General features: G+C 48.2%; 7 protein-coding genes and 1 long non-coding RNA gene across 12 annotated transcripts in view; 4 read left to right on the top strand and 4 right to left on the bottom strand.

The window, feature by feature from the left end:
* Positions 1-11,337, top strand: part of SIRT6 (sirtuin 6) — a 36,630-nt gene extending 25,293 nt beyond the window's left edge. Inside the window, exons 2-9 of one of the 2 annotated variants that reach the window (XM_075611348.1) lie at positions 6,079-6,246; positions 7,482-7,609; positions 8,487-8,669; positions 8,763-8,822; positions 9,101-9,196; positions 9,403-9,483; positions 10,129-10,252; positions 10,675-11,337. In XM_075611348.1, the coding sequence (XP_075467463.1) occupies positions 6,181-6,246; positions 7,482-7,609; positions 8,487-8,669; positions 8,763-8,822; positions 9,101-9,196; positions 9,403-9,483; positions 10,129-10,252; positions 10,675-10,962 (1,026 nt within the window). In that variant the 5' untranslated portion in view covers positions 6,079-6,180 and the 3' untranslated portion in view covers positions 10,963-11,337. The remainder of the gene's footprint in view (positions 1-6,078; positions 6,247-7,481; positions 7,610-8,486; positions 8,670-8,762; positions 8,823-9,100; positions 9,197-9,402; positions 9,484-10,128; positions 10,253-10,674) is intronic. The other variant, XM_075611349.1, reaches the window with a different exon arrangement.
* A 16,354-nt stretch (positions 11,338-27,691) lies between these two features.
* LOC142500912 (relaxin-3 receptor 1-like) lies at positions 27,692-28,780 on the bottom strand. Its single transcript, XM_075610186.1, has one exon. It carries the CDS (start codon positions 28,730-28,732, stop codon positions 27,764-27,766), a length of 969 nt encoding a protein of 322 aa, XP_075466301.1. The 5' UTR covers positions 28,733-28,780; the 3' UTR covers positions 27,692-27,763.
* An 8,779-nt stretch (positions 28,781-37,559) lies between these two features.
* On the bottom strand, positions 37,560-53,854 carry CREB3L3 (cAMP responsive element binding protein 3 like 3). Its single transcript, XM_075611340.1, is given in 11 exon segments — positions 37,560-40,147; positions 40,487-40,583; positions 40,834-40,918; positions 42,057-42,099; positions 42,102-42,124; positions 45,379-45,485; positions 50,194-50,322; positions 50,602-50,717; positions 51,520-51,766; positions 51,850-51,990; positions 53,626-53,854. Coding segments are annotated over 11 exon segments (1,428 nt in total). The 5' UTR covers positions 53,671-53,854; the 3' UTR covers positions 37,560-39,752.
* A 24,900-nt stretch (positions 53,855-78,754) lies between these two features.
* Positions 78,755-88,778, top strand: MAP2K2 (mitogen-activated protein kinase kinase 2). 2 transcript variants are annotated; one of them, XM_075611337.1, is made up of 11 exons: positions 78,756-78,965; positions 79,975-80,074; positions 80,217-80,427; positions 81,139-81,285; positions 81,466-81,595; positions 84,856-84,980; positions 85,271-85,484; positions 85,879-85,943; positions 86,548-86,609; positions 87,491-87,536; positions 87,810-88,778. In XM_075611337.1, exons 1-11 carry the CDS (start codon positions 78,923-78,925, stop codon positions 87,918-87,920), a joined length of 1,254 nt encoding a protein of 417 aa, XP_075467452.1. In that variant the 5' UTR covers positions 78,756-78,922; the 3' UTR covers positions 87,921-88,778. The 2 variants fall into 2 exon arrangements, with proteins under 2 accessions (XP_075467453.1, XP_075467452.1); XM_075611338.1 differs by lacking the exon at positions 85,879-85,943 and having other exon boundaries at positions 78,755-78,965; positions 87,810-87,902.
* A 2,467-nt stretch (positions 88,779-91,245) lies between these two features.
* Positions 91,246-105,636, top strand: ZBTB7A (zinc finger and BTB domain containing 7A). 3 transcript variants are annotated; one of them, XM_075611335.1, is made up of 4 exons: positions 91,246-91,392; positions 95,171-95,276; positions 99,426-100,588; positions 105,109-105,636. In XM_075611335.1, exons 3-4 carry the CDS (start codon positions 99,438-99,440, stop codon positions 105,446-105,448), a joined length of 1,491 nt encoding a protein of 496 aa, XP_075467450.1. In that variant the 5' UTR covers positions 91,246-91,392; positions 95,171-95,276; positions 99,426-99,437; the 3' UTR covers positions 105,449-105,636. The 3 variants fall into 3 exon arrangements, with proteins under 3 accessions (XP_075467450.1, XP_075467449.1, XP_075467451.1); XM_075611334.1 differs by lacking the exon at positions 95,171-95,276 and having other exon boundaries at positions 91,247-91,392; XM_075611336.1 differs by lacking the exons at positions 91,246-91,392; positions 95,171-95,276 and adding an exon at positions 91,964-93,108.
* Positions 105,637-112,585: 6,949 nt separating this feature from the next.
* On the bottom strand, positions 112,586-116,097 carry LOC142501428 (forkhead box protein L2-like). Its single transcript, XM_075611333.1, has 3 exons — positions 115,572-116,097; positions 114,985-115,157; positions 112,586-114,788 (listed from the first exon to the last, which is right to left on the bottom strand). Exons 1-3 carry the CDS (start codon positions 115,875-115,877, stop codon positions 114,572-114,574), a joined length of 696 nt encoding a protein of 231 aa, XP_075467448.1. The 5' UTR covers positions 115,878-116,097; the 3' UTR covers positions 112,586-114,571.
* A 5,735-nt stretch (positions 116,098-121,832) lies between these two features.
* Positions 121,833-136,061, top strand: LOC142501427 (uncharacterized). The gene is made up of 3 exons (XR_012803494.1): positions 121,833-122,041; positions 132,240-132,332; positions 135,800-136,061. It is a non-coding gene; the product is annotated as an uncharacterized LOC142501427 (long non-coding RNA).
* Positions 132,611-139,686, bottom strand: PIAS4 (protein inhibitor of activated STAT 4). Its single transcript, XM_075611332.1, has 10 exons — positions 139,226-139,686; positions 137,465-137,549; positions 137,210-137,251; positions 136,736-136,826; positions 136,490-136,618; positions 136,136-136,241; positions 135,641-135,714; positions 135,248-135,408; positions 135,008-135,138; positions 132,611-134,543 (listed from the first exon to the last, which is right to left on the bottom strand). Exons 1-10 carry the CDS (start codon positions 139,659-139,661, stop codon positions 134,332-134,334), a joined length of 1,467 nt encoding a protein of 488 aa, XP_075467447.1. The 5' UTR covers positions 139,662-139,686; the 3' UTR covers positions 132,611-134,331.
* Positions 139,687-142,941: the final 3,255 nt, after the last annotated feature.

Below are 142,941 nucleotides of genomic sequence, written 5' to 3'. Positions count from 1 at the left end.
TGACCCTGTAATAATTAGAATTCTCCCAGCGTGATCATTTTTAATTTTGTCTACTTTGAAGTTTAAATTTTTATGGAAAAGTGTTGCTACGCCATTTTTTTTCGTGGGAGCTGATGAGTGGTAGATTAGGGGGTAGTCATTGCTGAACAGCAGCGACTGATCCTCTTTTTTCAAATGAGTTTCTTGTAGCAAGATTATATCTCCTGCGAGTCTTTTGGCTTCCGAAAGAGCAATACGTCTCTTTCGGGGGGTGTTTAAGCCCTTGGTGTTTTGGGATATTATATTAATCGGCATGGTGGTGGTTCAAGGTTCTATAATACAAATGAACAGAGTGATAACTTACATACAGCTGAAGAGTCGGTACATCCGTCTTTGGAAACAATCTGGTATGGGAACATATACAACGAGAGATATACATATTATTACATGGTAGTGGCAAATGCTTGCAAAACTTGGAGGAGGGGAGGGATAGAGAGGGAGGGGAGGGGTAAACCGAGGACCCCGGCTTCCAAACATTGTTTGGGGGGACCAGCCATGGTAGGACCCGTGGTGCAAGTCTCTCGCACTCACAGGTTAAATGAACGTGAGGGGGGCGGGCAGTGGCCCAGCGGCTTGACGTCGCAGTGCTCCGTTGTTTAGGAGCTAAACTTTCGAAAAGGGAAAACAAAATCACACCATGGAGTACGGGGTGGGTTGTGTGTGTGATCTTACACATCAGGGAAATAAAAGCAAGAATGGGGGGCATTAAACGTTATAACTGTTTACAGCAACATGTCTTTTCTCAATTTTAAAGGCATTGAGTAGGGTTGACTGGCAACTATAGTTTGGCAGACTCTGCATTCGTATTTTACAGGGGGAGAGGGATAAATAACATGGAAAAATTACCTAAAACGTAACCTTTAATATTTTAACCTGTAATAGAGAATTGGTAGCTGAACTTTTGGAGACCAATTCTATTATAGACAACATATAAACTTATATTACAAATACAATTTTGTCTAGAAAACAGTTCCAAACAAACATTGTATGTCAGTCCTTTTAAGTGTTCGGATTAGTTCAAACTGATTGTCCAACTTTGAATGATTCGAACTTGTGGGTAACTTGGGAGAATAGTTTCACAATGAACAAGGAAATAACCTAGATTTTGGGACTTGTCGTGGTCATTGTGGCTTGACCGAGTTGGTCGATGTGTTCCAGGTACCTCAAATGTTGGTTAGTTTTTAGGTGGGTTACTGGAGTGGGCCACGTCTCGGTGAGTACCTTAAGTCCAGACCACGTTGTGGCTTGTCTGCCATCTTAAATGGGTGTTAAATAAGTATCCAGCTCTAGTTCTTCAAGTGGGTTGGGTCTTTGCTCGCCCAGAGGTTGGTGTTTTCACCCATGCCTGGCGTTGTGCCTTAGGTGAATGACGAGGCTTTTAAGAGGCCTCCGGATCCTCTGGTTCGAGTAAGCCCAATGATCGTAGTTTTTCCTCACCTTCTTCAGGTGAGAGTAGGATGTACATCGTCTCTTGATGAGTGAACAAAATTTTGCACGGGAAACCCCAGCGATAGCGGATTTTATTGTTCCGCAGTGAGTTGGTGATCTGCGTGAACATTCTCCGTTTATTCAGCGTGGTTTGAGCCAAGTCCGGGAAGATGAGGAGTGGAACATTATCCTGCTCTATCTTTGGGGTGGTTCTAGCGGCTCTCAGTATTTCTTCTTTAATACGGAAATAGTGTAGGCGAGTGATCACATCTCGTGGCTTTGCTGGGTCTAGGCCTTTCGGCCTAGGAAGCCTATGGGCTCTGTCCATCTGAAGTTTTTCATCCGATGTTTCGGGTAACAGGGACATGAAAAGCCGAGTGAGATAAGCATCCAATTGGGCATTGTCCACTTCTTCCGGGATACCTCTGATCCGTAGGTTATTGCGTCTTGACCGGTTCTCCGTATCTTCCAGTTTTTCGAAGATAGTTTTGACTTGAGTTTTTAATTCCTCGATGTCTCGCATTTGGGTCTCCTGTGCAAGGGCGGTGTTATCCACTTTCTCCTCCAAGTCCACAATGCGGTCACCTATGGACGCAATCTCCTCTCTGATGCTGCGGCGGAAGCTCTGCATCTCAGAGTGGAAAGAGCTTTTTAGTTCTTGTACAAACCCCATCATTTCTTTGCGGGTAAGTGGAGCGTCCGTCTCTTCTCCAGAGTCTAGATCTGAATCTGCGTCTCCGCCTGCGGTAGACGCTGCTTGATCTTTGGTATTTTGTTTTTTGAAGAAAAGGGATGCCTCACGTCTGGCCACCGGTTTTTTTTGTTTAGTGGATGGCATGTTTGTTGTTTTTTCTTGGTAAGTTTTTTGACTTTGAATAGAGCAGAATGTATTTAGGTGATGTAGCACAAAAAAAAAAAAAAAAAGAGAAACGTTAAATTGGAATAAGCCCCCTCATTCCTATGGAGACCTGATCACACAAACATTGGAAGCGGTTCCATGGTTGCTTTTAATTGAGCCTTTGTTCCATGTGATTTTGCTCTCCCCCTTCTCATCTGGGCCGATTTTAGAGACTGTACTGGGCCCAGTGGAAAGTTAATGGAGGATGTTGGGGCTCCCAGTGAAAATGGTTTGTAGGGGAGGGAGAGTGAGTGAATTTTCATTAACACTTTCTTCCAGCTCTTTATTTTCAGTGTCACTTTATCTTTTATTTACGTAAATGCAGTTTGTGCTGTTTGGGAGGAGCAAGGTGGCCGCCAACCATCTCTTAACAGTGTCTGTGTTGGTTGGGTGGACCAAGATGGCCGCCGGCTACTCCCAGCAGTGATGTGCCAGATGGGTGAACCAAGATGGCCGCCGGCTACTCCCAGCAGTGATGTGCCAGATGGGTGAACCAAGATGGCCGCCGGCCACCACTCAAACAGGGCCGCGCTGAGTGGTAAGTCTTCCCCCCTCTGGGTGGATCGTCCCCCCCCTTCCTCCCACGGAGCTCACAGGGCCCTGGAGCCACAAGGGAAGGCACCCACTCCGGTTCCGCCGCGCCTCCGATCGGCAGCTGTCGGCGCCTCACACTTTAGCCGGCGCCATCTTGCTACTCCGGCAGGGCACGGGCGTGTGGGGATAAGTTTATTAGAGAGGGTTATGTGAGGGGGGGGCGAGCGGCGACCCCCCGACTGCAACGGCGCACCTCCGCCTAGCTCGGTGAAGCGCAGGGACACCCCTTACCTCCTTCCGTGAGTCCGGAATCGGCTGTTTCTAATGCAGCCTCCCGGTCCCGGCGGCCATCTTGAGATCAGCTTGGAGGCAGAGGGGGAACCCGCGATCGATTTGGCAGCCGCGGGGCCAGTTCCAATTACGCTGGGGAGAGCCCAAAGGTGTTGTAACTTGTGCCAGACCGTGGCAAGTGTGTTTTGGGGTGTTTTGCCTCCCGATCTTCGGGTTTGATCGGGTATAGGTGTCGGTTTCCTTAGGAGCAGAGCAAGCTGCGACTAGCACGCTCAGACCCCTGGCCACGCCCCCCACCTATCCCTTTTTAAGGGCTGACTCACTTCTTGAACCCTGACTATGGCTGGAAGGCAAAACCCCTATTTCAATGACCATATTACACTTTGTGATAGGCAAATAAGGTTTTGCTGCTTCAGCAGTCTCTCTCCTCTTGGGATTGGGGAAAAGAGTCCATCTGTGGTTTTGTAAGTTTCAGTGCAGTGTAAGTTTCAGTGGTGTGTATCACTTTAACTCTGGTCTCTGCTGCATGAGATTTTTTTTTTTTTTTCTAAGTTGCTCAGACTGTTTGTAGGCAAAAAGCATTAAAAAAAATTTCACATAAAAAATCTCCGGTCCTCTTTAACTTCAAAGACACCTCTCGTCCCACTTCGGACACCATATGTAGACGGACGTTCACAGAGGTACACAATTGGAGACTTTATAAGGTGAAATTATAACGAGGCTTTATTGTGCCTTTTCCTTAACAGTAGGAAACCATCCAAACAAGGGGGAAACACAGCTTCTATTCACTTGGGAGTGGTTCTAGTGAAATACCATGCAATTCACAACTCCCTTAGTTAAGCATGTCTCCCAGCCCCAAACACATAGCATGAAATGAACAGATATAAAAAGTCTTGTAATAAAAGTCTTATCTGTTCCTTGTAGTTTGGAGGGAAAATCTTCTCTGTTCCTGGTTCAGCTCCCTTCCCTCAGGGTGTGTCAGCATTCAGGTTTAGAAGTTTTCCCTGTGTCTTGAAAGCAGCTATGCTGTGTCTTCTGGCAGAGCTCAAGACAGGTTGTGAGAGTAAAGACAATCTCTGCTCTCTCTCCCAAGTTCAGCTCAGGTATGAGCTAAGGAGACACCCTTCCTGTCTCAACAGACAGGCTTTTGTAAGCAATCTAAATCAGGCATGTGGTGTTTATTAATTGACTACCAGCAGTTAACCACCACACTGCTAGATTAAAGGCACATTACTTGAACAGGGATTACTCCCCTGTTACAGTGAGTCTAGCTACCTCCTCACCATCACAAACCCATTTTTTCCATGACTTTGGATAGTATTGGGAGAAGAGAGATTGGCCTGTAGTTGACTGTTTTTGTCCCCACTTTTGAAGATTGGGACAACTCTGGCAGTTTTCTAGGTCTTAGGGATTTGGCCTGCAGACCAGATAGAGTTGACCATGGAAGCAATTGGTTTGGCAATGGCTGGGGCAACAAGTCTTATGAACTTGGATTGCAGTAAGTCAGGTCCACATTGGCTGCTTAGTTTTAGTTTGAGGAGCGCTTGTGTAATCTCCTCTTCGGATACTGGGACAAATTGAAAATTATGAGCAGTGTTGGGAGAGGGATAGATAAATATTTGCTCTACTAGTCATACATGTTGTTGGGAGGGGGCATATATAGTACCCTTTTTATGGTTATGTTGAAAAGTGGTACAAAACCTTACAGTATATTAATTTAATCACAAAACTCTGATTTCCCCCTTCGAGTTTAAACCTTTGATCTTTGGTAATATGTCTGGATGGAGTTCCATCATAAACTATGTCCATCTTACTGTAGATTTGGTTCTTTTGGCAGCCAAAACGAGCTGTTATAACTAATTGGATACAACGCCCCCGCCCCTTCTGTTAAAATGGACAGATTTTATTTTTACAATTCTCTTCTGAGATTAGATGCTTGTTCCAACTTGGAATACAGAGCAAAAAATAGTTTTTATGAAATGGTTTCCATACATAAAGTGGCTGTCCCTCTATACAGATTTAAATATTTTAGATACACTGCGTGGTCTCAAACTCAAGTTTGACATTTATGGCTAGGTTGCTTGGTCTGATATAATTTTATATTTTATTTTGTTTAAACCACATCAAGGTATTGATTGTGTTTTGTTTTATATTGTTGTGATTTAGGCTTTATATTTCCTTCTGTTTCATTTTATATTGTTGGTCTACTTTTTTTGTTGTTTTGTGTAATATTGAAATGTCTGTTCCCCTTTCAATGCTCACTGGAGTAGCTCGGTGAGTAAAGGCACTGACTCCGAATTCAAATCCCAGTGTCCCGGCTCCATATTACTTTGGCCAAGTAACTTTATCTTCCTCGTCCCGTGTACCCAAAAATATATTGTAAGCTCTACGTGGCATGAACTCATAAGGCCTGCAAATTTCTATGTAAAGTGCTCAGTATGCTGTCAGTGCTATACAAGAAAAAACTATTATAACTATTATTATAACTACATTGTTTGTATACAGTTCTCTAATAAGACAGTTAAGAAAACATGCAGGTTATACTCAGTTCAGAGTTGAATAAACATGTAATGGTTTGGGGGGGAGGGGGAGAGGATCACATTAGACGTGCCCCTCGTTAAGATTTGGCGGGAAGTACTCTGATTGGGCACTTCTCCTCATACTGTACTTGGTACAATGACACAGCCATGATGATACACCCATCGGTATAGCAGAGAGCCTTTGTGTTCCCTTCCCTCTCATAACTCCTTTATATGCCTGCGTCCATGACATGCATATACAGGAGGTGTCAGACACACATATACAGCAAGGGGGCTCCCCACGTTGAGCAGATTGAGGCCTCCGGGCGAAGTTATTTGTAATATAAGCCAGCCCAGCTCTTTTTCCAGGGTGTAGCAAGATGGCGGATTCCCGGGACGTCATATCCCCGCGCTGTCAAAATCCACAATATTGACAACAAAGGCAGCTTTATTGTTTCGAGCGAATCCGGGATGTCGGTGAATTATGCAGCTGGTCTTTCCCCGTATTCGGACAAGGGACGGTGCGGCCTACCGGAGGTGAGAACCGGGGGAGGAAGATACCATTTATAGAGATTTCAATAACCTTACATTAGACACATTCCGTGGTACAGGGAAAGGATGGGAATAGGAGAGCGAGGCAGTACAGTAAATATGGGGAGGAAATCGCTTGCAAACCTCTCGGTGATCCATATCTACATCTTTCACCTCCCCATGTGTCTTGAACCTCCTTTCAAACCATTTTCAAAATCTCTCCTTCCTATATGTCCCCCTCTCACATGACCCCTCACCCTCCCACGTGTCCCCCTCTCTCACCCTCCCACGTGTCCCCCTCTCTCACCCTCCCACGTGTCCCCCTCTCTCACCCTCCCACGTGCCCCCCTCTCTCACCCTCCCACGTGCCCCCCTCTCTCACCCTCCCACGTGCCCCCCTCTCTCACCCTCCCACGTGCCCCCTTCTCTCACCCTCCCACGTGCCCCCTCTCTCACCCTCCCACGTGCCCCCCTCTCTCACCCTCCCACGTGCCCCCCTCTCTCACCCTCCCACGTGCCCCCCTCTCTCACCCTCCCACGTGCCCCTCTCTCTCACCCTCCCACGTGCCCCCCTCTCTCACCCTCCCACGTGCCCCCCTCTCTCACCCTCCCACGTGCCCCTCTCTCTCACCCCTCCCACGTGCCCCTCTCTCACCCTCCCACGTGCCCCTCTCTCTCACCCTCCCACGTGCCCCCCTCTCTCACCCTCCCACGTGCCCCCCCTCTCTCACCCTCCCACGTGCCCCCTCTCTCACCCTCCCACGTGCCCCCCCTCTCTCACCCTCCCACGTGCCCCCCCTCTCTCACCCTCCCACGTGCCCCCCCTCTCTCACCCTCCCACGTGCCCCCCCTCTCTCACCCTCCCACGTGCCCCCCCTCTCTCACCCTCCCACGTGCCCCCCCTCTCTCACCCTCCCACGTGCCCCCCCTCTCTCACCCTCCCACGTGCCCCCCCTCTCTCACCCTCCCACGTGCCCCCCCTCTCTCACCCCTCCCACGTGCCCCCCCTCTCTCACCCTTCCACGTGCCCCCCCTCTCTCACCCTTCCACGTGCCCCCCCTCTCTCACCCTCCACGTGCCCCCCCTCTCTCACCCTCCCACGTGCCCCCCCTCTCTCACCCTCCCACGTGCCCCCCCCTCTCTCACCCTCCCACGTGTCCCCCTCTCTCACCCTCCATCCTGTGTAACTCAATGCATCTCCTCTCCCCCCCTCAACCTTTTTGTACTTAATTTCCCCCCAGGTGTTTGACTCCCCAGAGGAGCTGCACAGGAAGGTGGAGGAGCTGGCTAACATGATCCGTGCGGCATCAAATGTGGTGTTCCACACGGGAGCCGGGATCAGCACCTCCTGTGGGATACCAGACTTCAGGTCAGAGATCCTCTGAGCACAAATCTGATTTAGGTGCACTCACAAGATATCAGCTACATGTGCTTTGTTATCCATTGCCTGAAGGGATCCCAAAAATCCAATCCTACAATAGGGAAAAACGGCACTCTTGAGGAGTTTATAAAAATATAAAAAATGCAGATTTACTGTGAAATCCCACACATTACAAGTGACAGGGAGAGGGTGACCTATGTGACACTGACCTCTCTTCACAGCCGAAGTCTGATCTCTTTCCATCACCTGTGAGTGACGCTATAATTGTATAAAATCTGTATGTACATAGATTAATAAATACCTTGTATTTCCAGTGATGTAGTCAGGTTTGGATGCAGACCAGTCCACTTTACCTGGGCTATATTTAATTCTCAGGAGCAGCTTACTTCTGCTCCTTGGCATTTTATTGGATAGTAAGGATAGACGCAGTGGGCAGCCCCTGTGCATTGTTGTTTAGGCCCAGTGTGGACAGGCAGAGGACCCCTGTGAATAAAGTATTGTTGTCTGATTGTACAGGCTCTAACCTTTATTAACCATGTGCAATACAGGCAGGAAAATGCCTGATTGCAATTAATGCAATCTTTCATTTCCAGACGCTATGTGATTTTAGAGAGGGTCTGTAAAATAATAAATGACAAAGATAACCCTTCACTGCCCCGCCCCTCTGGCAACAAAGGGGTTAAGAGAAAGTGGGGCTGTTTTATTCCAGGAAACAGACAGACGGGAATCACAGGTCCCCCACAATTTAGACTTTCTGGGAGTTCTTATGGGCAAGAAGGAACTTGGGAGTTTATCAGCTCACCACATGGTGTCAGCCAAGGCACTTTCAGAAAGGGTCAGAACCTGACGCCCGTTCTCCTTCCAGGGGCCCCAGCGGGGTGTGGACAATGGAGGAGAAGGGTCTGGACCCTAAGTTTGACATAACCTTTGAGAGCGCCCGCCCCTCCCCCACTCACATGGCCCTGCTGCAGTTGCAGAGAGTCGGAATCCTCAAATATCTCGTCAGTCAAAATGTGGATGGACTGCACATTCGCTCCGGATTCCTCCGGTACGTAGCTGTGACCGTGGAGTGGAGAGGAGGGGGGTATCATTGTCTTGGGAAGCTTTAATTTACAGGGGTCATGTTCTTTGCACCCCGCAGTGAGCACCTATCAGAGCTACATGGGAACATGTTTGCAGAGGAATGTGTCAAATGTGGCAAGTGAGTATCCCAGAATCCTTTGGTGTGCAGTTGTTCCTAATGGGCGGGTTCTGTCCCGATTCTTATACAGTGTCTGTATCCGTTTGTTCCCTGCGGTCTGGGTTACCGCTGGTAGACAAAGTTGGTATAAAACACAGTGCATTGAGGCTATGTAATGGGTCTGTGTAGGGCATGTTATGTGTATCTATAGGTTACTTGGTCCATGCAATGCACATTGTATAATATGTATTTGGTGCATGATGTCCCTGTATGTTACACGCTCTGTTCTCTGCTAACAGACAGTATGTTCGGGATTATGTTGTGGGGACCATGGGCCTGAAGCCGACAGGAAGACTCTGTGATGTCCCCAAACTCCGAGGTCTACGTGCCTGCAGGTGAGTAAGGGCTGCAGTTGATGAGATGGGGTTGGGGGTTAGCAGGTGAAGATTTTCATGTGTTGGGTTGTACAGGTACAAATTGTGTAGGTGACTGGGGCTTTGGATTGAAAGGTTGTGGATCTGGGGGGGGGGTGGTGTCCTGCTGTGGGATGAAGTCATCTGCCCACCCTCTTAATCAGACCACCAACCTCTCTCTGTGTCAGGGGTAAACTGCGAGACACCATCCTGGATTGGGAAGATCCTTTGCCCGATCGAGACCTAAGCCTGGCTGAAGAATACTGCAGGTAAGCAATTTGAATAGAGACTTTTATTGCAAACAGCTGTTAGCAAGAGTGCTTTTAATACAAATCAAACATTGCTGTTTGACTTAACACAAAGGCACTGACATATATGCCCCAAGCAGGGGCATATACCTGCTTTATACCTAAAAAGAAATAGGCGTGCATACATAATTTTGCAATGCCTGCCCATGTGGCTTCATCGGACATCCTATTTTATTTCTACATAATTACCAATTATATTTTGCAAACTAGACAGGATAAAGAAAGATTTATATATATATATATATATATCACCCTCATCCCCCAAAAACCCATAGCTGTTTTCCCTCCTTCGCCTAATTGCTCAAAGGACTTTACAGATTAGACAAATAGCGAGGGGCCCATCTAGGAAAAGATAACACAATTAGTCAGCTTTTATAAAGGTGAAAGTAAGTTCAGAGAAGAAAAAACGTATTTCATATGTCTGCTGTTTCAGTGCTACTCATAATACACTGCAACTCAAAGCAAGGCTTTTCTTTATAATTAAATTGAATAGAACAGCCTGATTACACTTACACATATATTAGTAAGAAAATATTATACTTCCACACAAGGCAGGCCAGGGTTCTCCTCTCCAGGGGTGGGATTCACTCCTCTCTGTCCTTACAGGAAGGCAGACCTGGCTATCACCCTTGGAACTTCTCTCCAGATCAAGCCCAGTGGGAATCTCCCCCTCCTCACCAAACGTAAAGGAGGGAAGCTGGTGATTGTGAACCTGCAGCCCACCAAGCATGTGCGTCTGGAGCTCTACAGGAGTCCACCCGGCCCCCTCTCACATGTGGCCCCCCTCAGCAGGGACACTTGCACCCCCTACTAAGATGCCAGAAAGCATAAGATGCTTGTGTAACACCTCATTATTTCCCCTACACAGTCCCACCTGACACACTGATCCCTCAAACTCACATATACTAGACTGAGTGAAAGGGACACACACTCATGCAGCTTCCTTATTTTCAGACTGACACACACACATTCCTCACTTGTAAGTTACACACACATTCCTCACTTGTAAGTTATACACACAAACAGGATTCTCGTATACTCCATTGCACACTTACATACACTATTCGGTGGCTTACAAGTAGCTTCTTCTCTCACTGCTCTGTCTCAGCTCTCACCCTTGTACACACTCACATTCGCCTTCTTGGTCCCCAGGACCGTCACGCTGACCTGCGCATTCACGGGTATGTGGACGAGGTGATGGAAAAGCTGATGCAGCTTCTGGATCAGAAAATCCCACCATGGGCAGGACCAGACGTCAGGATAGAATCCAGTGAGGAGGACCTCAAACCCAAACCTGAGACCAACTGCAACCCTCACCCCACCGCACACCACAACGGGGGTCTGGAAGCCCTCCAGAAACATGAGGAGAAGAGAGGGGGCTGCAAGGAAGAGACTCCCCGGGGACCAAAGAGAGCAAAAGTGGAGCCAGCCTGTGTATGAGAGGTGTGTGTGTGTGTGTAAAGCGGAAAAGTACATGTATGAGAGGTGTGTGTTGATATAGGGGAGAAATGTTTGTATGAGAGAGGTGCGTGTGTGCAATGGGAGGGAGGTGTTTGTATTCACTGTATGAGGGAGATGTATATGTTGAAGGAGAGTGCTGTGAGGGACTCACTTTGTGTGTTGACCGTGGAGGGAGGAGGTTCAACCTTTTTTAGAGATACTTTCCACTGCCCTTCATTGTGTGTGTGTGTGTGTGTGTGTGTGTGTGTGTGTGTGTGTGTGTTCATGCATTCATACGCCCACTCTGTTAATTTTATCTGTTGGCTTTTTTTATTATTTTCTAAACTATATATGTATAAATCGGTACAGACCTTGGTTTTCTTTTACATTTTTATTGCACTAGATTTGCAGGGACTGCACAATTCGATGCAGGTCCCTCTGGCTGCAGGTTAAAACAAAGGCCAACACAATAAAAGTACTTGCTCAAGCTAACAGTGAAATAAGTCCGAAATTGAGAGAAGATGCACAGCGCGGGAAAAAGAGATTAGCTGGACTGCTGGTATCTGGTACAAAAATCCTTTATTAGCGGCACATAGACAAAGCAAGGAAAAAGAACTCCCTCTGACGCGCCAGAGTGAGTTATTTTTCCTTGCTTTGTCTATGTGCCGCCAATAAAGGATTTTTGTAGCAGATACAAGCAGTCCAGCTAATCTCTTTTTCCTGCGCTGTGCATCGTCTCTCAATTTCAGATCTATGGACATTTACAGGATTGAAACACGCTGACAGTTCAAGAAGACGCCTACAATTAGTGAGTACAGATCTATCTATAATATATATATATATATATATATATATATATATATATATATATTCACTCCCTGGTATCACTGCTTTTATACTCAAGCCTATACAGCGCAGGTTACCAAGATTGGTGCCTTGAGGAACAGGCCAGCTAACCTGAGGGCTTATCTGAGAACCTAACAATATTCATAGAATTTGGACTCGGTATATATTTAAGAAGTATACAAGGCACAGTCTCTGTTTATTTACACTCTGGGATTCAATACTTTAGCAACACATTTTTGGAATTTGCCTTAGGGAAGCATCGCTTGGGGGTTTGTTACTCCTATTTCTCGTGCTTAACAGTGAAATAAGACACAGTGCGCTAAGGAAAATAATGGTACAAAATATTAGGAGAGAAACCCAATTTGTATGCACTAAAAGTCCTAATAATAAATGTTTTAAATGTAACTTTTACAATCAAAGAACTAAAGGAGAATCCATGGGTCAGAGTAGTGAATATTTACATTTATGAGAAATAATGACACATGGTTAAAATCCAGGGAGGCTGCAGAGGAATGTGTCACTGAATCTCTATGGTGACCCCCCGGACAGTGGGGAATAAACTGGTAAGTGTGAACAGAGTGATGCACGCTATTGAGGTGTTATCTGGTGCCAGTAACACGGAAACAGTTTATATTAATCGCAGCCAAAATGAATGTATAACTTGCAACAGTTAAAGTGATGGTGTGAACTGGCTACATCTTTAAAGAGTCCCGCGAGCGCGTGTTAATTTTCTGTGCGCTCGCCGCTCCAAGTCCTCTGACAAGGGCGGGTGGGACATTGAGATGTGGCGAGCTGCCTGGCTGTGAGTTGTAGTGGCGACAGACCGCTGTGGTCGCGGGCGAACGTCCCATTTCGGGAAAGCCCCAGTTCAAAACATGTGTCAATTAATGCATGTGTGGTCTGGCATCAGAGAGCAAACGCTAGAATGCAGCCCAATTCACCTGCTGACAGCCATCAATGTATGATAGCGAGAAGCAAGAATTGTATTAGATTGCAACCGGTGTGACAATTCTAGCCTTCGGAGGCAGGAGACTTCGTAAATACTCGAAACCGTGTCCAATACACTCTATAGGTGAGTATAACTGGTGTAACAATATGTGCACTGCACCCAGATTCTTAAGAAGAGCACAGAATTCTAAGTTATATTTGTGTCAGTATATCCATGTGTACAGTTTCCAGGGCCCAGCACTAGAGTTTTCACTTGGGTGCTCACCCCTCTTCACCCTTGCTAACCCCCCCTCCTCACTAACCAAGGCCGGGTCGCAGCTGGGAGAGCTGTGGCCCAGCAAAGGCCCGATGGTCAGATGCAGATGTTGGGCCCGATCTCTGACAGGGCTTAACTTCCAGCACTGATCGGTTCCCCCCCGCAGCTTCCCGGGACAGTTTTCCCCCTGTCGGCAGTGGCCCTGAATGTGTGGTCTCACACAGAGCTGAACGCTGAAAATATAACCTGCTTCAATTCATTCACGTGTCAGCAGCATATCTAGAGTAGCTTCACTTTGACTAAAATAGCATCAGTACAAGCAATATCCTACTTTTTTTAAACAAATCAGTTCTGTAATATGAAAAAATACTTGTAGCATTTAAAAAAAAAAAAGTTTTAAAGACATTTTTAATGTTTCTAATGTAGAAAGCATCTCAAAAGTGACAGCCCTCTTCCCCTTCTGATAGGCTCTGGCTCTTGAGCCCCACCCTCTCTAGCAGTGCCCCAATTGTATCTAGTAACTGCCCAGTCACATAATATTGCTGGACTACATTGCCCACAATGCTGTGCAAGAACTGAATTAAATAACGCGAGCAAGCAATCGATTACAGGAGAATGGATCGATCTGCAGCTTAGCTAATGACTTACCAGTGTACAGATTGTATTGATGCACATATTGAATGGGGAAAAAAATATATATATATTTTTTTTAAACGGCTGGTTTAACTGCAGCGTGAATTCCCACGGGTCGTATGACACAATATACAGTAGTGTTGGATACACTGTTTATCTACTAAACGGATAGATCCTCAGAGGTGCATTACATTTTTATTGTTACGGTATCGCCATTTTACGTATAGATATCCGTAACATGTATCCTCAAAGGGGATTTACATTTTGATTCTTGCGTCTCCAATATGGACGATTGGCTTATTTATGTGCAAATCATATGGTAATGAGCAGTTTACCCAACAATGGAGATCCTCAGATGTTCGTTCATGTTAGAGCATGGGAATAATGCGGGGATATTTAAGGCCTTACAAAAGCTGGGGTTGCCAATATTCAGACCCTGATTATCAATGTACTGAGTGCAGGACTTAACCCATTCATTACAAAAAGTTACACGCCATACAATGATATATATTAGTGATCATTTAAATATCTGAAACATTACAAACCATACTATAGTTTATGATTAAAGTGATATGTTCGTGTGAACTAATATAGTGCAGAATGTAATAATGTATTAAGTATGTGTGTACAATAATGTATATCCATATATACCTCAACAATAATCATTAATATTGAATTTGTATTAATGTACCCTTGTGTTGCTAGGGTTGCGCTCAGCTAGCGAGTCTTGAGAAGCGAGCAGCGTTCAATGAATCCACATCCGATAGCCCCTGTTAGGGAGTCCGCTCATCGGAAGCAGTGAGATACCTGGAGGCAAATGTTACATTATCCCACAATGTCAAATTTTCTATCATTCTTCCCTTATGGAGACTTTAAAAAAAAAATAGAATTGCATGCCTTCAAGCCACAATAGCTAATGCTGACATGAGTAGACCTCTCGGATAATTAAGTAAAGGGGGAGAAATGCATGGTGTTTCTGGGACACCATTGAAAACGTGTTCTCACTCCGTGCTAAGGGTCTATGACATCACTGTGAAACGAACGTCGGATCGACTCACATCACAATGCTTTCTCAAGGGTGGAACCTTCCACAGTTTGACAGGAGATTATATACCCATGAGACTGGAGGGTACCTAACAAAATTAACCCGTGAAGGACTGGAATGATGTAACACTATGGAAAAGTTACCAACCATAAAATTGCACGTAAAGTCATTCTGAATCTTGAGATAAGTATGACTGCTGATTCCTGCTCAGATCAAATAAATAATATACAGGCCGGGAAGAGAGAATGTATATAGTGGATGGATGTTGATTCATATGTGAAGAAATGGAATTTGACTAACAAAAGGGCTGGCCGGCCAAGATGTTGGACCCTTGTTAACAGAGGGACAAAATGATACCCCTGAGGTCAAATGATGGGTGAAAATACAAACCCTTCATTGAAACTTCTAAGGCTGAGGGATTATAAAGTGTAAATCCATTTACACTCACTCTGTAGGAGTGCTTTATAATCCCAATCTCTTCTCCTAGAGCCCATAGTGAAATGGTCAATGCCTAGGAATTTAAGGACATTGGGGTTCCCATTATGTAAGTTGTTCACGTGTCTTGCATTGGGAGATTCAAGTTTATTTCTAATGGCGCCTAGGTGTTCTAGCACTCCCCACCTCAATTGTCTGCGTGTATTCTGATATTTATTTTTGCAGTCACAGACCACCATATATATGACCCCACTTGTGTGGCAATTGATAAACTGGCGAATACTAAATTCCTTGGTATTGTCCCAATGACAGAATACTTTGATGGGGTGCATGGACGAGCAGGCCTTACAGCCGCAGCATCTGCGGGACCCCACACGTTTTTTTGGGATCCATGTTTGGTTCTTAGTCTCAGTGAAAGTGACTGCGGACTAATGTGTCCCTTGAGATTAATGGCACGTCTGCACGCCATGATTGGATATGCTTTTAATAAGAAGCCAAATCTTTGCTTTTAGCACAGTTAGTTTAGTGTAAGGAAGCCACGGTTGAGGGTTTTTTCAGCCAGCTTCACAGGACTGCATCTCTAAATCCCATGACTGCGTTTGCTCCTCGCCCCCTCCACAAGCAGGCTGCACCGTGTATCCACAACCCCTTCGGCCTTGACTCGCTCCCCGGCTGTACAGCGTGTAGGAGCGGAGGAATCGTCTCTCTTTATGACCTCAATTTCCTCCCTTTCATCTTAAAGTTAAAGGAGCGGGAGGCACATAAAAGGCAGGCAGGATCCCCCCAGGGGCGCAGACTAGCCGTTTCAATCAATTTATGGGGGAGAAGAGCTTCTCATGAGTGATTGGAAGCGACAGAGTGGGCGAAAAGACGGGTGTGGGTTTAACCTCTCTGCTGCCAGAGAGCAATACAGTGTTGGCTTCTCTGGCAGCGAAAGGACTCAAAGGAGCGAGGAAGGAAAGTGCCATATATGTAATATTTGTGATACCTTGTGTCACCCAATATATGTACCCATGTCCATGTCTGTCTTCTATATGTACCTCTGTCCATGTCTGTCTGTCACCTCCCTGCCTGTTCTTGCTTTTATTGATCCTGAGAGCTGGAGATGAGAAGTTACCAGATATGCTTACCAGCCACATGTACCGGTATATCAACCTCGTGGTGACACTGTCACAGTGTCGCTAGCGAAGAGGCACATGGACACACAGGTGTCAGACACAGAAGGATACTGCCCGGAATCCGCTTGGAAATCAGTGTAAATGGAAGTTTGGATAGCTATCAAAATGTGTCACCCTACAGTGAGGGGAGGCAGTTTCCATGTCCTATAGGTCCCCCTCTGTCACTGTCACCCTGTGATGGGAAGGAAACACCATGGGCCATAGGTCCCTTCTTTCTGGGTCACGATATGGAGGCTATTAACCCCCCTTCATATGGATCTTGTCTAGTGATGCAGACACAACGGAATATGATCATGAGTCCATACACTGCAGTGAAGAGGTAACATAAACATTAACTTTGCAGATATAGTTGAATAATTCATTTTCTAGGCAGCATCTCTTATATTAATTCAAAATGTAACCTCTGTGATTTCCTTGGGAGTGAGCTACCAGCCCCCACCCCTCAAGCAGAGACCCCCTGAACTCATTACTGTGAGAGGTATAGAATATGTTTCATCTTTTTGCATGAAGATACACAACAGGGGGAGAGGAAGTCGGGCCTGTACTGTGTGCTCATTTGCATGTAATTTCCCAGAATCCCTGGCGGCAGTGGAAGAACTATATGCTAAGGGATGATGGGGAAAGGCAGGGTTGCAGACCTGTCTGAGACAAGAGAATGTCACTTTTTACCTACCATAAGTTATTTAATGTGGATCTGTATTAGCACTTTGCACTGAGTTATATATTATTACTAGCTGAGAGCCCCGGCGTTGCCCGGGATGTTTGTGGTGTGGGGGTGGCATTTGGGTGGGGAGTGGTCCACGCGGCCCATGGCGGTGTGCGGTGGTAGTGCTGCTGTGGCTGTACTGATGGTGATTGTATCGGTGTGCTGATTTGGGAGGGTTTGGTGCTGATGTGGGGGTGCGGATGTGGGTGTGCCGATGGGGAGGTGCAAAGGTGGCGATGTGTGGGTGCTGATGGTGTTGATGGGGGCTGGGAATGGCGGGGAGCCGAGAATGCCAGTGTGCTGGGGGGGCATGGGATACCGGTGTGCTGATGTGGTGGTGCTGGGGATAGTGTGTGTGTGTATACATGTTTGTGTGTATACATTGTATGTGTGTGTGTGTGTGTATACATGTGTGTGTGTGTGTGTGTGTGTGTGTGTGTGTGTATGTGTACGTGTGTGTATACATGTGTGTGTGTATACATGTGTGTGTATGTATACATGTGTTTATGTATACATTGTGTGTATGTATATATTGTGTGCATACAACATGTTTGTGTGTGTATACACATGTGTGTGTATACACATGTGTGTGTGTATACACAGGTGTGTGTGTATACACATGTGTGTGTATACACGTGTGTGTATACACGTGTGTGTGTGTGTATACACACGTGTGTGTGTGTATACACACGTGTGTGTGTATACGTGTGTGTGTATACATTATGTGTATGTATACCTGTGTGTGTATACGTGTGTGTGTGTGTACGTGTGTGAGTGTATGTCTCCATGTGTGTGTGTACGTGTACATGTGTGTGAGTATACGTGTACATGTGTGTGTGTGTACGTGTCTACGTGTACATGTGTGTGTGTCTACGTGTACATGTGTGTGTCTACGTACGTGTGTGTGTACGTGCGTGTGTGTGTACGTGCGTGTGTGTGTACGTGTGTGTGTGTGTGTCTACGTGTGTGTCTACGTGTGTGTGTGTGTCTACGTGTGTGTGTGTCTACGTGTGTGTGTTTGTGTATACGTGTGTGTGTGTATACGTGTGTGTGTGTATACGTGTGTGTGTCTACGTGTGTGTGTGTCTACGTGTGTGTGTCCCTGTGTGTGTGTGTCCTTTGGCCCGTCACTCCGCCTCAGGCCAATGAGAGGTGTGCGGGGGCGGGCCAAGGGACCAATGAGGTGGGAAGGGGGGGGGGAGGAGGTGGGAAGGGGGGGGGGAGGAGGTGGGAAGGGGGGGGGGAGGAGGTAGGAGGAGGTGAGGAGGGGGGAAGGGGGGGAGGAGGTGGGAAGGGGGGGGGGAGGAGGTGGGAGGAGGTGAGATGGGGGAAGGGGGGGAGGAGGGGGGGAAGGGGGGGGAGGAGGTGGGAATGGGGGGGAGGAGGTGAGGAGGGGGAAGGGGGGGAGGTGGTGAGGAGGGGGGGAGGTGGTGAGGAGGGGGGGAGGTGGTGAGGAGGGGGGAGGGGGGGAGGTGGTGGGGAGGGGGGAAGGAGAAGGGGGGAGGGGGGGAGGGGAAGGGGGGAGGGGAAGGGGGGGAGGGAGGGGAAGGGGGGGGGAAGAGGGGGAAGGGGGGGAGGGAGGGGGGGGTGGTGGGAAGGGGGGGAGGGGGGGGGAGGTGGTGGGGGGGAGGTGGTGGGGAGGAGGGGGGAGGTGGTGGGGAGGAGGGAGGATGGGGGGGAGGATGGGGGGAGGTGGGGGAAAGGGGGAGGTGGGGGGAAAGGGGGGGAAGGGGGGAGGTGGTGGGGAGGGGGGGAGGTGGTGGGGAGGGGGGGGAGGGGGGGGGTGGGGGGGAGGGGGGGGGTGGTGGGGAGGGGGGGGGGAGGTGGTGGGGGGGGGGAGGGGGGGGGTGGGGGGGAGGGGGGGGGGAGGGGGGGGGAGGTGGTGGGGAGGGGGGGGAGGTGGTGGGGAGGAGGAGGGAGGGGGGGGAGGTGGTGGGGAGGAGGAGGGAGGGGGGGAGGGGGGGGAGGTGGTGAGGAGGGAGGGGGGGAGGTGGTGGGAGGTGGTGGGGAGGGGGGGGGGGAGGTGGTGGGAGGTGGTGGGGAGGGGGGGGAAGGGGGAGAGGTGGTGGGAAGGGGGGGAGGAGGGGGGGAGGTGGTGGGGAGGAGGAGGGAGGGGGGGAGGGGGGGGAGGGGGGGAGGTGGTGGGAGGTGGTGGGGAGGGGGGGGGAAGGGGAGAGGTGGTGGGAAGGGGGGAGGAGGGGGAAGGGGGGGGAGGGGGGGGGAGGAGGGGGGAAGGGGGGGGAGGTGGTGGGGAGGAGGGGGGAGGTGGTGGGAAGGGGGGGAAGGTGGTGGGAAGGGGGGGAAGGTGGTGGGAAGGGGGGGAGGTGGTGGGAAGGGGGGGGGAGGTGGTGGGAAGGGGGGGCAGGTGGTGCAAAGGGGGGGAGGTGGAGGGGAGGTGATGGGGGTGGGGGGTGGAGGGGGAGGGTGGAGGGGAGGTGAAGGGGGAGGGTGGAGGGGACGTGAAGGGGGGGTGGAGGGGAGGTGAGGGGAGGTGAAGGGGGGGGGGGGTGGTGGAGAGCTGAAGGGGGGGTGAAGGGGGTGAGAGGAGGTGAAGGGGGGGTGGAGGGGAGGTGAAGGGGGGGTGAAGGGGGGTGAGGGGAGGTGAAGGGAGGTGAAGGCCGCTTCCTCACCCGTCCGGCCGCTCACTCACCCGTCCGGCCGCTCCCTCAGCCGTCCGGCCGCTCCCTCAGCTGTCCGGCAGCCCCCACGTGGATCTGAGGCGGGAAGCAGCTTGTTGTGGCCGCTCCCCCGCTGTGTCCCGGGCGCTCGCTCCCCCGCTGACTGTAGCGGCGCCGGGGGGGGAGGGGAGGTGAAGGGGGGTGAGGGGAGGTGAGGGGAGGTGAGGGGGAGGTGAAGGGGGGTGAGGGTTGGGTGAAGGGGGGTGAGGGGAGGTGAAGGCCGCTCACTCACCCGTCCGGCAGCTCCCACGTGGATCTGAGGCGGGAGGCAGCTTGTTGTGGCCGCTCCCCCGCTGTGTCCCGGGCACTCGCTCCCCCCGCTGACTGTAGCGGCGCCGGGGGGGGGGGGGGGCTGAAAGCGCGGGTAAACAGGGAGACACGGGAGAGGAGGAGGTGCGCGCGGTGTGGAGGCTGATGTTCGGGAGGGAAGAGGCGGAGGCTCCGGGACCGGCGGGTATGTGAGCCCCCCCCCCCCCCCGGGTTATACATGCTGCTAATGTACACCCCCCCCTACTGTGTGTGTGTGTGTGTCCCTGTGTGTGTGTGTGTCCCTGTGTGTGTGTGTGTGTCCCTGTGTGTGTGTGTGTGTGTGTCCCTGTGTGTATGTGTGTGTGTCCCTGTGTGTGTGTGTGTCCCTGTGTGTGTGTGTGTCCCTGTGTGTGTGTGTCCCTGTGTGTGTGTGTGTCCCTGTGTGGTGTGTGTGTCCCTGTGTGTGTGTGTGTCCCTGTGTGTGTGTGTCCCTGTGTGTGTGTGTGTGTCCCTGTGTGTGTGTGTGTCCCTGTGTGTGTGTGTCCCTGTGTGTGTGTGTGTCCCTGTGTGTGTGTGTGTCCCTGTGTGTGTGTGTGTGTGTGTCCCTGTGTGTGTGTGTGTGTGTGTCCCTGTGTGTGTGTGTGTCCCCTGTGTGTGTGTCCCTGTGTGTGTGTCCCTGTGTGTGTGTCCCTGTGTGTGTGTCCTTTGGCCCGTCACTCCGCCTCAGGCCAATGAGAGGTGTGCGGGGGGCGGGCCAAGGGGACCAATCAGATTTCCCTAGGGACACCGGACATCCAGGCAGGCAGGCAGGCATGCATGCAGGCAGGCAGGCAGGCATACAGTGCTTTCACTAATATAGTATAAGATATATCAGGAATATTTCCCAGGATTTTTAAACCCAATAACCTGTGTAACATTTACAGATGTATGCATGTATATCTTTATTTATGCCATCTCAAACCTATGTGTAGCAACCTCTAGGATTAAGTTGTCCCCAAATAAACACATCACAACCTGATGTTTAATGGTAACACCTGTATTTATTGGGATGCAGGAACGCTGCTTTTTAATGTGAGCTCAGCAGGCAACCCAGGAACGGCAGAAAGTATATATAACCCAACCCCTGAGGGTTTCATTAACGCATTCTGTACACCTTATTAAAGCTCCCTCGCAGTGCTAGGGGAGGCGGGGGGGTTCCGGTCGTAGATTTGGGACATCAGAGGGAAGTATTACAGGGCAGCATATCTGACACTATACTATATGTTAGCTCCTCCCCCCCTGATGAAGTGTGAAGCGTCACACGACTAGTGGGCGTCCATGAGCGGGATCTATCGTGGAGTTCAGCTATCCCTGTTGAACATCATTATGGTCTGATTGAGCACCAGCAGCACCAGATATATGGTTGTATATGTTGTATGTGTTTGTCTCGGTGGTTTTGGAGTGACTGATGCCGCTCGTGTTCCCAGATACACCACGAGACTTTGGCTGGGGTTGTCTGGTCTGCCCCTATATGGTGGATCCAGTATACACTTATGTTACACACAATTGTATATATATATATATATATATATATATATATATATATATATATATATATACACTAGCTGATATACCCGGCGTTGCCCGAGCGTGGAAGGGCAGGGGGCATGGAGTGGAAGGGCGGGGGGGGGAGGGGCGTCGAAGGGTGGGGGGGGGCCAAGGGGCGTAGAAGGGTGGGGAGGGCAAAGGGCAGGGAGGGGTGGGGGGGGCAAAGAGCAGGGAGGGGCAGGGGGGGCAAAGGGCAGGGAGGGGCGGGGGACAAAGGGCAGGGAGGGGCGGGGGGGCAAAGGGCAGGGAGGGGCTGGGGGGGCAAAGGGCAGGGAGGGGCGGGGGGGGGCAAGGGGCAGGGGTGGGGGCAGGGGGGGGTTGCAGGGAGGGGCGGGTTGGGCAGGGAGGGGCGGGGCAAAGGGCAGGGCGGGGCAAAGGGCGGGGAGGGGCGGGGCAAAGGGCAGGGAGGGGCAAAGGGCAAGGAGGGGGGCAAAGGGTGGGGGGGCAAGGAGGGGGGGGCAAAGGGCGGGGGGGCAAGGAGGGGGGGGCAAAGGGCGGGGGGGCAAAGGGCAGGGAGGGGCGTGGGGGCAAAGGGCAGGGAGGGGCGGGGGGGGGTGGGGGGGGGGCAAAGGGCAGGGAGGGGTGGGGGGGGGCAAAGGGCAGGGAGGGGTGGGGGGGCAAAGGGCAGGGAGGGGTGGGGTGGGCAAAGGGCAGGGAGGGGTGGGGGGGCCAAAGGGCAGGGAGGGGTGGGGGGGGGGTCCAAAGGGCAGGGAGGGGCAGGGGGAGGGAGGGCAGGGGGCAAAGGGCAGGGGGAGGGAGGGCAGGGGGCAAAGGGCAGGGGGAGGGAGGGCAGGGGGCAAAGGGCAGGGGGAGGGAGGGCAGGGGGAGGGAGGGCAGGGGGCAAAGGGCAGGGGGGGCAAAGGGCAGGTGGGCAGGGAGGGTAGGGGGGCAGGGAGGGTAGGGGGGGGCAAAGGGCAGGGGGAGTCAGGGACGCGGTAAATAACCCATTCCCCTGCGTTTCCTCACCTTGCACACGGCCCCGCTCCTGTTCCTCCTTGTACCGGCCGCCCTCCTCCACCTCGGGCTCCTCAGCGGAGAGGCTGAGACGCACCGGTGAGGAGGTGCTGCGCCTTTCGCGGGGAGAGGCGGAGACAGCCGGAGGAGCGGCCTCTGGGACGGGGAGCGGCCTGTGTGAGGGGAGAGCCGCACAGTGCGTGCTCTGTGTGTGTGGGGGGGGGGGGAGCGGCCTGTGTGAGGGGAGAGCCGCACAGTGCGTGCTCTGTGTGTGTGGGTGGGCGGGGGGATAAGCGGGGCGGGGGGTAAACGGGGGGGGGTGAGCGGGAGAGCGGGGGGAGGGGGTGTGTGTGTGTGTGTGTGTGTGAACTTTGGCCCGTCACTCCGCCTCAGGCCAATGAGAGGTGTGCGGGGGCGGGCGGGCCAAGGAAGCAATCTCATTGGCCTGGCCCAAGGTCCAATGGGATTGCCGCTAGGGACACAGGGAGGGACACAGGGAGACACATACAGACATAGCCACATACAACGCTTTCACAAATATATAGCATATATATATATATACGTCCTGCTTGTACGTTGTGCTCCTCTCAGACCATACCAACAGGGCTATTTAGCTCTTTAGTAGTCACATTAGGGATCTAATTACTTGATTTATCATTGCGATTACCTTTAGTGTATTTTTCCTATATTATTGGTGCTACTTTCTCCCATCCGCTCCCATTACAGGGGCATTTTAAACATACATTTGTTTTTGTTTTGTTTTTTCCCCAGTTTTTCGGCGATATCATTATTTAATAAAGTTTTTTTTATTTTTTGTCAACTTTTGCATTTTTAATTGTGAATATCATTACTATACTTTAGGCTATTCGCTATACTTTTGTGGAATTCTGGTCTTTACTTTGATCTTTTTTAGACATTAGTCTTTCAGTTGGTATTTGTAGCCACTAACATTTACCCCCCTTTTGGGACCTTTATGGGCCCATACTGTGGTACATTTATACCTTTTAGTTATTTACCTACCTGTGTGTCATGTGATCAGGATACGTGTCATTATTTGGATCAGGTGATATTATTGACCCATCTCTAGATATTTTTGCATTTGTATATGATTGTTAGGATTAGCTAAATTGTTGTGTTGTGTCTTAAACGTGACACTTTCAGGGTTTAGCTTCCTTGAAACACACGTACCCTGTGATTAGACTTTTTTCACACTAGTTTTGGTATTCTCTACTCAGCCTTGAGTGCAACATATAGGGACTTTAGTGACCTCTGTCACTGTTTTCTGTTACTGTATAGCTATTACCCCTGTGCACCAGGTTTTTTTCTATCTGTTTCCCTACATGATATTATGGTGAGCAGTGTCCCATTTCTCTTCTATTTAACTATACTGGGGGGCCCTCGTAAATCCTGTTCTGCTGGCTAATACTAAGAGGTTTAAAACGCTGACACTGTGAACAACGGTGCTGTGAGACCACCAGAAGTACAGGGATGGAGATTCAATCCTGTCTCTCAGAACAGCTGAAATATCCAGTCCAATATATATATATATATATTCTCCATTCATGTTAATTCACACTGATACACATACACACTCTTTCATCACTTGCTTTCAGGAACCTTTTGACACCTCCAGCCATAAAACACATCCACACCGGGGGAAGGACCAGCACAGATAACATTCCAATAGACACTGTTTATAGTATAGCTTTTGCTTGCTTCATTCATTGTAACATCACCGGAAGAAGAGATCAGTGTATCTCGAAAGCTCGCACAAATAAAAGCATTTCGTTAGCCACAGAACGGTATAGTCTATTTATTTTTTGATTATATATATATATATATAGATATATATATATAACACCAATATACCGTCTCAGTGATTTATTCATGTGTTTGTTAGCCTGTTACATCATGCTACAATAGTATTGGATGCAATTATTTGTTTCTATGCATTGGTTCTGGGGCTACTACACCTTATTGGCTGTTGGTTTTCCTATTCATTATTACTTTACTGCTATGTGTTGCCTGTGCTCATATTCTTCCCATTTATGAGAGGGAGTAGAATTGTTCATTTAGTCCCATAGCTTGGGTTGGTCCATCATTATGTTGTAATGTATGGTGACCCCCTCCATTTGACCATTTCTGCTACAATTGTAATGGTTAAATGGATATATATATATATGTATATATGTATATGTATATATGTAACATTAAATCTACCATTTTACGATATGGGGCGTGCGCTCTCTCTTCTTTTTCTTTTCTAGGTATCTCTTGGATGTGGTTCATCCAATTTGAGAGCAGCCGGAGACACCCATACCAGCACCAATTATCTAATATATTCATGGACTGAATCAAAAGGACTGGTTGGACCTTTTACCTCTTTTTTACATTTTTTGCACTTACACATTTTGTTCATAATTTTGTCCTGAGGAAGTCACGCAACATGACGAAACGCGTAGAGATGGGGTGACGTCATCTCAGACGGTCGGTCGTGTGGGAGGAGGTCCTGTGTTCTTCTGCACTTTTCCAGCTATTCTGCTTGTGCTTCTATTATTGCACCTTCAAAAGAAGCTCCTTTAACATCAGAGATGCTGAATTGCTGCAGGACTCGTGGCAGGAGTCAGAAGTAGTCAAACCAGGTGCTCAGTATCACGGACGAAATCCCTCTCCCCACTCCTGTAGATGACGCCCCATACAGATTCTCTCCAATGTATATTTTATTCTAACCTTTTGTAAGTGTATCTCCTAGGGACACTTTTCTTAATAAATTCACCCTCATTTGTACACAGTTATGCGCTATGGAGCTTGCGCTTTTTTGTGTTTTGTTTTTAAATATGAACATAATTGTATCGGTTATCCAACCCAAACGGGACCGAGACTAACCGAAAATGTTGGATAATCAGGAAACATGAGGGGGGAGTGAAACAATTCAAATATTAATGCAGTATAAATATGTAATATATTAAATGCAGTACAGTATGTTTGTATAATACATACATACAGTACGCATATGTATTAGGTTTATTAATACAGTACATAATTATTCAACAGTTATTGCTTAAGCAAGCGGCAGGAGCGGGTTGGATAATCGGGACGGTATATATCAATTATGTACACACACACACACCTCTGTTGTGTCTCTGTCCAGGGTGCTGAAACCTCAGCCCTGCTTCACACGGCCCTGCTAAGGAGACAGCAAAAATGTGCAGGTGATGACATTAACCCCTCCTCCGCTGAATGTTGTGATGGAGAAGAAAAAGAAAGTAGTGGTACTCCCGTGGTCTTCAAAATGCAAAAAGGATTTTATAAGCAAGGATCAAGTTTTGGTTCACACAAGAACCTCTGTAAAGACCATCTCGATAAAGGTTCCTGTGAACCAAAATGTTCCTTTCTTATTAAAACCTTTTCGTATTTTGAAGACCAGTGGAGTACGACTGCTTTCTTTTTCTAGTTATCTGTGGTTTTGTACCTATGCCATTTCTCTACAAGTAGCACGAGTGCACCTATTTTCGCTAATATTTTCATGAGACTACTTACATTGCAGTGATCCTACATATTATCTTTCAGAACACAGATACAGCTCCATATTTTATTTACTATACCACATCTCTGATATGACTTCAAAATAGCATCTGTGGTTACTGTAGGAAATAGTTATAAGCCCCCCCCTGCCCTTCTCAGTCAGAGACCCCCTGAACTCATTACTATGACAGGTGCAGAACATGCTTTATCTCTTTGCATTAAGATACACAGCAGGGGGAGAGGGATTCAGGTCTGTATTAGCACACTGCTAATTATATATTATTTTATTGCACTGTGATGAATATTTCCCAGCATTTTTAAATCCCTCATTACCTGTGGAGCATTTACAGATCTCAAAACCATACTGAGAAATGTTAAGGATTAATTTTCCCCACAAGTAAACACACCACCGCCTGCTGTTTAATGGTAACACTTGTATTTATTGTGATACAGTAGCGCTGCTCTTGAGTGTGTGGGTGCAGCAGGCAACCCAGGAACTGCAGAAATGATAGGTAACCCAAAGGGGCCGCTGTATATTGGGGAGTGGGAGTTGGCTGTGAGAACACCAAAAGTGCAGGGAGTATAATAAGGGACCGAGTTCCTTTTACTCCCTGTAATGGGATAGAGATAATACCTTCATGTATCTCAGGGTATCTGAAATATTCCCTCCGGATTTACCCCCCCCCCCCCCCCCACCCACCCACCCACGAAAAGGCTGCACCCCTATCTCTTAAGTGTTATGGTAAAGATAGCGCGTTGGGAAGTAACATGCATAGTATATTATTATTACTATTATTATTATTATATACTGTACGGATTCCGGTTTTAGGTTTTAACCAAACAACACTGACAATACACCATCCACTGATCATTTTGCACTTCCAGTAAAAAAAAAAAACAATTAAAAATGGGAATGAAGCATGATTTCATATTGAATGAAATCTCGTTGCAACCCAGTCCCAGATAGGATACTACGAAAGTGTGGAAGAAAAAGTGCCCAGATAAACACCGAATTCAAACGTGTACACATTTTTCCCGTCCTTAACACTGATAAAAAAAAGTATGGGGAAAACAATTCAATAGCCAACATAGAATAAAAACAGGCACTTCCCCAGGGAAAGGAAGTAGAGCCCTACTTATAATTCGTTTGACATTGATGTCAGAGTAGAGAAAGAGTAGAGCCCTACTTACAATTCGTTTTACATCAATTTCCATTTCTTATGAAGGAACATGAAGGAACAACCAACCACGCTCCAGGTCCATGCAGGATCTTTCGTTGGGTCTTTCCTGGACCTGAAACATGGTTGTTCCCTAAAAAGAAAGGGAAATTGATGTCAAACGAATTATAAGTAGGACTCCAATTCCCTTTCCTGTGGCAAGTGCCTGTTTTAAATAAAAATGAAAACACCAGAAAAACACAAACACAGGTTTCACACAAAAAAATGAACACCGGAAAGCTGCATCCCAAAGTATATACAAGTCCGAGGTCTGGGAGGTTATCGCTGTCCAGGGTGCTGAAAAGTCATCTCTGCTCGTGGATCCCGCAGAACAGATATACCCCATACCCCCTCCAACACATACCTCTCCCAGGCTCCTGGTGCAAACCCAACACTCTGTGTCCACTGGGGCAGCTGTTATGTGTCATCATATGCCCCCCCCCCCCCCACTAATCCTCCTTACACCCCCTGGAGATCCCAGTCTGGAATATCTTCTGCTGCCTATGTGAGGGGTATATGGTCAGGGTGTGGGGGGATTGGGAGGTTACTTCCTAGTGAGGGTGGCCCTCCTGCACAGAAGCCCCCGTAGGGTCGCTCGGAACTCGCTGCGCGTCAGGCAGTACAGGACAGGGTTGAGGCAGCTGTTAGTGTGCGCCAGGCACACGGTAACCGGGAACACATACGCCTGGGCGGTGTAGAAAGCCCCGGTGAAGGGAAGCCAGTCCAGCTTGACGAAGACCCCCCAGGCGGTGAGCACCTGGTTCGGCAGCCAGCACAGGAAGAAGCACAGGAGCAGTGCGCTGACCGTGCGGGTGACCTGGGAACGGCGCTGTGCACTGTGGGGACCGGGCTTCTGGCGTGCCAGGAACCGGAGCAGCAACAGGTAGGAGGCGGAGGTGAGCAGCAGCGGCAGCACGAAGCCCAGCAGCACCTTCTGCGCCTGGTACAAGCCCAGCAGCGTCTGCGCCCCCAGTGCGCCCAGCTGTGGGAAGCGCAGGACGCACAGCTCCTCCCCAGACATCTCCAGGGTGGTGCAGAAAGCGGCGTGGGGCAGGGTGAGGAGCAGGGACAGCAGCCAGATCAGGGCGCTGACCCGGCCGGAGGGGAGGGCGTGGGTGGGTCGGGTCACGGAGCGGTACCGGGCCACGCTCATGGCGCTGAGGAAGGACACGCTGGCGTACATGTTCATGCAGGACACGCTGGACACCAGCTTGCACATGGCTCTGCCGAAGGGCCAGTTGAAGTCCCGGGCAGTGTCCGTAGCCCAGAAGGGTAGGGTGAGCGCCAGCTGGAAGTCAGTGAGCGCCAGGTTGAGGATGAACACGGTGACCGGGGACATGTTGCGTCGGGAGCGCAAGAGGAGCAGGGCTAGCAGGTTGCCCAGCACTCCCCAAGCGCACAGCACCGAGTACACGGCGGCCATCACCACGCGGGACAGCCGGGCAGCCTCCGGCTCCCAGGGCAGCGGTTCCCAGAGGGATTGGTTGGTCAGGTCCCTGTGACCCCCGGCCATGGTGGCACCTTCGGGAAAGTGGGTGAGGGGGTTGGCAAAGCAGGTGTCGTTTCCAGCTACTTTGTGGCTGGAAGTGTGATCACCCGGAGCCTTTATAGGAAACAGGAGGAGCCAGTCCTGAGTAACCCTGTGCAGCCTGGGACAGACCACCACATAACCACTACACTGCCAGAATAACCATGTGCAACCCAAAATACCACCATATAAGTCTCCTATAACCATCACCTGTCAGAATAACCATATACAGCCCGGAATACTACCATAAAAGTCTCCTTTAGCCATCACATGTCAGAATAACCATATAAAGCCCGGAATACTACCATATAATTCTCATATAACCATCACATGTCAGAATAACCACGTTCAGCCCGGAATACCACCATATAAGTCTCCTATAACCATCACCTGTCAGAGTAACAGTTTAGAATACAACCCTATAACCACCCTACAACATCATCTGTTTGAGTCAGTATACAGCCTGGAACACACCAACCTATAACCATCCTTTAACCACCACCTGTTAGAGTAACCCTCCACAGCCTGGGACATACCACCCTATATCCATCAGAGTGACCCTATACAGGCTGGCATCCACCACCCTACTGAAAAACCATCATCTATTAGAGTAACCCTCTTCAGTCTGAGACACCCCCCTCCCCCTTACAACCAACCTATAACTATCTTATAACTATCACATGCTAGGGTAACCCTATACAGCCCGGGATACACCACCCCATAACCATCATATAGCCGTTCTTACACTGCTCCCTGCACAGGTTGGTGCTTTTTCTATTAGCCCCCCTCTGTTCCCTCCATGTAGCTATCCATTAACGTCCATCATGCTCTGAGCTTAGTACACACATCCCTTCTGCCTGAGGGAGCTCGCTCTGCACCTGAGATAAAAGCAGGAGGCATCCAGGCGAGAGATGCGCGGAGCCCCCCAGGACCCCACCTGAGACCACTCACCCCCACCTAGCGGCTACTGAGCGATGCCAATCCCTGGGGTTAACTCTACAAGGGTCTGCAATGTTCGGCTGATCCTCTTATCTGAACCAATACAGGATATTATCGGGTTAGCATTACCTGCTCTTCTGGCATGGAATGAGCTAATAAGCGATGAAACCTTCAGCTCATCACAGTATGGAGCAAAAAACAATGAGAATATCTTATTACTGAAGGTGTGCCCAGCTCAGCGAGGAGGACAGCATAGAGATGTGAATAACAGCGCACACACTCACATCCACTCACAAAAGGAGTACACATACTGCATTTCAGTTCATTCTTACTCCCCGCATGGCTTCTTTAACATATAAAAAACAGATTTGCCCTAATTATAAAGATCATATCTCCTGGCTACAAAACTTGGCAAGAATATTTTTTTCCTTGAATACATCTGTTGCTTTGTTGCCCCAGTTTTGCAGCCTGAATACCCTTTTTCCCTATGTCAGACTGCAGACCCTATCATGCTAACCCCCACACAGGACGTGAGTGTGAATAATATGTCACTTACCTTTCCTCTTAAGCTTCTAACTTTTCTGTTCTGGACACAACTTTCTGGCTAGTGCTGCCGTGTGATCCTTCCCCGGATTATGGTGACTCCCAACCTATCCTTAGTAACCCATATACTGACTCCCATACTCACTCCCATACTCACTCCCATACTCACTCCCATACTCACTCCCATACTCACTCCCATAACCGCTCCCTATAACTTCTCCTATTGCCCCATATAACCTCTCTTTATACCTCCTCCTATTGCCCCATATAACCGCTCCCTATAACTTCTCATATTGCTTGATATAGCTGCTCCCTATAACTCCTCCTATTGCCCCATATAACTGCTCCCTATAACTCCTCCTATTGCCCCATATAACCTCTCCCTATACCTCCTCCTATTGCCCCATATAACCTCTCCCTATAACTCCTCCTATTGCCCCATATAACCGCTCCCTATAACTCCTCCTATTGCCCCATATAGCCTCTCCCTATAACTCCTCCTATTGCCCCATATAAGAAAAAACGGAGGACAGCCCCCTAAACCAGTGCTCAAGGCTTTGCAAAAATGCATCCAAAATGGTATTAATCACTCTGTAGTTGTAATCCACAAGCAGTATTTCTTTGATAAATGCACATTTGTTTGGTATAACCAGGTGTATAAATGTGAGTACTAATAGGTGAATGGCCATTTGTGCTCACACATGAGGCTATGTAAAGATGTAAGATATGTGGGATGTCAAGGAGACCCGTGTAAAAGGGGAACCTGATCCCTAAATCCAATAATACATTAACCCTTCGAGCTAGACCACTGACATATAAACTCAACGTTCCATCATATAATGGTCAGGTCAGAGTACTCACAACCTTCGTTGCCTGGAATCCTGGAAGCGCCCTGCTCTCAGCCCGAAGCGAATGTCAGAAAAAATTCTCCCAAGGGGAGGATACTGGAGGTGCACTGCGTGCCAACAAGTGCTCGAGATGTGTTCCAGATGGAGGAAATGAGGACGGATGCTGGATCACTGTATCAAAAGGTTGTTTAATTAACGTTTAGCAACATATGAACTAAAACAAGAGTTTTAATGAGGAACCTCTGACGCGTTTCGTGCACTTTGTCAAAGAGTAGTGTGCCTCTCAAGATGACGATACTTTATGGGAGCCATCAACCGGAAGAACAACCCTCCAATCACACCAAAATTCCTCCCCCATAGTGCAAGTACCAATGGTGAGGTATGCTGATTGAGTGGCAGCTCGACCGATATCGGTCAACCAATCGTATCACGGCACCATACAATACATACACAAAACTCCCTATAACTCCTCTTATTGCCCCACATAACTGCTCCCTATAACTCCTTATAGTTACTCCCTATAACTCCTCCTATTGCTCCATATAACCGCTCCCTATAACTCGTATTGCTCCATATAACCCCTTCTTATAACTCCTATTTCTCCATATAAACCTTCCCTATAACTCCTCCTATTGCTCCGTTTAACCTCTTCCTATAACTCCTCCTATTGCTCCATATAACCGCTCCCTATAACTCCTCCTATTGCTCCACATACCCACTCTCAATAACCGCCCCATATGTTTTAAAGAGTGATGAGGCCCTGTCACCATCCATCAGATTTAAAAAAATGGAAACCTCACGTGTGTATGATACCATACATGTGTGTACAATATGTCTTGTGCATTCACACTGACCTGGAAGGGTTAACCTTGTGTCACTCTGTGGCGGAGAAAGGGGTGACGGTGACTCCCACTGATTGTCATCCTATAAACTATATATACAGTCTGTAGGGCACTTCCTCACAGCCTGAAACACAGCACCCCCTGTGCTCCTATTGCATTGCACATCTTTATGTTATTCTATCGCTTCGCAATAAATTGCTGGTCCCTCCGGTGGTGAAGGGGTTAATGCATTGTGATCTTTTGACTCAAGTCCTGGTAACATATCCCCCCCCCCCCTTATCCCTGTCAATCGATGTCACACTACTTAAGGTGGAGTGTAAATTGGAGTAGACAAAAGAAGGATATTGACCAAGTGACTGATTGCTGACCTGATTCTGTGACTGTCAGAGAGAGAGGGAGAGAGAGGAGAAAGAGGGGGGTAGAAGGAGTGAGAGGGACCATAACCTCATCTCATTTGCTCTCTCTCAGCTCTCCTTTTTTCACCTCCATCTACCCTTCATTTCTGCAGAGAGCTGAGTTCCATTAACTTACCGGCTCTACATTCCACCTTGCGTTCCTCCTCTCTCCTCTCTTCTCCTCTCTTCTCCTCTACTGACCCTGACAACTTTGGCACAAACCACAACTCTGCCTTATCCTCCGCCCTCACTCCTGCACTCACTCTTCGGAACGTCTCTGGAGGGAATCTCACACTCTTGCTGACTTCCTCCATTAAAAATTCCTCCAGGTTTCAACTTTTCTGTACTTATCAACACTCACAAGTCTAACCCAAGTCGCCTCTCCTCAGTCTTTGACTCTCTTCTGAGAACTCTATCTGTAATCTGCCTATCATGTCGTTGATATTATAATTGGGGCTTCAAAATGGCTCGCACACAGGTGTAGCTGTTGTTTTCTGATTGATGGTGTGATGATGCAGGTTTATTATTTTTCTTAATTTTTCCCGTTTCGCCTACAGTGAGCCCACCATTCAGGCATAGTGTGCATGTTATCAGGTATACAACGTTTTTATAAAGCACAGAGGAAGAAGTGTACAATTGTATAACCTTGAGGTGTGTGTGTATTAGAAATATTCTGTCTGTGTTTAAACTGTGTGTACAGGGCTCACATCTTTTGACAGGAAAATGTGCCACAACTTGTGGGCTATGAGAGGGAGTTCCTCATGATAAGTTGTTTCATGTTTGGTGACTGTGTAAGAGAGTAGGTGGTTCTGGAAATATTTATTTTAATCTGTTATGTTTCTGGAGTGTTGAGTGTAGATCTTTAGGTATTTTACATAGGGCTTCCAGTTGGGGATTGTACTAGTTACCCGGATTTCTTCCCATTTCTGTTTGTACAGAAGGTTATTTATGGGTATACTGTGGCTTGGGGTATTTGTTTTTCTGTGATTCTGGGGTGTAACCTTGATTTAGGAAGTCCCTACTGAGCATATAAAGTTGCTTGTCCTTGTCTGTAGTATCTGAGCTAATATAGTCGTACCTTACGACTTGGCCGTGGAAACTGTCATACCATGGGTATGTAGGTCGGTCCATGTGTTTGTGGTAGAGGGATGTCTGTATTTTCTTGTCCTTTTATGTAGATTGTGATGTCGAAAAAATGAATGTGTGTGGGAATGGCTCAGTTTCAGGTTAATGGTTGGGTGGAATGAATTAATCCTCTCGTGGAATTGAATGACATCCTGTTTACTGGCAGTGCAAATAATAAGGATATCATCTATGTTGCGGGAATAAGCCAGGGGCTTGGTGCTACACATGGACAAGAAATCATATTCTAACTTTGCCATTAATAGGTTTTCATGTTGGGATGCCATGCTTGTTCCCATGGCTGACCCCATCTTTTGTAGGAAGATGCCTTCACCAAATGAGTAGTTGTCTGCGAGTATAAATTTGGTTAGTTATATAACAGTCTCTCTGGGTAGATCTTGTTTTTCCAAGTATTATTGGCACGTTGCTAGGCCACCTTGGTGGGGAGGGGGAGGGGGGGAATCGGGGAGTGTTGGTGTAAAGGGATTCCATGCCCATAGTTTCCAAGATGGTTCATTCTGGTAAAGGACCAATAGCAGCTAGCTTGTTCAGCAGGTCAGTAGTGTTTTGTAGGTGGCTAGCGGTATGTTGTTTTTGCCGAGGTTTTCAGGATGTTTTATAACCAGCCAGAGATGTTTTCAGTAAGTGTGCAAATACCACAGATAATGTGCCTTCCTGGGTTCCCCTCTTTGTGTATATTGGGAAGCATGTAAAAGGACCCTAGGTTTGTGTTCTGCATTACCATGCCCTGAATATGTGTTTGGAGTATAGAGGGGAGCCCTTGATGCTTCTCAGTTCCTTAGTGTACATATGGGTGGGACCTTCCTGTACTTTGCAATAGTGTCTATTAGTGCCAGATAGTTGGCTATATGTTTCCTGTATGTAGTCTGCTGTGTTCGTCATAACTGCAGCTCCTTCCTTGTCGGAATGTTTGATTATTATGTCTTTTATTTCTTAGTGACTGCATGGCTAACCTTTCCTGGGTAGTTATGTTGTACAGGCGTCCTCAGTTATCCAACACAATGCGTTCTTGAAACGCTCTTGAAGATAGCGTCAGATAGTGACTCATCGGAAAGTGAAAACCATTTTCCCATTGAATCTATGTTATAAATTGAAGTTACATTCCTGACCAAGGCCAAGGACTTTTTAACATGAAAGGACTCAGAATATTGTACTCAGACAATAATATATGCTGTATATAGAGTATACAGTAATTGTGATGTATAAACATATATTTCTGAAATATAATTATATATAAGCTTGTAATACCGTACAGTACACTATTGAAGAAAAAAGTAGCCCTAGTACTATACAAAATGTAACGTCTTAAAGACTTTTGTCTTGTCGGATATAAGCACCGGTGAGTGTCGGATATAAGCACCGGTGAATGTCGGATATAAGCACCGGTGAGTGTCGGATATAAGCACCGGTGAGTGTCGGATATAAGCACCGGTGAGTGTCGGATATAAGCACCGGTGAATGTCGGATATAAGCACCGGTGAGTGTCGGATATAAGCACCGGTGAGTGTCGGATATAAGCACCGGTGAGTGTCGGATATAAGCACCGGTGAGTGTCGGATATAAGCACCGGTGAGTGTCGGATATAAGCACCGGTGAGTGTCGGATATAAGCACCGGTGAGTATCGGATATAAGCACCGGTGAGTGTCGGATATAAGCACCGGTGAGTGTCGGATATAAGCACCGGTGAGTGTCGGATACGGCGTTTTGGCGTCAGAAAACTGCCCATACGGATATGCTGTTTGTCGTAACGTGAAATGTCAGAAAGCGAGGACCGCCTGTATATTTATTTAATCTGCTTATTTAGAATAGTAGATGTTACTATAGCACTAACTATGTCTATATACCTGAGACGTGTACGGTTAAGTGCTGGTGGAGACCAGTTGGATTTAATCGTTGCTGTGATCTGTTCTTGTTCCATGGTGTTGATGGGTTCATTATCCTTTCTGTCATGGAAGAATACCCTGGGCACAGTTTTATGAACAAATCTTCCATGTCACTGCAGAGTTCTATTATATTTATAGGTTTGTGGGCAGAATGTCATTTCTTTAGATAGTAATTGGAGTTCCTCTTTGGTTGATTTGTGCATGGAGAGGTTCACAATACAGTTCTGCTGTTCTGCGTGTGTGAGGGAGGTATAGTCTGTTGTTCTGCGTGTGTGAGGGAGGTATAGTCTGCTGTTCTGCGTGTGTGAGGGAGGTATAGTCTGTTGTTGGAGATGTTGCTGAGTCCCGATGTTAGTCGCAGTCTGGGGAGTTTTTTCTTGTTGATCAGTGTGACGATAATCACTTTTCCCTGTGCAGTGTGCTGAAAATACGGCACACAATAGGTTCCTGGTGGGGGTTACAGGAGGGCAACCTGATATGGGATTGTGGGGTAATTTAACTGTTTATAGTAAATTGGTGTAATCGGAGGAGTTATCGGGAACAGTTATAAGGAGCAATCAGAGGAGTTATAGGGTGCAGTTATATTGGGGAATCGGAGGAGTTATAGGGAGCGGTTATATGGCGCAATAGGAGGAGTTATAGGGTGGGGTTATATGGAGCTAGAGGGAGCGTTTTTATGGAGCAATAGGAGGAGTTATAGGGTACAGTTATCTGGAGCAATAGGAGTTATGGGAAGGGATTATATAGGCAATATGAGTTATATAGAGCAGGTACATGGAGCAATAGGTGTTGCAGGGAGCAGTTATATGGAGTTTACAATGCAAGTGGTATGATGGGAGACTTACAGAGGCAGCAGGTGAGGGATTAAGTGCAGTACATGGCAGTCGTTGGTGGGAGTGACTGTGGGTGTGGAACAGTAGCCATGAGCCTTGGCTATTGGAGCGCTTGATTTAAGAGGTGAGCTTTAATGTTTGTCTTAAAGGCGGGGAGAGAGGGTGCGTGGCGGCGTATGCGGAGCGGAGTTCCACAGGTAAGGAAGGGAAAAGGGGTTAAGGCGAGAGAGCAGAAGAGGTGAAAGGGGTGGAGAGGAGACAGTTATGCGTAGAACGACGCTGTAGAGAAGTAGGGCCATAGCGAGATGCTGATCTGTAGGGAGGAGCAGATGAGACGAGAGCCTTGAAGGTAAGGGCTGTTCTATAGTGCGCGTGCTTGCTACGCTGTGCACGCACGCGGTAGTTTTAGTTGGCTGAGGTTAGTTAGCCTTTCTATAATGGTGCCGCGCGCGCACAGTAGTGAGCATGGAACCGGCCCGACAGGGGGGAAGATGAGTAAAATAAAGAATTTGCGCCGCTACCGCCGCTGAAATGTATGCACTGTATATGTGTGTATGTGTGTGTATGTATGTATGTGTGTGTATGTATGTATGTGTGTGTGAGTGTGTGTATGTACAATGTTAATAAATAACTGCAGGTAGCCATGTGCACACCGGGGACATTTCATCCTGCAAAATATCATCCTTATTCAGTTCCAGAGCGGCCAGCTATGTGTCACGTAATTTGGTATTTAATAGGAATTATATGGATAGAAAAATATCCTGCACTCCTATAATAGAATAGTAATGGCTGGTGCTATAGTCATACGAATAAACAGCATACAATACCCACAGTAAAGAGAAAAACACTCTGCAGTTCAAAATAAAGAATTGTATTAAAGTACACAAATACTTGCACAAATTGTATGATTTGTGCAAGTATTTGTGTACTTTAATACAATTCTTTATTTTGAACTGCCGAGTGCTTTTGTCTCTATACCTCTTTATTGTGGGTACTGTATGCTAATAGGAATTATAGATATTGCTGCTAAAAACGAATCTGCATGACGTTTAGACAACAACTACTGTTTGTGAGATTTGCCTCTCTCCTCTTCCCCCTTCTCTGCCCCTCTCTCCCCCAACCCTCTCTTTCCCTCACTCCCCCTCCCCTCTTTCTCTCTCCCCTTCCCATATTCTCTCTCATGTGAATACTTGATTCTATACACTACTTTTGGATAATCACACAGATTTTTAAACAACAATCGATATTATTATCTAAATAGCCCTTTGCTCATGGTCTGTACTGTAAGCTCCACTATATACAGTAACTATATTCTATATACAGCTGTAACCACTGTCCCGGGGGAGTAGAACTTTTATTCCTCTAATAACAATAATCTCCTGAAGTCTCTCGCAAAATATCTTTATTTAGAAATGCACAAAGAGCCAGGTAATAAAAAAATATTAAAGCAAAGTTAAAAGTGCAAAGTGAAGGAAAACAGCGAGGTGTATACGTAGGGATATATAGGAACATACATATGCAGGATATACACTGGGAATATATCTAGGGACTCACATACACAGTAATATACTTAGGGACTCATGTACACTGGCAATATACCTAGGGACTCATATACACTTGCAATATATCTAGGGACTCATATCTACAGGAATATATGTAAGGACTCATATACACAGGAACATATGTAAGGACTCATATACACAGGAACATATGTAAGGACTCATATACACAGGAATATAGCTAGGGATTCATATACACAGTAATATAGCTAGGGATTCATATACACAGGAATATACATAGGGACTCATATAGACCTGGAACATAGTTAGGGACGCATATATACAGGAATATACGTAGGGACTCATATAAACTGGCAATATACCTAGGGACTCATATACACTTGCAATATATCTAGGGACTCATATACACTTGCAATATATCTAGGGACTCATATCTACAGGAATATATGCATAGGGACTCATATAGACTGGGAATATAGCTAGGGACTCATATACACAGGAACATATGTAAGGACTCATACACAGGAATATAGCTAGGGACTCATGTACACAGGAATATAGCTAGGGACTCATATACACAGTAATATAGCTAGGGATTCATATACACAGGAATATACATAGGGACTCATATACACAGGAATATAGCTAGGGACTCATATACACAGTAATATAGCTAGGGATTCATATACACAGGAATATAGCTAGAGATTCATATACACAGGAATATACATAGGGACTCATATACACAGGAATATAGCTAGGGATTCAAATACACAGGAATATACATAGGGACTCATATACACAGGAATATAGCTAGGGACTCATATACACAGTAATATAGCTAGGGATTCATATACACAGGAATATACATAGGGACTCATATACACAGGAATATAGCTAGGGACTCATATACACAGTAAAATAGCTAGGGATTCATATACACAGGAATATAGCTAGATTCATATACACAGGAATATACATAGGGACTCATATACACAGGAATATAGCTAGGGATTCATATACACAGGAATATACATAGGGACTCATATACACAGGAATATAGCTAGGGACTCATATACACAGGAATATAGCTACGGATTCATATACACAGGAATATACATAGGGACTCATATACACAGGAATATAGCTAGGGACTCATACACAGGAATATAGCTAGGGATTCATATACACAGGAATATACATAGGGACTCATATACAAAGGAATATAGCTAGGGATTCATATACACTTGCAATATACCTTGGGACTCATATACTGTACATAGGAATATACCTAAGGACTCATATACATACAGTAGGGACGCATTGACACTGGAAAAATAACCAAAACACATACTGTATATGCCTGGATATATTCCAAACACCGAAATACACTTACACTGGGACAGATATACTTGAATCCATGTATGGGGTGTTTCTCCCTTGGGGTAAGATATGTCTCTCCCCATGTACAGTATGGGGGTCTCTCTCACTTGGGGTATGAAATGTCTTCTCAATATTGGGTGTCTGTCTCTCTCTCTTGGGGAATGATATGTCTCATCCCCTTTATGGGATGTCTTTCTCTCAGGGTGTGAAATGTCTCTTCTCATGTATGGGATCTCTATCTCGGGTTAGGAGACGTCTCTCCCCATGAATTGGATGTCTCTTTCTCTATCTTGGAGTATGACATGTCTCTTTCTTGTATGGGGTCTCTCTCTCTCTCTCTTGGGGTATGATATGTCTCTTACCATGTATTGGGCGTCTCTCTTTTTCTCTTGTGGTACCAGATATCTATCTCTATGTGTGGGGTGCCTCTCTCTCTCTTTTGCGGTTTGAGATGTCTCTCCCAAATTATGAGGTCCCTTTCTCTAGGTTTAAGATATCTCTCCCTGTGTATAAGGTGTCTCATTCTCTCTCCCCAGGTATGGGGTTTCTCTCTATGCCCACGTATGGGCTTTCTTATGCCCTCTGGTCTCAGTGCTCTCTCTGCAGTGAGGGGTCGGACATGGTCTCATTAAACTGTCTCTCTCTTTCACTCACACAGTCACTCCCCGGGACAGGTCACAGCTCCCCCCCCTGCTCCAGGGGCCCCGTCCATGTCACCTCAGCCACCACTTGCCCCGTGATGGGGTCAACGTGCGCGACCCCCTCAACACCTGGGAGATCGCCCTCCAGGTGAGAATGCCCCTCACCAACGGGACGCGTGGTCTGATTGGTTTGTGTGAGCAGCCCCTTCCCCATGGGACGCTCCATCCAGTTAGTCAGTGGGAGAGGCTCCTCCCCTACCGGACGCTTTGTGTGATTGGTCAGAGGCCCTGCCAGGTATTTGCGCAGTGGCCCCAGCTCTGTCTCCGCGTCCCGGCTCCCAGGATCCCTCCAGCGCTGAGTCTCTCGGCCCTCGGCAGGGTAATGGAACACACGCGAGGAGGCAGAGTCAAGCAGGGACCTGGAGAAGACTGGGCGGAGAAGGCTGTGTATAAATCTTTTTGTTGGAACCTATATCCCCCCCACAGGTCGCACTAGGGCACCAGTAAACAGAACAATTATGGAGAGCCCCAGAAGTCCATGGGGCCCTGATTTTATTTGGAGTCAAAATAATTAATGGATATTTAAGTGTTATTTGTCAGTCATCCAGATCTGGGGTATAATGAGGGGATTAAGATGGTGGAAGGAGTGGGATACACCTATAGCCGGGAATGAGTAATATGACTTGTACGTACAGTGCTTTTTATGGATATTCAGGGGAAGCAATAGAGAGAGTGGTCGGTGGGGCGGCTGGATATTTGGGTGTTTACCTCTCACAGGGAGGAAGTCGCCCCCCTCTGGGGTTTTGCTCCATGTGAACGGGCTAAGGGAGGGGAAGATGACCAGAGCGAAAGACAGCAGCAAAACCTGCAACGGAAACAGAAGCATGAGGAAGGAGAGAGAGATGCAGAGGAAGTATGAGAGAGAGACTAGGCATGGGAGAGAGGAGGGGGAAAAAAGGAAAAACTGAGAGACAGAAGGAGGCAGGGAAGAGAAAGAGATAGGGATGAGCGAAAGAAGGCTGGTCAGAGGTAGAGAGAACGTGAGATAGAGATGGAGAAGTTGTAGAGGAAGAGGGTTGTGCAGATGAGAGATAGTTCAGGTGCTCGACACTCACAGCTACACAGGTCCCGGTTTGAGCCGCCTTCCCTGCAGACTGAGAGACCAAACCCTGTAGCTTCCGCAGCTGCTCTATGAGGGACCTGTGGGTGGGAGTGAGTTACGTGGGGCACGTGGTGGTAGCACCTCCCTCCTACACCCTAAAACACATTCTCCCTGCCTCCTCCAGTCTCCCCCAGGCTTTCTGCTTCTCACAGCCTCCCTCCCAGTCTCTCTGCCTCCTCCCAGTCTCTCTCTCTGCCTCCACCAGTCTCTCTCTCTCTGCCTCCCTCAGTCTCTCTCTCTCTGCCTCCTACAGTCTCTCTCTCTGCCTCCTACAGTCTCTCTCTGCCTCCAACAGTCTCTCTCTCTGCCTCCCACAGTCTCTCTCTCTGCCTCCTACAGTCTCTCTCTCTGCCTCCCAGTCTCTCTCTCTGCCTCCCACAGTCTCTCTCTGCCTCCCACAGTCTCTCTCTCTCTGCCTCCTACAGTCTCTCTCTCTGCCTCCTACATCTCTCTCTGCCTCCTACAGTCCCTCTCTCTGCCTCCTACAGTCTCTCTCTCTGCCTCCAACAGTCTCTCTGCCTCCAACAGTCTCTCTGCCTCAACAGTCTCTCTGCCTCCAACAGTCTCTCTGCCTCCAACAGTCTCTCTGCCTCCAACAGTCTCTATGTCTCCAACAGTCTCTATGTCTCCAACAGTCTCTATGTCTCCAACAGTCTCTATGTCTCCAACAGTCTCTGTCTCCAACAGTCTCTATGCCTCGCCCCAGTCTCCCTGCCTCGCCCCAGTCTCCCTGACTCGTCCCAGTCTCCCTGACTCGCCCAGTCTCCCTGACTCGCCCCAGTCTCACTGCGTCCCCACAGTCACCCTGCCTTGCCCCAGTCTCCCTGCCTCGCCCCAGTCACTCTGCCTCGCCCCAGTCTCCCGCCTCCCCAGTCTCTCTGCCTCGCCCCAGTCTCTCTGCCTCGCCCCAGTCTCTATGCCTCGCCCCAGTCTCCCTGCCTCGCCCCAGTCTCCCTGCCTCGCCCCAGTCTCCCTGCCTCGCCCCAGTCTCCCTGCCTCGCCCCAGTCTCCCTGCCTCGCCCCAGTCTCCTGCCTCCCCCCAGTCTCTCTGCCTCGCCCCAGTTTCCCTGCCTCCCCCCAGTCTTTGTGATTCCCCAAGTCCCACCGCCTCCCATTCTCCCTGTTTCTCCGTCTCCCTGCCTCCTCCCAGTCTCCCCCCCCCCCCCACGCACTCACACGTTATGTTTCTCCAGCTGTAGGACTTTGCGCTGTAATTCTGGTTCTGGGCAGCACAGGCCGACATCCTGAGAGAAACAGAGATAATACCATATATATATCATATACAGTGGTAAGATATAATGTTCTCATGCACACACTGCATGCATTATGTATGTATATATATATATATATATATATATATATATACACACACACACATAGACACATATATATCTGCTCTCATGCACACACTCTACTGCATATATAATATACACATACCTGCTCTCATGCACACACTGCATATATACATATACTGTACCTGCTCTCATGCACACGCTGTATATATACATATACCTGCTCTCATTCACACAGTGTATATATACACATACCTGCTCTCATGCATGCATTGTGTATATATACATATACCCACTCTCAGGCTCACATTGTGTATATATACATATACCTGCTCACATTCACATACTGTGTATATATACATATCCCTGCTTTTATTCTCACACAATGTATATATCGGCTCTCATGCACACACTGTGTGTGTATATATACATACATACACACACAGGTATATTCCCACTCTCATGCACACACTGCACACATAGCGGCTCTTATGCACTATATATATATATATATATATATATATACTAGCTGATATACCCGGCGTTGCCCTGGGTTTGATTTTCCTGCGTGGGTGGAGGAGAGACAGACAGGGTGGATGGGTGGGGGAGAGACAGACTGGGTGGATGGGTGGGGGAGAAACTGGGTGGGTGGGGGAGAGACTGGGTGGGTGGGGGAGAGACTGGGTGGGTGGGTGGGGGAGAGACTGGGTGGGTGGGTGGGGGAGAGACTGGGTGGGGGAGAGACTGAGTGGGTGGGTGGGGGAGAGACTGGGTGGGTGGGGGAGAGACAGGGTGGGTGTTTGGGTGGGGGAGAGATAGGGTGGGTTGGTGGGTGGGGGAGAGACAGGGTTTGGGGAGAGACAGGGTGGGTGGGGGAGAGACAGGGTGGGTGGGGGAGATACAGGGTGGGTGGGGGAGAGACAGGGTGGGTGGGTGGGGGAGAGACATGGTGGGTGGGTGGGTGGGTGGGGGAGAGACAGGGTGGGTGGGTGGGGGGAGAGACATGGTTGGGGAGAGACAGGGTGGGTGGGTGGGGGAGAGATAGGTTGGGAGGGGGGGGAGACTGGGTGGGGGGGAGAGAGACTGGGTGGGTGGGGGGAGAGACTGGGTGGGGGGGAGAGACTAGGTGGGGGGGAGAGAGGGTGGGTGGGGGGAGAGAGATAGGGTGGGTGGGTGGGGGGGAGAGACTGGCTAGAGACTGGTTGGGTGGGAGAGACTGGGTTGGGGAGAGACGTGGTGGGCGGGGGGGAGACTGGCTGGGTGGGAGAGACTGGGTGGGTGGAGGGGAGAGGGACTGGGTGGGTGGGGGGGGAGAGTCTGGGTGGGGGGGAGAGACTGGGTGGGTGGGGGGGGAGAGACTGGGTGGGTGGGGGGGGAGAGACTGGGTGGGTGGGGGGAGAGACTGGGTGGGGGGGGGAGAGTCTGGGTAGGGGGGAGAGACTGGGTGGGTGGGGAGAGACTGGGTGGGGGGGTGGGGTGAGACTGGGTTGCGAGTGACTGTGGGTGCACCCCTCCCCCCCGGTCCAGTAAATGTTCCCTGCGGTGCGCGTGCCCTTCAGCCAGCTCACCCCGGTTGGCAGCGGATGTTCCCCCCTCTCCCCTGTCCCGGGTGTGGAGGAGAACAGTGGAGCCGTGCGGCCGCACTCCCCCCAGCTCGTAACCGCGCACACTCTCCCGCCAGCGCCATGCCGGCATGTGGGGGGCGGCTCCTCCCACATACACTCTCCCGCTGGAGCCCTACCCCGCCGCGTGCTGCGCCAGCGGTGTGTGGGCGACAGTGTGATGGTGACGGTAATGTGTAAAATTGTGTTGCGGAGCGGGCGTGAAGTGAGTGTGATTGAAATATTTGTGCAGAGTGTGCAGAGTGTGCTGAGTGTGAGATTTAGAGTGCGGGAAGGGAGTGTTGATGGTGGGCGAGAGGGTGAAAATGGTGATGGCTGAAATTGTGAGTGCGGAGCGTGGACAGGGTGATGCTTATGGTAATGCCGAAATTTAGAGTGCGTAGCGGGCGGGAAGGGAGTGTTGAGGGTGCGCGAAGGCGTACATTTTGAGTGTGAATCATGAGGTGAAGGCGGACATTTTGTATGAGGAGCGGCGACAGGGTGAAAATAGTGAGTGCGTAGCGTGCGGGAAGGTAGTGTGGAGCGTCCGGTAATGCTGACATTGTTATAGTGTGGCGGCCGACAGGCTGAGGCGGAAAATGTTACTGCGGAGCGGCGACAGGGTGCGTAGCGTCCGTGAAGGGAGTGTGGAGGGTGGGCGTTACATTTTGAGTGCGGAGCGGCCGGGAAGGGAGTGTGGAGGGTGGGCGTTACATTTTGAGTGCGGAGCGGCCGGGAAGGGAGTGTGGAGGGTGGGCGTTACATTTTGAGTGCGGAGCGGCCGGGAAGGGAGTGTGTAGCGGCCTAATGCGGAGCGGCAACAGGGTTTGTAGCGTCCGTGAAGGGAGTGTGGAGGGCGGGCGGTAAATTTTCAGTGTGGAGCTGAGGGAGGAAGGCGCGCCGAGGGGGAAGGTAAGCTGCGGGTGAGGGGGGGTGATGGGGGGGGAGCCGGCGGCATCTACCGCATTGGTGTCGCTTGTGGGAAGGCTGGAGGCGCACGCGGGGGAAGGCTGGAGGCTCCCGTGTCCCCCCCACCGGCCGCCCCAGGGGACTGTCATCCGCGCTCCCCCGTGGTCAAGCAGGGTTAAGGGCGCCGCGAGGGGGGAAGGTAGCGGGGAGGTGAGGTGCGGATGAGGAGGGGTGATGGCGGGGAGGTAAGCTGTGGGTGAGGGGGGGTGATGGTGGGGGGGAGCCAGCGGGGAGGTGAGCTGTGGCTGAGGGGGTTGGAAAGTGGGTTACACTTACCAAGGTCGGTGTGTGAGTCCGCAGGGAGGTGACAGTCTCAGGAGGTATGGTGAGTCTGCAGGGGTGAGAGTCTGTGGCAGTATGTGTGTGTCTGTGTGTGTCACAGTGGAGTAGGTGTGTCTGTGATGTCAGCGTACCTCTTGGCCAATGAGAGTCGTGGGGGAGGCGGGCCATGGGCGGGCGGACCGACGGACCAATGAGAATCCCCACATCTACTAACAATCAAATAACTTTCAATTTTATATATATAGATATATACACACACAGGTATATTCCCGCTCTCATGCACACACTGCACACATATAGCGGGGCTCTTATGCACTAATATATATATATATATATATACACACACATACACACCTGCTCTCCAGCCCATCCATATATTCCTTCTTCTTTTTCCGACTCTCCTGAGCTGATTGTTTGTTTCGGATTTTGCGACGGACCTTCTTCAGCACGCGCTCCTCATACTGCAGGGAGAGTGTACATTCCTAGAGGTGAGAGGCTGTGTGGATAGTCCTAGAGGTGAGAGACTTTGGAGCCTTTTCCCAGTGCAGTGATGTGGTTTAATAGGTGATACATGCCTTTATAACGCGATACTGGCTGATTTGCTAGTCACTAAGCAGTGATAACAGAGCAGTAACACGCTATAATGGCTTTTATCACCCCTAAACAGTCAGAGATTGGGTGTCTGTCTCTCTCTTGGGGAATGAGATGTCTTATCCCCTTTATGGGATGTCTCTCAGGGTATGAAATGTCTCTTCTAATACATACACACAGTGACAGGCAATGCATTTGTTGGGAAATGTTTGCTTTAATTTCTTTTAAATGTATTTAGCTGGTTTTCTTTTAAATATTTATGCTATTTATTTTGTGTTTTGATTTTGAATTATGGGATTTTTTGTTGTGCTTTCAATTGTTTATTTCTGTTATTTTTTTGGTGTTTGTTTTTGAATTGTGGTTTATTTTTGGTCTTTAGCTTTTTAATAATGGTTTGTATTTGGAGTTTTCTTTTATTTATTGATTTTTTTGGTGTTTGGATTTTTAATTCTGCTGCTTATTTGGTTATTGCTTAATTGATTTCTGGTATTTGTTTGTGTTTACTTTTTTATTGTTGTTTATTTGGTGATTGTTTTGATTGAATTTGATATTGTTGGCGTTTTTTTTTAGGTTGACCATTAACTGTGATAGTGTTAAATCATGCCCATATTATATGGGCATGATGTACTATTGTGCTAATCAATTTGTTTATTGGCATTTGGAATGTGTATATATTTTATGTAATGTGTTTTATTTTGGGCCGGTTTTTTTTTAGTTTCCCCATTTATTTCTATAGTGGCAAAGTATGCCCATATTATATGGGCATGTTTGAACACTGTGCCAATCAATGGGTAGCGGGGGTGGTGTCCCCGTGTAGGGTGGGTTGGTAGCGGGGGAGGGTGGGTTAAACCCTTAATTACTATAGCGGTAACTAACCGCTAAGGTGATTAAGGGACTAGGGTCCAATAGATTGTATTTTTGATGTCCACGGAGGACAAGGACGGTGATGAGGATGGCCTTCATCCTGGCAGGGGTAAGTGCCAGTTTAATTTACTTTATGCTGTTGATTTATGTTTTATTTTAAATGGTCAAATGCACTGATATCCATATCTAGATACAGCTGAACCCCGTTATAACGCGGTGCTCGGGGTCCACATAATGAGACCGTGTTATAACTGGGATCGCGAAATGGCCGGGAGCCATGCTCAGACCGCGTTATAAGCGGATCGCACTATAACGGGGTTGAGCTTTATTAGTAATTTTGCCCATTACTGTACTCTATGTATTGGGGGGGGGGGGGTGTATTTATTTGAATGTATTGCATTTTTTTGTTGTTGCACAGGATTGATACCACAGGCCAGCGGGGACCCCCAGACACCCACGGGGACCACCGCCGGCCTCTGGTATCAATCCTGTGCAGAAAAAAGAAAAAATGTTTTTATGTGGGGGTACAGGGGGTGGGTGAGTTATGTATTGGTGGGTAGTACATATTGTAATGTTTATTGGTGGCAGAGGGGGTGAGTAAATTTAAATCCATCATTGCCTTAGCAGCTAGCCGTTAAGGTAATTAAGCTACTTTAATGTAATTCTTACTTATAGTGTGTGGGAGCAGGGGGTCTCCTGAGCTGAACCGCATTGATTTCAGCCTCAGGGACCCCTTGCTTTCCGAATTACAGGCCCTGGTATGGGGCATCGGGTGCCGTATCGCCGCCATTTTTAAATCGGCCGTGTCACGTGACCGGGGGATTAAAATAATGGAGTAGATACTCGGGAAGCAGGGGATCCCGAGGCTGAAATCAAAGCGGTTCAGCTCAGGAGACCCCCTGCTCCCGCACACTGTTAATAAAAATTATAATAAAGCAGCTTCATTACCATAGCAGATTGCCGCTACGGTAATGAATTAAAAAAAAAAATGTATTTGTGGTTTGATACTAGTGTGCGGCAGCAGGGGGGCTTCAGAGGTGAACTGTGTTGATTTCAGCCTCGGGGACCCCCTACTTCATGAGATACAGGACCCGTTATGGGGTGCAGGATTTAAATCCCACGGTCACATGACACGGGAGATTTAAAAGCACGGGAAATCGGCACCTCATACCTGGGCCTGTATCTCGGGAAGCAGGGGGTCCCCGAGGCTGAAGTCAATGCGGTTCAGCTGAGGAGACCCCCTGCTCCCACACACTATTATCAAAATTTATATTTTTGTTGCACAATCGCCTATAAGAGCCGTGCATGGAGACGCAGCGTCTCCATGCAGCTCTTCCAGGCTGCAAATTTTTCTATCAATTATCGCGCTATAGGATTTATAGCGCGATAGCACTGATACAAAAAACAGGACGATAGGGCATTTTTTTTTATCGGCCTTAAAAAAAATGGCGGACATTCTTAGTGAATCCCGTTTTTGGGTTCATGCTTTAGTGCGTGATAAATATATGCATAGTCGGGCACTAATGCACTGATTTTATCACTGGTTTGTGACTAAGCCCCTTTATGTGTACAGTTCTATAGGTGAGAGGCTCTGTGGGACAGTCACCTTGGTGAGGGATAGCTGCCTGGGCACTGTAACACTCGCATCTGGCACTCTGTGGGGTAGTTTCCTTGGTGATTGATGGTTGGGTAGGCAATAGTACTCCCTCCTTTTGCCCCCAACTGGGGTAGTTACTTTGGTGAGGGGTAGATAATTTGGCTGAAACCCTCTCATCTTGCCTTGACTAACTTATTAGCAAAACGCAGAACAAACCCCAAATCTGAATCTCACCCTGGGAGTACACACACAGTCCCACCCCCTCCCAACACTGCCCACAATTTTCAATTTAGCCCAGTATCTGAAGAGGAGATTACACAAGCGCTCCTCAAACTAAAACTAAGCAGCCAATGCGGACCTGACTTACTACAATCTAGGTTCCTACGACTTGGTGCCCCAGCCATTGCCAAACCAATTGCTTCCATAGTCAACTCTATCCTGTCTGCAGGCCATATCCCTAAGTCATGGAAAACTGCCAGAGTTGTCCCAATCTTCAAAAGTGGGGACAAAAACACTGTCTCAAACTACAGGCCAATCTCACTCCTCCCAATTCTATCCAAAGTAATGGAAAAATGTGTCCACTCCCAATTAAGCGATTTCTACACCAAGACAAATTTCCCTAGCCAATTCCAATCTGGGTTTCGTCCCAAACACTCCACCGTAACTACCCTGCTAAAAGTTTGCAATGAAATCCAGTATGGAATGGAACGGGGACAACTCACTGGTGCAGTATTCCTAGATTTTGCAAAGGCTTTTGACACAGTTGATCATGATATCCTGCTTAACAAACTCCAGAGCTCTGGAATAGGGAAGCATGCTTTAAACTGGTTTCAGTCCTACCTATCAGGTAGATCCCAACTTGTGTCCATCTCAGGCTCTAACTCCAACCCCCTAGATATCACTTGTGGTGTCCCGCAAGGCTCTGTTCTGGGGCCCCTACTCTTCTCAGTGTTCATTAATGATCTTCCCACAGCTTGTATGGAAGCCTCAATACACATGTATGCAGACGACACAATCCTATATGCACAAAGCCATAGCCTCTCTGACCTTCAACACATACTTCAGTCTGACTTTTTGAGACTCGAAAACTGGATTTCCCAAAACAAACTGTTTTTAAACACTGACAAGACTGTAACAATGGTATTTGGGACCAAGACTAAATTTTTAAAGCTTCCAGCGACTGAGCTCCAGATTAGAACCAACGCCAACACCACCCTAACTCCTGTCACTAGTTTTAAATACCTGGGCTTATGGTTTGACTCCCACTTAACATTCGGGATGCACATTGATACCCTGACAACCAAGACCTATGCCAAACTAGGGGTACTTTACAGGAACAAATCCTCCCTAAGTCTCCTGGTCAGAAAGCGTATTGCACAGCAGATGCTAATGCCAATTATTGACTATGGAGACGTAGTATATGGCTCGGCACCTCAAACCAACCTTAGCAAACTTGACACCCTCTACAATTCAATTTGTCGTTTTGTTCTCCAATGCAACTACAACACACATCACTGCGAAATGCTCAAAGAACTAGATTGGTCAACACTAGAGTCTAGGCGCAAAGTTCACCTTTCCTGTCTTGCCTTTAAATTCTTTATGGGCAAGCTACCCAGCTACCTGAACAAGCTCCTCACCCCTACCACTTGCAGCACTCATCACCTGAGATCAGACTCCAAAAGACTGTTCATGGTCCCAAGGCTCAACAAAGTATCCGGCCGTTCCTCCTTCTCCTACCGAGCACCCCATAACTGGAACAACCTACCAGAGACTCTCACATCCACCACCAGTTTAAGTTCTTTCAAATCTAAGGCTGTCTCACACTTTAATCTTGTCTGTAACTGTTTCATGCGCCCATAATATATATTTCTTTAACTGTGCACACAATGTCCTGTATATAATGTATACCCTGTTCATTTATGGAACTGTATTTGTAACCATGTATTATTTGTCTTAACTCTGTGCCCAGGACATACTTGAAAACGAGAGGTAACTCTCAATGTATTACTTCCTGGTAAAATATTTTATAAATAAATAAATAAATAAGGTGGGGTAGTTAATGGAGTACTTGGGTGAGCAGTGTTACACGCTCCCCACCCACCATGTGGGATAGTTACCTTGGTGAGGGGTAGCTGGGTGGGCAGTGTTACCCCCTCCTTGTTGAGCAGTTTCCTCTCGTCCTCGGTCAGTATCAGCTCTCCGCATGTCCCTGTGCTCCGGCCGTGCTGGGGGGGAACTGGAGGCTGCTGCTGGACAGAGAACAGGGTCAGATCAAGCAGGACCCCGGCACAGAAGGGGTTAATGCAGTAATGCTCTACAGGACCCCAGCTCAGTATGGGTTAATACAGCAATGCTCTGCAGGTCTCTGACGGGGAAGGGGTTGATACAGCAGCCCTGCAGGTCTCTGGTAGAGGATGGGTTAATGGAGCAACGCTCTGCAGGTCTCTGGGATGGGTTAGTGGAGTGATGCTCTGCCGGTCTTTGGCAGGGGAGGGGTGAATGGAGTGATGCTCTGCATGTCTCACCATGTCACAGCTGTTGGACAGAAGCAGGTCCTTCACTGTCAGGGGGCAGGAGGCATCCGAGGGGTGAAGGGGTAATTCCATACTGTCCTCAGAGAAGAACTGCCCCGTCCACATGCCTGAAGGAAAGGGGCAAAGGTCAACCAGGGTCACTGCTGACCATGACATGTCCCCTGAGGTCACCGCTGACTAGAGATAGGATACCTGAGGCCACCGCTGCCCACTTTAGAAGCCACCTGAGTTCACCACTGAGTTGCTTATATGTCACGTGAGAGAGTTACAAGACAACTGCAGTTGACGGTCAACTGGAGAATCGCAAGACCCAAATGTCATGACCAAGACAATAGGGCACTCAGGACCCTCACCCCTCAAGCCACCTCCACAGGAACCTGTCCTAATAATTTGCAGGGACATCTACCATGAACACTTCAGCTGTCTCCAACGCGTCTATTGCTGACACCTGCTGGCCATAAACTGATACTGCAGTGACGTGCAGGTTAGTGCAGTGTGCAGCTGCAGGCAATGTTCCCATTCAAGGGCTGCCAGCCTTTCGCTTCAGTGCTCTCTTGCAACATAAGGCTGAGTTCAGGGTGGATACGACGCGACGTGCGCGCGATCGACACACTGCAATGTTTTTAAACGAACCATGTCACATTGAAGCTTCTTGTGGCGGCAAAGTACAGCGTTGACGCTGCTACTTTTTGCCGCCACAACCGAAATTAATTTTTCAGGCTGCAATCGCGTCACGCTGAACCAGCTCAGTGACAAATTCGCCACGCCCCCAAACACCGCTACCCAACTCCTGCAGCTAAGGCACAGAGCGCTGGGCTGCAGGAGCGGGCGGCGAAGGCGCGTACGGAAGCTCGCGGCCTGAACTCAGCCTAAGAGGCAGGTGCCACTAACCCTAACAGCGTCACTCACCCAGGTCTATGGACACATCTGCTTCTCTAATCTCCCCCGGGCCAGGCATCCCGGGGCAGGAGTCCGGGTTGGGGTGGTACTGGGATTTCTCGTGCCCATGGTAGGCAGGGCTATCTTGCTGGTCGGATTGGGTGTCCTCAGAGATCCCGCTGTCGCTGGCTGCGGGTGACCAGAGGACAGAGTCCGAAGGAGAGTCAGCCGGCACCAGCAGGGAGGAGAGGAAAGCATCGTGATCGCTGGCGATTATCTGTGCCAGGTGATAATGGTGAGAGGGTTAGGGGGTCACAGTGTTACTGGAGCCAAGATAACCCAACCCCCGGTGATACTCACTCTCTGTTCTGGACCGGCACACAAATCCTCGTGGCGCAGGATGCCGTACTGGCAATCAAACAAGAGGTCCAGCAGCTCCATGCTTTCCATGCCACTCAACTGGCACCCACGGACATCCTGGGCAGGAGGAAGAAGACAGCCCTGAGCAGATAGAGAGAGCAGAGCTGAGATATAAGGACAGAAAAGAGACAGCCCTGAGCAGAGCGAGAAAGCTGGCCTGAGATATAAGGACAGAAAGGAGAAAGCCCTGAGCAGAGCTGAGATATAACAGAGGTAAGGGGGAGATTGAATGGTGGGTGACACAGTGACACAGATAGAAGGGACCTATGGGACATGGAGTTTGTTTTTCCCACCGCAGTGTGACACAGAGACACAGATAGAAAGGAGCTATGGGACATGGAGTCTGTCCCTCCCACTGCAGGGTGACAGATAGAAGGGAGCTATGGGACATAGAGATTGTTTTTCCCACCGCAGGGTGAAATATTGACACGAACAGAGTCAGTAGGCATGGAGATGACAGTTCTGTAGACAGATTGTCACGCAGCAGGAAAAGGATATTTGACAATTACTAGAACAGGGTGAGCATTAAGTGGAGAAAAGAGAGATCCCTCGAGTGAAAGGTGAGTTTGTTGCATGAAACAGCGTCCTAGCCCAGATTCAGAAAGGAATCATACACCTTAACCCCGTCCCTGCCCTGTAGACACATTAATGTATATGCTCCAAGCACCAGGAACCATCAAAAGCGAACTCAGCGATACAAGATTAACCCTTGCACTGCTGTCCGCAGTGATTCTAGCCTTTCTGTTAATGTCGAACAATGTCTTGTTTTTGCTAGTAAGCAATGAAACGAGCAGTCTCACTTAGCAGCATACTGTGGAATTACACAAGTGAAAGCTCTGGCTTGTCTGCCATTAATCAAAATATGTCAAATAACTATACAAATTTAGTCCAAAAACTCTTTCTTCCCATGGAGTATACGACACATGCCACTGTTAAATCAGATGAGAATGACTCCCAAGTTGCAGCGATTTAGAGGGAGCTAAGAATGCGCCACGGCGGCCATATTTAAGAGGTCCCACAAAATTATTTTTATATTTCTCAGAAATGGGAAATCTCTGAACAAATAAAGGCAATTCCTAAAAGGAAATCTGTTTTAACATATAGTAGTTAGGATCTGTCTCCTCTGCCCCTCCTGTGAGGTACCACCTGCTGCTGGACTTTAACCGGGCAGTCTCCAGAGGAATGTACGTGTTAGATTATTAAACATGGGGACGTGGGGAAAACAAGAGGGAGGGGGGATTCGCAGAGAGTGGGGGGACCGAGGGTCACACTGACATTAGGACGTCCAGACCCATGTGTGCCTGTGTATCTCTATATCTGTGTGTATCTGTGGCTGTAACTTTGTGTGTGTGTATCTTTATATACAGTATGTGTGTATACCTGTAATCTGTGTATGTATATGTGCGTATCTTTATATCTGTGTGTATCTGTAAGTATACGTGTGTGTATATCTGTACATCTGTGTGTGTTTCTGAGTGTCTGTATATTTGTGTGTATTTCCGTGTATCTGTGCATCTTTGTGAGTATCTTGTGTATATATATTTGTTTGTATTTATATCTGATTATCTGTGTATATATCAGTCTGTATCCTCATATCTGTCGTCTTTCCTCTCCCACCTGTCCCGCTGCCTCTTGCTCTCTCCTTAGTCCCTCTGTCCCCCTACTCATATAAGACCCTCACCTATAATGCAGCTCCCCATGCAATCCCCCCTGTACCTTTCCTGTATCCACCTCCATGTCTCGTAGCGATCCCTTCAACATGCGAGGAGCTCCGGTTCAGCTCTCTCCTGCCTGTGCGAGCTTCCAACTCAGTTACCCCCCAGCCCTCCCATCTAACTTCAAATACCCAGCCGATTGCAAAACCTTCCCACTGCCTCATTGGCTGCCTCCGCTCCCCCCCCACCCCCACAGGGGACAGTGGGGAGGGTTCCTTGGGTGAGGACAGGGGTGTCAGACAGTGCTTGTGAAACCAGCGGTCAAAGTCCCTTTGGCAGGTCTCACCCTGAACTTTCACACACTTCCAGTATTATTATTATTATAATCGGGGCGTCAACAAAATAATTAGCCTATGTTCCTCGCCACGGGAGGGGGCTGTCTCTGTATAACAGGCCCCTGTGCACTGCAGGGGTTACGATGACGTCTGTCACTTTCAGTTCTCCTTGGGCAAGCTGCCGTATCCCTCTCTAACTCCTCTGGCACCCCAATTACATAGTTACATAGTAGATGAGGTTGAAAAAAGACATACTGTACGTCTATCAAGTTCAACCTATGCTTAATTTAGACAGATACTTGATCCTATATTTGTACTTACAGTATATTGATCCAGAGGAAGGCAAACACAAAACCCCAGTCATATCATCCAATGATATCTCATAAGGGGAAATATACATTCTTTCCCGACTCCAATAATGGATTGGATTGTAAACTCTTCAGGAACGCATCATGCCGGCGTACGATTCTATGTACAGCGCTACGTATTATGTCAGCGCTCTATGATAACGAAAATCTGAAACATTGCTACTATTTTATTATTACTGGATTGCTTCGCCATGTGTTGCGTTCCTCCCGCACCCTCGGGGATAAATGTATGTATATCTTTACCATTATGTATGTATACCTCATATTAAACAGGGGTGCGCAAACTTTTTTGTCTGCGCCCCCCTGTCTGATCTCCCCCCACCCTCCCCTTACCTTTTCTCAGGCATTTTCTGACGTCACATCATGTGACGCCGCGTTGCCACGGCGCCGCGTCGCCAGAAGCCGCCGGAGACAAGGTAAGGGACTCACAGGCGCCTCACGCTCCCCGGCGTTTAATTTAAATGTTGTGGGAAAGAGCATGGAGCCTCTGTAAGCGCCGCCACCCCCCCCCCCCCAAATTTGCGCACCCATGGCTTATAACATAGTAATTCTTTTAGAGTAGTCCGACATTTCAGTACAGTAAAAAAACACAATACAAAGGGGACTGCACATTACAACCCAGATCCCCAAAGCTCCCTTAATCAGGGCTTATAATGTACCTAAAACAGGAATATGCGTTATGTCCCGAGGTTAATGTGTGTCCTCAAACCTAATTATTAGCAAAAATAACAGCCGTTGTACATCTCGCTAGCACAGGCTGAACGCCATGTTATTGGACCATCATGTTGTGGTCTCTTCCAATAACGGGACGTTAAGTGTGTCTTAGTGTTACTCCAATGTGGACCCCGACAGTGGTCTTTAACTTAAGTTGGGGAGAGGGAAATAATGACGGGAATAAAGCTACAACGGAAATAACCTAATAAGTACTTCTACCTAACTGTGGTGCTACACCCATCCAGACCTTGTAAAAGCCCTATTCACGGGTCATCTAAAACCAAGATCACATGTGGGATGTGAGCGAGTCCAGTGGTTTAACTCATCCCCTTTTGAGAGCACACAGAGTCCTTTTATTTTCTTCAACTTTAATGGAGGGAGTCAAAAACAAATATAAAGGGTACGTGCAGATGGTAATGTGTGGTGAGAGAGTGCTTCTCTATGTGAAGGTGCTCTGTTATGGGGGGACGGTAAAAAAGGATGGCCTTGCAGGGGTGTAATGGAGGAAGAATGTACTCACTAAGCCAGCTAGTTAGATCTAAAGCACATGTTCCTGTGACAAGTAGGAAGGGTCTAAGGACCAAAGTAACTGCTATAAAGGCAGGGGAGTAGGATTGAACCAATCTTCTATCTATGAGGATTGGAAGGTTGTCAGGGCAACCAACTAGAACTGTGTGAAGGGCAAATGTAGCAATAATGTTGCCTTTACACATGCAGCTAGCTGCTGGAACAGGAAGAATTACAGGCAGCTGAACAAGGGAGACAGGAATAGTCAAAACTGCAAAGGGAGACAGAAAATGTGTAATCCTGTTCCAGGACAACGGGTCTGAGTGAGAGTAACGGCAAGTTTAGGAATGACGTTTTGTATTTGGGGGGGGGGAGGTGGGAATTGTATTTGTGGAGAGGGAATTGAATTTGTGGGGGGGAAGGGGTAAATGTATTTGTGTTGGGGGGGATAATTGTATTGAGGGGTGGTGGTGTTTGTATCTGGGTGGGTGTTTGCATCTGCGGGGGTGTAGTGTGCGCATCTGGGGGGGTTGTTGTGGTGTCTGTTTGGGGGAGGGGGTATTGTGTGTGTATTGAGAGGGGTTGCGTGGGCAGTGTGGGAGGGGGTATTGTGTGTGTATTGAGAGGGGTTGCGTGGGCAGTGTGGGAGGGGGTATTACATGTGTATTTGGGGGGGAATTGTATGCGTGTGAGTGTGTGTGTGGCCAGGGGAGGAGTGGGAAATGTGTGTGAGGAAATAGGGGATTGAGTGAGAGGAGGTAATTGAGTTATAGCAGACAGGGGGGGGGAGGAGAGAGAAGAGAGAGTGGGGTGAGTGAGGAAGGGGAGAAAAATGAGAGACAGAAGGAGGAGAGAAATACAGGTGTGAAAGAGGAGGGCTCGCAAAGCCGCCAACACGCACGTGGCACTGACACGGGGAAGCCGACACGGGGGAGTGGGGAGCGTGGCGCTAACACAAGGGGGGGATCCCAGGCGAAGCTCTAATTGTGGGCCCCAGGAACTCTGTCGGTGTCCCCGGTTACCTGGTTAATGCTCTGCTCTTCGCGTGAGAAAGCGCGACTTAACATTCTGTTGTTGTCCTTTAAAGATACACGGCTTGTCTCTATGTGACGTTAAGTTGGGAGAACACCACTTTAAGTGATAATTAACAGAGATATTCTGGGCCTTAGGGATCTGAGGATGTAGTCAGGGTATTCAAAGCACTCAGGCACCTTCTGCAATGTTTGTTTCATGACCTGAAAAAGTGGAATGTTTTTTCAAGTTGAAATCGAACCGCACAACATACCATACCTTCCAATACCTATATTCACAATGCACCTTCCATGTCATGCAGCCGCCTCTGCGGTGGAATCCTGGCGCACTGTTACTTGTAAAGATATTTTGTTGCCCTTTCCAACGCTGTTTTTATTTAAAAAATCTGATGCTTCGTTCAGGTGATATCAGCATTTGAAATATGATGTGCCCGGGAGGTTAAAATAGAAGTCTCCCCGGAACCTAGTGCAGGCTAAGGCCGAGGCCCCGCTGCCTCAGTCAGCGCGCCCGCACTGCATGCAGGCGGCGCGCTGAGAGGCAATTGACCGCTACCTGCGATCTGTAGGGAGCTGGAGCGGGGGGCGTGGTTTGAGCGGAGGGTCCGTTCGTCCACCCCCCCCCCCTCCTCGGCCCGTCCCTGTACCCCCACACACAACACACGTACATACACACATACAGACATACACACATACATACATACACACACTTCCCCCCGCCTCCCTCCCGTAGCTCCTTCCCTGCTCCCCTCCTTACCGCCTCATTGGCACACTCGCGCACCACGTGACGCGTCAACGCTTCAGAACACCACCTTCTGGTGGCGCTGGCCGGCTGACGCGTCACAGCACGTAGTGAGCCACGGAGGGAGGAGGCAGCGGGGACCAACAGATTGCAGGTAAGGGGCTGGTGGCGCACGCGCAGGCGGCTGCACGCGTCGCCGACCGCAGAGGGTCCTCAGCCTAAAAGTCAACAAATATTTTAACAGTAAAAAAAAAGTAAGAGCAGGACATTCTCAGGGGGCTAGATACACACATTATATGAATTAAACTCATATAGGCCCATGGGGGTGATTGCTGCTTTAATATCTAATGTCAGTAATAGTAAGACCATAATATTCAAAGGGTCGTTATATTTGGGGGCTGGGTGGGAGAGGTCGTTCCTGTATTATATGATAGCTAAGCAGTGCTACCCTTATCTGCTGCACTCTTGTACCTAGTACAGAGGGGCACGGATAAAATTATCACCATAAACTAATGAGCGAGGCGTCATTCCTAATCACGGGGATGGGTGTTGCACAAGCCTCACGTCTCACTGGGGCAATAAAACTTGCACTTTAACCTACTCTCCCCCGATTCGACTCCACCCTCCTAGAACAGGTCCTTTCCTAGGGAAACCCCTATTACTATATTACAGAGCAGCAGTGACCCCACAAATAAATGGAGGAACACCTTCTCTTATGCATGTACCCAGTGTGATTGTAAAACACATTGGAATTAAAAGTGTGTATATATACCAATACACACACACACACACTTTGCCCTCTGCGCATTATATGTGCCATCAGATTCACACAGTGGGCAGCAGAGCACTACAAGGGGAAGAATGTGAAGAAAAATATAGACAAGTGCGCTCCCATAAAAAGATGAAACTGTATTGGGTCATCTTAAAAAAAACGGAGGTTACAGGCTACCTACGCATTTCACGCCATATTGCTTGATCGACGCGCTTCATAAAGCGCTACGGCACGAAATGCGTAGGTAGGCCTGTAACCTCCGTTTTTTTTAAGATGATCTAATACATTTTCCTCTTTTTATGGGCGCGCACTTCTCTGTATTTTTTTTGCGTTTTTCCCCTTGTTGTGCTCTGCCTTCTTCACTCAGTTTCTTGCTTCCATCTCAAGCGGATTGCACACAGGCCCCCCGGGACGGAGGTTGGACGTTGTATTATTTGAGGAAGTCCATCTGTGGTCACTTCACAGCTGATCCGGGATCCCCACATGGCTGAAGGAAGGTATGGACATTTGATGTGCGCTGTTATAGCTGGACACTGGATGTGTTGACCTTTACAGCTGTGATATCTGAGGGTTTCCAGGCAAGCGTTTCCTCCCTTCCAATACAAGCCAAATATACTGTATATGTATTATGGGTATTCCTGGTCAGAAATCTATATATGTCTTTATTATATGTCTGATATTTATGGTTCTGAGCACCACACAGTTTCTGGACTACGTGACTGGTTACCCTAATTAATCTCCTTGTAGTTTGCATAAAGATGTCCAGGTAAATGATGGGTTAATCTGACTGGTTAGTCAATCCCCTGGTATTTTGCATAATGGTATCCTAGTGACAGGTTAACCTGACTGGTTAATCTCCTTTTAGTCTGCATAATAATGTCCTGATATTAATACTAATAATACTTGTTTGTTCTTGTATAGTGCTGCTAGTTTTACATAGCGCTTTACAGAGACGTTTTGCAGGCACAGGTCCCTGCCCCGTGGAGCTTACAATCTATGTTTTTGGTGCCTGTGGCACAGGGAGATAAAGTGACTTGCCCAAGGTCACAAGGAGCCGAACAAGGTTCCCCTGCTTCATACTCAGGGCCATAGTCAGTGTTGTTACTCACTGAGCCACTTCTTCAGTTGGTAACATGTTAACCCAACTGGTTAGTTATTTCCCCTGGTAGTTAGTATTAGGGTGCCCTCATAAATGACTGGTTAACCAGACCGGTTAATTAGTTCCCCTGGTAGTTAGTATAATTGTATCCTAGTGACTGGTTAAGCTGACTGGCTAGTTAGTTCAAAACAAGAAAAAAGGGCCCAGATTCCAAATGTAAAGTATATATGTATGTATGTATGTATAAAAAAGCAGGGAGGGTAATTTACCAGGTATAGGAAGTGGGTATATGGTCCACATATGGCGGTAAATGGAATATCACTGGTATTGCCAAATCCTATGTAACGGGTATTCCCCCACCCAATCGCATATAGTGTGTGTGTGTGCGGGGAACTTAATGTTACCTGGTGTGGTGCGTTATACCTGTCAAGCTCACAGGAAGCCTGAGCCTCCGCTAGTGAGAGCCTGGGGTGAATCTCTGGAACGTTCTGGTTTTCAGCGCCTTCACCTGTGTAGGGTTCTAGGAATGTAGAAGGTTGCCTACACAGGACCCACATATACAATAAACACATACACAGGAATGTATATAACCACTTTACTGTAATGCAGAATAATCACACACCTTGATAATAGTAATATTTCCCCTAGAGGGTAACTCCACAATATAACTCAGTCTCAAGTGTCTATCACTCCACGAGGAGTGTACCTACCCACCACCGTGTATCCCCACACCGTGTCCACCGCCTAACCCCTTTGTCCCGTGGTCAGCGCTGCCACTATGTGTAATGATAATATATATGATACGTTGGTGCACTTAGGAAGGTACTTGCCGAGCGCTCCTGCACTCGGGCCTGCAATCAACTTCAAAAAGGATCTGCCGCTTGGTGATCCCGTCTGTCATCCAATGCTTCCTCGCACGAGGGTCCGCCAGGGGCGACTGTCTCTTTAGCACAGACTTGAGCCCAAGTCTCTTCTCGGGGAGCGCAGCGTCCGCTGTGTCCCTATCTAACACTAGTACTACTGTGACAGGGTCCCTAACCTAGGGCCTGTCCCTATAGCACCACAAGCTGGGGAGTTCAGGGCCTATCTGGGGCCTAGGGGGTTACTGGCCTAATGCAGTGGGTCACTGACCCCTGCACTCACCTCCTTCCCCTAGCTCTTCCTGGTCCTGACTGACTTCTCACGCGCTCGCGAAAAGTATCTATTCCCTGCAAGCAGGGAGCTCCCGCAGCCCTATTGGCTCCCTGGCGTCATGGGGCCGCTCCCGAGGCTCATGGGACTTGTAGTCTCGTCCAAGAGCCTTCTCCCTATTGGCCAGCCGTCGCGCGTTTGCTGCTCGCGCATGCGCAACTGTCCCTGCACTCGAACCTACTGCGCATGTGCTAATAATCAAGATAGCAGCGCCCTGCACGGGGACCGCCGAGAACCCTAACGACGCGCCCGCGGCCCTAACAACCGGCCGCTCACGTCCCCGGCAACCACCAAGCCAGTTCCCATCTGCCCCTCACTACTGCGATCGCCGACGGGTCCGCCATTGGGTTCAGCGGCACTCGCGATCGGCCGCCAGGTGAGGGAGGGGTGACGGGCAGAGGGGGACCTGGCTACACCTATATAATCCTCCGAGTATTAATGGACCTCTAGCTTGTACGCCAGTGGAATCGCCTGCAGGGGGTCCGCGTCTGAAATCACTGCTACAGACGTGAAATTTATGACTGTTCTTACAAAGTTTCAGCAGTCCTGGATCTTGCATGCACAATAAGCCCTGTATATTTGCGCTATAATCATGCACATCACCAGCGGTATGGGTCGTAGGAATAGCTCACCTGGCTCAACTCTGCATGTATCAGAAAAGTGAACCGGCAGGAGATACTGGGCTCGCAGAGTGCTTGTCCCAGGGACGGTACACGCCTCTATCTCGTCCATCAGTGTGAGCCGCAGGGGAACCGCGCTGTACTGTGAGCTATTAGGAATCTGCACACACCGGTGGCTGGATGAAATGCCAACTCTCAGACTCTTCTCCAGGGTCCCGGATGTGGATCCTAGCCTCCATCTCTTTCACTGTCCAATTGGCAGGGTGCAGCTACTGAGTAACACACTAGGAGTACAAACCAGCCTACGTGTTTCATAGCGCTCGGCCACTTTCTCAGGGGATTGTTTGTAAAAGGGACTGTCGTTATTTATAGAGACCCTCTTAAGGGGACATCAAACAGTTAATATTAATATTTCATCCCAGGCTATGTTTAAAAGCTGTGTTTAAAATAGCGAGCATTGGCTTAAGGGCTCCATGTAATAATGGACTTGAGACAAATGGTGGCACTATGTGCTCATTTGCATGTCATTTCCCAGAATCCCTTGCTGCAGTGGAAGCACTGTATTCTAGGTGATAATAGCGAAAAGCAGGTTTGCAGACCTAATGGCTCGTTCAGGGAGCCAGCTGAGGACTCGGAGGGAGGGCGTGAGGGAGGCAGTGCTGGGAGTTTGCTGGGCGACATGTGATTATCCCCCAGCAGACTTTTCAGCGTTGGGGAGGGGGCGGGGCTACAGACGGCAGGGTAAAGTATCCAAGCTGCAGTCATGAAATCATTCTGAAGAATGATTTCATTGGCTGCCTTGGTCCCTGTGACGCTGCTTCAGCTCCAAGAAACGAAATTTTCGTTTACTGAAGCTGTCGTCAGCGGCAACGCCTGGCTTCGGAGGCAGGGCAGTTGCTACCCTGACAACAAGTATTCAAATTGAATACTTTGTTGCTCACGGCAGCACGCACGTCAGCACGCCCGCCCTCCGAAGCCAGCACCTTGTACGAGGCCTATGACAAGTGAATGTGCTCACAAGTAATATTCTTATAGTGTGTGTGTGTGTGTCATCCTTGGGGTATGCTAGAATTATCTTAGTGAGTCCTGATCCCTACAGGGAGTTAAGGGGTTAAATCATGTACAGGCCCTAAGTTCATGTATCTAATGTTAAGTAACCAATTCCAAGTAACTAATGTGAAGTATTTCATGTTGCAAGTCACATAGGCGGGTGATTGGCTTGTTATTTGTTTCTAAAAGGTACTGGAAAGTCCATCCTTTAGGGCAGGAGTGCGCAAACTGGGGGGCGCAAGATATTTCAGGGGGGGCGTGGCAGTTGCAGATGTAAGTCTCCCAGTATATTTATAGACGACCTTATAATTATCTGGGAGGGTGATGTCACTACACTTTTATTATTTATTGACACCTTAAATATTAATATATTCAATTTAAAGTTCACTTTTTTGTATAATCATCATCACATTCACTATTTAGATCTTCACCTATATATTGATACCAACATGAATATCCAATCGGACATATTCCGTAAAACTAATTCCCGTAACACTTTTTTACGTGCGAACAGCTGTCATCCTCGTGCTCTTATTAAAGGAATACCCAAGGGACAATTGATTCGTCTCCGACGTAATTGTTCGGATGATAATGACTTTGATATTCAAGTCCAGGAGTTGTATCATAGGTTTGTACAAAGGGGGTATAATCCAATTGATCTGCACAAATCCATTCAGGAGATCTCCACTATTGATAGAGCGGATTTATTTCAATGCTCAAAAAGGGACGTAATGATGAATAGCTCACCTTTATTTATAACATCTTTCAGTGCTCAGGCCGAACAGATAAAAAAGATCTTGACAAAACACCGGCCAATACTTTCTCTTGACCCCGTTTTGAAGCCATATATAGCCTCGGGCCCAAATGTGGTATATAAAAAAGCTAAGACTTTAGCTAGTTCTCTATCCCCCAGTTTGTTCTCTTTCAAGCCATCCAATGTCAGTACACTTCCAGATGGTACTTTCCCATGTAATTTGTGCAAAGTTTGCACTAAGATGACGAAATCGAACAGTTTTCTCTCTAGTCAGACAGGGAGGACACATAAGATTAAATCATTTATTAATTGTAGATCCTCATATGTTGTCTACCTCATCACCTGTGGATGTGGTAGCCAATATGTGGGAAGAACCATCAGGAATTTAAAAGTCCGCATTATGGAACATTTGCGACTTATTTCCAAGGGAGACCTTAACCCACCTGTTCCTAAACATTTTACCCATTGTCCCCTAGGTGGCGTACACAACTTTAAATTTCAAGGTATAGAATTCATTAATCCTATGCCAAGAGGAGGCAATAGGGTCCAAAAATTGGACCAACGTGAGGCATTCTGGATCTTTACATTAAAGACCAGGATGCCTCATGGTTTAAACACTGAATGGGATCTTTCCCATTTTTTGTGAACATGCTAATAAATATGTTGATTTGCTCATCATCAATGACTAGCATCACTCTATCTGTGATTTTTTCACATACATCTATTAGATTTAATTCTTTAAAAAATTTAGCTATATTAAAGTTAATATTATATTACAAGTCTGTTGCAATCCATTATACAATGTTGTATCCATCTTCAGCATAAGAAACCTATACGAGGTTATTAATTATTATTACAACTCACCATTAGGAATTAGTGATGAAGTATTATCTTATTGTTTAAATTACATATTTTGTTATATATTATACCACCTTGTATTTGATTTCTTTGATGATGAAACGTGCACGTTTGGCAGGCACAGCCATTTGATTTATATTAATGTTCACATGATGTACACTGACTCATTAATTATCACCATTTTTGAGTAGTTTACAGATGTACATTCTATTGTGTTATGAATAACTGTGACCGTGCTTGTCAATATGTATGTTTTCTTTCTGATATGTTCTTTATTTATCAAGAGACCAATATTTATTGTAGATTTCTGTTCTTTTTTACTGTTGTCCTTTTTCTTTTTGTAATTTTGCAGCATTTTGTTTATATTATAATTTTGTGTTTAAATAAAGTTTTTCTTCTATTTTAACTATGTCGGCTAATGGACGTGCACTGACAGCGCGGGCATGCGCCTAGAGATGCATCCGGGTCCTGGCTTTGCCGTGGTTCCCTGCCCTTCTACCAGTCATTGGGTGGGTCGTGTTGTTGTGACTGTGCGCCGGGACAATAGTTGCGCATGCGCAACACGCGTTTCAGGGTGGTTTTGGGCGCGCACTTCTGACATCACCTTCCACTCCGATCTGACTGGTGGGGCGTGTGATCACGTCCTGACTCAGTGACGCGGCATCGGCGCGCATGAGCGCGGCGCCACTGCACGTTTTTTGGCGCGAATCTATGGGCTATATATATTTGAGTGGCTACCTGTATCATCATACACCTTGATAAAGTCCTGTATTGGATGAAACGCGTTGGTGCGGCTGCTGTATACACCCATGAGTGAACTTATCAATAAATAACCCTCGATTTTATTCTGGAGTTTGCCCCGTATTTTTTGATACAGTGATCCAGTTTGCAGTGCATCCTTTGCTCTCCTTCATCTCTATGGTACTACTTCACCAGGAGTGCACGCTGAGGAACCTTCATTTGGCTTTGGCATCTTGGATTCCAGCTCATCCCCAGGACAGGTAATGGACATCAAAGCCCTTATTTTATTACCTGTTATTTCCATGGGGTCCCTATGCTAATTTTATGGGATGTGCAATACTGACCATATATGCGGTAGTCATGCAGACTGACCGCTAGGTCTTTATTTTTGCCTCCCTGTTTATGATGAAGCTATTTATATCAGCTTAAGGATTTATACAGTGTTCCTTTTCTGGACTTATGTGCTTATATTGGAAGACATTTGTGTGCACACACAGTATATGAGCATCGCTCTATCCACCCTTTTTCCAATTGGCAGGGTGAAGCTACTGAGTAACACACTAGGAGTACAAACCAGCCTACGTGTTTCATAGCGCTCGGCCACTTTCTCAGGGGATTGTTTGTAAAAGGGACTGTCCTTATTTATAGAGACCCTCTTAAGGGGACATCAAACAGTTAATATTAATATTTCATCCCAGGCTATGTTTAAAAGCTGTGTTTAAAATAGCGAGCATTGGCTTAAGGGCTCCATGTAATAATGGACTTGAGACAAATGGTGGCACTGTGTGCTCATTTGCATGTCATTTCCCAGAATCCCTTGCTGCAGTGGAAGCACTGTATTCTAGGTGATAATAGCGAAAAGCAGGGTTGCAGACCTAAGACAAGTGAATGTGCTCACAAGTAATATTCTTATAGTGTGTGTGTGTGTGTCATCCTTGGGGTATGCTAGAATTATCTTAGTGAGTCCTGATCCCTACAGGGAGTTAAGGGGTTAAATCCTGTACAGGCCCTAAATTCATGTAGCTAATGTTAAGTAACCAATTCCAAGTAACTAATGTGAAGTATTTCATGTTGCAAGTCACATAGGCTGGTGATTGGCTTGTTATTTGTTTCTAAAAGGTACTGGAAAGTCCATCCTTTAGGGCAGGAGTGCGCAAACTGGGGGGCGCAAGATATTTCAGGGAGGGGGCGTGGCAGTTGCAGATGCAAGTCTCCCAGTATACTGTAGGTATGGTGACCAGATTTACAAAAGTAAAACCCGGGACACATTAAAAAAATATTTATAAAACAAATGACATCACCAACTGCGCCCCTTCCCCTTCATGTCTCTCCACCCCTCGTTGTCCCCCCTTCGCTCACACACACCCCATTCTCTCTCCCCTCCATCCTCTCTTTAAGGTATTCATTCCGGAGGGAGTTGAAGAAACAAAATGTTCTCTGTTCTGGTGATGCTGGTCCTAACACATGACCTGAATTCTGCATGGCCATTTTATCAGATGATGTTTTTCCTGCAGGACCAGGTGATGCCTGGCAGGACAGTCTCAAACTTAGAGTCGGCAGGATCCAGTCAAGAGGCAGCTGGCAGTCACCCTTTAAGACGAGTCAATAAGTGAGGCCTCAACCTCACAAGAACCTATCCCCAAAAAATCTAGGCCTGCGAGCGAACTAAAAAAGGAACTTGTGTCAATAGAGGCCCAAAAGTTACAAATCATGCCCAATGTGTTCCATAGCCCTATTGACGAAGAGTGGGACTTTTTAAGAAGTCTCTTGCTGTACATTAAGCAACTCGATCAAGTTGCCAAGTTAACAGTACGGCAGGAAATAACTGCTGTTGTTTTACATGCCGTCAAAAAAAGTCAGGAAAACGATTAAAAAAAACTTATTGTAAATTTTTGCCTGTACTTTGTTTCCCCATTGGACCGTTTCTAATATTTATGTTATTTAAAGTTTTATATGTTCTATACTGTGTGTGTTAACAACAAAAAAAAAATTACGGGTTAAAACAAATTGTGTATGGTTTTAATCTCATTTGTAGAGTATACAGCAACAATTCACAAAGAAAAAAGAAAGACAATATAATCTAAAAAAAAGTAAAATTTTATCAATATAAAATACAGAAGCCATAGTTCAAATGTAGAACATTTATTTGTTATTAACAATTATTAAACACGATTTTGCCATGCGACGCCTCCTTCTTTATTAAAATAATCTTTGAAAGCATTACGGATGGATTTTGCCCTCTTCCCAGGCGAACTATTTCCCCTACATCTTTGAAGCGTCCATCGCTGACCCATCGGTTGTGCCTTCCAAATCAATAACAATATTAAGCAGTAAATCCACACACGTCACAATTTTTTTGCATTTGGCACCGACGTTTCTATAGCTTTTGATAGTATTCTCCATTTTGCACTCATACTACCAAATGCGCACTCCACACAACGTCTTGCTCTGGAAAGCCTGTAATTAAAGATTTCCTCTTCTTTGGTGAAACGGTGTCGACTATACGGCTTCATGAGATATGTCCGCAATGGATAGGCCTCATCCGCTAACAGTACACGTGGTAACTTTTGGCTTGTTGAACTTGATGGCAAGCTCTTCTACAAAGGAAACTGTAAGGTACTTTCTTCAATAAGGTGATAAAACGACGAGGCTCTAAACACCCTCCCATCACTTTGCTTTCTGTATGCTCCTACATCAATTGCAATAAATTTACATTTTGCGTCTGCAACTGCTTGCAAGACAATAGAATGGAAAATGCTTGTAATTGAAGTACATGGTGTCTGAATTTTTAGGAAGTTTTATGCGAATATGTTTGCCATCTATACAGCCGATGCAATTTGGGAAATTCCATTTCCTATAGAAATTATTAGCCACTGTACTTAACATTTGCACACTAGGGAATGGCATATGATAAGCCTGTAAAGCAGGCCTGCACAACTCGTAAAGTGATGAGGGCCGAACTGCTCCAAGGAAAAAAAAATTGGGCTGCATGGGTAAAATCATAATTTCTCCTCCAGCACCTATCATCATCATCATCTCTCCTCCAGCACCTCTCATCATCCTCAGATACCTCCCCCAGCACCCCTCATCATCATCCTCATATCACCACCAGTACCCTTCATTATCATCCTCATATCTCCCCCAGAACCCCTCACTAGCAACCTTTGCGATACTCCCCATCTATCTCTCATACCCCCATCTCTCCCCCTCACCCACACACATAATACTCCCCCTCCACATCAAACACACAATAACCCCCTGCACACCACACATCCCACCCCCCTGCACCTCACATCACTCCCCCCCTGCACCTCACATCACTCCCCCCCTGCACCTCACATCACTCCCCCCCCCCTGCACCTCACATCACTCTCCCCCCCTGCAACTCACATCACCCCCCCCCTGAAACTCACATCACTCTCCCCCCCCCCTGAAACTCACACCACTCTCCCCCCTCACAAGGAAAACAGAGTCGGGCCCCACAGCCCATAGCAGCAGCCCCCCCCCCCCCAGCCCATTCCATTTCAGCAATCCCCCCCAGCCCCTTCCATTTCAGCAGCCCCCCCATATGTCAGCAGCCCCCCCAGCCCCTCCCATGTCAGCAGCCCCCCACCCCCCTCCCATGTCAGCAGCCCCCCACCCATGTCAGCAGCCCCCCACCCCTCCCATGTCAGCAGCCCCCCTCCCATGTCAGCAGCCCCCCTCCCCCTCCCATGTCAGCAGCCCCGCAGCCCCCCTCCCATGTCAGCAGCCCCCCTCCCATGTCAGCAGCCCCTGCTTACCTGCGGCGGCGGCAGGGAAGCGCGAGGGATGCGCGCTCTAGCAGCAGTCCCGGAAGTTCCGGGTCGCACTACACTGCTAGAGCGCGTTCCCGTGCTGGAGGCGGGAGGAGGTTAGGTGAGAGTGCGCACAGACAGTGCTGGAGCGCGCTCCTACTGGAACGCCTCCTTTCCCTACCAGGGAAGGGGGGGTAAAGAAGGGGGTGTAAAGAAGAGGGGGCTGAAGGGGGTCCGTCGCGGGTCGCACGGGGTGCCATGCGGCCCGCGGGCCGTATGTTGTGCAGCCCTGCTGTAAAGCATTATAAATAGCATGTCTCGTGAACAATTTTTGCAACAGTACTTTTCCCATCTTAAAAGAAAAAGCCAAGCCACGAAATGGTATTCCTGTAGATAAAAATCTGTAATGAAAACAAAAAAAGTATATAAAGGATTTAATATATTAATATTTAAATAAAAAATTCCTTGCATAGTACAAAACTATACAACAAAAAACAGACAAAGATGCCCAAAGCTACTTCCAATGTGAAGGGGAAACCTCTCACTGAGGAGAGAGAGAAATCAGCGGGCACTGCATAAGGCTGGACTGCACTGAAGTAGAAAAATGTTTATTTAACCATTGACAAACAAGGATAAAATGGGAAGGTCCCCCAGTAAATCTCTCGAGAGACCCCCCCCCCCCCGGTCATCCCTCTCTCATTTACACCGCTATGCTATTCCCCACATTAGGGGTTAAGTCATTGGACTTTGCTTTGTCTGTTATATCCCTGCTCTGATCCCTTCCTCCGGATATATTGGCAATACTGAGACATTATACAGCATGGGACTATATATACTCTGTAGCACTCGTCACTTGGTGTGACTCCTTGCCTCATCTCCCCTCCACTACTTCCAATGTGACAAAAATACACAGTGCAATACCTATATATATTCTCTTGAAAAAAGGGTCATTTGGTTTTACCCTTTGGCCAAAGCGTCTTAAGCCTGCTGCCACTTTCAAGGCATGACCGTAGCAGGTCCTAACACTCCCTGGGTTAAAATTCTTGTTAACCTTTATAATTACAGGAAGAATGATCACATTGGTCTGTCATAACCCTGCAAAATGAAACTAACCTGCCAACTTGGAAAGTGGGGAGGGGCAAACTTAAACCTTGGGGGGGAGGGGCTACTACCCTCCCAAAAGCAGCTGAGACCAGCTGCACACAGTTAATAAACACACAGATACCCAACAAGCTCTGAGAAACCCCTACCATTACCACATAATATATCTTACTATATATTTCTGAAAGCGTCCTATGTGTCTATGTCTGTATGTGTCTCCCTGTGTCCCTCCCTGTGTCCCTAGCGGCAATCACATTGGACCTTGGGCCAGGCCAATGAGATTGCTCCCTTGGCCCACCCGCCCCCGCACACCTCTCATTGGCCTGAGGCGGAGTGATGGGCCAAAGGAGAGACACACACACACACCCCGTCCCCCCCATCACGTGCGCCGCCCTGCACCGGCTCCCGGACGGAGGGGAAGCTCTTCACCCCCCCCTACCCCTGCCCTTCACCCACCCCCTGCCCTTCACCCCCCCTACCCCTGACCTTCACCCCCCCTACCCCTGACCTTCACCCACCCCTACCCTTCACCCCCCTACCCCTGCCCTTCACCCCCCTACCCCTGCCCTTCACCCCCCCTGCCCTTCACCCCCCCTGCCCTTCACCCCACCCCTGCCCTTCACCCCCGCCCCCTACCCCTGCCCTTCACCCCGCCCCCTGCCCTTCACCCCCGCCCCCTGCCCTTCATCCCCGCCCCCTGCCCTTCATCCCCGCCCCCTACCCCTGCCCTTCACCCCCTACCCCTCACCCCCTACCCCTGCCCTTCACCCCCCCTGCCCTTCACCCCCCCTGCCCTTCACCCCACCCCTTCCCTTCACCCCTGCCCCTGTCCATCACCCCCTACCCTTCACCCCTCCACCCCTGCCCTTCACCCGCCCCACCCCTGCCCTTCACCCCCCCTGCCCTTCACCCCCCCTGCCCTTCACCCCACCCCTGCCCTTCACCCCCACCCCTGCCCTTCACCCCCTACCCCTGCCCTTCACCCCCCCACCCCTGCCCTTCACCCGCCCCCCACCCCTGCCCTTCACCCGCCCCCCACCCCTGCCCTTCACCCCCGCCCCCTGCCCTTCACCCCCGCCCCCTGCCCTTCACCCCCGCCCCTTCACTCCCTACCCCTGCCCTTCACCCCCTACCCCTGCCCTTCACCCCCTACCCCTGCCCTTCACCCCTGCCCTTCACCTCCGCCCCCTGCCCTTCACCCCCTACCCCTGCCCTTCACCCCTGCCGCCTACCCCTGCCCTTCACCCCCTACCCCTGCCCTTCACCCCGCCCCCTGCCCTTCACCCCCGCCCCCTACCCCTGCCCTTCACCCCCTACCCCTGCCCTTCACCCCTGCCCTTCACCCCCGCCCCCTGCCCTTCACCCCTGCCCTTCACCCCCCCTACCCCTGCCCTTCACCCTCCCTGCCCTTCACCCCCACCCCCTGCCCTTCACCCCCACCCCCTGCCCTTCACCCCCGCCCCCTACCCTTCACCCCCTACCCCTGCCCTTCACCCCTGCCCTTCATCCCCGCCCCCTACCCCTGCCCTCTACCCCTGCCCTTCACCCCCTACCCCTGCCCTTCACCCCTGCCCTTCACCCCCGCCCCCTGCCCTTCACCCCCGCCCCCTACCCCTGCCGCCTACCCCTGCCCTTCACCCCCGCCCCCTACCCTTCACCCCTGCCCTTCACCCCGCCCCCTGCCCTTCACCCCCGCCCCCTGCCCTTCACCCCCGCCCCCTGCCCTTCACCCCCGCCCCCTGCCCTTCACCCCCGCCCCCTACCCCTGCCCTTCACCCCCCCTACCCCTGCCCTTCACCACCTCTACCCCTGCCCTTCACCCCCACCTACCCCTGACCTTCACCCCCCCACGCCTGCCCTTCACCCCCCCACGCCTGCCCTTCACCCCCCCCACGCCTGCCCTTCACCGCCACCCCCTGCCCTTCACCCCCTACCCCTGCTCTTCACCCCTGCCGCCTACCCCTGCCCTTCACCCCCTACCCCTGCCCTTCACCCCTGCCCTTCACCCCGCCCCCTGCCCTTCACCCCCGCCCCCCGCCCCTGCCCTTCACCCCCTACCCCTGCCCTTCACCCCTGCCCTTCACCCCCGCCCCCTGCCCTTCACCCCTGCCCTTCACCCCCCCTACCCCTGCCCTTCACCCCCCCTGCCCTTCACCCCCCCTGCCCTTCACCCCCCCTGCCCTTCACCCCCACCCCCTGCCCTTCACCCCCACCCCTTCACCCCCGCCCCCTACCCTTCACCCCCTACCCCTGCCCTTCACCCCTGCCCTTCATCCCCGCCCCCTACCCCTGCCCTCTACCCCTGCCCTTCACCCCCGCCCCCTACCCCTGCCCTCTACCCCTGCCCTTCACCCCCTACCCCTGCCCTTCACCCCTGACCTTCACCCCCTACCCCTGCCGCCTACCCCTGCCCTTCACCCCCGCCCCCTACCCTTCACCCCTGCCCTTCACCCCCGCCCCCTGCCCTTCACCCCCGCCCCCTGCCCTTCACCCCCGCCCCCTACCCCTGCCCTTCACCCCCGCCCCTTACCCCTGCCCTTCACCCCCCCTACCCCTGCCCTTCACCCCTCTACCCCTGCCCTTCACCCCCACCTACCCCTCACCCCCCCACGCCTGCCCTTCATACCCCTCCCCCCCGCCTTTGACTGCCGCACGCACACATCCCCTGACAGCCGCACGCACACAACCCCTGACAGCCGCACGCACACAACCCCTGACAGCCGCACGCACACAACCCCTGACAGCCGCACGCACACAACCCCGGACAGCCGCACGCACACAACCCCTGACAGCCGCACGCACACAACCCCTGACAGCCGCACGCACACAACCCGACAGCCGCACGCACACACACCCTGACAGCCGCACGCACACACACCCTGACAGCCGCACGCACACAACCCCTGACAGCCGCACGCACACAACCCGACAGCCGCACGCACACACACACTGACTGACACACGCACACTGACTGACACACGCACACTGACTGACACACGCACACTGACTGACAAACACACCCCCCCCACACACACACAGTGACTGACGCACGCACACACACACTGACTGAGTGCTGCACGCACGCACACACTGACTGACGCGCACACAAACACTGACTGACGCACACACGCACGCACACACTGACTGAGGCACACACACATGCACACACTGACTGTGTGTGTGTGCGTAAGTCAGTCTGTGTGTGTCTGTTTGTGTTTCTGCGTCAGACTCACTGACGCGCACGTGCACACACACAGTGACTGACTGAAGCACACACAATGACTGACGCACACACACTGCATGAAGCTGTAAAGGAGGGAGGGGGGGGGGACTGGATTTATGTGAATGGGGGACAAACAGAGAGAGGGGGGAGGAGAGAGGAGAGAGAGAGGAGCGGGAACATTACATCCCGGGCAACGCCGGGTCTCTCAGCTATTATGTATATAAGTGTCAAAAGGAGTCCTAGTGGGCATTGCTAAATGTATACATGAGAAATGAGTCTGCGGCAGGTAACTCTTGGGGAGATGTAGTGGTCTGTAATCCCATCCAATAGCTCACGAGAGATGTTACCATTAAAAAGAGATGAGGAGAAACTACATAGTACAGATCAATTGAGTAAATAGAAATATTTATGTAAAGTATAAAAGACGCACTTACACTAGTGCATTAAAAACACTTGGTCATAAAGCAGGTTAAACCACAGAGCAGTCACCCTCACCGCCCCCTTGCAGTCGTACTCAGTGATTTTTTGGAGGTTGCTTCCCTGCTCTGTCACGCCCGTCGGGGTCGTGACGTCACATCTGCTCTGCTTCCCGCGGCTCGAGGCCTTACAGCAAGCAGTTTTCCTCCAGCATTTCAGTGTGTCTCACTGAGTGGATTATAGTGCCGGCATGCACGATGTCACGCACGTTAAACATGCACTGGAGGCAACAGGGAGGCGTGGCGGAGGCATGGCCGCGACATCACGTGAGCGGTTCGCCCTCATTGGCTGGACCGCTTATGCGATGCGGCTTTTGTGCTGCAAGAACAATTTGATTTGTCTCCTCTGGTATCTGTCGCTCCGTAGCGCTTATGCGCCTTCATTGCTGTACATTAATTTGTTCCGCCGTGGCGCTGCGCGGTGGCACTATAATCGCGTCATTAGGCAGTAGAGAAAGGCTTGAATTCTCTACTTACAAACCTCATGGTTGAGGAAACCTGATTGTAAGTGTCTACAGTAACTTATGAAAACCTGTCCTGTTGCTGCCTGATATTTGGACTGTTCAAATAAAGTTTATTAAAAGTTCCTGGCGCCCTGTTCTATTACTGCTCGCCTATTACTATTATTATTTCTATTACAGCCCTGCACGGAGTTCCAGCACCCTGAGAATTAATGTAACCGCTATCACCTACACACACCACAAATCTCACATTAGGAGATAGGGAAGCACATTGCTGTGGCCCTTTCTTCTATTGGCCGGGGGTAGAGGTGTTACATATACACATATACATGATTCCAAAAGTAAATAGATAAAACCAGACAAATATCAAATGGACCATATTATCAAGTATGTACTGTACATAATAAACAATACAATCTAAGCAATGAAACATGTGGATGCAAGATGCATGGAATCTAAATTGTACTAGTTGTAATATTGAGATCAAATATAAAGAGAAATGGAAGAAAACGGATCGCATTATCATAGAAATATCCAGACCTTCATTTAGACTGGGAGGATGTACTGTTTCTAGTCTAGAGGAGATCCAGTAGGTTTGTCGCCTACATAAACTGTTGAAGCGGGCCCCGCCTAAAACACATGAAGGGATAGGCGCCAAGCCCATGATTTTAAGTTTAGATGAATCACCATGATGATAATTCGTGCAGTGTCTAGACACCCATGCATAGGATTCTTTAAAAAATATTTCTCCTTTGTTCGAGAGAACAAACTCTCAGTGGGCGTGTGGTACGTCCTACATAGTTTAGGCCGCAATTTCAAGAACGCAACTACACAACAAAAGGTGAATTACAATTAATAAAGTGTAGCCAGGTCCCCTTTGGCTCCCCGGTTCCCCGTTCCTCTTCCCCTTACCTTCACCAGTGAGAAGGCAGTTGCGGGGGCGAGCGCGTCTCTCAGTGGCGTCAGAGGCACGGTGCCGCCATCTCTGTTATGTCCGCATGGGCATGGAGGCTCGCGCATGCGCAGAAGCGACGCGGCGGCGGCCAATATAGTGAGCGCGATGGGGCAGAGATGGCGCTCCGTAGCGCAGGGACTCCCCAAGGTCGCGCAGGCGCAGAAGAGAGCAGTGGCAGCCATTACAGGGTTGCACATGCGCGGCAGACATAGCGCACGCGTCCCTAATGTTAAAGAGGGCCATAACGGACTACAACTCCCAGCAGCCTCTGGAGACTGCCCTTTAACCCACAAATAGAGTTTGCAGCTTCTCCTGTTGGAGAAGGATACAATGTTGCACAGAGACCACGCTAGTCAGTTGGAGCTGGGAGGAGGGAGGGGGAGGAAGTGTGTAAGGAGCAAGTGGCTTCTTACACTAGGCCAGGTTACCCCCAGGCCCCAGCTAGGCCCAACTCACCAGTAGATGTGTAGCTGCTGTGTAGGGAAGGCCCTAAGGCAGGGACTTTGCCCTTTTAGCAGTAGCTTAGCCAGTGAGACAGACGCTGCTGTGTGCTCTGACAAGGAGGGAGCAGTGTGACAAGTGTGTCTGGGATCAGACCTGCATCACTCAAGATAGAGACTATCTGTGGGTGACACTATCTGGATTGGGAGAGGACGCCATTGCTGCAGATTCAGCATTGGACGCAGACGGGTCCTTTTCTATTGTTGCTGAACCCGGGCGTGGGAGCCCCGGGCAGGTATTTCTACAAGTGCACCAACTGTACCCTACATACCGGTTTCCTTACAGGCGCTGATCACACCTAGTGGGTGGGTTGCTGGACTATTGGGACACTTGGGTATAGTGGTGTAAGGTTATAGCCCAGTTAGGTGCCAGGTTATAGCTGCCAGCTAGTGGCAGAGGGTGACACGGCTGTGTTGCTATATGTGATGTGATGTTATTGTTTGGCCCATACAGTAAACAGTTACATATATATACTTCCTTGTATGTGTTTCCTATTTCTGGGTCCTGTGTCAGGGGTCATTCTATACACACTAGAATCCTTGCACAGGTGGAGGCGCTGTAAGAATACATTCCAGGATACACCCCAGGCTCCCACTGGCGGAGGTTCAGGCCTCCTATGAGCCTAACAGGTATTGCACCACACTGTATGTAGATTTGTAGATTTCCCCATATGGTCCCTATCTGCGATTGGGGGGGGGGGGGGATAACCGTTACAAAAGCCTTTGACTTATTAACTGTAATACACCTTTTGTGGTCTATTTGCATTCTTGCAATTGTGGCCTAAACTATGTAGGACGTACCACACGCCCACTGAGAGTTTGTTTTCTCGAACATACACTGGTGACACACTTTATTCGAGCTCGGCTAGTCCCACGAATTCGGGTATACCCGGGTGTATTGAGGTTTGTGACTGTTTTCTGCCCGAGTGCATTGAGGTATTTTCCAGGCAGGGATTGAAGCATTTTATTCCCGCTGGCTGCAATACTGCACAGTATATATATATATACTGCATTACAATTCATGAATTTATGCCATCTGGTAGACACGCGAAGCATTGCAGCCTATTAAATCCTAATCATTATCATTTAACAGATCAGCCGCCTGTCAGCCAGGCATGAACCCAGGCTGGGAAGGCAAACGCAACGGGGCTTGTCAGAGGTGAGGAGCGGCGCATTCCAGGTATCTGCCAGGTACATAATGGGTATTTGCTCGAATAAAGTGTGTCGGTGCAGTAGGAGAAATATTTTTTAAAGAATCCTATGCATTGGTGTCTAGACACTGCACTAATTATCATCATGGTGATTCATCTGAACTTAAAATCATGGGTTCAGATACTATCCCTTCAAGGGTTGCGAACACTCCGGGTTTGACCCGGAGACTCCGGGTTTCAGCCACGTATCTCTGGGATAGGGGTTTAGCTGAGTAATCTTCGGGTCGGCGGCATCATCTCCTGCAAACCCCGTCAACATGGCTGCGCGACCTCAAATGGCACCGCGATGCCATGACAACGGGACGCTACGTGACATCATGCGGCATCACGTTGCAATGACGAGGCGTCACGTGGCGCCTCATGGCAACACGCGCCATTTGAAGTTGCGGAGCCATGCTGACTGCACCTTGCGGGGGAAGATGATGCCGGGAGAGATGATGTTAGCCTTGAATAGAAGGTGGCAACCCTGATCCTTTCATGTGTTTTAGGCGGGGCTCCGCTTCAACAGTTTATGTAGGCAAGAAACCTACTGGATCTTTAGGCCTCGCTCAGACAGGCCGCATTGCGACCTGCGCGCGCACTATCGTCACTCTTTGAGTCTAGTGGATGACAGTTGTCACACAAGAAACTGCTTGTGGCGGCAAACTACAGTGTTGATGCTGCGACATTTTGCCGCCACAACCCAAATTAAAATTTGGGGCTGCAGTCGCGTCACGTGAGCTGGTTCAGATCGCTGGGCTGCAGGAGCGCGCGGTGGAGGCGCGGACGTAGCCGCCTGTCTGAGCGAGGCCTTAGGCTGCGGCCAATCAGGGAGCTGGCGCTCGTGCGCTGCGCCTTGCTCGGCCGGGAGATTCGTGGCCGGCTAGGCGCGCGTTTGCCTGGGGGCGCGGCCACAATATCACAGAACTGGTTCGCCTCATTGGGCGAACCACTCACGTGACATGCTTGTGAGCAGCAAAATCAAATTTGATTGCTCTAAGTGCCGAGCGGGCGCAGGCTCACACTGGCCACACACATTGCCGCAATGTGTTTCATCGCGGCCAGCGTCACCCTGGCCGAGGCCTTAGACTAGAAACGATACATCTTTCCAGTCTAAATGAAGGTCTGGATATTGCTATGATAATATGATCAGTTTCTTCCATTTCTCTTTATATTTGATCTCATTATTACAACTAGTACAATTTAGATTCCATGCATCTTACATTAATATATGTGTTTCATTGCTTTGGCTTAGATTGTATTGTTTATTATGTATATACTTGATAATATAGCCCATTTGATATTTGTCTGGTTTTATTTATTTACTTTTCGAATCATATATCTATATATATATACTTTTTATATTAGATGATTTCATATTCAATGTTTCATCTTTCCATCAGTTATCTCTTCACTCTGATTAACATCTCTATTACAGTAAATGATTTATTGATATTAACTGTTTGATGTCCCATTAAGAGGGTCTCTATAAATAAAGCCAAACCATCCCGACAACGTGACCGAGCGCTACGAAACGTGTAGGGTGCTTTGTACTCCCAGTGTGTTACTCAGTAGCTGACACGTAACCCTTGTCCTATCTACTTCCTATACCTGGTAAATTACCCTCCCTGCTTTGGAAATCCAAATGCATGCTGCATCTAGAAAGATCTATCACCATTTACCAATTAGAGACACGGAGGTCCCTACACCTGGTCCTCATTTGCCTGGTTATCTGGGAACCATACCAGTGAGGTACTTCAATTCGTGTGTTCCACCCACATCTGCAGCATTGAGTGTGCACCTGCCTGTAATTCACCTGTTATATGTATTTTTTATATTTTCAGTAAAATCTCGGTACTTTACATATGGAATCTGGGCCCTGCTTTCTTATTTTGTTACTGACAGTTTTGCCATTACAGACTGGACTGTTTGTTTAAAGAGCTGCATAGGAATCCTGGAGACCATTCAGAACTCTGTATTTGAGTTCCTCCTAGACTTTTTTCACGTGGACTTCACTCACTATTCTAACACCGTATCTTCTGATTATTATTTTATTCTGATTTTTAGTGTTATGCACACTGTTCCCTTTTATTAGATGATGTATGCTTTTGAATAATTCATTACTGAACACATTTATAGATAAGCTACATACACTATATGTAAAGAATTATATCACACTTTGTTTTACTATATTGATATATTTATCAATATATTATTGATTATTCACTTGGCGGTTCATTTGTAGTGTTTGAGCACACTTCACCTGTATATAATTCCTTTGATTAGTTAGTTCCCCTAGTAGTTAGTATATGGATGTCCTGGTAAATGACAGGTTCATTTGACAGGTCAATCCCCTGGGTAGTTTGCATAAAATGCCCAGGCAAGTGACAGGTTAATCTGACTGGTTAGCCAATCACCTGGTAGTTTGCATACTTATATTCTGATATGTGAAGGGTTAACCTGACTGGTTAGTTAGTACAATAAGGATGTCTTGGTAAGTGACAGGTTAGTTCCCCTGGTACTTAGTATGAGGATGTGATGGGTTAACCTAACTGGTTAATTAATACATTAGAACACTAGTTCTATTTCTCAGATCTGGTTAGTTGGCCACCCTGCACATAATAGTACTGACAGGTAACTAATCCCACTAACTAGCACCGCCTGCATCTTCTCTACCAGGTCAGGCCGCGCCCCCTCACCTCGCGCGCTCCCCCTCCTCCAGTCCATACTGCTCGCTCCCGCTCCCCGCCGACATCTCGCGAGACAGGCGGCGGGACTTGGGCCTCGGTTGGTGTTCGGTGGTTGGGCCTGGTTTCCCGGTGACGCCCCCGGACACGGAGACCCGCGCACTAGGCCTCAAAGCCTCAAACGTGACGGCCTAACCCGGCCAACGGGTTATGGACCCTGCTGGACACAAAGGGGGAGGAACCGGACCGGCAGGTAAGAGGAAGGAGACTGTGTGTGGATTATAGAGTATTTACAATATAGAGCTGTATTATATGTACAGTATACATCAATATATTCAGATGGATATATATATATATATATATATATATATATACACATACACATACACATACACACACACACACACGACCAGCACTCAGGTCTTTCTCACAGAAATGTATCATCTGTCTAATTGTGTGTGCGCTATTTTTAATTGATATCTATTAATATTATATACACACACTTGCAGATGTCACGTGTATGTGTGTATATGTATATATATATATATATATATATATATATATATATATATATATATATATATATATATATGTGTGTGTGTATATATCTCACGTCTTTCACACAAGCATGTATCACACCTGCCTAATTGGGTGTGTGTGTGTGTGTGTGCGTACATACATACATAAATACATACACCTACCTAATGTTGGTCATGTGTGTGTCTATATGTATGTGTATTCACTCTCTCCCACCTTGCCTTGGTGCATTAGTATGAGCAAGTCCTAATCATAGAAATTAAGCACTCACATGAGGATATTAAGGATATAAAGTGCTTTTAAGGATATAAAGTGCTTTATTGAATCCATCCAAGTTTCGGTCCAATTACTGAACCTTACATGATTTTCTATTTTTGATCAGTGTCCCTACAGTGCTGTGTTTGATTCATTTGATCTTGGTCGGGTGAAGTATTTATTTTATCGTGCACTAATCACTTCTTAGCTTTGTTCATGTTTGGAGTACTTGTTATAAAAAAAACCTATATATTTGTGTGGTATAATATACCGTAAGTACAGAAAACCTAGTACAGTTATACATATATAAACATAGATTTCCCTTAAGAGCTCATAACCCTACTCAAGCTTTTATATACATCTGAAGAGAAAGAGTCATACTTTGGATGGTAAGAGAGGTGGACTCTGCAGTGTGGGGGATTGGTGGCAGGTGGATGCCCAGCTTTGAGCTGAGTGTTATCTCCCCACAGGGATTAAGATGCCAGCAAAGAGGAAGCCCGTTCTGCCCGCTCTGAACATAGCACCCACCATCGCAGAGGGACCATCACCCACCAGTGACGGATCTTCTGAGTAAGTGCCGCCTCCGTAGGCTGTGCTGTGCCAGGCTCACTGGGCACCCGAGCTAAAGATCTGACACCTGAAATCAGAAACACTGAGGAACTGTCATACTGTCACCCTTTCTTTAATCTCTCTTCTCTCACTCCTGGTGCAGGGCTAACCTGGTGGACCTGCAGAAGAAGCTGGAGGAGCTGGAGTTGGATGAGCAGCAAAAGAAGCGTCTAGAAGCCTTCCTCACGCAGAAGGCCAAAGTGGGCGAGCTCAAGGACGATGACTTTGAGCGCATCTGTGAGCTCGGGGCCGGCAACGGGGGCGTAGTCACCAAGGTGCGGCACCGACCCTCCGGTCTCATCATGGCACGCAAGGTATGGGCCAAACCTTCCCATGTCTGTATTGCTATGTGGAGCATCTGTCACAACCTGTATTTCTGCAGTACACTTCAGGAGTTTGGTAACCATCAGGTTATACATCCCAGTATACTCTAACTCAGCGGTGCGCAAACTGGGGGCATGCTGGGAATTTCTAGAGGGGACGTGGGCGGTTACAGAGGCCACGCGATGTTCCCCACGGCATTTAAATTAAATGCCGGGGGAGGCGTGAGGCCTCTGTAACTCACTTACCTGCTGCCAGCTGGGTCTTCGGCGACGCGTCACCATAGCAACGCAGCGCCAAATTATGCCGCGGATCGTGCCGTCACTCGTCGCCATGGCAACGCACATCAAATGACGCGGCAGGGTGACGTGATATCACATGACCCACAACGTCATTTGATGCCGAGCCATTGGGAGAGGGGGGGCGCGCGAACCCTGTGGCTCCCGGCAAGGGGGCCGCAGCTCAAGACGTTTGCGCACCCCTGCTCTAACTAAATGGTGGTCAGTCCCCGGTGTGCTGTTCTATGCTATCCTGTCAATATTACCATATGAACTGTCTTTTTGCTCTTCCACCCCCCTTTCAGCCATCTTTCCACTTATGATCTCCCTCGCCCATCTTTCTGCTCTCTTCATCCCACTTTCTGACCACGGTCCCCCTCTGTTTTTGGGCCCTGACCTCGCTCTCGCTCCTCCCTCTCCTTGCAGCTGATTCACCTGGAGATCAAGCCTGCCATCCGTAACCAGATAATCCGCGAGCTGCAGGTCCTTCATGAGTGTAACTCCCCGTATATTGTGGGCTTCTATGGAGCCTTCTACAGTGATGGCGAGATTAGCATCTGCATGGAGCACATGGTGAGTGGGAGACGGGCCTCCTCACACAATTCCCGCCCCCCAATTCACTGCAATCACAGGCCTCCTCATTGCCTATATCTCCCGTCATAGGGGTGAGAAGCATATTGCCATGGAATGCTGTGCAGCCACCCCCATCCATAAAGTGGTTAATATAAGAGGGGCCTCACTCTTTGCCCGCAGGACGGGGGGTCTTTGGACCAGGTACTGAAGGAAGCTCGCCGTATCCCAGAGGAGATCCTGGGCAAGGTCAGCATCGCTGTGCTGCGGGGTCTGGCGTACCTGAGAGAGAAGCACCAGATCATGCACAGAGGTGACCAACAGAGACCATTCGTCCGCCTCCAGAGTGGCAACACTAGGGGGATGCAGGCGAGGCTAAACCCAGGGTATTGTGGGTATAGAAGGGGAGGGGGTGAGAAGTAAATGAGGGACCACACCCAAGCGGTGGAGCAGCACTTGCAGGAAAAGGGATAAGGGACTTACCCATTCAGAAACATGGCTATCCCCTAAAACCCCTGATGCAAATATTGCCATTCAGGGATACTCCATTTTTAGGAGAGATAGGTCAAAGAGAGGAGGAGGGGTGTTATTTTATATTGCAGACACATTACAATTTACACTGTTAAATTGCCCACCAAGCCCACCCTCTTTTGAAATTCTAGTTGGCAAAATCTGCCTCCCCTTTTCTAAGCCCATCTTGCTCGCTGGCATCTACCGCCCCCCTAAAGCCCTTCTACAATCCCTGACTGATATCACCCAATTTCTTGGCTCCATTTCCTCTCTGAATGAGAAGAGTGAGCTGCTAGTTCTTGGGGATTTCAACTTCAATTGGCTTGACCCTAAAAACCACAAAATCCAGATACAACTCAAATCACTTAACCTATCGCAACTCATTTCCCAACCCACACGGATAAACCTGAAATCGCATAACAATTCCTTGCTAGACTGGATTCTCTCATCAAACCCCAACAGAATCCAATCCTCTGGCATCCTTCCTGATATTTTCAGTGACCATGCAATAGTGTACTGTGTAAGGAAAATTAAACCGCCCCATTCAAGCCCTAAAGTTCTCCTCACTAGAACATTTAAAAACTTTAACCCACAACAGTTTCTGGATGACCTTACCAACTGCCCATGGCACAGAATCGATTTAATTCCCGACCCTGATTCTGCGCTCGACTATTTCCAATCCGAGTTCTTAAAACTCTGCGATACCCATGCTCCACTACGCAAAATAAGGGTACCGGGGGCCCTCCTTCCATGGGTTACACCTGACCTTATAGCACTCTACCAGTTCAAGGATGCCTTGTGGAAAAGCTACAAAGTAACTGGCACTACCAAGGATCTCAATCACTACAGATGCATGCGGAACATGTGCACAAGGCAAACAAGGCACGCAAAAGCACAATATTACTCTGACAATCTCCACCAGAATACATCAAACCCAGCTAACTTCTGGAAGGTTATCAACCATATATTCCAGCCTCCTAACCATCAACAACCAAGTAATATCACTAAGGGGGATATTATTCTGACAAACCCCACTGACATCGCAAATGCATTCAATGATTACTTTGTGGGGTGTGCCACTAACTTATTAGCGAAACGCAGCACAAACCCCAAACATGAATCTCATCCTGGGAGTATCCCTACAGTCCCACCCCCTCCCAACACTGCCCACAATTTTCAATTTGGCCCAGTATCTGAAGAGGAGATTATACAAGCGCTCCTCAAACTAAAACTAAGCAGCCAATGTGGACCCGACTTACTACAATCTAGGTTCCTACGACTTGGTGCCCCAGCCATTGCCAAACCAATTGCGTCCATAGTCAACTCTATCCTGTCTGCAGGCCATATCCCTAATACCTGGAAAACTGCCAGAGTTGTCCCAATCTTCAAAAGTGGGGACAAAAACACTGTCTCAAACTACAGGCCAATCTCACTTCTTCCAATTCTATCCAAAGTCATGGAAAAATGTGTCCACTCCCAATGAAGCGATTTCTACACCAAGACAAATTTCCCTAGCCAATTCCAATCTGGATTTCACCCCAAACACTCCACCGTAACTACCCTGCTAAAAGTTTGCAATGATATCCAGTGTGGAATGGAACGGGGACAACTCACTGGTGCAGTATTCCTAGATTTTGCAAAGGCTTTTGACAGTCGATCATGCTATCCTGCTTAACAAACTCCAGAGCTCTGGAATAGGGAAACAGGCTTTAAACTGGTTTCAGTCCTACCTATCATGAAGATAGCAACATGTGTCCATTTCAGGCTCTAACTCCAACCCCCTGGATATCACCTGTGGTGTCCCGCAAGGCTCTGTTCTGGGGCCCCTACTCTTCTCAGTGTTCATTAATGATCTTCCCACAGCTTGTAAGGAAGCCTCAATACACATGTATGCAGATGACACAATCCTATATGCACACAGTCATAGCCTCTCTGACCTTCAACACATACTTCAGTCTGACTTTTTGAGACTCGAAAACTGGATTTCCCAAAACAAACTGTTTTTAAACACTGACAAGACTGTAACAATGGTATTTGGGACCAAGACTAAATTTGTAAAGCTTCCAGTGACTGAGCTCCTGATTCGAACCAACGCTAACACCACACTAACACCTGTCACTAGTTTTAAATACCTGGGCTTATGGTTTGACTCCCACTTAACATTCGGGATGCACATTGATACCCTGACAACCAAGACCTATGCCAAACTAGGGGTACTTTACAGGAACAAATCCTCCCTAAGTCTCCTGGTCAGAAAGCGTATCGCACAGCAGATGCTAATGCCAATTATTGACTATGGAGACATAGTATATGGCTCGGCTCCTCAAACCCACCTTAGCAAACTTGACACCCTCTACAATTCAATTTGTCGTTTTATTCTCCAATGCAACTACAACACACATCTCTGCGAAATGCTCAAAGAACTAGATTGGTCAACACTAGAGTCTAGGCGCAAAGTTCACCTTTCCTGTCTTGCCTTTAAATTCTTCATGGGCAAGCTACCCAGCTATCTGAACAAGCTCCTCACCCCTACCACATGCAGCACTTATCACCTGAGATCAGACTCCAAAAGACTATTCGTTGACCCAAGGCTCAACAAAGTATCCGGACGTTCCTCCTTCTCCTTCCGTGCACCCCAAAACTGGAACAACCTACCAGAGACTCTCACATCCACCACCAGTTTAAGTTCTTTCAAATCTAAGGCTGTCTCACATTTTAACCTGGTCTGTAACTGTTTCATACGCTCATAATATACATTTTCTTTAACTGTGCACGCAATGTCTTGTATATAATGTATACCTTGTTCATTTATATAACTGTTCTTGTAACCATGTACTATTTGTTGTACTCTGTGCCCAGCACATACTTGAAAACGAGAGGTAACTCTCAATGTATTACTTCCTGGTAAAATATTAAATAAATAATTAGAGGAGGGCAGTAGATAATTTCACATCCTGACAGGGTATTAATAAGGTGCATTTTATAGAGCAGAGCTTGAACCAGGGAACGGCTCCGTGAATAATTTCTTGCTGTGTATGTCTGACTCCCTCCCCTCTACCCCAGACGTAAAACCCTCCAACATCCTGGTGAACTCGCGAGGGGAGATCAAGCTGTGTGACTTTGGGGTCAGCGGTCAACTCATTGACTCCATGGCCAACTCCTTCGTGGGGACCAGATCTTACATGTCTGTGAGTACACAAGTGTGTCAGTCTGAGTGTGGGGAGCAAACCTGAGTTGTGTGTGTATATAAACATGCTGATGTGTACTGGAGCATCCCTTTTCAGGCTGGCCGTGTTTCTCACTCTGTCCCCTTCTTCGTCTCTCACTTTCTCCATTCTCTGCCCTCTCTCCACTCTTTCTCCCTTCATGCTATTTCGGTCACCTCTGTTCTCCACCTCATATCTCTCTCCTCAATCTTTTTCATGTGTCTTTTGCCTTCTCGCTCTCCCTCTTACACATCTTTCTGTCCCCCTCACAGCCGGAGCGGTTGCAGGGTACACATTACTCGGTGCAGTCAGATATCTGGAGCATGGGTCTGTCCCTGGTGGAACTGTCCATAGGAAGGTACCCCATCCCCCCGCCTGATGCCAAGGAGCTGGAGGCCATCTTTGGACGACCTGTGCTGGATGGAGCTGAGGGGGAACCGCACAGCATATCTCCTCGACCTCGACCCCCTGGGAGACCCATCAGTGGTACGGTCATACCCCTCCCCCCCACCCCAGATCGTCACATTGCTCAAGCCATGGACTTCTCCCAACACTGTCACTGCAGGGACATGCAAACCAAGAGCTGTGTCTGCAACATACAGCAGTGCTGATTATCCCAGCGAGAGAGTTGGGCCCCAGAAGCACTGCATGGGTTAAAATAGGGAGAGCCTCTCCTATTTTGGGGATGCATTTCTATTCCTCCTGACCCTAATAAATGCTAGGAGAAAGTCTGCAGCGTACCTGATTTTGAGCTTCTATATATGTACAGACTACACAATATACCTGATTTTGAGTCATCATTGAATGATTATTTTCCACAAACAGAATGATCTCTGCTTTTCCCCCTGTGCTCACACTGTTCCTCTCCCAAAATACACAGGTCACGGGGTGGACAGCCGGCCGGCAATGGCTATTTTCGAGCTGTTGGATTACATTGTAAATGAGGTGTGTGCTCTCTCTATCTTGTCCTCTCTGAAATATCAGACATAGTGGAGAGTATCACTGACCCTCACTGCTCTCCATGCAAAGTTGACAAGCTTATTTGTATAATCTGTGAACATGCAGGCCCCTTTTGAAACCCCACCCCTTATGCAGACGTATACACGTTCTGTAGGCATGTGCATTGTTATTCCTCTAATGCAAACCCAAGCACAAGTTCAGACAATGTAACATACACAGAGGAAAAGACTTGGGAGCACCAGGTGAGAAGGTGATCAGAAGGGAAAGGAAATAATGCCCTGAAGAACAGGAGAGCAGGACAGGGGGGGGTACCCAATGTCGGTGCTGAAGGGATTTCAGTGCACAGCACATGGGGAGAGTAAGTGTGCCTGGTGATAGAATTCAATTGTGTCCACAATTTTCTGCGTATTAGAGATGTTGTTATATATCAGAACTCTCATGAAACCCAAATGCTGGGTGGGCGTGTAAAGAAGAGCTGAGAATTATATGGCTCAAAATGCAGAGCAGTAGGAATCTGTGAAAGGGTTAATACTTCAGTTCATCTTCCTGTCACTGACACTACCTCTCTGTACCCTCCTCTTCTCCACAGCCTCCTCCGAAACTCCCCTCCGGAGTATTCACATCAGACTTCCAGGAGTTTGTACATAAATGGTAAGAAACTTCTAATTTCCTTATAAACCCCACAGGCCATCTTTTATCAGGAAAAAGATCCACAGACTGGGGAGGGGGGAGGAGTCTTCCAACTTTCAGGCAGTATTACATAAAGGAATAAGGAAGCTTGTCCGTGGTCAGTACAGATGGGATGGTTTCTCCCCAGTCGGTGCAGATATAAGGTCAGAGAGGGTTAACAGGACCGTTGTCCATAGGATAAATCATCTGTCGGCTTACCAGGATATGTGGGTGCATGTAGGACTGGGGGTCACCACCTGAATCCCTAATGGCAATAGTAAAGCGCGCGGGACGTCACACGCTTACCTCTTCTACGATTGTTGTCCTGTAGTGTAGGAGACAGAGTGCACAATGGGAGGGGCGGGGGGGGGGTAGTATGGCAGGAACATCACGTGAGCAGTTCATCCTCTGGCAGAACCGCGCATGTGACTGGCCGTTGCACCGAAAAATCAAATGTATTTGTCTGCCCAAGTTTCTGCAGCGCCGTCTCCTACATGCGCGCGCACTACCGCCGTGCGCATCAACTGCAGCTATTTTGCATTAGTTGCTCGCGACATCTCGTGTGACGTCTCCCCTACTGTGGCCTAAGTAAACCGCAGTGAATGAGGTTTCGGGCTACATAAGGATTTGACCAAGGACCACTGTGGCACATAATAATGATGTTAATACTCGTCTGTTTTTGTCTCTTGATTTTCAAATAAATAAAAGCAATGTGAAGTGTGCGTGCTGTGAACACGTTTCACCTATGCTTGGTGCAGATATAGAATGTGGTGATCTTCTTGGGGATATTATATTTTTGTTCCTGTGACTCGGGATCTGTAATTGTCCAAACAAAACGGCTAATGACTCGTCTCTTCTTGCAGTCTAGTAAAGAATCCGGCTGAACGGGCAGATCTAAAGATGCTGATGGTGAGTTAATTCAGCCATGTTTTATGAAGTGGGTAGAACCCTCTCTGGCAGGCATACACTGGGCTGAAATATTTAAGATGCCTCACTGCTGTTGGAAGATACAGCAACCACCTTTTTTTATATGGTAGGAACAAATGCAAACCAAAGTAAAAATGGGAATAGAGGGCGGAGGGGATGGAAGGGGCTGGTGTAATGGTTATGGGGTTAGAAACATCCCGCTGCCCTCAATGCATTTACAAGCTCTCTGCGTTAACGAGTTGTCTCTGTTCACAGACGCACACGTTCATTAAACGCTCCGAGATCCAGGAGGTTGACTTCGCTGGCTGGTTGTGCAAAACTCTGGGTCTCCGTCAGCCCAGTACTCCGACCCGCACCGCCGTCTGATTTTTATTATTTTTTTTTTCTCCCTCAACACCCCTCACCCACTTGTCCATCCATCAGCCTGACCGTTCCACCCCCTCTCCAAAAGCCCCCATTTTCTTTGGGGGTCAGCTCTCAGCTGGTGGGAAGATCTGGGGAGGGGACAGAGCAGGGGGGGGGGGGGGGGCCCTGTGGGACTCCTCTCAGGGACTTGCCGCACCACGCTCTGCTCTTTATATGCCTAGGTCTGCACATGAATGTATCGCTCTGCACGCTTGTGTATATATATCTTTGCACTCCCATTGCTCAGTAACTGCATTGCACACACAGCTCTGCAGAGTGTTGTATATTGGTGCAGAGCAGTGTGCTGCAGGCCAATCTGCAGCCAGTAGGAGAGTTTTTGTTCCCGCCCTTTAAAATGCGGGGGTTTGAAGCCTCTCTGGCCTGCGGATGCAAACCGCGGGTAAGAAGACGGAGTTGGGGGAATCTCCATGCAGAGGGATGTCGTAAGGAGCGGCTTGTTTTTCTGTTTGTGCACCGGTTTATAACTTAAGGGGCATCTTTGTGGGATGAGGATAAAATTGACCTACTGTATAAAGGGTGGTGGAGGGTCCTGCAGGGGACGGTGTAAGATTGCAACCACTGCTGGGCGGAGGGGGGAAATGTGACGCGTTGCCTAGCAATGCATTGAACCTCATGGGGGTTAACAGTGGCATCAAACTCCATTTAAACCCCGCTGCCTCCATTCATCAACACCCACCTCCAGTGCGATCGTGATCTCGCGGGGAGGGGGGTTCAGGGGGTCAGCTGGGCACATTTCACGCTGACCGGGAGCCAGAGCCGCTGCGTGTCTCAAAAATAAATAAATGTAATAATATTAAACGTAGATGCCGTTAATCTTTTGTGAGAACGTGTAGGACTACCAGAAATGGGGTTTTAACCCCTTTGCTTGCAGAGGGGGACAGCAATGCATTGCTTAATAGAATCATGAATACCTTCCTGCGGTATGCAGAGCCTGTGGTGACCATTAATGGTCCTTGTGTGTATGGCTGTCTTCTGTACTTAGTCTGTGTTGTCATTGAGTAAAGAGCTGGGAAGCCAAACTTCCGTCTCCACCACTCACATTTCAGCTGTATGTCAAATCCCCAGCTCCTTGTGTCTGTGTTTTTATAGCTGATGGGTATGCATGATCGAAGATGGTTAAGTACCTGTCGCAAAGAGCTCACACTCTAATAGAAATTCGGGACATCAGCTAAGGAGCACTTGCTCCCCCCACTCTACCCATTCGCCTACCTAATGTGAATTCTATTAGATCCTAGTTCCCCCTTGCGTGTCTGTTCCAAATAGCATTGGATTCCTTTACTGTGTTGGCATCTACCACCAAACTACTGCATTGATTCACTCAATACCCTTTAGTAAAATAGGACTAATGCACATCTCCTCTGAACCTTCCAGCTTTAGAGCATGACCTCTTGTTCTAGCACTTCTCTTTCTCTGAAATATGCTTCTATACTGCAAATGTAAACAACGCTGATACTAATACTTCATTTGAGGAATAACAAGTAGATGATGAGACATTTTAGATGACTGACATCCCAGGGACAGTGCCCTCCAATGTAAGCACAGTGCAGTCTCCTACTGAATGGGACCTCTTTTGATTGAGTGACACTGCCCTCCTTTTGTGAGCTTTCACTACCTTGAGTGTGTTATTAGTATACAGGTGCCTATCGTTCTGGTGTACAATGCTGCCCTGAAGTGTACAATGGCATTTTTGTTATTTGAGGCCCAGCTAGGTGCTTGGGTGAGGGTTTTATACCTTCTATCTCAAAATGTCTGACATCTCACAATCTCCCTGTCCAGCTGTGTGATAGGGACACAGACAGGAAAAGGGATGGGAATAGACAGTCAATGTGAAAGAGCAGATGAGGCAGAGACCAGGAAGAAAGGGGACAAAAATAAATAAGGATTGTTTCAAAACATGGACAGTTGTGATATGACATTGATGCTTCCTTAGTGTGTGCTAGGAGAGGAAAGAGTTAATTGTCTGCCTTTGTATAAGCCCGCCCCATTGAGCAGACAGCCCCCCCCCTCCCTAGTGAAAGATGAGTAAGGGGAATAATGACTTTGGAAAGCAGTCAACTGCAGATAGTAAGGGGTTAAAATATAAACATGTTTTCTCGTGTAGGTAGACATGGAGTGACTGAGGCTGCGCTTATAGTGCCCGGCGCCGCAACATCGCTCCAAAACAAATCAATTGAATCCGTCGCATGCGCTTATAGTAAGCACGACGGAGCAACCAAAAATTTTGAAGCCGTTTAAATTTGATATTTTTTTAGAGACAGACACCACATGTGACTCTCTAAACCAATCAAAGAGCGCTGCCCTCCTCGGTGCCGTCACTGGCCTTGTCGCCAGTGACGTCACTTAAAACTAAGGCTGCGTCCATAGAGGGGGGGAGCAGTGCTGAACCGCGCTGACGCTGAGGGCGCGATCGGGAGGCGGGGCAGTGACGTCGCTGGGCCAATCGCCCGCGACGCACTAACGTCACGGCGCTGTGATGTTGACGCTGCTTCGCGCTGATTGGATGTTTTCAGCCGACAGCGCGCTGAAAAACAGCCTCAGCACGCCTGCGGACGCTCGCGTGAGCCCCCTCTAAAGACATCCTCATTGAGGATGCAGGGGCTCAGCGCGGAGCGTTCGCACGGCTCAGCGCTGCTTGTCCTTCTATGGACGTTAACTTACGGCGACTGGTGACGTCATCGGTCGCGTCGCCGGCACTATAAACGCGGCCTGAGACGGGTACAGAGACCTGCAGGGGCAAGTGACAGAAATAACAGGGGACGCCAAGATGGAAGTAACTGTCTTGTAGACATGTTGAGAAAGTGACAGAGACACAGGTGCAGACATTTATTTATTTATAAAATATTTTACCAGGAAGTAATACATTGAGAGGTACCTCTCGTTTTCAAGTATGTCCTGTGTACAGACATGACACAGACGTGCAAACAGGAGAGGAGGCACCTGGCTATATAGAGGGAAAGCAGCGTGCATACAGGAATGCGATAAACACGGGTAGAGAGAGAGGGTGACAGTGACAGGAAGAGAGGACAGCCCCACACACACCTGCTTTACCCTGACACCCCCTGTCCGAGGGGGTGGGTAGTGAGTCCCTGCATGTTGCCGTTACCCCCTCCCCACCATGTGCACACTTGTCCCCTCTCCCCTGTTTGTTTCAGACGTGGCAGGGAGCGCTGCCCTGGGGTGGGGGAGGGAGGGCAGGGGCTGTCTCTCCCTGGCGTCTCGCGCGTGGGGTGGGTTGAGGGGGGGGCGGGAGGTGGCTCTGTGCGAAGGGGGCAGCTGCTCCTTTAAGAGAAGGGAGTACCCCTCACGTCCTCATAGAAACCAGGAAGGGATCAGCGGAGCAGAAGCATACGGGCTCTGCACATACAGTTACAGTACGGCAGTGTGAGGGGGCTCTGCTACCTCCCCGCAGCAGGTAGGCACCCACGCGCTCCCCCTCCCTTTTCCCCTGCACCACCCTAAAGGTGGAGAGGAGGCCACAACCCAGCTCCTTAGGGTTGGGGGCGGGGGAGGATTGTGCATTATTGATAATTTTTCTGACAGGGGTACTCTGGCAGTGAAAGGGTTAATAGTGGGACTCAAGTCTTGCAATGCACTTCAACCAACTTTATTGACGAGATGTGCAGACGCTGTCTCTAATATATATATATATATATATATATATATATATATACATACATACACAATATTTTTTATATAGGGCACCTCTGCGCTCTGTCAGTGGGTGCGTGGGAAGGGTTCGCAGTGAGATGGGGGACACCCCTGTTTTTCTGGTTATGAGGTGGGGTTTATTTGTATTGAGTATTGTGGATTGGGGGGGGGGGAGATGCACACCCCCTCCCGCTTGCACGCGCGCGCTCAGTGTTTTTCCTGCTCAGTGCATACGTTGATACTTGGCTACAGCCTAGTGGGGGGCAGGAAGGCTAGAGGGGGGGGAGGGAGGGGCAGATAGAGAAGAGAGGGGGCAGCTGGGGCTTGTAGTCCCCCCACCCACGTTAAGCTGCAGGTGGAAGGGGCTGGTGGACTGCGTTTCCCAGGGTGCAGTGCATGAAGGGGTGGTAAGGCTGGGTCAATGGTAGGCCGGAGCTGCCTGAGTGCTCAGATGGGCAACCAATTGGAGTAAAAAAGGGGCGGGATCAAGGGCTGGTCACAAGTGTCTGACAGTTCCTGTTTCTTGTGTGGCTGGTTAACCCTTCCCCTGCTATAGAGATCTGCAGAACATTGCACTGACCAGCATCACTATGCAGGGAAGGGTTAACCCCGTCCCTGCTGTAGAAATATACAGATCCTTGCGTGGGGCGGGAGAGATTAACCCCTCCGCTGCCTACAGCGCAGCTCTGTCACTGCAGACGTTCACCTGGGGCTTCGTGCAGAGCATTGCGCACACACTCGGGCTCTGTTAACCCCTTCCCGGCCGCAAGAGTATCGCTCAGTCTGGGAGAGCCCAGTCGCACCAAGTGTCACGACAGGCTGTTAACTGTTTCATGTGCTGACAAGGCCTTGCTGGGGAGTAATGGGATGCACCCACCCCTGCTAAGGGGGCAGTGGGGCATCTCGCCAAGACGGGGTGCGAGTGGCCTGCAACTGTTGTCCGTACAGCTATATATCTGTGTGTGTGTGTGTATATATATATATATATTTATTATTTATTATTTATATGATTGTCACGTATTTTACTGCTGTGAAGCGCTATGTACATTAATGGCGCTATATAAATAAAGACATACATATATATATATATATAAGCAATGCAATGCAGACCCCTATGTTAATAGCTACCCTCCTCCTTGACTGTGCCACCAAACCCACGCAAGCAGCTAAAGCTGTACCAGGCTCCCGGGTCAGCCTGTACTTATCCAGAGGCTCATACATGACCAAGGACTGGCACATGGGGAGGAGGGTGAATGCATGCCCCCCTCAAGCTCCCAGACATTTAGTTGCCGGCTCTGAGCTCTGCCCTCCCCCTCCCCTCACCCCAGCGCGGGAAGCACAAGGCCCCACCTCGGCGTAGCAGAGTGGGTGGGTGGGGGATGGCAAGGTGCCAATCTGCCAGTGACTGTTCCGTGTGTGTGTCCCTGAGCTCAGCGCCTTCCTGCTGTGGGGGAGCAGCTGGACCCTGCTACAGACACAGGTGTGCATGCTGGAATAGCAGAGGAGGCTGCATGGGGTGATGGGAAGTTCCAGAGCTGAGTGTGCACCCAGGGGAGGTCTGTGCAGAAAAAGCAGAGCGGGCTGCAGAGCCGTGCTGTGCCAGGTCACTGTGAGGTGCCGTGACAGAGCGCTGTATGTGGTGGTGGATAGGAAGGAGGTTGTGTCTCAGGTCATGTTGAGGTCCAGTGGCAGTGTGCACTGTGTGGAAGGGGTGATAGTGTCCCAGGTTATGTTGAGCGCTGTGAGTGTGTGCGTGTTAGGAGGGGGTGGGGATTGTGCCCCAGGTCAAGTTGAGGCTCAGTGGCAGAGCACTGCTTGTATGTATGTGTGTGGGGGGGGGGGGGTAGGGGGGGTTGTCCTAGGTCATGTTCAACCTCGGTGGCAGAGCACTTTGTGTGAGGGTTTTAGTGCTCCAGGTAATTTTGAGGTTCAGTGGCAGAGCGCTGTGTGTGATGGTGTCCTAGGTAATGTTACGGCTCAGTGGCAGAGTGCTGTGTGTGTGGGGGGGGGGATGGGTGATCCTGTGTCCGAGGTCATGTTGGGGTTCAGTGGCAGAGTGCTGTGTGTCTGGGAGAGGGGGGGTTGTGTCCCAGTTCATGTTCAAGCTCAGTGGCAGAGTGCTGTGTGTGTGGGGGATGATCCTGTGTCCGAGGTCATGTTGGGGTTCAGTGGCAGAGTGCTGTGTGTCTGGGAGAGGGGGGGTTGTGTCCCAGTTCATGTTCAAGCTCAGTGGCAGAGTGCTGTGTGTGTGGGGGATGATCCTGTGTCCGAGGTCATGTTGGGGTTCAGTGGCAGAGTGCTGTGTGTCTGGGAGAGGGGGGGGTTGTGTCCCAGTTCATGTTCAAGCTCAGTGGCAGAGTGCTGTGTGTGTGGGGGATGATCCTGTGTCCGAGGTCATGTTGGTGTTCAGTGGCAGTGAGCTGTGTATGGTGGGTGTTGCAGACAGGGAGTGTTCCCTGGCACTGCCCCCCTGTCTCAGGCTTGGGGGGATATCTCTGGCACACGTCACCCTGTGAGCAGCACAGGGAGGGGCAGTGGGTTTCGAGGCGTGATATGGGCAGGCAGCGAGTCTTACGGGGTGGAAAGGGGATAAGGGAAGCGACGCTTTGCAGTCTGCTGGAGGTGTATATAGATACTCAGTATAATTATACTGCGCAGCATGTTCATTATCAGTGTATAGATACTCCGCATCATTATACAGTGCAGTGTGTTCATTATTATTGTATAGAGATACTAAGCATCATTATACAGCTCGTTCATTATTATTGTATGGAGATACTCAGCATCATTATACAGCTCGTTCATTATTATTGTATAAAGATACTCAGCATCATTATACAGCTCGTTCATTATTATTGTATAAAGATACTCAGCATCATTATACAGCTCGGCGTGTTCATTATCAGTGTATAGATGCCCTGCTTAATTATACAGTGCAGCATGTACATTATCAGTGTATAGAGATACTCAGCATCATTGTACAGCACGTGATGTTCGTTATCACTATAAAGATACGCTACATAATTATACAGTACCGCGTATTCATCATCAGTGTGTAATTACTTAGTATTATTATACAGTGCATCGTGTTCATTATCAATGTATACAGATACTCATCACCATTGTACAGTGCAGCGTGTTCATTATCATCGTATAGGGGCACTGAAAAAAAATATACAGAGCAGCATGTTGAATGTAAATATTTTATAAATAAATACATGTTCATTATCAGTGTACAGTATAGAGCTACTCTACATCATTATACAGTGCAACATTTTCATTATCAATATATAGTGATACTCAACAGCATTATACATTGTAGCGTCTATTATCAGTGTATAGAGATACTCTCCATCATTATACAATGCAGTATTATCAGTGTATAGATACTCGGCATCATTATACACTGCAGTTTGTTCATCATCAGTGTATAGAGCTACTTATCATCAGTATACCGCGCAGCGTGTTCATTATAAATGTATAGATATATTCGGCAACATTGGGCAGTGCTCAGTATTCATACCTGGGGTGGGGGAATCTAGGTACTTTCCCTTAGGTGTCCCCCTGGCACAGCTCGGCATGCAGTGAGTGATGTATTAGCCGTGGGTGCCCTATCCCTGGAACGGAGTTGGACTTTCGGACCTAAACGTAAGAAAATAGGTGACAAGCTTGCTATACATATGATAGGGTGGGATACACAGGCAGGGGTGGCTTTATTGTGGTAAGCACTTTTACTGCCCCTAACTGCTCCATTTACCCTTTCCGTGCCACACGCCACCCCGGAAATGAAGAGTTTAGTCATGATTATTGTTTAACTTCAGTTTGTAACCAGATTAACTGGAACTTTAATGAGGGAAGTTAATTAGGGTTCATATAACATGGAAAGATATAAGAATTCTGCGCTGTGTGGGTAATGCCCGCTGGGGTATGTGATGCTGTGTAATGCCCGCTGGGGTATGTGATGCTGTGTAATGCCCGCTGGGGTATGTGATCCTGTTTAATGCCCGCTGCTGTATGTGATCATATATAATGCCCACTGCTGTATGTGATCATATATAATGCCCGCTGGTGTATGTGATCATATATAATGCCCGCTGCTGTATGTGATCCTGTGTAATGCCCGCTGCTGTATGTGATCCTGTGTAATGCCCGCTGCTGTATGTGATCATATATAATGCCCACTGCTGTATGTGATCATATATAATGCCCGCTGGTGTATGTGATCCTATGTAATGCCCGTTGGGGTTTGTAATACAGTACTGTGTATTTCCCGCTGCTGTATGTGATCCTGTGTAATTCCCGCTAGTATATGTGATCCTGTGTAATGCCCGCTGCTGTATGTGATCGTATATCATGCCCGCTGCTGTATGTGATCGTATATCATGCCCGCTGGTGTATGTAATCCTGTGTAATTCCCATGGGGGTATGTGATCTTGTGTAATGCCCGCTGGTGTATGTGATCCTGTGTAATGCCCGCTGGTGTATGTGATGCTGCGTAATGCCTGCTGGTGTATGTGATCCTATGTAATGCCCACTGGGGTATGTGTTCCTGTGTAATGCCCGCTGCTGTATGTGATGCTGTGTAATGCCCGCTGGTGTATGTGATCCTGTGTAATGCCCGCTGGTGTATGTGATACTGTGTAATGCCCGCTGGTGTATGTGATCCTGTGTAATGCCTGCTGGGGTATATGATCCTTTGAATGCCCACGGAGGTATGTGATCCTGTGTAATTCCCGCTAGTGTATGTGATCCTGTGTAATCCCCGCTGGGGTATATGATCCTTTGAATGCCCACGGAGGTATGTGATCCTGTGTAATGCCCGCTGCTGTATGTGGTGTATATAATCCTGTGTAATTCCCGTGGGGGTATGTGATCCTGTGTAATGCCCGCTGCTGTATGTGATCGTATATAATGCCCGCTGGTGTATATAATCCTGTGTAATTCTCGTGGGGGTATGTGATCCTATGTAATGCCCACTGGGGTATGTGATCCTATGTAATGCCTGCTGGTGTATGTGATTTTATGTAATCCTATATAATGCTCGATGGTGTATGTGATGCTGTGCAATGCCCGCTAGTGTATGTAATACTGTGTAATGCCCGCTGGTGTATGTAATACTGTGTAATGCCCGCTGGTGTATGTAATACTGTGTAATGCCCGCTGGTGAATGTAATACTGTGTAATGCCCGCTGGTGAATGTAATACTGTGTAATGCCCGCTGGTGTATGTAATACTGTGTAATGCCCGCTGGTGTATGTGATACTGTGTAATGCCCGCTGGTGTATGTAATACTGTGTAATCCTCGCTGGTGTATGTGATCCTGTGTTATGCCCGCTGGTGTATGTGTTCCAATGTAATGCCCGCTGGTGTTTGTGATCCTTTATGATGCCCGCTGGTGTATGTGATTCTGTGTGATACCCGCTGGTGTGTATGATCCTATGTAATGCCCACTGGTGTATGTGATCCAATGTAATGCCCGCTGGGGTATGTGAACATGTGTAATGCCCACTGGTGTATGTGATCCTATGTAATGCCCGCTGGGGTATGTGATCCTGTGTAATTCCCGCTGGGGTATGTGAACCTGTATAATGCCCTCTGGGGTATGTAATCCTGTGTAAAACCAGCTGGTGTATATGATCCTTTGAATGCACACGGAGGTATGTGATGCTGTGTAATTCCCGCGGGGGGGTATGTGATCCTATGTAATGCCTGCTGGGGTATGTGATCCTATGTAATGCCCGCTGGAGTATGTGATCCTATGTAATGCCCACTGGGGTATGTGATCCTGTTTAATTCCCGCTGGGGTATGTGATCCTATGTAATGCCCACTGGGGTATGTGATCCTGTGTAATTCCCGCTGGGGTATGTGATCCTATGTAATGCCCACTGGGGTATGTGATCCTGTGTAATTCCTGTTGGTGTATGTGATCCTGTGTAATGCCTGTTGGTGTATGTGATCCTGTGTAAATGACCTGCTGGTATATGTGCCCTTTGTAATGCCTGCTGGTGAATGAAATACTGTGTAATGCCCGCTGGTGTATGTGATATTATGTAATCCTATATAATGTCCGCTGGTGTATGTAATACTGTGTAATGCCCACTGGTGAATGTAATACTGTGTAATGCCCGCTGGTGTATGAAATACTGTGTAATGCCCGCTGGTGTATGTGATATTATGTAATCCTATATAATGCCCGCTGGTGTATGTAATACTGTGTAATGCCCACTGGTGAATGTAATACTGTGTAATGCCCGCTGGTGTATGTAATACTGTGTAGTGCCCGCTGGTGTATGTAATACTGTGTAATGCCCGCTGGTGAATGTAATACTGTGTAATGCCCGCTGGTGTATGTAATACTGTGTAATGCCCGCTGGTGTATGTAATACTGTGTAATGCCCGCTGGTGTATGTAATACTGTGTAATGCCCGCTGGTGTATGTAATACTGTGTAATGCCCGCTGGTGTATGTGATATTATGTAATCCTATATAATGCCCGCTGGTGTATGTAATACTGTGTAATGCCCGCTGGTGTATGTAATACTGTGTAATGCCCGCTGGTGTATGTAATACTGTGTAATGCCCGCTGGTGTATGTAATACTGTGTAATGCCCGCTGGTGAATGTAATACTGTGTAATGCCTGCTGGTGTATGTAATACTGTGTAATGCCCGCTGGTGAATGTAATACTGTGTAATGCCCGCTGGTGTATGTAATACTGTGTAATGCCCGCTGGTGTATGTAATACTGTGTAGTGCCCGCTGGTGTATGTAATACTGTGTAATGCCCGCTGGTGTATGTAATACTGTGTAATGCCCTCTGGTGTATGTAATACTGTGTAATGCCCGCTGGTGTATGTTATCCCGTGTAATGCTAGTACTGTTCAATGCAGTTGGTGAGATGTGGGGGAAATGTTAGGACTACAAGTCCCAGGATGCAGTTGGAGGAGGCGTATTGGAACAGTGTGCAGATGAGGGAGGGGGGGAGGGCACACAATGGGAATTCTGTGTCCCTCTATGATGTCTTGTGATTCGGACTTCTGTCCAACTCTCTTCTGTTCTGCCACCTCTGCTAGACCCTGCACACAGCCGAAGTGTATGTGTGTAACTGTGCACACATCCTATGTATTCCGTCCTTGTCACGGTGCTTCTCTCTGAGATAACTGTCCCAAAACTCCAGCCCCATCACATTTGTGGTTTAAAAGTTTTGGCCCTCTAAATATGGACAACACTTGGAGAGAAACAGGAACATGTCAACATGTCCCCCCCCTCCGGAGCCCTCGTTCTCCACCTCCCTTCCCCATTATATCTCTCTCTTTTACGCCCCCCTTGACCCTCTTATTCTCCCACTTACTCTGTGTCCTCCCTCTCTCCCCCCCCCCCCATACCTTTATATTCCCAGTTCCCTCTATCTCCTTGTCCGCTTTCACGTCCAGTCTCTATAGCCCTCTTCTCACCCCCTCTCTTTGCTCTCCCACTCTACCCTTCTCACTCTTTTCCTCTGTCTTCCCCCTCCACCTCCACCACCCTCTCTTTGCACTCTCCATCTCCCCCCTCTCTCTGCCCCCTCCACCCCCCACCCTCTGTCTGCATTCTCCACCCCCCACCCTCTACCTCCCACCCTCTCTCTGCACCCTCAACCTCCCCCACCATCTCTCTGCATCCTTCACCCCCTCTTTCTCTACATCCTCGACCCCTGACCCTCTCTCTGCACCCTCCACCCCTCACCCTCTTCTCTGTCCCCTCCACCTCCTCTTTCTGACCCCACCCACTCTCACAACCTCTCTCTCCCTCCTGCTAGGGTCGGACCAGTATGGCGGGCTCTGCCGTCGACGGCCCCATCGGGATCCCGTTCCCTGACCACAGCTGCGACGTACTGTGCGCCCTGAATGGTCAGCGTCAGCGAGGGGAGCTATGCGATGTCCTTCTCCTGTGCCAGGGTCGGGACTTCCCTGCTCACCGCTCAGTGCTGGCGGCCTGCAGCCGCTACTTCCATCAGCTCTTCACCTCAGGCCCGGCCGCTGATCGTCTCACCGTCTACCAGCTGGACTTTGTGACGTCCGAGTCCCTGGCCGCCCTCCTGGACTTTGCCTACACGGCTACCCTGACGTTGAGCTCGGGCAACGTGGGCGAGATCCTGGATGCCTCGAGCTTGCTGGACATCAGTATGGTCCGGGACGTGTGTGCTGATCTTCTGGATGGGCCTTTCCTGGGGCAAAGGGACACAGAGAACATGGTTGACCCCGGAAACCTGGTGCGGGCGCAGGAGTACCTGGAGTACTTCCAGAGCAGGGGGCAGGCAGAGCAGGCAGGGAGCCCGTGGACCAGCCGTTGCCATCCGGAGGCCAGTGAGGAGCCGGTACCCAATGGGGGCGAGGGTTACCCCCAAACCCTGCCCGGTGATGGGCCGGATGGGCCGGAGGGGCAGCACCTGAACGAGTGGCAGGAGGGGGAAGATGAGCGGACTTATGTCCCCTCCCAGAACGGGCACTATGTGGTCCCCCTGGAAGAGGAGGAGGATGATGATGACGAGGAGGAAGAGGAGGAGGATGTAGGTGAGCCAGAGTCGCAGGATGCGGTGGATTCTCCCTTGCAGGGGGTAGTTGGGGGTCCCAGGTTGGAGGAGATGGACAGCCTGACGGCCAGCGCTCTGCTGCAGCACATGATGAGTGTGGCGCAGAGGGAGGGGGGGGAAAAGGAGGAGGGAGGAGAAGAGGGACTCATGGACTATTACTTGAAGTACTTCCGTGGCCCCCCGGAGGAGGGGGAGGAGGGGGAGGAGGTTGGGGGCGGGTACCCATCCTGGAGCCAGAAAGTGGAGAAGAAGATGAGGGCCAAAGCCTTCCAGAAGTGCCCCATCTGCGAGAAGGTCATTCAGGGGGCGGGGAAACTGCCCCGACACATCCGCACCCACACCGGGGAGAAACCGTACGAGTGCACCATCTGCAAGGTCCGCTTCACCAGGTAACCAGAGCCAGGCATGGGAGAGAGAGGCACTGCATATGTGTGAGCTTAGAAGAGGAAACACGGATGTGAAGGGCACTGTGATGGGATGGGCACACTGATAGGTACAGGGATGTAATGGGCACAATGATGGGCACTGTGATGTGATGGGCAATGATAGGTACAGGGATGTAATGGGCACACTGATAGGTACAGGGATGTAATGGGCACAATGATGGGCACTGTGATGTGATGGGCAATGATAGGTACAGGGATGTAATGGGCACACTGATAGGTACAGGGATGTAATGGGCACAATGATAGGTACAGGGATGTAATGGGCACAATGATAGGCACTGTGATGGGATGGGCACAATGATAGGCACTGTGATGTGATGGGCACAATGATAGGCACTGTGATGGGATGGGCACAATGATAGGCACTGTGATGTGATGGGCACAATGATAGGCACTGTGATGGGATGGGCACAATGATAGGCACTGTGATGAGATGGGCACTATGATAGGTACAGGGATGTAATGGGCACAATGATAGGCACTGTGATGTGATGGGCACAATGATGGGTACAGGGATGTAATGGGCACAATGATAGGTACAGGGATGTAATGGGCACAATGATAGGTACTGGGATGGGATGGGCACAATGATAGGCACTGTGATGAGATGGGCATAATGATAAGCACAGTGATGTGATGGGCACAATGATAGGCACTGTGATGTGATGGGCACAATGATGGGTACAGGGATGTAATGGGCACAATGATAGGTACAGGGATGTGATGGGCACAATGATAGGCACAGTGATGTGATGGGCACAATGATAGGTACAGGGATGTAATGGGCACAATGATAGGCACTGTGATGTGATGGGCACAATGATGGGTACAGGGATGTAATGGGCACAATGATAGGTACAGGGATGTAATGGGCACAATGATAGGTACTGGGATGGGATGGGCACAATGATAGGCACTGTGATGAGATGGGCATAATGATAAGCACAGTGATGTGATGGGCACAATGATAGGCACTGTGATGAGATGGGCATAATGATAAGCACAGTGATGTGATGGGCATAATGATAGGCACTGTGATGGGATGGGCATAATGATAAGCACTGTGATGTGATGGGCACAATGATAGGCACTGTGATGAGATGGGCATAATGATAAGCACTGTGATGAGATGGGCATAATGATAAGCACAGTGATGTGATGGGCATAATGATAGGCACTGTGATGAGATGGGCATAATGATAAGCACTGTGATGTGATGGGTACAATGATAGGTACAGGGATGTGATGGGCACAATGATAGGCACTGTGATGAGATGGGCATAATGATAAGCACTGTGATGTGATGGGCACAATGATAGGCACAGTGATGTGATGGGCACAATGATAGGCACAGGGATGTGATGGGCACAATGATAGGCACTGTGATGTGATGGGCACAATGATAGGTACAGGGATGTAATGGGCACAATGATAGGTACAGGGATGTAATGGGCACAATGATAGGTACTGGGATGGGATGGGCATAATGATAAGCACAGTGATGTGATGGGCACAATGATAGGCACTGTGATGAGATGGGCATAATGATAAGCACAGTGATGTGATGGGCATAATGATAGGCACTGTGATGGGATGGGTACAATGATAGGTACAGGGATGTGATGGGCACAATGATAGGCACTGTGATGAGATGGGCATAATGATAAGCACTGTGATGTGATGGGCACAATGATAGGCACAGTGATGTGATGGGCACAATGATAGGCACAGGGATGTGATGGGCACAATGATAGGCACTGTGATGTGATGGGCACAATGATAGGTACAGGGATGTAATGGGCACAATGATAGGTACAGGGATGTAATGGGCACAATGATAGGTACTGGGATGGGATGGGCACAATGATAGGCACTGTGATGAGATGGGCATAATGATAAGCACAGTGATGTGATGGGCACAATGATAGGCACTGTGATGAGATGGGCATAATGATAAGCACTGTGATGTGATGGGCATAATGATAGGCACTGTGATGGGATGGGCATAATGATAAGCACTGTGATGTGATGGGCACAATGATAGGCACTGTGATGAGATGGGCATAATGATAAGCACTGATGTGATGGGTACAATGATAGGTACAGGGATGTGATGGGCACAATGATAGGCACTGTGATGAGATGGGCATAATGATAGGCACTGTGATGAGATGGGCATAATGATAAGCACTGTGATGTGATGGGCACAATGATAGGCACAGTGATGTGATGGGCACAATGATAGGCACAGGGATGTGATGGGCACAATGATAGGCACTGTGATGTGATGGGCACAATGATAGGTACAGGGATGTAATGGGCACAATGATAGGTACAGGGATGTAATGGGCACAATGATAGGTACTGGGATGGGATGGGCACAATGATAGGCACTGTGATGAGATGGGCATAATGATAAGCACAGTGATGTGATGGGCACAATGATAGGCACTGTGATGAGATGGGCATAATGATAAGCACAGTGATGTGATGGGCACAATGATAGGCACTGTGATGGGATGGGCATAATGATAAGCACTGTGATGTGATGGGCACAATGATAGGCACTGTGATGAGATGGGCATAATGATAAGCACTGTGATGTGATGGGCACATTGATAGGCACAGTGATGTGATGGGCACAATGATAGGCACAGGGATGTGATGGGCATAATGATAGGCACTGTGATGTGATGGGCACAATGATAGGTACAGGGATGTAATGGGCACAATGATAGGTACAGGGATGGGATGGGCACAATGATAGGCACAGTGATGTGATGGGCATAATGATAAGCACAGTGATGTGATGGGCACAGTGATGTGATGACAGAATGATAGGCACAGTGATGTGATCGGCACAATGATAGGCACTGATGGGATGGGCACAATGATGTGATGGGCACACAGTGATTTGATGTGCATAATATTGAGCACAGTGATGTGATGGACACAGTGACAGGCACAGTGATGTGATGGGCACAATGATAGGCACTGATGGGATGGGCACAATGATGTGATGGGCACACAGTGATTTGATGTGCATAATATTGATCACAGTGATGTGATGGACACAGTGACAGGCACAGTGATGTGATGAGCACAATGATAGGCACAGTGATGGGATGGGCACAATGATACATACACACAGCACACTGATGAAAACACACACATCCCAGTTCCATGCCTGCTCTCTCTCCCTGGTTCTAGGGGTGTGAGGTGTGCCCTTGGCCTGAGTTTTATTCTCTCCCCCCTCCTCCCCCTCTCAAATCCTCTCTGCTCTGGCATTGAAAGCAGAAAAACTGCCTCACCCGGAGAGATACTGGGCCCAGCCCCAAGCCTGCACATGGGGAAGAATTCTTCTCTATATAGGACATCTACACATGCAGAGCAGTCATCAGGAATTATATACTCTGCTAGAGTCCTGTCCTATGTATTTATAGGAGATATTGCACAGTGCATGTGGTGTGTATATACAGCACAGTGCAATATGTATGCACATCTTAAAGCTGCAGTTCAGTCTTTTTTTTTTTTTAATTAATTAGTTCAATAGTTTCATGTGTGCAATCTCTAATTACCTAAAGAACTGCATAGCTGCCGGTCAATTCATTCTCCGTCTATTGATCGGCAAAGTTTGGCGACATCTTTAAATATGGGGAATGTAAATCGTTGCTATAGGAACAAGCATACTTGTTAAAATAGAATACAAGAAAATTGGTCTTTCATAGGTGTTTTTTTTTTTTTAAACAGAAAATGCTAAAAGTATTTTTTCTTACTACAGAACTGATTTATTAAAAAAAACCCACACATGCAGGATATTGCCTGAACTGCAGCTTTAATATATATGTATGCGTGTTTTTCTGTGCGTGTGTGTTGCCCCGCTGCTGCCCTCTGCTGGCTACTTATCTGTGTATCACACTTGTGTAGTTGCAAGTCTGGGGCTGGTGCCAGGGAACCACTCCCACTGCCAGCATGCTAATACCGTGCCAAGCACATGCATGGGCAAGACCGGGAGAAGGCGGGCAGCAAACACAGCAAGGGGGCAACAAACTCAGGGAGTGGCAGCAGATCCAGAGAAAGGGCAGCACACACTGGCACAGAGCAGCAGAAACGGGGAGGGGGCATCTATCCCTTTAACCTGTTCACCTGCACAGAATCAATATACTGAGCTACTGATAGAGCCACCTGTGCTGAAGCAGGGATATCTTGAAAACCTGACCTGTTGGTGGCTCTTGAGGACTGCAGTTGCCCACCCCCAAAATACAGCCACACTGAGAAATGTGCTGCTACGACCCAGCACTGAAAGAGACAAAAATACATTTAGAGTGTGTGTATGTGTGTGTGTGTGTGTGTGTGTGTATTAATTGCATTGCAGTGCAGCACTGAGGGGGTTATACAGGGTGCAGGATGTGTTAGCAGAGGTCGCATGGCTGACTGCTCTTGTCATGTCTCCCCCCCCACAGGCAGGACAAGCTGAAAGTGCACATGCGGAAGCACACGGGGGAGAAGCCATACCTGTGCCAGCAGTGTGGAGCCGCCTTTGCACACAACTACGACTTGAAGAACCACACGCGTGTGCACACGGGACTGCGGCCGTACCAGTGCCAGGCCTGCCACAAGACCTTTGTGCGCTCCGACCACCTGCACCGTCACCTCAAGAAGGATGGGTGCAACGGGATCCCCTCCCGCAGGGGTCGCAAGCCACGGGTCCGAGAGGGGGCTGCCCCCCTGCTCCCGCCCCCGGGCAATGGCAACGGGCCAGGAGGGGCACGGGGAGGGGGGGCAGCAGGGGGGGCATCCTAAAAGAAACCAAAAAAACTAGAAATGTATCTCTAAATCTCCAAATCCATATATATATACATATATATATATATATAAACTATATCAGGGGTGTCACAGGCCCAATTAGCACTATCCTCCCACAGGCTGGGGGCAGATATTTAGCACAGGGGTCGGTAGGAGGGGGCTGTATCCCTCCTGGTGGGGTATGAGCTGGGGATAGGGGAGGTGGGGGGTGTTTGGGGGAGATGTTTGTGTGTGTTTGGGGGGGGGGGAGGGGCGTTGCACTATCCTGGATTATCTCCTTCCAAAATTAAGCTTTGTGGAGAGCGGATGTTACACTGTTATTACACTTTGGATACACTGTATTCTGTAGTTATATTGTAGTTACATTTGGGACACTTCTGTAGTTACATTGTAGTTACATTTGGGATACACTTCTGTAGTTACATTGTAGTTACATTTGGGATACACTTCTGTAGTTACATTGTAGTTACATTTGGGATACACTTCTGTAGTTACATTGACTACACTTGGGATACACTGTTTGTATTCTGTAGTTACACTGTTATTACACTTGGGTTACGCTGTGTGTATTGTGTATTTACATTGTAATTATACTTAGGATACACTTTGAAGTGTAGTTACATGTAAGTTTGTTGTAGACTGTAATTACATTGTATTTATACAAGGGAGAGAACTATCAGGATAACACCCGGATCTACACTGCAGAAAACTGACTCTTAGGCTGCGCTTATAGTGCCGGCGACGCAAAACAAATGCATTGTCGCCGTCGCTTATAGTGCACGCGACAAAGCGACGGAACTACAGCGCTACCAGAAACCTGGTAGTCACTGATATTTGATTTTTGGAGAGACAGTCGCCACATGTGACTGCCTCTAAACCAATCACAGAGCGCCTATTGCACTCTGCCCTCCCCCTTGGTGACGTCACTGGCCTTGTCGCCAGCGACGTCGCTCAAACCTGAAATACAACTTTTGCGACGAGTGACGTCATCGGTCGCATCGCCGGCTGTATAAGCGCAGCCTTAGGGTGCACAGTCAGACACTACATTCTCAGCCCCTGCAGTTACACTGTTATTAAAGAGCCATGTGTCGCACTGACAGAGGTTTGCACATCTGTCTCTGCAAAATACATTGTAAGTACAGTCAGACAGAGATGCTCTGCTGAACTTCCTGCTGTGACGTTACATTGTAGGTTCCCCCGGATTCGCTGTGCAGTTACATTGTAATAATGTATCCATGCACACTGCAGTAACATGATAACTACCCATGAATAGACCCTACTGTTACACTGTGATTATCCATAAATACACTGCAGTGGCATTGCAAATTCCCCAGGGTATACTCTGGGTACATTGTAACTACCTATGAAATATATCCTGCACTTACATTGTAATTGGTAATAGAGATTCACTGTCACTACACAGAAGACACCCATACTACGTTTTCTTCATACTGTTAGCGTCCTTCAGTGGGAGCAGAGGAAGCATGTAATTACAATGTAATAACTAGTAATTACAGTGTAACAGCTGATCTTGTGACAGTGTGACCAGCGTGGTTGGGGTGTCAGAGGGCTGCAGCACGTCTCTTGAAACCTTAGCATATTGCTGGCAGTACAGGGGTTAATGGACTGGCCTATTAACCTTTTTCAGGGAGGAGGCTGCTAGAAAATGCACATTCCAGTTTCCCCAACCCAGGGGGGGTTGTCATTTTCACACCCGCCACAAGAGGGCAGCGCCAGCTCACACACCCCTCTCTCCCCAACACCCTGATTTGCCATCTTTAATGTGCCCGCACAAAGGATTCTTTTGGAGGATTTTCCCCCAAACGCTTTTATATTAAACCCCCCCTCCCTACCACAGAGAAGGGGGCAGACAGGGAAAGGGGTAAACAATTAAAGGGCTCGAGTGGGGAGGGGGCATTTTATGTACTGAGGGAAGAGGCTGGGAATATGTAACCCCGCTATAGGGGCTAACAGAGACAGCAATAAGGGTTGGGGGTTGGGGGGGGAATAGCACTTTTTGATGGAAAATACGTGTTTTATAAGGCTCATTTAACCTTAAAGGGGACTTGACAGCACCTTGTAAATGGATGACCTGCCATATACAGCCCTGCAATGTATGGCTATGCGCTCTGCTCCCTGCTAGCGCTGGCATGTGCCACAGCGCAGTACAAAACATTCTAACAAAGGCAGGACCACTGCTTTTTTTTAAATTTTTATTTGCAAACCATGAGCCAATATTTATTTTAACCTCTTCCCTGCCAGAGGGGCCTGCAATGCCACATGGCATCAACAGGGTTAGGCGCAAGGGAGAAGTGGAGCGTACATAGATACTCGCCACCGCTCTACTGGATGACGCGTTCATTTTCGAGAGGAGGGAAGCAACGCACCTTAATACAGGATTGAAACAAATCCCCCCCAATGTTTACATGTTTTTCGGGGCAGCAGAGAGGGGACGCGTGACATCGCTCTGCGTGGCTGTCACTTTGCACTTCGGGGGTCTCTCTGCTGGGGGAGTTAATGAGGATGGTGCTAATTAGGTCATGTGACCTCTCCTGAGCCCTCACTGCTGATTGCACTTGTAAAGGAAGCTTGAATCTTAGAGAGGACTTTGTTTATTTTATGTTTGTATTTCCCCCTTCCTTTTTATTGTTATTTTGATGTGTTGGTGTCAGAGCTGGAAACGGAAACCCCTCTTATACTGCAAGAGAACAGCACCGTGCTGTGCAGGTGGCCCCCTGACAGCCCTGGCTTTATATCTAATGGAAGGTGACCTCCTGACTATATTATCAGGGACAGGTTCAGCCAGTCCTGGGTTTAAATCTAATGGAGGGTGACTTCCTGATTATATTATCAGGGACAGGTTCAGAGAGGGCTGGTTTATATCTAATGTAGAGTGATCTCCTGACAGCAGATTATTAGGGACAGGCTCAGACAGTCCTGGGTTTATAGCAAATGTAGAGTGACATCCAGACTATATTATCAGGGGCAGGCTCAGGCAGTCTGCAGTGGGAGGAACAGAAGTCCCTGTTGTCTGTGTGAGTGTCACCCTGTGGGGAGGTTAGTTAGCAGCTCTGTCCCCTTCACACTGCACATTCCACAGGAGTATCACAGCAGGACAAATCACGTCCCTGGTCCATTCTATCAGTGCTGGGGGGGCAATGGTTTTAATTTGTCAACATTAAGACCCTGTGAAGGGTTTGAGCATGATCACCCCCTTGCAGTGTAAGAGGGTCCCTTTGTCCCAATTCATTCCATAGGATTTCAGGTGGAGTGTTAGCTCTTGGGGCCAGCTCTCTCCCTGTGTCCCACTCCTGGCACTGTCCGGTTACTGCATATGCAAATCTCGTGTGCTCCTGTAAATAAACCAGGTCTTTGAGATTAGTTGTGTGTGACTTCTCACTGGGATTTTGGGGGAGGGATTGGAATTAAATTAAGAGATGTTTCAGAACAAGCACAGTATATGTATGTATATGTAATATATATATATATATATATATATATATATATATATCTGTACCTTGTTAGCCAAGCTTAATTATCAAAAACGATTAGACGATGCTATTCTGTGGTTAACGAAAGGCTTTTATTTGTGCGAGCTTTTGAGATACACTGATCTCTTCTTTCAGCGGTGTTACAATGGCTAAAGCAAGCAAGGGTTTTACTTAAAAACAGTGCATCTTGGAATGTATCTGACTGAAGCCTATCCCTCCCCCCTGTGCTGTATGCGATTTATGACTTAAGGTGTTAAATGGTCCCTGAATGTTAGTGATGTAAGAGTGTATGTGTGTAAATATAAATTTATAAAGCGCCTACAGTGTATACTGTGTAAAGCGCTGTATAAACTGTGGGCGCTTTATAAATTTATATTTACTCTCTCTTTTTCATTCATTCATTCATTCATTCATTCATTCATTCATTCAGGGACTGTTTAACACCTTAAAGCTGCAGTTCAGTCTTTTATTTTTTATTTTTTACTTCAATAGATTTCATGTGTGCAATCTCTAATTACCTAAAGAACTGTATAGCTGCAGGTCAATTCGTTCTCCATGTATTGATAGGCGAAATTTGGTGACATAATTAGTGAAGGGATCTGTTTTTCTTCTGCTTCTGTCTCTCAGTGGAAGCTCATGAATATTCATGAGCACTCCTGCACTGACGTGCTAGATGGAGGGCAGGGCTGACAAAGGGGTGTGCCAGGGCTTGTGACAGGACATGAAGGGGCAGTGCCTTAGCAAATGGCTGTTAATATAGAATACAAGAAAATTGGTCTTTCAAAGTTGTTTTTTTAAAAACAGAAAATGCTAAAAGTATTTTTTCTTACTACAGAACTGATTTATTAAAAAAAACACATGCAGGATATTGACTGAACTGCAGCTTTAAGACTTAAGTCCTAAATCGCATACAGCACAGAAGGGGGTAGGGATAGGCTTCAGTCAGATACATTCCAAGATGCATTGTTTTTAAGTAAAACCCTTGCTTGCTTTATCCATAGTAACACCGCCGGAAGAAGAGATCAGTGTATCTCAAAAGCTCGCACAAATAAAAGCATTTCGTTAGCCACAGAATGGTATCATCTATTTATTTTTGATTATATATATATATATATATAATCTCATCCTCTTCATGAATTTATATATTTGTACTATACATCTTGGCCCCTTGCAGTCGCACTCGCCAGAACACCCACCTGTCTCTGTAAATCCTTACCAGTTAGATTGTAAGCTCTTTGGGGCAGGGACTCCTATGGTTTTATGTCTGAAGCTCTTCTTCCCACTGCGTTTCGAATATTATGTTCAGGTGTATTGTAAAGCGCTATATAAATAAAGATATACATATTTATACACACTTATGTGTATACAGATCCCTTGTGTAGGGGTAAATAGGTTCAATGGGCAATAGGAATCTTTATGTCGGTTCCCCCTCATGGTTCCGTGTCTGTGTCCCTATCGTGTGACACACTTGCCAGTGGGTGTGGTTAACCACAAACTGTCCGTCCAGTTTGTCTCTCACCTCGAGGGTACTAAAAAGGAGCAAATGTCTCAATCGCTGCTGTCATCAGGATTTATTTAAGGGTTTATCCGATCCCCCACATCAATTATCTATTTATAAAAGGTTTTACCAGGAAGTAATACATTGAGCGTTACCTCTCGTTTTCATGCATGTGCTGGGCACAGAGTTCTGGTGACAAGACATGGTTGCGTTAAACGAACAGTGGTTACGTTGTGTTTCAGACATTTCATGGACAGATAGAGACAGTACAGGATTATGGGCGGATGTAACAGTTGCAGACAAGATGGAGACACCTGAAGTCTTGAAAGAACTTAGACGGGTAGCGGCTTTTGACAGTCTCTGGTAGGTTGTTCCAGTCGGGAGGTGCCCGGGAACGGAAGGAATAAACGCACAATTTAACAAAACGGAACAATCCCTCCCAAAGTAAACGGGTTCAATTATTGCCCAAAGACAGAACTTCTTCATTTTTAGATTTAATATAACAAAACGGTGTTACAGTGCTGAATAAAAGATTACAGAATAACACAGTCGCTAAAATCGGACAGGCTGTAAAAAAGGAGTCAAATGGAAAAACCTATAAAATTACCACACGAAGTCCAACAGCAGGTTCTGCAGGAGATCATGAGGAACGAAAAACAACACAATGTACCCCCCAAAAAGGTGGAAACGTTTCAGCCATTTTTTCCCTGGCACTTCTAGGTGCGGTTACCGTTTTAAATTAGTGACTCAGTGGGGGCTAGTGGAGGGAAGAAACAGATCCTGTTTAAGGATTAACCAAAGTGGTGATCCTACGACACTCACCCTCGTCTTAGATGCATCCCAGGCGTGTGGAGATTGGCAGGACATGTACATGAATGATGTAACTCCGGCACCCCTCTTCTCTTCACCTTAACATCTGCTAAGCAAGGTACCCCTGGCAAATAGAAGCCCAGGAACCATAGAGGCCAGGGAAGAGGGGTTTTTTTTTGCAGGAAAACATGTAATCTGTTGTCTGTTAATAAAATTTTTTGTAAAAGTCTCCGTGCCTGTTTCATTGTAGTCTCTAGCTCGCTGCCCGGCCCGAAAGAACCTGCAGTTGTATGGTGATGCCCTAAATAAATAGTTCAAAGCAGCGAACCAAGGGTTTCATGGAGCTGCTCTGATTCCCCAACATTCAGGGTCCCCTCGATACTGGCACCGGGCAGAACATATGCCCGCCAGGCACAAAATGGCAGTGGGGTCAGTGCTTGACAGCCAATAGAAAAGCTGCAATATCGTCTTTAAGTGAAGTCGCATGCTCTCTATTGGTGACCCTCGCCACCATATTTGTAGTTTTTCTGTGTCAAAACCAGCACACAAAAACCCTACATATATATGGAGAACTGGGGGGGGGGGGGGGTTCTCGCATGTCAGGGGAACATGGACAAGGCTTCAGGGGACTCCTTGGATCAGGTAAAATTGAAATATATATAAATTAGGGGTAGGTGTGTGGGGGGGAATGCAGCTTTAAGTTAATGAGCACCTATTTCAAATTCCTACTCCGATGTAATCCGCGTCGCCGTAAGGGAGCTACATATACGTATGCAATATAACCCTTCAGGTGCTCTTTATACTTGGCTACTAGGTCATGGGATCAGGTACTGTGGGGCCCCTAATATAGTAACTATGGCATCACATTCCTGCTCTTATCTAGGGGAGAATGCATTCTGCGCTCCGCACGTGGCCAAACATTACATGGAACGGAAGGAGGACAACTCCGTTTCAGTTCCGTCATCAGTGGCGGAGGGGTCGCATGATCCAGGGGGGGGGGGCGGAGGGGTCGCATGATCCAGGGGGGGGGTGCGGAGGGGTCGCATGATCCGGGGGGGGGGGGTGGGGAGGGGTCGCATGATCCAGGGGGAGGGGCGGAGTGGTTGCATGATCCAGGGGGGGAGGGGTGGATTGGTTGCATGATCCGTGGGGGGGGCGGAGTGGTCGCATGATCCGGGGGGGGGGGGGGCGGAGTGGTCGCATGATCCGGGGGGGGGGGGGGGCGGAGTGGTCGCATGATCCGGGGGGGGGGGGGCGGAGTGGTCGCATGATCCGGGGGGGGGGGAGGGGCGGAGTGGTCGCATGATCCGGGGGGGGGAGGGAGGGGCGGAGTGGTTGCATGATCCAGGGGGGGGGGGGGAGGGAGGGGCGGAGTGGTCGCATGATCTTAGCATAGTGCTTCCACTGCAGCCGGGGAATCTGGGTAATGACATGCAAATGAGCACACAGTATCACCTATTGCTTCTTATCCATTTTAACATGGAGCCCTATAAGCTTATGGCTGCCGTAATACACAGCTTTTCAGCACAGCCTTGGTTTATGAAGTGCAGGGACAGTAACCCTACTCACAGACAGCTCTCCCAACCTTTTGGGTCTCATCAGTGTAGATTGATATACGGCATCACCAAGAGATGTACAGAACATACATTTTAATTCATGTTAGCTGGAATTATCTAAAAAAAAAAAAAAAAATGTTCTGTCCTTTCGGTAACTTTTAGGGTTTGTTTTTTTAGGGAGATTTTATGATATGATCTTGAAGCTTTCCCCAACCCAGACCAGCCTCGCTCACAGTGACCCCTCTGGGTACCCGGGAGACGTCGCTTCCCCCCCTCTGTCCGTTTCATAGAAACAGTTCCTGAGAAAACTAACAGGTATTTCCCTAATTGCTCGATCACCTGGGCCTGCCACTTCAGCCACGCAAAACCTTAGCTTTGGGATTTAACCCCTTCAGTGCCCGACAGATATACAGCGTACCTCACTAAAGGTGGCCTCCCTTGGGGGGTTCCTCTGACGTTTACACATCAACGGAAGCAATCAGGATAACGATCCCGTGACTGCTACTGGAGGAGGGTCGGTGGTCACGGGGTGGCCGGACCCTCCGGTTCTGAGGGGGTTAAAGCTTTTATAAAAACACACACTTGGCACAACGTTTAACCCCTTGCTTGACATCCTTCACACAAAATGCAATATGTAGACCGTCCTCATGTCACCTTGTGGTGCCCTGTGTCAGTGTCCCCCTGCCTTTCTCCATGTCCCCCGACGCAGTGGACGGTGCCTCTTTCTCTGCCCGTGGCTGTGACATGGGCAGGGTCAGGGGATGAGTGCCCATCCTAAGCCGCCTATTTCTCAAGGTGCAGCAGATTCCGGACGATTAGACACTCAGATTAACACTAAACCTGTGAGCGGCAAATCCGACTAAAGACCAATTAGAGGCTGCGATCGGCAGATCTCGTTAAGAGCCTCGCAAGCAATTATCAAGAAATTAGGGCAGGGTGCTGCGCACGAGGAGTGTAAGGTCAGGACTGGAATAGCAGAGGGGCTAGATGGAGGGGCAGAGAGTTGTGCGTATATTCAATGTAGCCTTTTAAGACGCGCATTCTGCTTTCTGCAGAGATTCCAGCCTTCCTCTTTATATCTGGCCGCAGGCTGCTGACTGCCACCTCAATTTGTGTTTATAGTTTTTCTCCTAGCCACATACAAAATGGCGCTCATACCTGGCAGGAGCGAGAGCATGAAATGCTTCTTCTTCTGCGTCCACGCTAGCGCTGAGCGCCCGGCGCTTGCCGAGTTTACTTATTGGAATCTTAATACTCACGTCCCCGCTCACGCGTGGGCACGCACACTCTCCCAAGCTTGGCGCGTGGGGAGACAAAAAAAAAGAAGAGAGTTTGAAGCGCACTCAACATGTCCCCCACGCGCGCGCTTGCAAAATAGACAGGACACCCGGCGCTCATGCTTGCAGAGTTGGTGATGTCACCGCTCTCCAGCATGAGCGCGGTCAGCACCAGCGGGGACACAGCCTCAGGTGTTTTAGCAAAGCTGGTCCATCTGGCTGTGAAGAGGGTTAATGGGGATGGGGGGGTGTCTTTAAAACTCACAATAATATATAGGGAGAAGGCTGGGCCCCAACACTGCAGAATAGACTTATTTGGTTGGAATAGTGGGGTATACAATTATTTTGTAGGGTTTAGAAAATCCCAAGGAGTCCCCAGAATATGGGTGACACACCATGCAAAGCCTCATACCTCCCCAGAAAAGGTGTATACATCCACTGTTCTTCTGCAATGGGCGCAAGATAACCCACGCACCTACTGTCCGAGGTTATATGTATGGGGGCAACCGGTGCCAGGGCCAGAGCAATGGTATAGGAAGGGGTCTGCGCCCCCCTGTCCGGTGTGCTGGAGGGTCCACGAGGGGGCAGAGTCGGGGGATGTTGGATGGGGAGTATGAAGAGGGGCAGCAGACACAAAATCTTTGATGAAAGCAACGCAGGCCGTAGAGAGGAAAGTGAGATGGGTAGCCAAAGACAGAGGAGACCCTGTGAGAGAGAAAGGGAGAGGAAGAGAGGGGGAAGGATGGAGAGGAGAGAGAGTGTTACATGTCGAGTTATCACATATGGGGGTGTCACAGTTTGGAAGGGGGGTCACATTTTGGGGGGGTCACATGATTGCGTTTCACACGTTAGGGTGTAACCTAAGTGGGTGTCATACGGGGTTGCCCCGGCAGTCTCTGACCTGCGGATGCGCCTCCTCGCCCTGCGCCGGTGGTAGTCTCCCCGAGAGAAGTCCTCCAAATTGGCAGGATGCACGGCCCAGTAATGTCCCTTCCCGTTATCGCTGCGCCCGGCCTTGATGAAGCACTCGTTGAGGGACAAGTTGTGACGCACACTGTTCCTCCAGCTCTTATCCTGACAAGAGAGGCACACAATGATGTGTAGTTGTGTTGATGTGTACAAGGTAAGTAGCTGTGTGCGTGTTTGTATGTGCGGTTGTGTAGTAGGGGTAAGTATCCATGACCCACTGGTAGAGGTTACTCTGTGATCTGTAGTTGTGTAGATGTTGTTCACCTCATTGTGGCTGTAGGGTTAAGTATCCATGATCCAGTGGTAGAGGTTACTCAAAAATGTGTAGTTGTGTACCTGGTTATGGTAGGTCTCTATGATCCATAGGTAGATCTCACTCTATGTGTAATTGTATAGATTTTGTAACGTTGTGATGATGCTGTGTACTAGTGGTTGTTTTAGTATGGGTAGATCTCCAAGATCCAATTTTATATATAATTTAGTAATGTGTAGTTGTATAGTAATGTTGATGTTGTGTACCTGGTTGTGGTAGTAGGGATAAGTCTCCATAATCCACTGGTAGATGTCACTCAGCTGCAGTCTCTTCTCAGGGGCGGACAGGATAGCTCTTGAGATCAGAGCGATGTATGACTGATTGGGCTTCTCCGAGGTCACGGTCCGGTCTACTGATTGCCCGCTTACAGGGGCCCCCAGCCTGTCTTCTGATTGACTGCTCTCTGGCAGGGTCTGTGGGATTTGTTGACTCGCATGTTGGCCCACAGGAGCTCGTCCCAGCAGTGAGTCAATCAGGAAGGAGGCTCCAGGAGCACGAGCAGCAGAGGGCATCCTGTGTCCCAGGACTAGAGGAATAACACTCGGCCACTTCCCTTTGTTTCGCCTCTTTTTTGGTTTGGTCTTTCTGCTGTAATCGCTCACACTTTTACACTGCTGTGTCTTCCTCTCCTTGGCGGTCTCTGCCTCTTCCTCCCTGGCTGTCTCTCGCTCTAATGAGTGCACATTACTAGTTCTGCTAATTGTGTGTCTGTTTATCCGGTGAAGCTTCTGTTATCTGTGCGGATTTACACCTTAATCCTGCAAATAACGTGATTAATCCACATGCCAAACACATAGCCACTCGCCAAACACACGGCAAAGCAAACACACAGCCACATGCCAACACGGCAAAGCATCTACCCAAACACAATGACATGCCAACGAAACATGGGGAGGATGTTGATCCACGGAGATATCTGATTGCCATTATTGGAGTCAGGAAGGAATTGAATTTTCCCCGTATGGCATACGATTGGATGATGTTTCACCGGGTTTTTTTGTTTGCCTTCCTGTGGATCAAAATACTGTAAATACAAATATAGGATACATTTAACATAGGTTGAACTCGATGGACTTTTATTCAACCTCATGTCTTTTGTTCAACCTCATCCACTATATAACTATGTAACCCATAATGTGCTTCATCTAAGCACAAGCACTGCGCTAAATACACACCTCTGGACACAGCACAGCCGTGCCAGTGCACTGCCTGGCTGACTCGTCTGGCAGGAAAAGGGTTGTATTATCTAATGCAGTGGTGGCCAACTCCAGTCTTGAAGGGCCATCAACAGGTCAGGTTTTCAGGATATCCCTGCTTCAGTATAAATGGCTCAGTTGTTGACTATGAAAATGTTTTTTCTCCTCGTATCCCAGAAAAAAAAGAGATGGCAAGCAGCTGTGGATTACATGCGGACGTCATCAATTTAGAAGTAACATTTTCCGGGCAAGTTTGATCAACCCAGGAGAGACAGTGATCCCTTACCCAAGAATTTCACATCATCAATGTGAGGGGTTGCCAAGCTTTTCCAGATCACAGATTCACCCCCCCCCCCCCCCCCAATTCCGCTCAGCTTAATAAATACTCATCGTATTATCTTCTCAAGGCACTCTCACAAGAACTGCAGTGCAAACATTACAACATATACTGCAGAGTGAAGCACAAGTGCCAGCCCCGAACAGAGATACCGCTATAGAGAGAGACATGGGGGGGATGGGCTGCACGCTCTGAGAATAAATATCATAATCGCAGAAATAAAACTCCACCAATGATGAGAATTGTACTGTACAAATATCAATTTATTAATCATGAATGACCTCATATGGAACTCAGTCATGAAAAATATCATAAAATACAATAAAAACAAATTACAATGAAAAAAACAATTCACCCCATTAATATATACTAAATTTGAAAAGAAACCCACATAGAATATTTAGATAATTTGGGTAAATATTTTTTCTTTGTGCTCCGATTGTCCAGGATCTGCACCATCAGAACAAACAGCCACTACAGAATCAAGTTATGTATTCCAACTACAGGAAGAAGAAGAAGAAAGAAGAAGATGATGATGATGATGATGATGATGTTAAGGTGTGTGAACACATCTTTGATGACCCGAAACAGAGTACCTGGCGAGTTGGCACCATAGGATGAAATAGACTTTCATAAAGGGGAGGAACAAGAAACAAATAACAAACTAGACAGAATAGATAAGAATGGGGAAATAGCTAGTTCTCATGGAGGTAGAGTGGGGGGAAGTGGTAGTTTGGCAAGCCGGGAGGTACCCATATTAAACACAAATAATACTAGTAAACTTCTAAAGACTAAATCCAATAGGAGCAGGTAGGCAGGAGCAGGTAGGCAGGAGCAGGTAGGCAGGAGCAGGTAGGCAGGAGCAGGTAGGCAGGAGCAGGTAGGCAGGAGCAGGTAGGCAGGAGCAGATAACAGCTGCACAGACTGGAAAAAACCTTAAATGCATTCTTGCTAAGGCTATGGCCCCAGTGTTGACTGCTGCACGTGCGTCTGGTGTCCTGGCGGCGCGCGCACAGCCAGCAGCCGTGATCTGCGGTCTGTAGGGACGATGGGAGGCACGGGGTCGTGGCCAAAATGGGGGGGGGGGCGCTGCCATGACGGGGGGTGTGGCCATGGCGGGGCATATCTGCCCTGGCATTGGCTGCCCACGGAGGACGTGACCACGTCACGGCACGGGCTGACAACATTCTTGTCTTCCCTGCCTGCGTACGCGTCACAGCGCTTTGCGCGCCCACACACGGCCACTGGGGCCTGTCCCATAGAGGGTTGTGCTGTGGTGTGTGGCGCGCACGCCGCAGCAAGCGGCCACTGGGGACCTGGCCTAATGCAAGAGGCCAGACAGATAAAATGGGGGAGCTTGAATTATTAGCTACAAGGGAGCAGTATGACAGCACAGGTATGACAGCACAGGTATGACAGCACAGGTATGACAGCACAGGCATTACTGACACATGGTGGGATGAAACTTATGACTGGGCAGTTAATTTACAGGCTTATTCCCTTTTTCGGAGGGATCAAGCAAATAGAAGAGGTGGTGGAGTATGTTTATGTTACCCCTCTTTCTGTCTCCTTAGACTGACTTCTATCCGCTAAGGTGGGGGGTCCAAGTCCTACTCCCCATTATAACAGTCCTATCTCCCATTCTGGGCACGTGGACCAAAGGTCAGACAATAGGACACGACGCTAGGCCTTGAATAACAAGACGTATTTTTATAAACCTCTTTTTACCACAGATATACAGACATAACCGTGATCCTCAAATTGGAAGATCATGTACATACGGTATTATTACTGTATTTATAAAACACTGCGCGGTCGTGTACCAATGTCTCTACCAAGCACCACAACCACCCCGTGTTATGAGGGGCCTGTGTTGGTGCCGACACAATGTTGGAGCTCTTAGTGACTGAATGTAACCATAGTAGGCCCGTTCTTCGCAAAGCCTTCAGTACCCTTGTCTGTTTTTGAGGATCCCCTTGTTCTTTAATAATGACAACGGTAACCTGATTGGTTGTTGATTGTCTCAGCTCGCTCTCTCTCTCTCTCTCTCTGCCACTGCTTTCATCCCTAGGCATCTCTCTGCTTCTGTATGTCCTACTGGGCCGCCTTGCAGGATGAACTGACGCGAGTCTCAGCCATTCTATCATGAGATCACTCCCCACGCTCTCCCAGCTTCTTTTATAGGCTCCTCTCTCCATAGTCCTGCCTCTTCCACAGCCTTTACTAGTGTGTTTGGACATCTTTTTTGAAAGGAAAGGTATACAGATATATGCCAAATAAGTAAACATGGAAAGGATTCTGATTCAGGGAGAAATCTGATTCCAAATAATGTCAGTCAGTCAGGAATTAATTTTTTCCCGTATGTGATATCATTGGGTGATGTTTCACCAGGGTTTTTTTTTGTTTGCCTTCCTGTGGATCAAAATACTAAGATAAGATAGTAGCAAGACATTTAAAAAAAAATAATCCATGGTGGCAGTACTGAGGGATTATTATGTTGGTATTGACAGAATACATACAAATATTAGGAGGCAATATAGACAAAATTGTTGCAATTAGAACAGAGATTAATTTATACAGTGGAACCAAGGAGCACTTTTAATATGAAATACATTTAAGAACTTTTTTTTTATGAATTAGGGTGGTGCAGATCTTGGAAACATTAGTAGCATTGAAGGGGAATAGGAGACTTTGATTTGCTAAATATATAAGTCCTAGCAGGTGGGACCTCAGAAAACCCTGATGAAGCCGCCCATGTGACTGTGAAACGCGCATTGGTATATATCAATGGTGTACATCACAAGAAGGCTTCGAGGCTAGGAGAGAAAATGCATGCAACGTTTGATACAGTGAGTCTCTTTTCCAACAAAAACAAGTAAAGCATTGCGACAAGACGAATGAATATTGTAGGACAACATGAATATAGACTGATGAAAATTCAAGGCGATTGGTATCTAATGGGAGGAAACGAGCAACATTGTTTGTGTGTAAACTCAAGCAGATATGCATCCAAAGAGAAAGGAGATATGCCAGCGTTATTCCACCAGTGCACTTATTGACCTGTGAACTTAAGTAATAATCCCCTCAGAACGGGGCATTACTGGCCAATAATGCCCTGGCTGGAAGAGTTGAAGGCCCGAGGTGAAGCCGAGGGACTTTAACCCAGCCAGGGCATTATTGGGCAGTAATGCCCTGTTCTGAGGGGATTATTACTATTATAGGCTAAATGTAGGCTTTTTCATAAAGAAGACACTTTTGTATAGTTATATAGATTTTTTTTAATTAAAATAAAATGGTAAATACATTAAACCACCTCTATATACGCTTACACTGCAGCTATCTATATCCACACACTGAAGCCCCCTCTGTGTACGTACACACACACACACACACACACACACACACACACACACACCTGCTGCTACACCCATAAACACTGCTGCTGATACTGACACACACACCAGCTCTACACACAAACAGCTGCTACACACACATACAACACAAAACAGCACACCACACACACAGCTGCTGCTACACCCATAAACACTGCTGCTGTTGACACCACACACACATACACACATACACACACACAAACTGCAGACAGCCACTTACTTACTTTGCAGACTCACACCTTCCCCCCTCCCCCCCCCCCAATTCAACTGAGTCTGCTCAGTCACTCAGTCAGCTGTTTCCCGAGGGTGGGGGAGGAGTCAACCTGTGGCTCATACTTCTTGACCAATCCCCTGCCCTGTCTCAGCTGTTCTGAAAGCTGATTGGCTGGAAATAAACACATTGAAAATACACACAAAGCAAGCAGCAAAAATTCTGGGCATTACTGATTGGATTATACCCGGAAATTTAACCAGAGAGCAGGGATTTCAACAATGCCCGGAATTTTACTGCTTTAGCCTATAATAGAGAGTAATAAGTCCTTGATATAGGATCTCAAAGCAGTAGCTGAGTCAACCGACAGAAAACTGTATTACGATGACGCCTTATAAAATTTGTACATAAAGGAACTGCTAGGACAAATGTTCTAGATCATGTAAAGGTTATGAAGTAATACAGGGAGATCCCTAAAAGAGGGAAGAAAAAAAAAAAAAAAAAAAAAAAAAAAAAAAAATCGGCAGCACTTCACTTTTTGACCCAAGACATCAAAGGGAAGTCCTTATTCAACCTTTATACAGTTGGAATTGCGCAAACACCAAAACCATTCACATATGAGATAAATCCTACACTGTTCAAAGTTAGCATTCACATGTAATGTCAGCCAATACAATGGAGAGCAGTTTTGATTGCACATGAATGTAAATAAGATCAACTTTGAATATTTAAGATGTTTCTCCGTCCTCAGATTCTTTTAAAATGTAGTATATATTAATGTGGCAAATTGTTTTCTATTGTATTATATATGATTTTTTAGGTCTATGAATGGGATAATTCAGGATTAATAAATTGATAGTTTTACAGTACAATTCTCCTAATTGGTGGAGGTTTATTTAAGTGATGTATTTATTCTCAGAGTGCAGGCCCAATACCTGATGTTTTTTCTTCAATGTATTTTTGTTATATAAGTAACCAACATGTTTACACTGTCCCCTTATATGCAGATGGGTGTAAAATAAATCTGATGTACTGGACTTATATTTAAAAAAGTACAGTAACCAAAAAATAATAATATTGAGTGCAGGGAAGAAGGTTCCCTAAAAAAAATATTATAAAAAGGCCTTAGGATCAGTGTGGCACGGCAGACCAGACTTTTACAGGGATTGCAAACACCAGGCAGAATGAGAGTTCAATAAACGGTAGGTTTATTATGACCGGAGCCAAACAGGGAACACGACAAAGCACAAACAGGTTAATAATTCACCAGAACAGCAACCTGTTGACCAGGTGTTGGAAGGTAGATGGGGCATTATTCTGGACCCAGGCTCACTTGTAGCATGTGAGTAAGTCCATGTAGCTTAACTCGTCCCATTTTTAAAGCACACAAAGTCCTTCTTTTTTCTTCAACTTTGAGAGGAGATAAAAGAAATATGAAAGTTCTTCTTTGTGGATAGTGATGGCAAATTTCTCTTGTCAGGAGAGTAACCTTATGAGAGGACAGTGTCCTGCTATGTGGAAGTGCTTCTCTGATGTGTAGGTAAGGCTGGGTCCAGGGTGAATCCAGCCGGGCAGAGGCGCGCTGAGGAAAAGCGGGTGCTTTCCCTGGCCTTAGACCGCGCGCCATCCGGGGGCGTGTCGGGGGGGGGAAAGGGAGGCTGTGACGTCACGGAGCTGGTTCGCCCTCATTGGGCGAACCGCTCACGTGACCGGCCCTGCGCTCCGGCGAGCGCAGAAACTAAAAATTGTGTAAGACCTACGCTTCCGCAAGCGTACGCGAGCCCCTGCTAAATCCGCTCTCATGGCGGCTGCAGGGGCTCACTGCCGAGCAGCAGCGCGCCTCAGCGCCGACCATGCCCGAGGCCTAAGGCCTCGGCTATGTTAACTGCTTGCTGAAGCGTGCTGACGCGCGCTCCCGCTCAGCACTAAGCCCCTACAGCCGCAATTAGAGCGGCTTTAGTAGGGGCTCGCCTATGCTTCCGCAAGTGCGCGGAAGCGTAGGTCTTAGCAGATTTTAAAATTCCCCCGCTTGCCAGCGCGACAGGCCGGTCACGTGAGCGGTTCGCCCAATGAGGGCGAACCAGCTCCGTGACGCCACTGACCCGCCCCCTGACGGAGCGCAGGGCAAGCAACCACAAGGCCAGGGAAAGCACCCGCTGTCCCTGCGCCTCAGCACGCAAGCGAAGAGCCCGGACGAGGCCTAAGGCCTCGGCCAGGCTCCCTGCGGCGCGCTGAGGGTCAGGGAAAGCGGGTGCTTTCCCTGGCCTTGCGGTTGCTTACCGCACGCGCTGTCAGGGGGGCGGGCACGTCACTGGCCGGGGCGGGCCAGTGACGTCACGGAGCTGGTTCGCCCTCATTGGGCGAACCGCTCACGTGACCGGCCTGTCTCGCCGGCAAGCGGGGGAATTTTAAATTCCCTAAGACTTACGCTTCCGCGCGCTTGCGGAAGCATAGGTGAGCCCCTACTAAAGCCGCTCTAATTGCGGCTGTAGGGGCTCAGTGCTGAGCGGGAGCGCGCTTCCGGCAGCAAGCAGGGAACATGGCCGAGGCCTAAGAAGGATTTCCTTTCTAAGGGAGCAGTGGAAGATGTGTCTACTCACTTTGGCTGCGGTTGAAAAGAGAGAGCACACTTTCCTTTGCAGACAGGAACAAGCTAAGGGGCATAATACAAGAAAAGGGCAGGGGAGAGGGCTAAACCAATCTCAACTGTGAGCATTGGGAGGTTGCCAGGGCAACTGACTAGTGGCTGTGTAAAGGGGATTATTTGTAACAATAATGTTGCAATATACACTGGCTGTTTCAGAGCAGGGAAAAGCATGAAACTTAACTAGGGAGAGCTGGTAGTCTGAGAGCTGCAAAGGTACACAGAAAATAACAATCCTCTCCCAGGACACTCCCTGTCTGGTATCAGTAGATACCACTATATCTAACATATATGTGGAACATATAAAATACAATAACAATGTATCAAGTCCATGTTCACATAATGGGGTGCTGTCCGGGGCCACTGGCAAGGGATGCCAAGTAGACGCACCAGTCCACGATGGCCGAGTCCTCCACAATGTCTCTGTCAAAGTCTCTGCAACTGTTTCTTTTTTAACGTGTCAGAGAACAGTCTTTTTTTGCCTCTGTAATTTTGTCGACGGTATGCAACCTTTGCGTAGGTGCCAGCCGTGACAGCTGGCTGCTTTGCCACCAAGCATTTGGCGGAGAGAAATGGCTGTGCGTCTGAGATATGCCATTGCTCGCAGGAGGATTATCCGATTGTTTTTCTTATTTTGGACGATCTCTTTGTCGATCACCTTCAGGTTGGTTTCTTCCCTTAGTGAAGTGGACTCATCATCTTTTGTCGTCTGCACTACTGAGCATCCTAGGCCATCGTCACATTCCCCTGATGTGACGATGTTTTTGTAGTTCTCAGGGGTATGACCTTGTTTCTCTTCCTTGCTAGGCCTTCCCGTTACTTGGATATGGCCAAGACATGGTTTAGAGAGGGATGTGTGTCCACGTTCCGTTATATATTTGTTCTGCGGGCATCAACGTAAATTTGGGTTGTGCCCTTTGCCAATGCATACATTGCCCAATTTCACCCATCCTAGGTCAAGACTTTGCAAAAATGGGGCATTGTGGGGTCCGTTGGGCTGTTCGCGGATTTTGTGCACCCTCAGGATGTCCCTGCCGAGTAGTAGCAAAATCTTGACATCTTGCTCTATCGGTGGGATGCGGTCAGCTATTCCCATAGGGTGTGGGCAATGACGTGCCACGTCCGGTGTGGGAATCTCACTCCTGTTTGTCTCCATGTGATTGCACTCTGAGTTTAGGGAGAGGTATTTTTACTCTGCCATCCACAGAATGTATGGTATAGCCATTTGCTCTCCTCCCTGTTGTCCGTCAGTCCTGTGCAGGTTCTGAGTGTGTAGGGTGAGGCATTGTCTTGTGTGTTGAACAAGCTAAGCTGTACATTGCGTACATCCTAATAGCCTAAGCTATTACATTGCGTACATCCTAATAGCCCTCTCAGGTTGTCCCTGGGGGTATACTGCGACAAGGCATATTTTGGAGCAGGACCTTTGGTCATGTCCTTCTCTGCAAACCTCAGTGCACTGGGATGTGACAGATGTTAACTTTTCCCCTTCCTCCCCGCCATGCTTTGCCATGGAGGAAGGGTTGTTTAGCTGAAGTGTCAGCGCCTCTGGATGTAGAGATGTTACGTGCTGGTAAATGTTGCACACTGCACATTTGATGTCTTCTTTACAGTCTTTGGATAGATGGGTTATGGAAGCGCAGCACCTGAAGCAAACTCCAAATGCTCCAAGTTCTTGCGTTCCTCTATGCGCTTCATCCTAAATCCAAAACACCTATTAAGTGGGTGTGGCTTCTTGTTATATGGGGCATTCCCTGTTTGGGTCCTCTGTCTCCCTGCTTGGAGCAGTAGAATGATTGGGACGTGTAGATGTTTCAGAAGAAACGTCTGTCCTGTGGACCGAGATAGGCTATCTTGTCAACGGTCCTTCATTCTTTAGGTTGCTTGCACTGGGTGCAGTTAGTGTACCTAGAATCATTTTTTGTTCTTGCTGCTTCGCGAATAAAGCTCTAGAAGAATGCGAAAGGCGGGAAGGCGACTTGCTTCTCCCTTTTGTATTTTGAACCTTGCAAAGTCCGTCTTTCTTGAAGGATGTAAGGTAGCTTCTCCAAGATGGGTTTCACCCCATGAGCGGAGTCTAAGACGTTAAGACCTGATAGAGATTGGTCTGCTCTTGAAGACATCAATTCCTGCAGCAGATCTCTGAGCGCCTGTAACTTCGAATAGTCATTGGCCGTAATTCTGGGGAAGTTGTCGACTCTCTTGAAGAGTGCATCTTCGACTGCCTCGGGGCTACCATAGCACTCCTCTAGCCTTTCCCATACTAAGTCAAGACCTACTTGGGGGCGGTTTACGTTTGCTGCCCTGAGCCTCTTCTTCGCATGCTCTGCGGATTCTTTTCCCAACCATTTGGTTAGCAGGCTGAGTGCTTACCTCACAGAGAAGCCCAGGCTCTTGATTGCGTCCTTGAATGTGAACTTCCATATTCTGTAATTCTCAGGACGGTCGTCGAAGTTGGTGAGTCATGTTTGCGCCATATCACGCCTTATCATGTACTTGCCCATGTCTGTTAGGCCTGATGCATCGGTGTGTTGATCTTGCGGGGTGTGTGGTCGGTCGCGCCCTGGTATGGTGGTTGCCAGGAGGGGCCTTGCGGTCATCTCCTCCTTGATGTGGATGTGCGATGACTGCTGATCAGTGTGAGGAGCTGTGTTTCTCCGTGTAGGCGTACCTGTATTGCGAGCCTGTAGTAGTGCATCCATATGCCTGCTGGCGTATCACTGTTGTGGCTGTCACAGGTAGCGTGTGCCTTTGAAGGAACAGCATCTTCTCCACGTGGACTTTGCAAGTCTTCGGCATCTGTGATGTCATCCTCATGGTGTTGAGATGGTGTGCTGGTGTTTACACTGAGGAGGCTCCTCACAGACTTTGGTGCGTCGGACTGGATCCTGAGGCTATCCGGCTGTACGATCGCTCCCCGCCATCCTGTCGTGTGGCTGCTTCTAAGACTTCGGCGGCGTCTGCTTCCTTAATTAAGACTTCTAAGCCCGCATCCAACTCGGCCTTCCTACGCGTGGTGGCTGCGGTTGTGGTGGCGATCGCGTCTCTGCTCTTCTATGCGCACTCTATCCTCATGGCTGCCCGTTTGAGCATATTCAGCCCTTGCGCGAGCAGCCTCTGCGATTGCTCGCGCCTTGGTAGGACTTGCGCTAGCCGCGTTAGATCGCGCTGATTTTGCTGACCTTAACGAATGCCTGGATGCGCTGGAGCGCTGTGATGCGGTCTCTAGAAAAAGGTATTTTCTCTGATCTTCTGCTTCCGCGATAGTGGTCTGCACTACGCCGTCACGTTCCAGGTCGTGGCGGCCCTTTGCATGTCACTCTCTCGCAGGCTATCTTCAGTATTTGTTTTTGCCAGGTAGGAGAGATAGGCCCGTGATAGCATCTGACAACGCCTATAGCATGATCTCAGTTGCACTATAGCTTGCTTAATCTGTTTCTTGATCGCTAGTATTTGTGGTATTACACATTTTAAGTTCAATATTTTCCCAGGCTTTTTCTAGCTTGGCGCAGTGCGCATCAATGCCTGCTTCATATTTCTCGTGGGCCTTTCGTGTAAGAGTAACTGTCCGCATAGGCCTGGCGCCTTCTTGCGTCTGTTGCCGTTGTGTAGCGGTCTCAGCACCTGAGTTGTCACTCTCCTGCGTGGAGTCTGGTGAGGGTCTGAGTTCTGCCATGCTGCAGGTGTATGTAGGCCTTTAGCCAGTGCATGTGGCGTGCAGTCTTCAGCGATGGACGATTGTCTCTGATGGTACCGGTCGGTGTCCTGCAGTGGTCAGCATAGCAATAGCTATAATTACAGGTGTCATAGCTCTGACCCCTGTCCTGGCGGATGTCCGGTGGCGTGGCCCTTGGTAGCTCTAGCCGTGGGGACACAGTACAGGGGTAGGTGTACCTCACTGTGTAGCTGTGCAGTGTGTGGACTCAGGCAGGATAGGAGAGTGATAATGCTGTGTATAATGCACTGATCTGTGTGGCAGTGCTGCAGCTTCTGTGTAACTGTGTAGAGCGGTTTAAAAGTTGCTGTTCTGTATACTGTAGCTGTTTAAAGCGGTCAGCTTTGTGTAGCTGTTTGAAGTTGCAGTGCAGTGCCTGATCTTCCAGAAAGGCTGTAATATGCAGCTTGCTTCCCAGCGGTATGGTTGTAGAAACTGAAGCTTTTCTGTGCGGATCCCCAAGCACAAGGTATCCTTTTAACTTTTCTGGACCCAGGCTCACTTGTAGCATGTGAGCAAGTCCATGTAGCTTAACTCGTCCCCTTTTTAAAGCACACAAAGTCCTTCTATTTTCTCAACTTTAGAGGGGAGTTAACAGAAATATAAAAGTTATTGTATGTGGATAGTGATATAAAGTTATTCTCTTGACAAGAGAAATTTGCTGAGAGGAAGGTGTCTTGCTATGGGGAAAAGTGCTTCTCTGAGGGGAAGGTAAAAAGGATTTCCTTTCTGAGGGAGCAGTGGAAGAAGTGTCTACTCACTTTGGCTGATGTTGGAGAGAAAGAGAGCACACTTTCCTTTGCAGACAGTAACAAGCTAAGGGGCATAACAATACCAGAAAAGGGCAGGGGGAGAGGGCTAAACCAATCTCAACTGTGAGCACTGGGAGGTTGCCAGGGCAACTCACTAATGGCTGTGTAAAGGGGATTATTTGTAACAATAATGTTGCAATATACACAGGCACTGGCTGTTTCAGAGCAGGGAAAAGCATGTAATTTAACTAGGGAGAGCTGGTGGTCTGAGAGCTGCAAAGGTACACAGAAAATAAACAATCCTGTCCCAGGACAAGCATTCTTCCTCCTGAATTGCGTTATGTTAAATTTGTATAAGCAATACAAGGGGGATCATCGCTGACCTATCTCTAGCCTGGGGGATCAACTGGATCTGTCAGGAGCCCCAGCTAAGATCCATGGTGGACAAATAACATGCTCCTGCAAGCTCATCGACGAGCTCAATGTAGAGCATTGGAAACGTGTCAGTAAAAGTTTGTGTTTTGAGCTGAGCGATGCACAGGGAATGGAAGATTACCTCCAAGGCCAGCATCTCAATCTTCCACTCTATGCTTTGCCTACTGGGTCTCCACTGAAATGAGGCAAACTTGCAGAGGGGCCACTGATTGCCAGTGTTGACAGGATGGTTAGCTTGGTGGTTCCAGCCAAACTTGTTCACAAACAGGCCCCTAACATCTCACCTGTGCCCATTGACGAGCAGTGAGCTGGGTCCCAATCCCCACCTGATACACAGCTCCTCCTTGATGGGTTTCCCAAAGGAGGTCGGGCAGAGCCTTCTTGTCTTATCTAGTGGCAGGCTGCATACAGCAACTGCCATCAGCTCACTTGCATAATAGGTTAACATTAATATGGTTGGTCCACTGCTTAATCTGTTCCTCGTTCAGACCTACCTCATAGGTTTGTCTCAATCTTACCCGATCTTGTACATGCCCGCAATTTGTTCTAGCAAGTGGGCTTCAGAATAAGAACCTGCTGCCCCAGGATGAGTTCTAAGATACAGGTATTCCTGTTATACCAGGACTTTTGCCTGGTTTGCGCCGCCCTGAGGTTAGTGTACTAACCCCATGAGATTCTCTAACCTCACTTTGAGATCTACCACGTACCGAACCACCAAGGTTTTGGTCATGTAGGTCTCCTTCCAGCCTCCGTGGAACAGGTCAATTGGTCCACGCACATCCAGATGTTCGTAAAAAAGCTTGAAGGGAGAGAAACTGGTCTACTACTGCGTCACCTCTCTACAGGCAAAGAGACAGTGCGGTAGACGAAATTCCAGTTACCTCCTTCAGCTTCCACAAACGCCCACAGCATTTGCTTCAAAGTGCCATTGAACTGCTCGCAGTTTGTCTGGCGATGTTAGGGTGCCGGAAAAGCTTGGGAAACCTTGTTGTAATGTCCACCACAGGGAGGATGTACCTCTTCCCAGAGACTCAAGATCAGGGGTTCGACTACATAGACCACTACACACTGGAAGGTCTTGCGATCACCGGTAGCAGTCTCAAGGATGCCTTTACCCAATCACCGTGTCTAAATACAGGCAAGTGTCGCAGGTGCAGAAGGTTGCTACCACTTGTGCCACTCCTGACCAATACAATTTTTGGGTCACCCGGATGCCAAGCTAGAGGGATCTCATGGGCAAAGCGCAGAAGCTGGGCCCAGTATGATGTGGGAACAATTAGCAGGTTTCTATCCACGGCCTATCCCTATGCAGGAGCCCATGCTACCAAAGGAGCCGATCTGCTCCTGGCTCAGAGGATGGCTCGACAGCACATTGCCTCATGCCCTCCAAGCTGCTGAACTGCCTGGAAAGTGTGGCTCTGCACCCTTGTCACACAGTCCAGGATTTGGGGGAAGGGCGTCAGTCACATCAGGCTCCAAAGCGAGGACCACATGGGCCAAAAGGGATGGTGCGCGGGGCTCCATTTGCCATTCATACATCAACATGCTGGCCGGGCAGAATGTCTTCTGGAACAACCAGATCGTAGTGAACATACGTCATGGATGCTGTGGATCGACTGGTGCTGCTTTGTCAGCACCATTCCCATGTAGGCGATCGGTTGTGGATTCATGGGACATGGCCCCTGGAGCGGAGTAAGCAGATTGTGCTGCATTGGGGTAATCTACCAACATATATGCCCTGGCCGGCCTCACAGAACACACTTACGCTCATGCTGGAACAGTCAGCTGGAGAAATCTTGACGCACTGGGGTTCAGTCTAGACTTCTGCTCAGGTTGGGATTGCTCCAACGGATGGCTACCTCACAGCGGAGGGGAGGAAAGGACACGATTAAATTATTAATCTGTTGCACACGGGGAGATTGCAGGCTTGCGGTTCAGAACCCATTCCCAGATGGCATCAGAGAAGAAACTGCTCTTTAATGAAGAGATCCTGCAGTTCTCTCACTTTTACAACTTCGCTGCCGACTACCCATCGCTTCAGGTGGACACAAGGGGGACACAAACTCAATATGGATGTCCACACCCACGACGCAGGGACAGGATCTGCAGCCGGTATGATTTGGGCATAATGGCATACCACCTGTCACCGGAATCCTCCATATCAATCTCCCGGTATACCTCTGCCGCCTTCCCGCTCAACTGGGGGAGAAATAAAAAAAACTTGACCCAAATCGGCCACAGAAAGTTTGTGGTGACAGATCTTCACAAACTCCTTAGGTAGCTTGTTCATGTCCTCTTTTGCTTTGTCAACCTTTGGAGAAACTGTTACATCAGCCACGGGGACTGGCTGCCTTCAGATTCACGACTTCTCAAAGAGCACTCCCGTAGAGTACATAACAGCCATTCTCCCCTCTGGTGTTGCGTTGGGCCCCAGAGCAATCAATCATTTTTGAGGGATTGGGCTGGCCTCTGCAGAGCAAACTGGACGCCAAGCTAAATGACCTGGCAGCAGTTCAAGGGGGCAAGGTGGGAGGTGAAGAGCCAGTTGCACCTTGCCCTAGACTCAATGGGCACCTTCGCCTCATACTAGCAATGGAGCTACATTTTGGATAGCCCCTACTCCCTTGGATAACTCCTTGATCCAGCCACAGTATCAGCTAGCCATCTTTCGTCAATTCACTGTTGACTGAGGAGTGGAAACGTTATCGCTCACGATTGGCACTCCTGTAACTCTCGATTCTGCTGTCTTAAAATAGACTGTCTCAGTGCTGAAATACCTGGTAATATTTCCCCCAAGCCAGGCAATCCCACCAGGGAAGGAAAAAAAAAAAGTTTGTCACGGTAGATCACATTTTTATAGGAATCGCAACCACCAGGCAGAACGAGTGTTAAATAAATTGAGGTTTATTCTGGCCAGTCAACAAGAACCACCACAAACAGCAATATATCACCAAAACAGTGTGTTACAGGGGACTACTAGCTCACTAGTTGTAGGGCGCTGCTGAAGTGAGTTCACCCTGGATACCTAATCATTCCTTCCGTCCCAGAGTATACCAGTACCAGGGATCACCACATCTCTGTGCACTTTTCCGGTTGGCCGCTAGTCACCAAGACCAACCCTGAAGCCTTGATTGGCATCACCTATAGTTTTTCAACCACCACCTGAGAACATTGAAAACCAAGAGAGACCTTTACTCCGCTGAGCCAATCAGGAGCTGGGGCTTGCTCGGAACAGACCAAGAAGGGCTATAGTGGCACCAGTGCCAAAGGACCCCATTACGTGGTAAATTGGGACCAATGGGAATCAGGCTGATGAGTCCAGGACCCAGGTGTATAACTCCCACAGGGGTAGACTCTTTGCTGCCAGGGAGAGAACAATGCTCAGCTTTGAGTATGTACCTTCCAAGTAGGAGGGCTCGCCTTTACTCACCTCACCATTATCCATAGATACTGCACCTGGCCCCACACAAAGGCTAGCCCTCTCACTGTAGCAGCCACTTGACCAGTTAGTAACCTAAGCACACATACTGTTAGAAACACAAAAATCCCATAATTCAGTTATTTGTTACAGGAAAAAAACAGATCTCTAACCAATGTTAGGCATTAGCAGGGCTGGAAGCCATTTTCCAGCCCTGCAATGGCCAGTTAACCTGATGTTACCGTCCTAGAAAAAAATGTATGCACTAATAAACATTTAAACGTTATAGTGCGCTCATGTGGCTGCCTATCAGTGAATCTGACCACCATGGATGTGACTAATGAAGGAAAAGATAGTGTGCAGCACCTCGTGTGAATAATAAAGTGCTTGCAAAATGGATGCAAATGTTGCTAATGCAACCAATATAAAAAAAATCATTGGATACTCAGAAAAATCTTAACAGTATATCTAAGGAATACAACCGGGAACAATGTCCTTTTTAAATGTCCAATCACTCCATAGCTAATTAACGGATAATGAAAGAGCATTATTCATTGCGCAAGACCTACTTATCTCCAGGAAGTAGGATTCCAATTTTTGCTGGCATAAGGAGTGGATTAAAGGGTGAATGTTCTACATGTGATTATTTTTTGAATGTTTATTAAATGCACCTTTGAGTATTTCCTACTCTGAGGAATTCACCATTCTTTAACCATTAGGTTAAGGATTGACATTTACATACCAAAACAGTGTGATTTTGTATGTTCTTTTCAGATGCCGAGTTCAACCTTGATCTCTTCATCAGCTATGGAGTGATTGGACATTTAAAAAGGACATTGTTCGCGGTTGTATTCATTAGATATACTGGTAAGATTTTTCTGAGTATCCAATGTTTTTATATTGGTTGCATTTGCATCTATGTTACCATCCTGCCTAGATGGGGCAGCAAGCAGGCTCAACCTTTAATATAGCATGCTACACTACACCTTCCATCACACAGTGCAAGAACCGTTACAGTAAAAATTTTTTACAAAATGGCCCTATTATAATCTCAGATTCTACCAAAAAAAAAAGGAAAATCTCCAGCAGTAAACAAAGCCAAGCTCTCCATCCCGTGGCGGGCACACAGATGCAAATCTCACAAGTAATTGCAAATCTTTTTATTGTAACAAACACTATCTTTTTTCTTTTCCTTTCTCTTTTTTCTTTTACTCTGGAGGATGTGTACTGAAGGGAGCAAAAGCCAAAAAAAAAAAAGTTTCTAAGGGTTTTTTGTAAAGCATTTTCTTTTTATACAAAAAGAAAAAAAAAAAAAAAAAAAACAACCATATAAAGAAAATAAAATGTTTACAGACTTCAGACACTAGAGATTTATCTGGATAGGAAGGTTTAAAAACAATTAAATTAGAAACGGAGAAAAAAATAAAAAAAACAAAACAAAAAAAAACACGCCCAAATCAAATAAAAATTGACGTTGCTGTCATTCTGCGTCGCCTCCTGGGCCGAGCAGGCTGCATGTTTACCTGCAAATCGTTCACGACAAGGAGAAGAGACATTAAATAGAAAAAATAAAATAAAAACGGCGTCCTTTTTCCTGGAAGGGGAAAGTGAGCGGTACCAGGCTGCAGGCGCTGTGCATGAAATTCTTTATATTCCCGCTCCTGCTCAAAGCGCAGATAAAGGGTGTTAAAAAATAATATATATTCACACGTCGTTAAGGATTTTTGGGATGGTGATTTGGGGAGGGGGGGGGTGCATGATGGGAGGTGGGGAAGAGTTGAGACTTTACAAGTGTCTCCTGCTCCTCATGTAAGTGCATCCATAAGTTTGGAATGAGTATGGGGAGGGTCTCATGGCAGAGGGGAGAATACAGGGCAGGTGGGATTATTTGAGGCTTGTAAAAAACGAACGGGAGGGGGTGCAAGTCCATTGAGCTTGAAATGCTTCCTAATTAATGGAGGAGTTTTGCAATTACTTATTTTTTTATGATAGGGGAGCAGGGCGGTGTGGGTGGTGAAGGTTAGAGAGAAATTTGTAAGAAGTTGGGGGAGAAAAAAAAAAAATATCCAGAGCAGCATTAACCCCCTCCCCCCCCCAATAGGACAGAAATGAAACCTGAATAGCAGAGAGGTAGTTGGATTGAAAGCGCAGTAAAACCCCTACCCCCCTCAGCACCCCACTAAATTATAAACACATCCCGCTTTTTGCATATCACTAAATGGATGAACAAGGAAAAGCCTCCTTCCACCACACTCTTCTTTAAGGGAGGCGGCATCAACACAACCCTAAACTACACCCCACCACCCCCAATGGCTTCATCGCTATGTCTAAGTATTTACAGCTCATTACACACATCTCCTGACCCCAGCGAGTCGGTGATTATTTATCATTATGTACACCCCCCCTCCTGCACCCCTGGACCCCCACAAAAAGGAGCTAAGTGACAGAAAATAAGTCTTCATTGCAAAAGCAGCAGCACGTAGAGTGTGAAGTGGGGGGAGGGGAGATGATGCATGTAACCTTATACCCTCCCCCCTTGAATTCGTCTCCTGGGGCATCTCCCAGCAATAAAATGTTGAAGAACCAAAAAAAAAAAAAGGAGGGAGGGGGAACTGGGAATGATGCATTTATCCCCTTCCCTGTTGCACACAAGGTCCCTCCAGCCATGGAGTTAATTAGGCGATACCCCCCACTCCCCCCTCAAAATTGAGAGGGGTTTTGCAGAAGTGATGCCTACACGTGTTGGTAGGAGGGGTGGTGGGGGGGGGGAGGGCGGTGCGGGAGAGGAGGGGTTTAGGACAGCCCTTCTTTCTCTCCCCCGTTGTCTGAATCTGGCAGTTTGTGTGTGGCCTAGAAGGTTGGGGGGTCAGCAAGCTGACAGCAGCCCCTTCTCGTAGCAGCGTCTCTTCTGCGTGGGGCGTTCTTCCTCCTCCTCTTCCTCGTCTTCATCAGAGGAGGACGATGAAGACGATGAGCTGTCCAGGGTCAGATCCACCACATCTGGCCCGGGCTTCCCATTCTCATTGGGCACAGTGTTGCTGTTTGGAGGGGGCAGCTTCGTTGTCATCTCTGGAGAACCTGGTGGGAGATGGAGGGTGATAAGGGCAGGAGAGTGGGGTCAACGAGGGATAAATAAAGACCTCTTCAACCCTGTGTGCCAAGACAGAATGCAGGGTGTGTGATGGCAGCTGGCCATGATCTGACAGTGTCCCCTACTTTATCCGGAGGGCTGTGGGGGAAGGGCCAGAGGGGACAGAAGTGGAGGTACAGTAGTAAGGAGCAGAGGGGACAGCGAAGAGTAGGAAGACAGGTGACAAAAAAATGTAGTTACTAATAAGGAGTAGGGTGGACAAATCAGGACAGATTGAGAGAAGGGAAAGTGCCAAATGGGAAAATAGGACAGCAAAAGGTGAAAGAGAAGGAAAGGGCCACTGAATGGATGGAGAAAATAAAGTTTTGGTAATAAGGAACAGAGGGGACAGTGACAGTAAAAGGAATAGTAACAGTGAGAATGAGCAACGACGTCAATGAAATGCACTGACCAAGCACAACGATGGGACACTGTGGGCTGCAGCTCCGCTCCTTCTCCGCCTTAATTGGACACCAGGATCCATCTACCAGGAATTCTATCTCATCTGCATCTTTACACTCGCTGAGGATCTTAGACAGAAGCCTGAGAGAGAGAAAAGGAAGGACTGAGTCCCGCTCACAGGGTTTCAAACCGCGCCTACCCACTTTAAATGCAGTGCGGTTACCACTGGCACGCATTGCCGGCTTCTCACCCGTCTATGATGAGTTGGTCGTACAGGGCAGGTTTATCACACACAGGACACATCCAGGTAGTCTTCTTCTCATTCATCTGCAGGTAGAAGACTGCATCGAAGCACTGCAGGTGCGCGCAGGTCTCTGCTCTACAGGGAACGGTCAAGCGCATCTTCACCAGCTGCCACAGAGGAAAGGGCAGCATCACGGGGTGGGGACAGTCACGTTTTTGGGAGGAAGGGAAGGTACGATGGAAAGGATTAAAAAATATATATGTATAAAAAATAAGGAATTCCCACAATGACCAGTGCCTGAGACCACACCCACCGTTCTAGTACCGCAAGTCACTGTATGAACCAGTTTCGGGTTATTCACTGGCTTTGGTTTAGTACTAGCAACACAGTCAGCCTTACCGGGCAGATGAGGGACACGCGAACTCCAGTTGTGGCGATCTCGCTATCGGGGTCCAGCCTCAATTTCTCTTTCACTGCAGTGGCGGGAGGTATTGGTTAGCAACAAAGCCGCATGTACAATTCGTTCTCTATTTCACCAACTTATTTTTTTTTTTCTAGGGAGGTCTATGCCAAATTGTGGGAGAAAATACGGGACAAATGAAGAATTTGACAGAACTCATGTGCATCAGTTAGTCCCTCCCCAGCACCTACTGAAATGTGACATCATGGAACATGCATAAAACTAATAAATTACCTCATGCATAAGACAATCATGGGGGGGGGGGGAAAGCAATACAATATATAGGCAAGTTTCTGCTGTTATATCCAAACTGCCAGCACTATAAAATACTGTTATGTCAAACTTTTCCCCCTATGTTTATAATCTACTTTCTGAAGCGGTTTTGAAAGAATGAACCTAGTATTGCGATTCCTAACGCACAGCTCATGCCTCACCGAGGGTCTTGCAGAGCTCTGGGTGTTTCACCCCGATGGTTTTCAACCTCTGGAGTAGTTCGGACGAGGTTCTCTGATTCACAAGGTACAGTCCCACTGAGTAACACTGCAGGGAGAGGAGAGAGGGGAGGGTCGGCCGAGGATCACGTCGGGGAGGGGGGGAAGAAGTGAGAACAGAGGGTCACATATACAGGGGATAGGGAGAGGGGGGAGAGAAAAAGAGGAGAGGATCACACGTGAGGGGGGGGGGGGGAGAGAAGGGGGAAAAGAGGACCGAGGGTCTCACGTACATGGAGGGAATAAGAAGAAGACAGAGGATCACACGTGGGAGGAAGGGGTCACAGGGGCGCTCACCTTGCCGTAGTTTCCCCAGGTGACAGTGACACGGTTGGTGGCAGACGACAGGTACATGAGGTTGGTGAGGTTGATGGGGCGGCATGGCCGCTTGGGCTCCACACCAGGTTTGTTAGAGGGGTAGTAACCCTGAGAGTGGGAGAGATGGGCAGAGTTAACACTCTCGGTGCAGACATGCTGCTCATCACTAAAGATGGTGCCGCTGTAAGCTGAGTAAGATGTGCTCCGGAATCGCTATAAACTCACCGGCACGGAGCAGTAACTGTGATTCACCTTCACAGCAATGTTGGGCGGGTACTGATCCTCCTGCGGACAGCTGGTATCTGTGTAACAGATCCTGCGGGGGATGGAGTGTAGGAGAAACCTCACTGCACAGCAACCAGACATGTCCATAACCACCCAAAACCTGTCCCCCTTCCATTGTCAAACACAACAAAACTTGCACCACCCCTGTATCCAACCACCTAAAATCCCCCCAGGTGTCCACTGGATGCCCTCCCCACCCCCCCAGTATTGGACAACCCTTCACAACCTGGCCCTTGTATGCATAAGATAACCCCCCCAAAATCTGCCCCCCCATCCCTCTGAATCCATCAGAACTACCTTGACCCCCCCTCCTCCAGACGTGTGCAGCCCCAAACAGCACCACAGGCATCACAAGAACTCGTTCACTGCCAGAGCACAGGTGAAACATGGTATGATGCTCTGCGCAGGTCTTACCTCAGTACCACCTGAACTGACTTGGTGCCTGGCTGCAGGTCGCTGCGGAAGCAAAAAAAGTGAAATAATATCCAAACAGGCAAAGTGTAAACAAGTACGTAACAAGTCTAGTAAATATAAATTTATTTAGCCCATTTGCTGCCAGCAAAGTAGCCATAAGCAGAGTGGGTGCCATTTTCCCTGCACATAAGAGGGCTGTTTGGGATGGAATATTATGCGGCTGTTGGGAACGCACGGGAGAGAGCGCTGAATTACCTGGAATTCTTGATGAGGTCCACTTGCCTCGGAGACAGGACAAACATGCAGGGGCTGTCCTGCAGCTTCTCACTGTTCTGAGTCACTGTGGGAGGGAGGAAAGGTTACAATAAGGCTCCTTTCACTGTACACCCAGGGCGGGAACTGCACTGCCTCAATGTTCCTACCAGAGCACCTATGGTCCAAACATTGTCCAACCACACGGTGACAGTGTCAGACAGTAAGGACCTACTGTTCCTCTCACTGTAGGGTAACAGGAGGGATCTATAGCCCATGGTGTCTGCCTCTTCCAAAGCAGGGTGACCGAAACAGAAAAATTACAGACTCTAAACCCCTGGATCTATGGCCCATCCAGTTTGTTCCTCCGACCTTAAGGTGCCAAAATGACGCACACAGAAGGGATCTACTGCCGAGTCAGTCCCTCCAACTGCAGGGAGGCCGTGACTACCAATTTCCCCCTCACTATATCCAATAACTAATAAAGGTCTCCAAGCATCTAACTATGTACCGCCTATTCCAGTCAACGTGTTCCAACCCACAGGGAGCAGACCTACATTGTAAACATAGCAATTGAAAAGGCTCGAGCTCAAACCCACCTAGCTCGTTACCGGATTGACCAGAGGATGCTACAACCAGCCTCATTGCATCACCCTATTCAAAATGGCAACCATATGCAAAATACCAAAACAGCATCCACCTTCCTGTCACCCCAAGATGTCGCAGAAGAATCATGATCAACTCTAAAACTAGTACAGGAATACAACATTAAGATCAGGAGCACGTCGGAAACCTTTAGAACTGCTGAGGGTGCACAATAACTTGGTGTGATACTTGCAAATCAGACAAGAACCAGCACTCGCATACATTTTGATAACATGGGATATTTAGACTTTGCACTCAATCAAGATAAAGAAACCCCCTGCGGTGAAAACCTAAAATACCCTGTAACCCCTAGGACACCGCAGGAAAATCCAGTATTACTAATAATACTGATCTTCGAGTGACCTGTGACCCAAGTATAAAAACCATTACCTTACTAAATTTAAAATATATCAAACACAAAAGATGAAGATTTGTGAACTATGTATAATTTTTATTTTCCTAAATAAAACATCGAAAAATAAAACCTTACATTGCAGTAAAAAAATAAAAATACATCAGATATTCAAACTTGGGCTACAAGTCACTATGGGATCAGTATTATGAGCTGGCTCAGGATTTCCCCGCGGTAGAGGGTACATTAGGCAGTCACTGTATGTTGCTTCTTTATGTAGATTAAAGGCCCCAGGTCTGAGACTTACAAGTTGATAATAAATATACTATGTTAAACTAATAGAACATACAGAATCCTGTGTCTCCTTCTCCAGATCAATGACCACACAACAGATTTCATTCTTCTTTGGAGCAAAAAATAAATGAAAATGGATAGACATTGGCAGGTAATGTTGCTCCTCTATTTGGGTGAAGCAAATGTGCATATTAGTCATTTATTTTTCCACTGCACAACTGACAAATCAGATAGAAGTATTTGAGTGACAGCAATTCTTGGATCAACAGGCCACTACAAGAGCCACGGCCTTGAGGCCCACAGCAGACGGGAAACCACTGGCCTATGCCCCCACACAGTCGGGCACAATAAACTCGCAACAAATGCCCCCTACATATACTGGACAGAGACCCCCAAAGAATGCCCCCTTGCATAGCCTGGTACCCCAGCCCGCTCAGACTGCCCACCAGTAGCCGCAGAGCATGGTCACTCACCAAGCTCCGTTGGTTTTAAAAGCTCGTCCACCACGTCATAGAAGGGCAACTTGATCAGCCGCACCTCCGGCTTGGCTGTGACTTTGGGGGGCAGCTTTGACAGGCCGTTGAGTTGCTTCCCGTACAGGCCGGGGTAGTCCGTATTAGAGGGTGCGAGAGAAGTCCTGGGAGAGGAGGCTCCGTGGTCGTAGGATTGCGGATCTGGGACCCGATGCGCTGGGGGAGTTTGTGCCGGGGCCGCAGGGGCTACCTCAGAACCCTTCTTGGCATAGCGGGTCTCATACAGCTCCTTGATCTTCTTGAAGACCTCAGGGCTGCAGTCAAACTGCACCAGCTGCAGGGCCCTGGTCACCAGCTCGTGCTTCAGGCCACTCTTACTGCGCCCCACGTAACCCAGTAGCATCTGCAGGTCTGATACGCGGAAACTCATCACCATGTTCTGGGGGCAAGAGAACAAGGGGCTGTGAGAAGTCCTTCAGTGCTAGCACCTCCACCCAAACTATCACATACATACCACAGATAAGCAGTGTCTACCAAACAAGATACAAAAGGCCCTTTAACTGCACTGAAAGAGAAAACCTCCTTTTATCATTAAAATATAACCTTTATTGGACACCTAAAAAGTTTCAAATCATAAATTCAATTGTTTCAAGATGCCTAATAAAATCAAATAAAAATGCTTTCTGAACTCACATTCAATGTCATGGCTGCAAGTAATAATTCAGCTCAAATTTGTGTGATCTGTTCTCTTGTAAAAAGGTCTTTGTACACAGACAACACACTGAAGATTTCCGCTGTTTTGTTATAAAAAATAAATAAAAATAAGCTCATTCAAATAAAGTACTACATGCTTCGTTTCAGGGCTCAAGAAATATTCAACCTAATTATCTATACAGAGAAAATATATAAATATATTGGTCTGGATACACACACACGAACGACTAAATGAGCATCGGTTCAACTGTAGGTTGAAAGACACAGTAGATAATGGATTGATGTAACTATGGAGGGGTTAATGTGCACAAGACTAAAGCACGGATGGCCACCCTGTGGCCCACATTTTGGAATGGCGTGCGTGATAATACTCGGCGATCAGCAGCTCCACCAGTTCCCTCTGTGCATTGTGAGGCCCCAGCTCTCCTCTGCTGCTAGGCCCTCCAACACCAATCCCTCTACTCTGGTGTACCCGACCAGCCCCGGAAGTTGGGCCTGCTCTGAAGCCGGGCCCAACTTTCCCAGGGACCTTTGACCTCCCCCATGGTAAAATTCTTAGAGGGAGGAATTGAGTGAGAGAAGGGGGCCATAGGGGGGTGGCTCGCTAAAAAAAAACAACAACATGCGCCCATTTATTGGCACGCCTGCACTAAAGACTCTCGCGCACAGAACTCCACAGCATGGGTGTGAAATTACTTTTCTTGCACAAATATCCAGTCATGTGGCCAACTTACAGTCCTGTCTCCAACCAGTTGTTAATACCCCAAAAATAAATTACTTTCACATAATTTGCAGCTGTTAAAATAGATTTAATTGTTGGAGCAAATTAAAAAATAAATCAGAATGAAAAAAAGTTTAGTCCCCCCCCCCCCCCACTTTACACATCAATCCCCTCTCCCCCCATACAACTTAAAAAGGCATCTCACTTTACCTGTCACTTACATGCTTGCTCACAGACATGTCAGAGAGAAAAGGGTTAGCCATATTGCCACTACCCAGATTAATTTTAGGGTAGCCTCAGCCATTTATGTCTGAGTCCTTGGCGCCCATGTTCTCACAAATAAGGCAGTATTTTTACAACACCCTAATTTTACAAAATGGGGTTGGTAAAAAGTTTCCGAAAATGGAGGAGCCCCTTCGTATGCAACAGGTACAATTAGAGCTCAAAAGGCATTACTTATTCAATCATTTGCTATTACTCATTCAATGTTAGATTTAGTATAATGAAGTTACCGTGTTCATACAAAGGTTTACAAACATTACCAAATGAAGCCGTGAAATAGGTTCCTCAGGGGATCATTGGGACAAAAAGTGAGATTCACACACAGTAATCTGAAAATGAACCTAATTGCGAGTGTCAGACATTCATGTCTATACCAATCATCTTTTTATCCATGCCAGAATCCCAGATCTTGGCTTGCCCTATAGGAAGAAGGGTGCCCTGAGTCACATGTCACCTCCCACTAGTCATTCCACAGTTTTAAAAACTAGGATTATAAAAGGCTCAATAACTCCCAGATTCATATTACCAGCAACATAATATTGGGGACAGGGCTCTTCAAACTGGTGGCCCTGGGACCAAAACCAGACCTGTCGTCGGGGGACATGAAGCGTCCCCTGCGCTGCCTGCTCCTGCTAATTTAATTGTAGTTGCTCAGGCAGTGACCTGCAATTTCTCACATTGAAATTCACGTGTAAGACATGGTAATATAAATATATACGCTACAGGTGTTACAAATTACTATATTTAAATAATTTGCCAACATATACAAGTGTGGACACAAGAGAAGAGAATCCCACGTGATGCCCTCAACCTCCACTAATGAGCAAACTAAATAAATGTTATTAGATTTTTACAGACAAGAAAAAACAATTAAACCCTAAATAGCGCTGGTATGCAGCTATAACTGCTCTATAGGTCAAGCAGAGGCATTTTAAATACTGAAATATCAGTTATCAAATTGCCCCATGTCCTTAACACACAAGTGTGTCGCTGAGTCTACGCAAGCCAGTGTGAAACACCTATACGTGTTGCTGTCTGACCAGCAAGAGCCTATTCAGCCCTTCTACTCCATTTCCCCCCTCCGAATTAGGCCCCTTTGGAAACTAGTCGAGCCGTGAGTTAGGATAACCTCCCAGTCTTGTACATCAACATTGTAATGGGCTCTTTTGGAAATGTGACGATGAAATTACCTGTTACTTATTGTCACTGTGGTGTCATATCAATTACAGACCTATGAAGTCAGATTATGGCTACGGTCTAGAGATGTACTAGTGGGACTATAAAAGGGTTGTACAAAACTAATGCGCACAAAATTGTTTAAATTCGTGTGGGCCTGCAATGACAAGAATAGAACTGCCCCATAGGTAAACTTTATTATCCAGTCCCAATTAAGGTTTTTTGATAGTCTTTGAAGTTGTAGAGCACCCAATAAACATCATGCACTTACAATAATACACTTGGGTACCTGGAATCAGCCAACCAAATCTTAAAAAACGCTCTTAAAAAAAAAAGGGTGTCATTATTATTCTCCTTTATTTGTAAAGCACCAACATATTTCGCAGCACGGTACAGTAGGGGTACAAAGTGACATCAATTATATAAACAGAATGACATACAAATAAGGACAGACAAGCGCCAACAGATACAGAAGGTACTGGGAACCAGGCTCTTGAGAGCTTAATCTCATGTACCTGGCCAGAAAACACTTGTGAAACATTTTGTTTGTGTTTTTTTTTTAAAATATATGTTTCCCTAAATAATCGTAAGACTACTTTCATTTTTTTATTATTTATTATTTCGTTGAATCTCAGGGGCCTCTGAATGGCAAAGTTTGTCAATAAAGTATTTCATTTACCCTTAGGCCTCGGTCCCGCTGCGCTCGTTGGCGCGGGCGGCAATGTAGCGAGTTCCCCACCAGCAGGGGAATCCTCGCGAGCCGGTCCCGGTCCCCCCTGGCGGCACAGCTGACTACACGCTGTGGCGCGTCAGCCGCTAGGAG

The sequence above is a fragment of the Ascaphus truei genome, chromosome 8 (genome assembly GCF_040206685.1).
Source record: "Ascaphus truei isolate aAscTru1 chromosome 8, aAscTru1.hap1, whole genome shotgun sequence".
NCBI classification, from domain to species: domain Eukaryota; kingdom Metazoa; phylum Chordata; class Amphibia; order Anura; family Ascaphidae; genus Ascaphus; species Ascaphus truei.
Note: the sequence above shows the minus strand (reverse complement) of the source record. Positions and strands in the feature narration are given on the sequence as shown.

Bases quoted from the DNA above. Each gene is read 5' to 3' on its own strand.
- PIAS4 (XM_075611332.1), bottom strand. From the start codon at position 139,661: ATGGTGATGAGTTTCCGCGTATCAGACCTGCAGATGCTACTGGGTTAC. The intron at 137,550-139,225 runs GTGAGTGACCAT...TCCCTCCCACAG, and splicing joins TTTAAAACCAACGGAGCTTG to TGACTCAGAACAGTGAGAAG. The intron at 136,827-137,209 runs GTAAGACCTGCG...CATCCCCCGCAG, and splicing joins TCAGTTCAGGTGGTACTGAG to GATCTGTTACACAGATACCA.
- LOC142501428 (XM_075611333.1), bottom strand. From the start codon at position 115,877: ATGCCCTCTGCTGCTCGTGCTCCTGGAGCCTCCTTCCTGATTGACTCA. The intron at 115,158-115,571 runs GTACACAACATC...CTCTCTTGTCAG, and splicing joins ATCCCTACTACCACAACCAG to GATAAGAGCTGGAGGAACAG. The intron at 114,789-114,984 runs GTCAGAGACTGC...TCTCTCTCACAG, and splicing joins GCGAGGAGGCGCATCCGCAG to GGTCTCCTCTGTCTTTGGCT.
- ZBTB7A (XM_075611335.1), top strand. From the start codon at position 99,438: ATGGCGGGCTCTGCCGTCGACGGCCCCATCGGGATCCCGTTCCCTGAC. The intron at 100,589-105,108 runs GTAACCAGAGCC...CCCCCCCCACAG, and splicing joins TGCAAGGTCCGCTTCACCAG to GCAGGACAAGCTGAAAGTGC.
- MAP2K2 (XM_075611337.1), top strand. From the start codon at position 78,923: ATGGACCCTGCTGGACACAAAGGGGGAGGAACCGGACCGGCAG. The intron at 80,428-81,138 runs GTATGGGCCAAA...CTCTCCTTGCAG, and splicing joins GTCTCATCATGGCACGCAAG to CTGATTCACCTGGAGATCAA. The intron at 85,944-86,547 runs GTGTGTGCTCTC...TCTTCTCCACAG, and splicing joins TGGATTACATTGTAAATGAG to CCTCCTCCGAAACTCCCCTC.
- LOC142500912 (XM_075610186.1), bottom strand. From the start codon at position 28,732: ATGGCCGGGGGTCACAGGGACCTGACCAACCAATCCCTCTGGGAACCG.